The sequence below is a fragment of the Telmatherina bonti genome (genome assembly GCF_933228915.1).
Source record: "Telmatherina bonti genome assembly, chromosome: 22".
Lineage (NCBI taxonomy): Eukaryota > Metazoa > Chordata > Actinopteri > Atheriniformes > Telmatherinidae > Telmatherina > Telmatherina bonti.
Window position 1 is genome coordinate 1,223,459 of NC_136631.1, and position 126,884 is coordinate 1,350,342.

Below are 126,884 nucleotides of genomic sequence, written 5' to 3' on the forward strand. Positions count from 1 at the left end.
GGTTCCCAGTAAAGAACAACAGGTTCCCGCTTAAGAACAACAGGTTCCCGCTTAAGAACAACAGGTTCCCGCTTAAGAACAACAGGTTCCCACTTAAGAACAACAGGTTCCCACTTAAGAACAACAGGTTCCCGCTTAAGAACAGCCGGTTAACGCTAAAGAACTGCTGGTTCCCGCCGAAGAACAAACAGCTCCTGCTAAAGAACAGCCGGTTCCTGCTAAAGAACAGCTCCTGCTAAAGAAAAGCTGGTTCCTGCTTAAGAACAGCTCCTGCTAAAGAACAGCCGGTTCCCAGTAAAGAACAACAGGCTCCCGCTTAAGAACAGCCAGTTCCTGCTAAAAAAACAGCCGATTCCGGCTAAAGAACAGCGTGTTCCTGCAGAAGAACAGCTGGTCCTGCTGAAGAACAGCCTTTCCTGCTGAAGAACAGCCGGTTCCCGCTAAAGAACAGCCGGTTCCCACTAAATAAAAGTTCCAACAAAAGAACAGCTTGTTCCTGCTAAAGAACAGCTGGTTCCCGCTACAGAACAGCCAGTTCCCCCTGAAGAAAAGCTCCTGCTAAAGAACAGCCTGTTCTTGTTGAGGAACAGCCGGTTCTTGCTAAAGAAAAGTTGGGTTCCTGCTAAAGAACAGCCGGTTCCCGCAAAAGAACAGCTCCCGTTAAAGAACAGCCGGTTCCGCTAAAGAACAGCCGGTTCCTGCTAAAGAACAGCTGCTTCCTGCTAAAGAACAGCTGGTTGCCGCTAAAGAACAGCTCCTGCTAAAGAACAGCTGGTTCCTGCTAAAGAACAGCTGGTTCCTGCTTAAGAAAAGCTGGTTCCTGCTTAAGAACAGCTCCTGCTAAAGAACAGCCGGTTCCCAGTAAAGAACAACAGGCTCCCGCTTAAGAACAGCCAGTTCCTGCTAAAAAACAGCCGATTCCGGCTAAAGAACAGCGTGTTCCTGCAGAAGAACAGCTTGTCCTGCTGAAGAACAGCCTTTCCTGCTGAAGAACAGCCGGTTCCCGCTAAAGAACTGCCGGTTCCAGCTGAAGAAAAGCTCCTGCTAAAAAACAGCCAGTTCCCGCTGAAGAACAGCTCCTGCTAAAGAACAACTGGTTCCCGCTAAAGAACAGCTGGTTCCCACTAAATAAAAGTTCCAACAAAAGAACAGCTTGTTCCAGCTAAGGAACAGCTGGTTCCCGCTAAAGAACAGCTCCTGTTAAAGAACAGCTGGTTCCTCCTAAAGAACAGCTGGTTCCCGCGGAGGAACAACTGGTTCCCGCTGAAGAACAGCCGGTTCCTGCTAAAGAACAGCCGGTTCCCGCTAAAGAACAGCTCCTGTTAAAGGACAGCCGGTTCCCACTAAAGAAAAGCTGGTTTTCGCTGAAGAACACCCGGTTTCCGCTAAAGAACAGCCGGTTCCCGCTGAAGAACAGCTCCTGCTAAAGAACAGCTCCTACTAAAGAACAGCCTGTTCCTGCTAAAGAACAGCCAGTTCCTGCTGAAGAAAAGTCGGTTCCTGCTAAAGAACAGCCGGTTCCCGCTGAAGAACAGCTCCTGCTAAAGAACAGCTCCTGCTAAAGAACAGCCTGTTCCTGCTAAAGAACAGCCAGTTCCTGCTGAAGAAAAGTCGGTTCCTGCTAAAGAACAGCCAGTTCCTGCTAAAAAACAGCCGGTTCCTACTGAAGATCAGTTCCTGTTAAAAAACAGCCGGTTCCCGCTGAAGAAGAGCTCCTGCTAAAGAACAACTGGTTCCCGCCAAAGAACAGCTGGTTCCCACTAAAGAAAAGTTCCAACAAAAGAACAGCTTGTTCCTGCTAAAGAACAGCCGCATCCCGCTACAGAACACCAACTGTTAAAGAACAGCCGCTTCCCGCTAAAGAACATCCGGTTACCGCTTAAAAACACCCGGTTCCCGCTAAAGAACATCCGGTTACCGCTTAAAAACACCCGGTTCCCGCTAAAGAACATCCGGTTACCGCTTAAAAACACCCGGTTCCCGCTAAAGAACAGCCGGTTCCTGCAGAAAAGCAGCCGGTTCTTGCTAAAGAAAAGCCGGTTCCCGCTAAAGAAAAGCTCCTGCTAAAGAACAGCGGGTTCCGGCTGAAGAACAGCCGGTACTTGCGAAAGAACAGCTCCCGCTAAAGAACAGCCGGTTCTCGCTAAAGAACAGCTCCCGCTAAAGAACAGCCGGTTCCCGCGAAAGAATAGCTCCCGCTGAAGGTCAGCCGGTTCCCGCTAAAGAATAGCCGGTTAATGCTAAAGAAATGCCGGTTCCCGATAAAGAACAGCCAGATCCTGCTAAAGAACAGCTGGTTCCTGCTGAAGGTCAGCCGGTTCCTGCTAAAGAACAGCTGGTTCCTGCTAAAGAACAACCGGTTCCTGCTAAAGAACAGCCGGTTCCTGCTAAATAAAAGCCGGTTCCCGCTAAAGAACAGCTCCTGCTAACGAACAGCCAGTCCCCCTGAAGAACAGCTCCTGCTAAAGAACAGCTGGTTCCTGCTGAAGAACAGCCGGTTAATGCTAAAGAACAGCCGGTTCCCGCTAAAGAAATGCCGGTTCCCGCTAAAGAACAGCTCCTGTTAAAGAACAGCCGGTTCCCGCTAAAGAACAGCCGGTTCCTGCTAAAGAACAACTGATTCCTGCCAAAGAACAGCTGGTTCATGCTGAAGAACAGCTCCTGCTAAAGAACAGCCGGTTCCTGCTAAAGAACAGCCGGGTCCTGCTGAAGAACAGCCGGTTCCTGCAAAATAACAGCCGGTTCCCGCTAAAGAACAGCTGGTTCCCGCTGACGAACAGCCGTTTCCCGCTGATGAACAGCCGGTTCCCGTTAAAGAAAAGCCGTTTCCCGCTGAAGAACAGCTCCCGCTAAGGAACAGCCGGGTCCCGCTAAAGAACAGCCGGTTCCTGCTAAAGAACAGCTCCTGCTAAAGAACAGCCTGTTCCTGCTAAAGAACAGCCGGGTCCTGCTGAAGAACAGCCGGTTCCTGCAAAAGAACAGCCGGTTCCTGCAAAAGAACAGCCGGTTCCAGCTAAGGAACAGCTGGTTCCCGCTGAAGAAAAGCTCCTGCTAAAGAACAGCTGGTTCCCGCTGATGAACAGCCGTTTCCCGCTAAAGAACAGCCGGTTCCTGCTTAAGAAAAGCCGGTTCCCGCTGAAGAACAGCTCCTGCTAAAGAACAGCCGGTTCCTGCTGAAGAACAGCCCCTGCTAAAGAACAGCTGGTTCCCGCTGAAAAATTGCCGTTTCCCGCTAAAGAACAGCGGGTTCCCGCTAAAGAAAAGCCGGTTCCTGCTGAAGAACAGCCGGTTCCCGCTAAAGAACAGTCGTTTCCCGCTAAAGAACAGTCGTTTCCCGCTAAAGAACAGTCGTTTCCCGCTAAAGAACTGCTGGTTCCCGCTAAAGAACTGCCGGTTCCCGCTAAAGAACAGCCGGTTCCCGCTAAAGAATAGCCGGTTCCCGCTAAAGAATAGCCGGTTCCCGCTAAAGAATAGCCGGTTCCCGCTGAAGAACTGCCGGTTCCCGCTAAAGAATAGCCGGTTCCCGCTAAAGAACAGCCGCTTCCTGCTGAAGAACAGCCGGTTCCTGCTAAAGAAAAGCTCCTGCTAAAGAACAGCTGGTTCCCGCCAAAGAACAGCCGGTTCCCGCTGAAGAACAGCTCCTGCTAAAGAACAGCTGGTTCCCTCTAAAGAACAGCTCCTGTTAAAGAACAGGTGGTTCCCGCTGATGAACAGCAGTTTCCCGCTAAAGAACAGCCGGTTCCTGCTGAAGAACAGCTCCTGCTAAAGAACAACTGGTTCCCGCCAAAGAACAGCTGGTTCCCGCTAAAGAACAGCTCCTGCTAAAGAACAGCCTGTTCCTGCTAAAGAACAGCCGGGTCCTGCTGAAGAACAGACGGTTCCTGCTGAAGAACAGCCGGTTCCTGCAAAAGAACAGCCGGTTCCCGCTAAAGAACAGCTCCTGCTAAAGAACAGCCGGGTCCTGCTGAAGAACAGACGGTTCCTGCTGAAGAACAGCCGGTTCCTGCAAAAGAACAGCCTGTTCCTGCTAAAGAACAGCCGGGTCCTGCTGAAGAACAGACGGTTCCTGCTAAAGAACAGCCGGGTCCTGCTGAAGAACAGACGGTTCCTGCTAAAGAACAGCCGGTTCCTGCTAAAGAAAAGCTGGTTCCCGCAGAAGAACAGCTCCTGCTAAAGAACAGCCGGTTCCCGCTAAAGAACAGCTCCTGCTAAAGAACAGCTGGTTCCCGCTGATGAACAGCCGTTTCCCACTAAAGAACAGCCGGTTCCTGCTTAAGAAAAGCCGGTTCCCGCTGAAGAACAGCTCCTGCTAAAGAACAGCCGGTTCCTGCTGAAGAACAGCTCCTGCTAAAGAACAGCTGGTTCCCGCTGAAAAATTGCCGTTTCCCGCTAAAGAACAGCGGGTTCCCGCTAAAGAACAGCGGGTTCCCGCTAAAGAACAGCCGGTTCCTGCTAAAGAAAAGCCGGTTCCTGCTAAAGAACAGCCGGTTCCCGCTAAAGAACAGTCGTTTCCCGCTAAAGAACAGTCGTTTCCCGCTAAAGAACTGCTGGTTCCCGCTAAAGAATAGCCGGTTCCCGCTAAAGAACTGCCGGTTCCCGCTAAAGAATAGCCGGTTCCCGCTAAAGAATAGCCGGTTCCCGCTGAAGAACTGCCGGTTCCCGCTAAAGAATAGCCGGTTCCCGCTAAAGAACAGCCGCTTCCTGCTGAAGAACAGCCGGTTCCTGCTAAAGAAAAGCTCCTGCTAAACAGCTGGTTCCCGCCAAAGAACAGCCGGTTCCCGCTGAAGAACAGCTCCTGCTAAAGAACAGCTGGTTCCCTCTAAAGAACAGCTCCTGTTAAAGAACAGCTGGTTCCCGCTAAAGAACAGCCGGTTCCCGCAAAAGAAAAGCTCCTGTTAAAGAACAGCCGGTTCCCGCGGAAGAAGAGCCGGTTCCTGCTAAAGAACAGCCAGTTCCTGCTAAAGAACAGCCAGTTCCTGCTAAAGAACAGCCGGTTCCCGCTTAACAACAGCTCCTGCTAAAGAACAGCCAGTTCCCGCTAAAGAACAGCTGGTTCCCGCTAAAGAACAGCCGGTTCCCGCCAAAGAACAACTGGTTCCCGCCAAAGAACAGCCAGTTCCCGCTAAAGAACAGCCGGTTCCCGCTAAAGAACAGCCGGTTACCGTTGAAGAACAGCTCCTGCTACTTAACAGCCGGTTCCCGTTGAAGAACAGCTCCTGCTACTTAACAGCCGGTTCCCGCTAAAGAACAGCCGGTTCCCGCTCAAGAACAGCTCCTGCTAAAGAACAGCCGGTTCCTGCTAAAGAAAAGCTGGTTCCCGCTGAAAAAAATGCCGTTTCCCACTAAAGATCAGCCGGTTCCCGCTAAAGAACAGCCGGTTCCTGCTAAAGAACAGCCGGTTCCTGCAGAAAAGCAGCCGGTTCTTGCTAAAGAAAAGCCGGTTCCCGCTAAAGAAAAGCTCCTGCTAAAGAACAGCGGGTTCCGGCTGAAGAACAGCCGGTACTTGCGGAAGAACAGCTCCCGCTAAAGAACAGCCGGTTCCCACTAAAGAACAGCTGGTTCCCGCTAAAGAACAGCTCCCGCTAAAGAACAGCCGGTTCCCGCGAAAGAATAGCCAGTTCCCACTGAAGAACAGCCGGTTCCCGCTAAAGAACAGCTCCCGCTAAAGAACAGCTGGTTCCTCCTAAAGAACAGCTGGTTCCCGCGGAGGCACAACTGGTTCCCGCTGAAGAACAGCCGGTTCCAGCTAAGGAACAGCTGGTTCCCGCTAAAGAACAGCTCCTGTTAAAGAACAGCCGGTTAACGCTAAAGAACAGCTACCGCTAAAGAACAGCTGGTTCCTCCTAAAGAACAGCTGGTTCCCGCGGAGGAACAGCTGGTTCCCGCTGAAGAACAGCCGGTTCCTGCTAAAGAACAGCCGGTTCCTGCTAAAGAACAGCCTGTTCCTGCTAAAGAACAGCCGGGTCCTGCTGAAGAACAGACGGTTCCTGCTAAAGAACAGCCGGTTCCTGCTAAAGAAAAGCTGGTTCCCGCAGAAGAACAGCTCCTGCTAAAGAACAGCCGGTTCCCGCTAAAGAACAGCTCCTGCTAAAGAACAGCTGGTTCCCGCTGATGAACAGCCGTTTCCCGCTAAAGAACAGCCGGTTCCCGCTGAAGAACAGCCGGTTCCTGCTGAAGAACAGCTCCTGCTAAAGAACAACTGGTTCCCGCCAAAGAACAGCTGGTTCCCGCTAAAGAACAGCTCCTGCTAAAGAACAGCCTGTTCCTGCTAAAGAACAGCCAGGTCCTGCTGAAGAACAGACGGTTCCTGCTGAAGAACAGCCGGTTCCTGCAAAAGAACAGCCGGTTCCCGCTAAAGAACAGCTCCTGCTAAAGAAAAGCTGGTTCCCGCAGAAGAACAGCTCCTGCTAAAGAACAGCCGGTTCCCGCTAAAGAACAGCTCCTGCTAAAGAACAGCCGGGTCCTGCTGAAGAACAGACGGTTCCTGCTGAAGAACAGCCGGTTCCTGCAAAAGAACAGCCTGTTCCTGCTAAAGAACAGCCGGGTCCTGCTGAAGAACAGACGGTTCCTGCTAAAGAACAGCCGGGTCCTGCTGAAGAACAGCCGGTTCCTGCTGAAGAACAGCTCCTGCTAAAGAACAACTGGTTCCCGCCAAAGAACAGCTGGTTCCCGCTAAAGAACAGCTCCTGCTGAAGAACAGCCGGTTCCTGCAAAAGAACAGCCGGTTCCCGCTAAAGAACAGCTCCTGCTAAAGAACAGCCGGGTCCTGCTGAAGAACAGACGGTTCCTGCTGAAGAACAGCCGGTTCCTGCAAAAGAACAGCCTGTTCCTGCTAAAGAACAGCCGGGTCCTGCTGAAGAACAGACGGTTCCTGCTAAAGAACAGCCGGGTCCTGCTGAAGAACAGACGGTTCCTGCTAAAGAACAGCCGGTTCCTGCTAAAGAAAAGCTGGTTCCCGCAGAAGAACAGCTCCTGCTAAAGAACAGCCGGTTCCCGCTAAAGAACAGCTCCTGCTAAAGAACAGCTGGTTCCCGCTGATGAACAGCCGTTTCCCACTAAAGAACAGCCGGTTCCTGCTTAAGAAAAGCCGGTTCCCGCTGAAGAACAGCTCCTGCTAAAGAACAGCCGGTTCCTGCTGAAGAACAGCTCCTGCTAAAGAACAGCTGGTTCCCGCTGAAAAATTGCCGTTTCCCGCTAAAGAACAGCGGGTTCCCGCTAAAGAACAGCCGGTTCCCGCTAAAGAACAGCCGGTTCCTGCTAAAGAAAAGCCGGTTCCTGCTAAAGAACAGCCGGTTCCCGCTAAAGAACAGTCGTTTCCCGCTAAAGAACAGTCGTGTACCGCTAAAGAACTGCTGGTTCCCGCTAAAGAATAGCCGGTTCCCGCTAAAGAACTGCCGGTTCCCGCTAAAGAATAGCCGGTTCCCGCTAAAGAATAGCCGGTTCCCGCTGAAGAACTGCCGGTTCCCGCTAAAGAATAGCCGGTTCCCGCTAAAGAACAGCCGCTTCCTGCTGAAGAACAGCCGGTTCCTGCTAAAGAAAAGCTCCTGCTAAAGAACAGCTGGTTCCCGCCAAAGAACAGCCGGTTCCCGCTGAAGAACAGCTCCTGCTAAAGAACAGCTGGTTCCCTCTAAAGAACAGCTCCTGTTAAAGAACAGCTGGTTCCCGCTAAAGAACAGCCGGTTCCCGCAAAAGAAAAGCTCCTGTTAAAGAACAGCCGGTTCCCGCGGAAGAAGAGCCGGTTCCTGCTAAAGAACAGCCAGTTCCTGCTAAAGAACAGCCAGTTCCTGCTAAAGAACAGCCGGTTCCCGCTTAACAACAGCTCCTGCTGAAGAACAGCCGGTTCCTGCTAAAGAACAGCCGGTTCCCGCTTAACAACAGCTCCTGCTAAAGAACAGCCAGTTCCCGCTAAAGAACAGCTGGTTCCCGCTAAAGAACAGCCGGTTCCCGCCAAAGAACAACTGGTTCCCGCCAAAGAACAGCCAGTTCCCGCTAAAGAACAGCCGGTTCCCGCTAAAGAACAGCCGGTTACCGTTGAAGAACAGCTCCTGCTACTTAACAGCTGGTTCCCGCTGAAGAACAGCTCCTGCTAAAGAACAGCCGGTTCCCGCTGAAAAAAATGCCGTTTCCCAGTAAAGATCAGCCGGTTCCCGCTAAAGAACAGCCGGTTCCTGCTAAAGAACAGCTGGTTCGAGCTGAATAACAGCCGGTTCCTGCTAAAGAACAGCCGGTTCCTGCTAAAGAAAAGCCGGTTCCTGCTAAAGAAAAGCCGGTTCCCGCTGAAGAACAGCTCCTGCTAAAGAACAGCCAGTTCCCGCTGAAGAACACCTCCTGCTAAAGAACAGCCGGTTCCCGCTAAAGAACAGCTGGTTCCCGCTGAAGAACAGTCGGTTACCATTGAAGAACAGCTCCTGCTAATTAACAGCTGGTTCCCGCTGAAGAACAGCCGGTTCCCGCTGAAGAACAGCCGGTTTCAGCTGAAGAACAGCCGGTTCCCGCTAAAGAACAGCCGGTTCCCGCTCAAGAACAGCTCCTGCTAAAGAACAGCCGGTTCCTGCTAAAGAAAAGCTGGTTCCCGCTGAAAAAAATGCCGTTTCCCACTAAAGATCAGCCGGTTCCCGCTAAAGAACAGCCGGTTCCTGCTAAAGAACAGCCGGTTCCTGCAGAAAAGCAGCCGGTTCTTGCTAAAGAAAAGCCGGTTCCCGCTAAAGAAAAGCTCCTGCTAAAGAACAGCGGGTTCCGGCTGAAGAACAGCCGGTACTTGCGGAAGAACAGCTCCCGCTAAAGAACAGCCGGTTCCCACTAAAGAACAGCTGGTTCCCGCTAAAGAACAGCTCCCGCTAAAGAACAGCCGGTTCCCGCGAAAGAATAGCCAGTTCCCACTGAAGAACAGCCGGTTCCCGCTAAAGAACAGCTCCCGCTAAAGAACAGCTGGTTCCTCCTAAAGAACAGCTGGTTCCCGCGGAGGCACAACTGGTTCCCGCTGAAGAACAGCCGGTTCCAGCTAAGGAACAGCTGGTTCCCGCTAAAGAACAGCTCCTGTTAAAGAACAGCCGGTTAACGCTAAAGAACAGCTACCGCTAAAGAACAGCTGGTTCCTCCTAAAGAACAGCTGGTTCCCGCGGAGGAACAGCTGGTTCCCGCTGAAGAACAGCCGGTTCCTGCTAAAGAACAGCCGGTTCCTGCTAAAGAACAGCCTGTTCCTGCTAAAGAACAGCCGGGTCCTGCTGAAGAACAGACGGTTCCTGCTAAAGAACAGCCGGTTCCTGCTAAAGAAAAGCTGGTTCCCGCAGAAGAACAGCTCCTGCTAAAGAACAGCCGGTTCCCGCTAAAGAACAGCTCCTGCTAAAGAACAGCTGGTTCCCGCTGATGAACAGCCGTTTCCCGCTAAAGAACAGCCGGTTCCCGCTGAAGAACAGCCGGTTCCTGCTGAAGAACAGCTCCTGCTAAAGAACAACTGGTTCCCGCCAAAGAACAGCTGGTTCCCGCTAAAGAACAGCTCCTGCTAAAGAACAGCCTGTTCCTGCTAAAGAACAGCCAGGTCCTGCTGAAGAACAGCCGGTTCCTGCAAAAGAACAGCCGGTTCCTGCAAAAGAACAGCCGGTTCCAGCTAAGGAACAGCTGGTTCCCGCTGAAGAAAAGCTCCTGCTAAAGAACAGCTTGTCCTGCTGAAGAACAGCCTTTCCTGCTGAAGAACAGCCGGTTCCCGCTAAAGAACTGCCGGTTCCAGCTGAAGAAAAGCTCCTGCTAAAAAACAGCCAGTTCCCGCTGAAGAACAGCTCCTGCTAAAGAACAACTGGTTCCCGCTAAAGAACAGCTGGTTCCCACTAAATAAAAGTTCCAACAAAAGAACAGCTTGTTCCAGCTAAGGAACAGCTGGTTCCCGCTAAAGAACAGCTCCTGTTAAAGAACAGCTGGTTCCTCCTAAAGAACAGCTGGTTCCCGCGGAGGAACAACTGGTTCCCGCTGAAGAACAGCCGGTTCCTGCTAAAGAACAGCCGGTTCCCGCTAAAGAACAGCTCCTGTTAAAGGACAGCCGGTTCCCACTAAAGAAAAGCTGGTTTTCGCTGAAGAACACCCGGTTTCCGCTAAAGAACAGCCGGTTCCCGCTGAAGAACAGCTCCTGCTAAAGAACAGCTCCTACTAAAGAACAGCCTGTTCCTGCTAAAGAACAGCCAGTTCCTGCTGAAGAAAAGTCGGTTCCTGCTAAAGAACAGCCGGTTCCCGCTGAAGAACAGCTCCTGCTAAAGAACAGCTCCTGCTAAAGAACAGCCTGTTCCTGCTAAAGAACAGCCAGTTCCTGCTGAAGAAAAGTCGGTTCCTGCTAAAGAACAGCCAGTTCCTGCTAAAAAACAGCCGGTTCCTACTGAAGATCAGTTCCTGTTAAAAAACAGCCGGTTCCCGCTGAAGAAGAGCTCCTGCTAAAGAACAACTGGTTCCCGCCAAAGAACAGCTGGTTCCCACTAAAGAAAAGTTCCAACAAAAGAACAGCTTGTTCCTGCTAAAGAACAGCCGCATCCCGCTACAGAACACCAACTGTTAAAGAACAGCCGCTTCCCGCTAAAGAACATCCGGTTACCGCTTAAAAACACCCGGTTCCCGCTAAAGAACAGCCGGTTCCTGCAGAAAAGCAGCCGGTTCTTGCTAAAGAAAAGCCGGTTCCCGCTAAAGAAAAGCTCCTGCTAAAGAACAGCGGGTTCCGGCTGAAGAACAGCCGGTACTTGCGAAAGAACAGCTCCCGCTAAAGAACAGCCGGTTCTCGCTAAAGAACAGCTCCCGCTAAAGAACAGCCGGTTCCCGCGAAAGAATAGCTCCCGCTGAAGGTCAGCCGGTTCCCGCTAAAGAATAGCCGGTTAATGCTAAAGAAATGCCGGTTCCCGATAAAGAACAGCCAGATCCTGCTAAAGAACAGCTGGTTCCTGCTGAAGGTCAGCCGGTTCCTGCTAAAGAACAGCTGGTTCCTGCTAAAGAACAACCGGTTCCTGCTAAAGAACAGCCGGTTCCTGCTAAATAAAAGCCGGTTCCCGCTAAAGAACAGCTCCTGCTAACGAACAGCCAGTCCCCCTGAAGAACAGCTCCTGCTAAAGAACAGCTGGTTCCTGCTGAAGAACAGCCGGTTAATGCTAAAGAACAGCCGGTTCCCGCTAAAGAAATGCCGGTTCCCGCTAAAGAACAGCTCCTGTTAAAGAACAGCCGGTTCCCGCTAAAGAACAGCCGGTTCCTGCTAAAGAACAACTGATTCCTGCCAAAGAACAGCTGGTTCATGCTGAAGAACAGCTCCTGCTAAAGAACAGCCGGTTCCTGCTAAAGAACAGCCGGGTCCTGCTGAAGAACAGCCGGTTCCTGCAAAATAACAGCCGGTTCCCGCTAAAGAACAGCTGGTTCCCGCTGACGAACAGCCGTTTCCCGCTGATGAACAGCCGGTTCCCGTTAAAGAAAAGCCGTTTCCCGCTGAAGAACAGCTCCCGCTAAGGAACAGCCGGGTCCCGCTAAAGAACAGCCGGTTCCTGCTAAAGAACAGCTCCTGCTAAAGAACAGCCTGTTCCTGCTAAAGAACAGCCGGGTCCTGCTGAAGAACAGCCGGTTCCTGCAAAAGAACAGCCGGTTCCTGCAAAAGAACAGCCGGTTCCAGCTAAGGAACAGCTGGTTCCCGCTGAAGAAAAGCTCCTGCTAAAGAACAGCTGGTTCCCGCTGATGAACAGCCGTTTCCCGCTAAAGAACAGCCGGTTCCTGCTTAAGAAAAGCCGGTTCCCGCTGAAGAACAGCTCCTGCTAAAGAACAGCCGGTTCCTGCTGAAGAACAGCCCCTGCTAAAGAACAGCTGGTTCCCGCTGAAAAATTGCCGTTTCCCGCTAAAGAACAGCGGGTTCCCGCTAAAGAAAAGCCGGTTCCTGCTGAAGAACAGCCGGTTCCCGCTAAAGAACAGTCGTTTCCCGCTAAAGAACAGTCGTTTCCCGCTAAAGAACAGTCGTTTCCCGCTAAAGAACTGCTGGTTCCCGCTAAAGAACTGCCGGTTCCCGCTAAAGAACAGCCGGTTCCCGCTAAAGAATAGCCGGTTCCCGCTAAAGAATAGCCGGTTCCCGCTAAAGAATAGCCGGTTCCCGCTGAAGAACTGCCGGTTCCCGCTAAAGAATAGCCGGTTCCCGCTAAAGAACAGCCGCTTCCTGCTGAAGAACAGCCGGTTCCTGCTAAAGAAAAGCTCCTGCTAAAGAACAGCTGGTTCCCGCCAAAGAACAGCCGGTTCCCGCTGAAGAACAGCTCCTGCTAAAGAACAGCTGGTTCCCTCTAAAGAACAGCTCCTGTTAAAGAACAGGTGGTTCCCGCTGATGAACAGCAGTTTCCCGCTAAAGAACAGCCGGTTCCTGCTGAAGAACAGCTCCTGCTAAAGAACAACTGGTTCCCGCCAAAGAACAGCTGGTTCCCGCTAAAGAACAGCTCCTGCTAAAGAACAGCCTGTTCCTGCTAAAGAACAGCCGGGTCCTGCTGAAGAACAGACGGTTCCTGCTGAAGAACAGCCGGTTCCTGCAAAAGAACAGCCGGTTCCCGCTAAAGAACAGCTCCTGCTAAAGAACAGCCGGGTCCTGCTGAAGAACAGACGGTTCCTGCTGAAGAACAGCCGGTTCCTGCAAAAGAACAGCCTGTTCCTGCTAAAGAACAGCCGGGTCCTGCTGAAGAACAGACGGTTCCTGCTAAAGAACAGCCGGGTCCTGCTGAAGAACAGACGGTTCCTGCTAAAGAACAGCCGGTTCCTGCTAAAGAAAAGCTGGTTCCCGCAGAAGAACAGCTCCTGCTAAAGAACAGCCGGTTCCCGCTAAAGAACAGCTCCTGCTAAAGAACAGCTGGTTCCCGCTGATGAACAGCCGTTTCCCACTAAAGAACAGCCGGTTCCTGCTTAAGAAAAGCCGGTTCCCGCTGAAGAACAGCTCCTGCTAAAGAACAGCCGGTTCCTGCTGAAGAACAGCTCCTGCTAAAGAACAGCTGGTTCCCGCTGAAAAATTGCCGTTTCCCGCTAAAGAACAGCGGGTTCCCGCTAAAGAACAGCGGGTTCCCGCTAAAGAACAGCCGGTTCCTGCTAAAGAAAAGCCGGTTCCTGCTAAAGAACAGCCGGTTCCCGCTAAAGAACAGTCGTTTCCCGCTAAAGAACAGTCGTTTCCCGCTAAAGAACTGCTGGTTCCCGCTAAAGAATAGCCGGTTCCCGCTAAAGAACTGCCGGTTCCCGCTAAAGAATAGCCGGTTCCCGCTAAAGAATAGCCGGTTCCCGCTGAAGAACTGCCGGTTCCCGCTAAAGAATAGCCGGTTCCCGCTAAAGAACAGCCGCTTCCTGCTGAAGAACAGCCGGTTCCTGCTAAAGAAAAGCTCCTGCTAAACAGCTGGTTCCCGCCAAAGAACAGCCGGTTCCCGCTGAAGAACAGCTCCTGCTAAAGAACAGCTGGTTCCCTCTAAAGAACAGCTCCTGTTAAAGAACAGCTGGTTCCCGCTAAAGAACAGCCGGTTCCCGCAAAAGAAAAGCTCCTGTTAAAGAACAGCCGGTTCCCGCGGAAGAAGAGCCGGTTCCTGCTAAAGAACAGCCAGTTCCTGCTAAAGAACAGCCAGTTCCTGCTAAAGAACAGCCGGTTCCCGCTTAACAACAGCTCCTGCTAAAGAACAGCCAGTTCCCGCTAAAGAACAGCTGGTTCCCGCTAAAGAACAGCCGGTTCCCGCCAAAGAACAACTGGTTCCCGCCAAAGAACAGCCAGTTCCCGCTAAAGAACAGCCGGTTCCCGCTAAAGAACAGCCGGTTACCGTTGAAGAACAGCTCCTGCTACTTAACAGCCGGTTCCCGTTGAAGAACAGCTCCTGCTACTTAACAGCCGGTTCCCGCTAAAGAACAGCCGGTTCCCGCTCAAGAACAGCTCCTGCTAAAGAACAGCCGGTTCCTGCTAAAGAAAAGCTGGTTCCCGCTGAAAAAAATGCCGTTTCCCACTAAAGATCAGCCGGTTCCCGCTAAAGAACAGCCGGTTCCTGCTAAAGAACAGCCGGTTCCTGCAGAAAAGCAGCCGGTTCTTGCTAAAGAAAAGCCGGTTCCCGCTAAAGAAAAGCTCCTGCTAAAGAACAGCGGGTTCCGGCTGAAGAACAGCCGGTACTTGCGGAAGAACAGCTCCCGCTAAAGAACAGCCGGTTCCCACTAAAGAACAGCTGGTTCCCGCTAAAGAACAGCTCCCGCTAAAGAACAGCCGGTTCCCGCGAAAGAATAGCCAGTTCCCACTGAAGAACAGCCGGTTCCCGCTAAAGAACAGCTCCCGCTAAAGAACAGCTGGTTCCTCCTAAAGAACAGCTGGTTCCCGCGGAGGCACAACTGGTTCCCGCTGAAGAACAGCCGGTTCCAGCTAAGGAACAGCTGGTTCCCGCTAAAGAACAGCTCCTGTTAAAGAACAGCCGGTTAACGCTAAAGAACAGCTACCGCTAAAGAACAGCTGGTTCCTCCTAAAGAACAGCTGGTTCCCGCGGAGGAACAGCTGGTTCCCGCTGAAGAACAGCCGGTTCCTGCTAAAGAACAGCCGGTTCCTGCTAAAGAACAGCCTGTTCCTGCTAAAGAACAGCCGGGTCCTGCTGAAGAACAGACGGTTCCTGCTAAAGAACAGCCGGTTCCTGCTAAAGAAAAGCTGGTTCCCGCAGAAGAACAGCTCCTGCTAAAGAACAGCCGGTTCCCGCTAAAGAACAGCTCCTGCTAAAGAACAGCTGGTTCCCGCTGATGAACAGCCGTTTCCCGCTAAAGAACAGCCGGTTCCCGCTGAAGAACAGCCGGTTCCTGCTGAAGAACAGCTCCTGCTAAAGAACAACTGGTTCCCGCCAAAGAACAGCTGGTTCCCGCTAAAGAACAGCTCCTGCTAAAGAACAGCCTGTTCCTGCTAAAGAACAGCCAGGTCCTGCTGAAGAACAGACGGTTCCTGCTGAAGAACAGCCGGTTCCTGCAAAAGAACAGCCGGTTCCCGCTAAAGAACAGCTCCTGCTAAAGAAAAGCTGGTTCCCGCAGAAGAACAGCTCCTGCTAAAGAACAGCCGGTTCCCGCTAAAGAACAGCTCCTGCTAAAGAACAGCCGGGTCCTGCTGAAGAACAGACGGTTCCTGCTGAAGAACAGCCGGTTCCTGCAAAAGAACAGCCTGTTCCTGCTAAAGAACAGCCGGGTCCTGCTGAAGAACAGACGGTTCCTGCTAAAGAACAGCCGGGTCCTGCTGAAGAACAGCCGGTTCCTGCTGAAGAACAGCTCCTGCTAAAGAACAACTGGTTCCCGCCAAAGAACAGCTGGTTCCCGCTAAAGAACAGCTCCTGCTGAAGAACAGCCGGTTCCTGCAAAAGAACAGCCGGTTCCCGCTAAAGAACAGCTCCTGCTAAAGAACAGCCGGGTCCTGCTGAAGAACAGACGGTTCCTGCTGAAGAACAGCCGGTTCCTGCAAAAGAACAGCCTGTTCCTGCTAAAGAACAGCCGGGTCCTGCTGAAGAACAGACGGTTCCTGCTAAAGAACAGCCGGGTCCTGCTGAAGAACAGACGGTTCCTGCTAAAGAACAGCCGGTTCCTGCTAAAGAAAAGCTGGTTCCCGCAGAAGAACAGCTCCTGCTAAAGAACAGCCGGTTCCCGCTAAAGAACAGCTCCTGCTAAAGAACAGCTGGTTCCCGCTGATGAACAGCCGTTTCCCACTAAAGAACAGCCGGTTCCTGCTTAAGAAAAGCCGGTTCCCGCTGAAGAACAGCTCCTGCTAAAGAACAGCCGGTTCCTGCTGAAGAACAGCTCCTGCTAAAGAACAGCTGGTTCCCGCTGAAAAATTGCCGTTTCCCGCTAAAGAACAGCGGGTTCCCGCTAAAGAACAGCCGGTTCCCGCTAAAGAACAGCCGGTTCCTGCTAAAGAAAAGCCGGTTCCTGCTAAAGAACAGCCGGTTCCCGCTAAAGAACAGTCGTTTCCCGCTAAAGAACAGTCGTGTACCGCTAAAGAACTGCTGGTTCCCGCTAAAGAATAGCCGGTTCCCGCTAAAGAACTGCCGGTTCCCGCTAAAGAATAGCCGGTTCCCGCTAAAGAATAGCCGGTTCCCGCTGAAGAACTGCCGGTTCCCGCTAAAGAATAGCCGGTTCCCGCTAAAGAACAGCCGCTTCCTGCTGAAGAACAGCCGGTTCCTGCTAAAGAAAAGCTCCTGCTAAAGAACAGCTGGTTCCCGCCAAAGAACAGCCGGTTCCCGCTGAAGAACAGCTCCTGCTAAAGAACAGCTGGTTCCCTCTAAAGAACAGCTCCTGTTAAAGAACAGCTGGTTCCCGCTAAAGAACAGCCGGTTCCCGCAAAAGAAAAGCTCCTGTTAAAGAACAGCCGGTTCCCGCGGAAGAAGAGCCGGTTCCTGCTAAAGAACAGCCAGTTCCTGCTAAAGAACAGCCAGTTCCTGCTAAAGAACAGCCGGTTCCCGCTTAACAACAGCTCCTGCTGAAGAACAGCCGGTTCCTGCTAAAGAACAGCCGGTTCCCGCTTAACAACAGCTCCTGCTAAAGAACAGCCAGTTCCCGCTAAAGAACAGCTGGTTCCCGCTAAAGAACAGCCGGTTCCCGCCAAAGAACAACTGGTTCCCGCCAAAGAACAGCCAGTTCCCGCTAAAGAACAGCCGGTTCCCGCTAAAGAACAGCCGGTTACCGTTGAAGAACAGCTCCTGCTACTTAACAGCTGGTTCCCGCTGAAGAACAGCTCCTGCTAAAGAACAGCCGGTTCCCGCTGAAAAAAATGCCGTTTCCCAGTAAAGATCAGCCGGTTCCCGCTAAAGAACAGCCGGTTCCTGCTAAAGAACAGCTGGTTCGAGCTGAATAACAGCCGGTTCCTGCTAAAGAACAGCCGGTTCCTGCTAAAGAAAAGCCGGTTCCTGCTAAAGAAAAGCCGGTTCCCGCTGAAGAACAGCTCCTGCTAAAGAACAGCCAGTTCCCGCTGAAGAACACCTCCTGCTAAAGAACAGCCGGTTCCCGCTAAAGAACAGCTGGTTCCCGCTGAAGAACAGTCGGTTACCATTGAAGAACAGCTCCTGCTAATTAACAGCTGGTTCCCGCTGAAGAACAGCCGGTTCCCGCTGAAGAACAGCCGGTTTCAGCTGAAGAACAGCCGGTTCCCGCTAAAGAACAGCCGGTTCCCGCTCAAGAACAGCTCCTGCTAAAGAACAGCCGGTTCCTGCTAAAGAAAAGCTGGTTCCCGCTGAAAAAAATGCCGTTTCCCACTAAAGATCAGCCGGTTCCCGCTAAAGAACAGCCGGTTCCTGCTAAAGAACAGCCGGTTCCTGCAGAAAAGCAGCCGGTTCTTGCTAAAGAAAAGCCGGTTCCCGCTAAAGAAAAGCTCCTGCTAAAGAACAGCGGGTTCCGGCTGAAGAACAGCCGGTACTTGCGGAAGAACAGCTCCCGCTAAAGAACAGCCGGTTCCCACTAAAGAACAGCTGGTTCCCGCTAAAGAACAGCTCCCGCTAAAGAACAGCCGGTTCCCGCGAAAGAATAGCCAGTTCCCACTGAAGAACAGCCGGTTCCCGCTAAAGAACAGCTCCCGCTAAAGAACAGCTGGTTCCTCCTAAAGAACAGCTGGTTCCCGCGGAGGCACAACTGGTTCCCGCTGAAGAACAGCCGGTTCCAGCTAAGGAACAGCTGGTTCCCGCTAAAGAACAGCTCCTGTTAAAGAACAGCCGGTTAACGCTAAAGAACAGCTACCGCTAAAGAACAGCTGGTTCCTCCTAAAGAACAGCTGGTTCCCGCGGAGGAACAGCTGGTTCCCGCTGAAGAACAGCCGGTTCCTGCTAAAGAACAGCCGGTTCCTGCTAAAGAACAGCCTGTTCCTGCTAAAGAACAGCCGGGTCCTGCTGAAGAACAGACGGTTCCTGCTAAAGAACAGCCGGTTCCTGCTAAAGAAAAGCTGGTTCCCGCAGAAGAACAGCTCCTGCTAAAGAACAGCCGGTTCCCGCTAAAGAACAGCTCCTGCTAAAGAACAGCTGGTTCCCGCTGATGAACAGCCGTTTCCCGCTAAAGAACAGCCGGTTCCCGCTGAAGAACAGCCGGTTCCTGCTGAAGAACAGCTCCTGCTAAAGAACAACTGGTTCCCGCCAAAGAACAGCTGGTTCCCGCTAAAGAACAGCTCCTGCTAAAGAACAGCCTGTTCCTGCTAAAGAACAGCCAGGTCCTGCTGAAGAACAGACGGTTCCTGCTGAAGAACAGCCGGTTCCTGCAAAAGAACAGCCGGTTCCCGCTAAAGAACAGCTCCTGCTAAAGAAAAGCTGGTTCCCGCAGAAGAACAGCTCCTGCTAAAGAACAGCCGGTTCCCGCTAAAGAACAGCTCCTGCTAAAGAACAGCCGGGTCCTGCTGAAGAACAGACGGTTCCTGCTGAAGAACAGCCGGTTCCTGCAAAAGAACAGCCTGTTCCTGCTAAAGAACAGCCGGGTCCTGCTGAAGAACAGACGGTTCCTGCTAAAGAACAGCCGGGTCCTGCTGAAGAACAGCCGGTTCCTGCTGAAGAACAGCTCCTGCTAAAGAACAACTGGTTCCCGCCAAAGAACAGCTGGTTCCCGCTAAAGAACAGCTCCTGCTGAAGAACAGCCGGTTCCTGCAAAAGAACAGCCGGTTCCCGCTAAAGAACAGCTCCTGCTAAAGAACAGCCGGGTCCTGCTGAAGAACAGACGGTTCCTGCTGAAGAACAGCCGGTTCCTGCAAAAGAACAGCCTGTTCCTGCTAAAGAACAGCCGGGTCCTGCTGAAGAACAGACGGTTCCTGCTAAAGAACAGCCGGGTCCTGCTGAAGAACAGACGGTTCCTGCTAAAGAACAGCCGGTTCCTGCTAAAGAAAAGCTGGTTCCCGCAGAAGAACAGCTCCTGCTAAAGAACAGCCGGTTCCCGCTAAAGAACAGCTCCTGCTAAAGAACAGCTGGTTCCCGCTGATGAACAGCCGTTTCCCACTAAAGAACAGCCGGTTCCTGCTTAAGAAAAGCCGGTTCCCGCTGAAGAACAGCTCCTGCTAAAGAACAGCCGGTTCCTGCTGAAGAACAGCTCCTGCTAAAGAACAGCTGGTTCCCGCTGAAAAATTGCCGTTTCCCGCTAAAGAACAGCGGGTTCCCGCTAAAGAACAGCCGGTTCCCGCTAAAGAACAGCCGGTTCCTGCTAAAGAAAAGCCGGTTCCTGCTAAAGAACAGCCGGTTCCCGCTAAAGAACAGTCGTTTCCCGCTAAAGAACAGTCGTGTACCGCTAAAGAACTGCTGGTTCCCGCTAAAGAATAGCCGGTTCCCGCTAAAGAACTGCCGGTTCCCGCTAAAGAATAGCCGGTTCCCGCTAAAGAATAGCCGGTTCCCGCTGAAGAACTGCCGGTTCCCGCTAAAGAATAGCCGGTTCCCGCTAAAGAACAGCCGCTTCCTGCTGAAGAACAGCCGGTTCCTGCTAAAGAAAAGCTCCTGCTAAAGAACAGCTGGTTCCCGCCAAAGAACAGCCGGTTCCCGCTGAAGAACAGCTCCTGCTAAAGAACAGCTGGTTCCCTCTAAAGAACAGCTCCTGTTAAAGAACAGCTGGTTCCCGCTAAAGAACAGCCGGTTCCCGCAAAAGAAAAGCTCCTGTTAAAGAACAGCCGGTTCCCGCGGAAGAAGAGCCGGTTCCTGCTAAAGAACAGCCAGTTCCTGCTAAAGAACAGCCAGTTCCTGCTAAAGAACAGCCGGTTCCCGCTTAACAACAGCTCCTGCTGAAGAACAGCCGGTTCCTGCTAAAGAACAGCCGGTTCCCGCTTAACAACAGCTCCTGCTAAAGAACAGCCAGTTCCCGCTAAAGAACAGCTGGTTCCCGCTAAAGAACAGCCGGTTCCCGCCAAAGAACAACTGGTTCCCGCCAAAGAACAGCCAGTTCCCGCTAAAGAACAGCCGGTTCCCGCTAAAGAACAGCCGGTTACCGTTGAAGAACAGCTCCTGCTACTTAACAGCTGGTTCCCGCTGAAGAACAGCTCCTGCTAAAGAACAGCCGGTTCCCGCTGAAAAAAATGCCGTTTCCCAGTAAAGATCAGCCGGTTCCCGCTAAAGAACAGCCGGTTCCTGCTAAAGAACAGCTGGTTCGAGCTGAATAACAGCCGGTTCCTGCTAAAGAACAGCCGGTTCCTGCTAAAGAAAAGCCGGTTCCTGCTAAAGAAAAGCCGGTTCCCGCTGAAGAACAGCTCCTGCTAAAGAACAGCCAGTTCCCGCTGAAGAACACCTCCTGCTAAAGAACAGCCGGTTCCCGCTAAAGAACAGCTGGTTCCCGCTGAAGAACAGTCGGTTACCATTGAAGAACAGCTCCTGCTAATTAACAGCTGGTTCCCGCTAAAGAACAGCCGGTTCCCGCTGAAGAACAGCCGGTTTCAGCTGAAGAACAGCCGGTTTCAGCTGAAGAACAGCCGGTTTCAGCTGAAGAACAGCCGGTTTCAGCTGAAGAACAGCCGGTTCTTGTTACGATTTTCATACAGAGGAAACAAACAAACCTTCTGAATCTGTTTATTCTAACATGATTAAAAACAGTCGAGTCATTAAAACAAACATCGGCTGATCAGCGACATCAAAAGTCCAATTTTCACTTTTTCTACTTTAAAACAATAAAAAACTTCACAATGAAGAACCTCAGAACCGGTCTGAACAGGTTCCCGCCTGACAGTGTCACAGTTCTTGGGGTCCAGTCCACGGTTGTGGTTTTCAATTTTATCAGGATTCCAACACACTGGGTCGGTCTCTGGACTCAGTCTGGTTCTGACCCGAGTGTTTGTGGACATCAGGAGATCACGTGGTCCACGCTGGGATCAAGATCTGGGTTGTCCACACAGACCGGCAGCCTGTGGTTCTCGGAGTGTTTCTGGTTCCGGCGCTGCATCCAGCGGCGGTATTCCTGAGAGTCCGCCTCCTCTCCCCGAGGTGCTGATGGATGGAGGGAGTTCTGGAGCGTCCGGACCAGCAACCTGAACACACAAATCCCAATTACTGGATCGGGGTCAGACAGGGTTCTGACCAGAGACCATGTTGGGAATGGGTAGACGGATCTGCAGATGAATTTCCTCCAGAACAGAACCGGAACAGATCCGGAACCGAACCAGAACAGATCTGGAACAGAACTAGATAGAAACTCTGGTCCGATAAGAGAAGACCAATCAGAGACAGTCCACAAACGTCACACTGGACCATTACGTGCATCGCTCATCAGCTGTGTGTGTTACCGTGGTAACAGAGCAGTCGCTGTGGTGAGGACACATATGGCGTAGAATCGAGGATGGGACATCTGGAGCGTCTCCACCCCAAGCGGGTTGGTGGGGTGGCTGCAGACCGTACAGAACAGGCCAAAGACCAGCACAAAGCCGAAGTAGGACACGGCGCTGAGGACCAGCACCAGGACATGGATCCACGTCTGCAACACATAGGACACAGTTGGCGGACTGCCGGCGGACACAGTTGGCGCGGCGTGCAACTTCTCACCAGGGTGTTGCTCTCCATAACTTGTTGCAGCAGGATGATGAAGAGTGCGGAGGCGTTGACTGGAGAACCGAAGGACAGATCCCCAATGTCTGAACCCGCCAGAGCCTGAGACCAGAACCTCAACCTCAACACTAGGACACAAAAAGCTGCCCCAGTTTCACCCCAGATACTCACAAAGTACGGCACGAAGAAGCAGACCAGGCTCTGGTAGAACGAGTCCAGGATGGTGATCCAGAACATGGAGGGAGCATAAACCTGCAAGAAACCAGATCTGTGAAGTCCAGACCTCATCCTGACTGCAGGAACCAGACCGGCTGGAGGAGGACCAGGTCTCTGGTGGTCCAGAGTCCAGACCTCATCCTGACTGCAGGAACCAGACCGGCTGGAGGAGGACCAGGTCTCTGGTGGTCCAGAGTCCAGACCTCATCCTGACTGCAGGAACCAGACCGGCTGGAGGAGGACCAGGTCTCTGGTGGTCCAGAGTCCAGACCTCATCCTGACTGCAGGAACCAGACCGGCTGGAGGAGGACCAGGTCTCTGGTGGTCCAGAGTCCAGACCTCATCCTGACTGCAGGAACCAGACCGGCTGGAGGAGGACCAGGTCTCTGGTGGTCCAGAGTCCACATTAAATCATAAACTGGTTTAAACTGGAACGACTGGGAAAATTCAAAGCTTTGATCCAGCTGCTGGTTGGAAACATCTGGACATGTGTGGTGCGTTCAGGGTCACCTTGGAGGTTCGTTCAGCTCTGTACAGCTCAGGAAGCTCCATCAGAGTGTCGGCAGGCGTGTCCTGGTCCAGGACGCCGTAGACCAGAGGAGGGACGGAGGTGAAGACCAGATTGAAGAGGATCAGGACCCAGGAGTTGATCATGACGCTCCCAGAGAAGCCACAGAAGAACTGGTAGAAGAACAACAGGTTGACGTACATCTGCGGACAGAGGGACATGTGGGCATCAGCTGATCTGCACGAGGAAGACGAAGTAAACACGGTGATGAAGATGCTGAAAGAAATAAATCGACATGTTCATTTCTCTGATCTGTTGGTCTCCTTGGCAACCAGAAAAGCACTCGGAGACGCAAACTTCCGCCAAGCGCCACGGCTCTCCCCACAATGTCCCAACGGTGATCCGGATCACCACCAAAATGAAGCCAGTTCTTCCTTTTCACATTTCCAACAAGGCCTGAAAATCTCACGAAAATCTGTCCATAACTTCTCCTGGCTGTTCTGCTTGTTCTCCTGGCTGTTCTGCTTGTTCTCCTGGCTGTTCTGCTTGTTCTCCTGGCTGTTCTCCTGGCTGTTCTGCTTGTTCTCCTGGCTGTTCTGCTGGCTGTTCTGCTTGTTCTCCTGGCTGTTCTGCTGGCTGTTCTGCTTGTTCTCCTGGCTGTTCTGCTTGTTCTCCTGACTGTTCTGCTTGTTCTCCTGGCTGTTCTGCTTGTTCTCCTGGCTGTTCTGCTTGTTCTCCTGGCTGTTCTGCTGGCTGTTCTGCTTGTTCTCCTGGCTGTTCTGCTGGCTGTTCTGCTTGTTCTCCTGGCTGTTCTGCTTGTTCTCCTGACTGTTGTGCTTGTTCTCCTGGCTGTTCTGCTTGTTCTCCTGGCTGTTCTGCTTGTTCTCCTGACTGTTCTGCTGGCTGTTCTGCTTGTTCTCCTGGCTGTTCTGCTTGTTTTCCTGACTGTTCTGCTTGTTCTCCTGGCTGTTCTGCTTGTTCTCCTGGCTGTTCTGCTTGTTCTCCTGACTGTTCTGCTTGTTCTCCTGACTGTTCTGCTGGCTGTTCTGCTTGTTCTCCTGGCTGTTCTGCTTGTTCTCCCGACTGTTCTGCTTGTTCTCCCGGCTGTTCTGCTTGTTTTCCTGACTGTTCTGCCTGTTCTGACTGTTCTGCTTGTTCTCCTGCCTGTTCTGCTTGTTCTTCTGCTTGTTCTCCAGGTTTTTCTGCTTGTTCTCCTGACTGTTCTGCTAGTTCTTCTGCTTGTTCTCCTGGCTGTTCTGCTTGTTCTCCTGGCTGTTCTGCTTGTTCTCCTGGCTGTTCTGCTTGTTCCCCTGACTGTGCTGCTTGTTCTCCTGGCTGTTCTGCTTGTTCTCCTGGCTTTTCTGCTTGTTCTCCTGGCTGTTCTGCTTGTTCTCCTGACTGTTCTGCTTGTTCTCCTGACTGTTATGCTTGTTCTTCTGGTTGTTCTCCTGGCTGTTCTGCTTGTTCTTCTGCTTGTTCTCCTGACTGTTCTGCTTGTTCTCCTGGCTGTTCTGCTTGTTCTCCTGACTGTTCTGCTTGTTCTCCTGGCTGTTCTGCTTGTTCTCCTGACTGTTCTGCTAGTTCTTCTGCTTGTTCTCCTGGCTGTTCTTCTTGTTCTCCTGACTGTTCTGCTTGTACTCCTGACATTTCAGCTTGTTCTCCCGGCTGTTCTGCTTGTTCTCCTGACTGTTCTGCCTGTTCTGGCTGTTCTGCTTGTTCTTCTGCTTGTTCTCCTGGCTGTTCTGCTTGTTCTCCTGACTGTTCTGCTTGTACTCCTGACATTTCAGCTTGTTCTCCCGGCTGTTCTGCTTGTTCTCCTGACTGTTCTGCCTGTTCTGGCTGTTCTGCTTGTTCTTCTGCTTGTTCTCCTGGCTGTTCTGCTTGTTCTCCTGACTGTTCTGCTTGTACTCCTGACATTTCAGCTTGTTCTCCCGGCTGTTCTGCTTGTTCTCCTGACTGTTCTGTCTGTTCTGGCTGTTCTGCTTGTTCTTCTGCTTGTTCTCCTGGCTGTTCTGCTTGTTCTCCTGACTGTTGTGCTTGTTCTCCTGGCTGTTCTTCTTGTTCTCCTGACTGTTCTGCTTGTACTCCTGACATTTCAGCTTGTTCTCCCGGCTGTTCTGCTTGTTCTCCTGACAGTTAAGCTTGTTCTCCTAGCTGTTCTGCTTGTTCTCCTGACTGTTCTGCTTGTTCCCCTGGCTGTTCTGCTTGTTCCCCTGGCTGTTCTGCTTGTTCTCCTGGCTGTTCTGCTTGTTCTCCTGGCTGTTCTGCTTGTTCCCCTGGCTGTTCTGCTTGTTCCCCTGGCTGTTCTGCTTGTTCTCCTGGCTGTTCTGCTTGTTCTCCTGACTGTTCTGCTGGCTGTTCTGCTTGTTCTCCTGGCTGTTCTGCTTGTTCCCCTGGCTGTTCTGCTTGTTCCCCTGGCTGTTCTGCTTGTTCTCCCGGCTGTTCTGCTTGTTTTCCTGACTGTTCTGCCTGTTCTGGCTGTTCTGCTTGTTCTCCTGGCTGTTCTGCTTGTTCTCCTGGCTGTTCTGCTTGTTCTCCTGGCTGTTCTGCTTGTTCTCCTGACTGTTCTGCTTGTTCTCCTGGCTGTTCTGCTTGTTCTCCTGGCTGTTCTGCTTGTTGCCCTGGCTGTTCTGCTTGTTCTCCTGACTGTTCTGCTTGTTCTCCTGACTGTTCTGCTTGTTCTCCTGGCTGTTCTGCTTGTTTTCCTGACTGTTCTGCTTGTTCTCCTGGCTGTTCTGCTTGTTCTCCTGGCTGTTCTGCTTGTTCTCCCGACTGTTCTGCTTGTTCTTCTGCTTGTTCTCCTGACTGTTCTGCTTGTTCTCCTGACTGTTCTGCTTGTTCTCCTGACTGTTCTGCTTGTTCTTCTGCTTGTTCTCCTGCCTGTTCTGCTTGTTCTTCTGCTTGTTCTCCAGGTTTTTCTGCTTGTTCTCCTGACTGTTCTGCTAGTTCTTCTGCTTGTTCTCCTGGCTGTTCTGCTTGTTCTCCTGGCTGTTCTGCTTGTTCTCCTGGCTGTTCTGCTTGTTCCCCTGACTGTGCTGCTTGTTCTCCTGGCTGTTCTGCTTGTTCTCCTGGCTTTTCTGCTTGTTCTCCTGGCTGTTCTGCTTGTTCTCCTGACTGTTCTGCTTGTTCTCCTGACTGTTCTGCTTGTTCTTCTGCTTGTTCTCCTGGCTGTTCTGCTTGTTCTCCTGACTGTTCTGCTTGTTCTCCTGGCTGTTCTGCTTGGTCTCCTGCCTGTTCTGCTTGTTCTTCTGCTTGTTCTCCTGGTTGTTCTGCTTGTTCTCCTGACATTTCAGCTTGTTCTCCCGGCTGTTCTGCTTGCTCTCCTGACTGTTCTGCCTGTTCTGGCTGTTCTTCTGCTTGTTCTCCTGGTTGTTCTGCTTATTCTCCTGACTGTTCTGCTTGTTCTCCTGGCTGTTCTGCTTGTTCTCCTGACTGTTTTGGTAGTTCTCCTGGCTGTTCTGCTTGTTCTTCTGCTTGTTCTCCTGACTGTTCTGCTAGTTCTTCTGCTTGTTGTCCTGGCTGTTCTTCTTGTTCTCCTGACTGTTCTGCTTGTTCTCCTGACTGTTCTGCCTGTTCTGGCTGTTCTGCTTGTTCTTCTGCTTGTTATCCTGGCTGTTCTGCTTGTTCTCCTGACTGTTGTGCTTGTTCTCCTGGCTGTTCTGCTTGTTCTCCTGGCTGTTCTGCTTGTTCTTCAGCTTGTTGTCCTAACTGTTCTGCTTGTTCTCCTGACTGTTCTGCTTGTTCTCCTGGCTGTTCTGCTTGTTTTCCTGACTGTTCTGCTTGTTCTCCTGGCTGTTCTGCTTGTTCTCCTGGCTTTTCTGCTTGTTCTCCTGGCTGTTCTGCTTGTTCTCCTGGCTGTTCTGCTTGTTCTCCTGACTGTTCTGCTTGTTCTCCTGGCTGTTCTGCTTGTTCTCCTGGCTGTTCTGCTTGTTCCCCTGACTGTGCTGCTTGTTCTCCTGGCTGTTCTGCTTGTTCTCCTGGCTTTTCTGCTTGTTCTCCTGGCTGTTCTGCTTGTTCTCCTGACTGTTCTGCTTGTTCTCCTGACTGTTCTGCTTGTACTCCTGACATTTCAGCTTGTTCTCCCGGCTTTTCTGCTTGTTCTCCTGACTGTTCTGCCTGTTCTGGCTGTTCTGCTTGTTCTCCTGGCTGTTCTGCTTGTTCTCCTGACTGTTGTGCTTGTTCTCCTGGCTGTTCTGCTTGTTCTCCTGACTGTTCTGCTTGTTCTCCTGACTGTTATGCTTGTTCTTCTGGTTGTTCTCCTGGCTGTTCTGCTTGTTCGCCTGGCTGTTCTGCTTGTCCTCCTGGTTGTTCTGCTTGTTCTCCTGACATTTCAGCTTGTTCTCCCGGCTGTTCTGCTTGTTCTTCTGCTTGTTCTCCTGACATTTCAGCTTGTTCTCCCGGCTGTTCTGCTTGTTCTCCTGACTGTTCTGCTTGTTCTTCTGCTTGTTCTCCTGACTGTTCTGCTTGTTCTCCTGGCTGTTCTGCTTGTTCTCCTGGCTGTTCTGCTTGTTCTCCCGACTGTTCTGCTTGTTCTCCCGGCTGTTCTGCTTGTTTTCCTGACTGTTCTGCCTGTTCTGGCTGTTCTGCTCGTTCTTCTGCTTGTTCTCCTGACTGTTCTGCTTGTTCTCCTGCCTGTTCTGCTTGTTCTTCTGCTTGTTCTCCTGGCTGTTCTGCTTGTTCTCCTGACTGTTCTGCTTGTTCTCCTGACTGTTCTGCTTGTTCTTCTGCTTGTTCTCCTGACTGTTCTGCTTGTTCTCCTGACTGTTCTGCTTGTTCTTCTGCTTGTTCTCCAGGTTTTTCTGCTTGTTCTCCTGACTGTTCTGCTAGTTCTTCTGCTTGTTCTCCTGGCTGTTCTGCTTGTTCTCCTGGCTGTTCTGCTTGTTCCCCTGACTGTGCTGCTTGTTCTCCTGGCTGTTCTGCTTGTTCTCCTGGCTTTTCTGCTTGTTCTCCTGGCTGTTCTGCTTGTTCTACTGACTGTTCTGCTTGTTCTCCTGACTGTTATGCTTGTTCTTCTGGTTGTTCTCCTGGCTGTTCTGCTTGTTCTTCTGCTTGTTCTCCTGCCTGTTCTGCTTGTTCTTCTGCTTGTTCTCCTGGTTGTTCTGCTTGTTCTCCTGACATTTCAGCTTGTTCTCCCGGCTGTTCTGCTTGTTCTCCTGACTGTTCTGCCTGTTCTGGCTGTTCTGCCTGTTCTTCTGCTTGTTCTCCTGGTTGTTCTGCTTATTCTCCTGACTGTTCTGCTTGTTCTCCTGGCTGTTCTGCTTGTTCTCCTGACTGTTTTGGTAGTTCTCCTGGCTGTTCTGCTTGTTCTTCTGCTTGTTCTCCTGACTGTTCTGCTTGTTCTCCTGACTGTTCTGCTTGTTCTCCTGACTGTTATGCTTGTTCTTCTGGTTGTTCTCCTGGCTGTTCTGCTTGTTCGCCTGGCTGTTCTGCTTGTCCTCCTGGTTGTTCTGCTTGTTCTCCTGACATTTCAGCTTGTTCTCCCGGCTGTTCTGCTTGTTCTTCTGCCTGTTCTCCTGACATTTCAGCTTGTTCTCCTGGCTGTTCTGCTTGTTCTCCTGACTGTTCTGCTTGTTCTTCTGCTTGTTCTCCTGACTGTTCTGCTTGTTCTCCTGGCTGTTCTGCTTGTTCTCCTGGCTGTTCTGCTTGTTCCCCTGACTGTTCTGCTTGTTCTCCTGGCTGTTCTGCTTGTTCTCCTGGCTTTTCTGCTTGTTCTCCTGGCTGTTCTGCTTGTTCTTCTGGCTGTTCTGCTTGTTCTCCCGACCTTTTCTGCTTGTTCTCCTGACTGTTCTGCTTGTTCTCCTGACTGTTCTGCTTGTTCTCCTGACTGTTCTGCTTGTTCTCCTGGCTGTTCTGCTTGTTCTCCTGACTGTTCTGCTTGTTCTCCTGACTGTTTTGGTAGTTCTCCTGACTGTTCTGCTTGTTCTCCTGACTGTTCTGCTTGTTCTCCTGGCTGTTCTGCTTGTTCTCCTGGCTGTTCTGCTTGTTCTCCTGACTGTTTTGGTAGTTCTCCTGGCTGTTCTTCTTGTTCTCCTGACTGTTCTGCTAGTTCTTCTGCTTGTTCTCCTGGCTGTTCTTCTTGTTCTCCTGACTGTTCTGCTTGTACTCCTGACATTTCAGCTTGTTCTCCCGGCTGTTCTGCTTGTTCTCCTGACTGTTCTGCCTGTTCTGCTTGTTCTCCTGGCTGTTCTGCTTGTTCTCCTGACTGTTGTGCTTGTTCTCCTGGCTGTTCTGCTTGTTCTCCTGACTGTTCTGCTTGTTCTCCTGACTGTTCTGCTTGTTCTTCTGCTTGTTCTCCTGGCTGTTCTGCTTGTTCTCCTGACTGTTTTGGTAGTTCTCCTGGCTGTTCTGCTTGTTCTTCTGCTTGTTCTCCTGACTGTTCTGCTAGTTCTTCTGCTTGTTCTCCTGGCTGTTCTGCTTGTTCTCCTGACTGTTTTGGTAGTTCTCCTGGCTGTTCTGCTTGTTCTTCTGCTTGTTCTCCTGACTGTTCTGCTAGTTCTTCTGCTTGTTCTCCTGGCTGTTCTTCTTGTTCTCCTGACTGTTCTGCTTGTACTCCTGACATTTCAGCTTGTTCTCCCGGCTGTTCTGCTTGTTCTCCTGACTGTTCTGCCTGTTCTGGCTGTTCTGCTTGTTCTCCTGGCTGTTCTGCTTGTTCTCCTGACTGTTGTGCTTGTTCTCCTGGCTGTTCTGCTTGTTCTCCTGACTGTTCTGCTTGTTCTCCTGACTGTTATGCTTGTTCTTCTGGTTGTTCTCCTGGCTGTTCTGCTTGTTCGCCTGGCTGTTCTGCTTGTCCTCCTGGTTGTTCTGCTTGTTCTCCTGACATTTCAGCTTGTTCCCCCGGCTGTTCTGCTTGTTCTTCTGCTTGTTCTCCTGACATTTCAGCTTGTTCTCCCGGCTGTTCTGCTTGTTCTCCTGACTGTTCTGCTTGTTCTTCTGCTTGTTCTCCTGACTGTTCTGCTTGTTCTCCTGGCTGTTCTGCTTGTTCTCCTGGCTGTTCTGCTTGTTCCCCTGGCTGTTCTGCTTGTTCTCCTGGCTGTTCTGCTTGTTCTCCTGGCTTTTCTGCTTGTTCTCCTGGCTGTTCTGCTTGTTCTCCTGACGGTTCTGCTTGTTCTCCTGACGGTTCTGCTTGTTCTCCCGACCTTTTCTGCTTGTTCTCCTGACTGTTCTGCTTGTTCTCCTGACATTTCAGCTTGTTCTCCCGGCTGTTCTGCTTGTTCTCCTGACTGTTCTGCCTGTTCTGGCTGTTCTGCTTGTTCTCCTGGCTGTTCTGCTTGTTCTCCTGACTGTTGTGCTTGTTCTCCTGGCTGTTCTGCTTGTTCTCCTGACTGTTCTGCTTGTTCTCCTGACTGTTATGCTTGTTCTTCTGGTTGTTCTCCTGGCTGTTCTGCTTGTTCGCCTGGCTGTTCTGCTTGTCCTCCTGGTTGTTCTGCTTGTTCTCCTGACATTTCAGCTTGTTCCCCCGGCTGTTCTGCTTGTTCTTCTGCTTGTTCTCCTGACATTTCAGCTTGTTCTCCCGGCTGTTCTGCTTGTTCTCCTGACTGTTCTGCTTGTTCTTCTGCTTGTTCTCCTGACTGTTCTGCTTGTTCTCCTGGCTGTTCTGCTTGTTCTCCTGGCTGTTCTGCTTGTTCCCCTGGCTGTTCTGCTTGTTCTCCTGGCTGTTCTGCTTGTTCTCCTGGCTTTTCTGCTTGTTCTCCTGGCTGTTCTGCTTGTTCTCCTGACGGTTCTGCTTGTTCTCCTGACGGTTCTGCTTGTTCTCCCGACCTTTTCTGCTTGTTCTCCTGACTGTTCTGCTTGTTCTCCTGACTGTTCTGCTTGTTCTCCTGGCTGTTCTGCTTGTTCTCCTGACTGTTCTGCTTGTTCTTCTGCTTGTTCTCCTGGCTGTTCTGCTTGTTCTCCTGACTGTTTTGGTAGTTCTCCTGGCTGTTCTGCTTGTTCTTCTGCTTGTTCTCCTGACTGTTCTGCTAGTTCTTCTGCTTGTTCTCCTGGCTGTTCTTCTTGTTCTCCTGACTGTTCTGCTTGTACTCCTGACATTTCAGCTTGTTCTCCCGGCTGTTCTGCTTGTTCTCCTGACTGTTCTGCCTGTTCTGGCTGTTCTGCTTGTTCTCCTGGCTGTTCTGCTTGTTCTCCTGACTGTTGTGCTTGTTCTCCTGGCTGTTCTGCTTGTTCTCCTGACTGTTCTGCTTGTTCTCCTGACTGTTATGCTTGTTCTTCTGGTTGTTCTCCTGGCTGTTCTGCTTGGTCGCCTGGCTGTTCTGCTTATCCTCCTGGTTGTTCTGCTTGTTCTCCTGACATTTCAGCTTGTTCTCCCGGCTGTTCTGCTTGTTCTTCTGCTTGTTCTCCTGACATTTCAGCTTGTTCTCCCGGCTGTTCTGCTTGTTCTCCTGACTGTTCTGCTTGTTCTTCTGCTTGTTCTCCTGACTGTTCTGCTTGTTCTCCTGGCTGTTCTGCTTGTTCTCCTGGCTGTTCTGCTTGTTCCCCTGGCTGTTCTGCTTGTTCTCCTGGCTGTTCTGCTTGTTCTCCTGGCTTTTCTGCTTGTTCTCCTGGCTGTTCTGCTTATTCTCCTGACTGTTCTGCTTGTTCTCCTGGCTGTTCTGCTTGTTCTCCTGACTGTTTTGGTAGTTCTCCTGGCTGTTCTGCTTGTTCTTCTGCTTGTTCTCCTGACTGTTCTGCTAGTTCTTCTGCTTGTTCTCCTGGCTGTTCTTCTTGTTCTCCTGACTGTTCTGCTTGTACTCCTGACATTTCAGCTTGTTCTCCCGGCTGTTCTGCTTGTTCTCCTGACTGTTCTGCCTGTTCTGGCTGTTCTGCTTGTTCTCCTGGCTGTTCTGCTTGTTCTCCTGACTGTTGTGCTTGTTCTCCTGACTGTTATGCTTGTTCTTCTGGTTGTTCTCCTGGCTGTTCTGCTTGTTCGCCTGGCTGTTCTGCTTGTCCTCCTGGTTGTTCTGCTTGTTCTCCTGACATTTCAGCTTGTTCTCCCGGCTGTTCTGCTTGTTCTTCTGCTTGTTCTCCTGACATTTCAGCTTGTTCTCCCGGCTGTTCTGCTTGTTCTCCTGACTGTTCTGCTTGTTCTCCTGGCTGTTCTGCTTGTTCTCCTGGCTGTTCTGCTTGTTCCCCTGACTTCTGCTTGTTCTCCTGGCTGTTCTGCTTGTTCTCCTGGCTTTTCTGCTTGTTCTTCTGCTTGTTCTCCTGACTGTTGTGCTTGTTCTCCTGGCTGTTCTGCTTGTTCTCCTGACTGTTCTGCTTGTTCTCCTGACTGTTATGCTTGTTCTTCTGGTTGTTCTCCTGGCTGTTCTGCTTGTTCGCCTGGCTGTTCTGCTTGTCCTCCTGGTTGTTCTGCTTGTTCTCCTGACATTTCAGCTTGTTCCCCCGGCTGTTCTGCTTGTTCTTCTGCTTGTTCTCCTGACATTTCAGCTTGTTCTCCCGGCTGTTCTGCTTGTTCTCCTGACTGTTCTGCTTGTTCTTCTGCTTGTTCTCCTGGCTGTTCTGCTTGTTCTCCTGGCTGTTCTGCTTGTTCCCCTGGCTGTTCTGCTTGTTCTCCTGGCTGTTCTGCTTGTTCTCCTGGCTTTTCTGCTTGTTCTCCTGGCTGTTCTGCTTGTTCTCCTGACGGTTCTGCTTGTTCTCCTGACGGTTCTGCTTGTTCTCCCGACCTTTTCTGCTTGTTCTCCTGACTGTTCTGCTTGTTCTCCTGACTGTTCTGCTTGTTCTCCTGGCTGTTCTGCTTGTTCTCCTGACTGTTCTGCTTGTTCTTCTGCTTGTTCTCCTGGCTGTTCTGCTTGTTCTCCTGACTGTTTTGGTAGTTCTCCTGGCTGTTCTGCTTGTTCTTCTGCTTGTTCTCCTGACTGTTCTGCTAGTTCTTCTGCTTGTTCTCCTGGCTGTTCTTCTTGTTCTCCTGACTGTTCTGCTTGTACTCCTGACATTTCAGCTTGTTCTCCCGGCTGTTCTGCTTGTTCTCCTGACTGTTCTGCTTGTTCTCCTGACTGTTGTGCTTGTTCTCCTGGCTGTTCTGCTTGTTCTCCTGACTGTTCTGCTTGTTCTCCTGACTGTTATGCTTGTTCTTCTGGTTGTTCTCCTGGCTGTTCTGCTTGGTCGCCTGGCTGTTCTGCTTATCCTCCTGGTTGTTCTGCTTGTTCTCCTGACATTTCAGCTTGTTCTCCCGGCTGTTCTGCTTGTTCTTCTGCTTGTTCTCCTGACATTTCAGCTTGTTCTCCCGGCTGTTCTGCTTGTTCTCCTGACTGTTCTGCTTGTTCTTCTGCTTGTTCTCCTGACTGTTCTGCTTGTTCTCCTGGCTGTTCTGCTTGTTCTCCTGGCTGTTCTGCTTGTTCCCCTGGCTGTTCTGCTTGTTCTCCTGGCTGTTCTGCTTGTTCTCCTGGCTTTTCTGCTTGTTCTCCTGGCTGTTCTGCTTATTCTCCTGACTGTTCTGCTTGTTCTCCTGGCTGTTCTGCTTGTTCTCCTGACTGTTTTGGTAGTTCTCCTGGCTGTTCTGCTTGTTCTTCTGCTTGTTCTCCTGACTGTTCTACTAGTTCTTCTGCTTGTTCTCCTGGCTGTTCTTCTTGTTCTCCTGACTGTTCTGCTTGTACTCCTGACATTTCAGCTTGTTCTCCCGGCTGTTCTGCTTGTTCTCCTGACTGTTCTGCCTGTTCTGGCTGTTCTGCTTGTTCTCCTGGCTGTTCTGCTTGTTCTCCTGACTGTTGTGCTTGTTCTCCTGACTGTTCTGCTTGTTCTCCTGACTGTTATGCTTGTTCTTCTGGTTGTTCTCCTGGCTGTTCTGCTTGTTCGCCTGGCTGTTCTGCTTGTCCTCCTGGTTGTTCTGCTTGTTCTCCTGACATTTCAGCTTGTTCTCCCGGCTGTTCTGCTTGTTCTTCTGCTTGTTCTCCTGACATTTCAGCTTGTTCTCCCGGCTGTTCTGCTTGTTCTCCTGACTGTTCTGCTTGTTCTCCTGACTGTTCTGCTTGTTCTCCTGGCTGTTCTGCTTGTTCTCCTGGCTGTTCTGCTTGTTCCCCTGACTTCTGCTTGTTCTCCTGGCTGTTCTGCTTGTTCTCCTGGCTTTTCTGCTTGTTCTCCTGGCTGTTCTGCTTGTTCTCCTGACTGTTCTGCTTGTTCTTCTGGCTGTTCTGCTTGTTCTCCCGACCTTTTCTGCTTGTTCTCCTGGCTGTTCTGCTTGTTCTCCTGACTGTTCTGCTTGTTCTTCTGGCTGTTCTGCTTGTTCTCCCGACCTTTTCTGCTTGTTCTCCTGACTGTTCTGCTTGTTCTCCTGACTGTTCTGCTTGTTCTCCTGACTGTTCTGCTTGTTCTCCTGGCTGTTCTGCTTGTTCTCCTGACTGTTCTGCTTGTTCTTCTGCTTGTTCTCCTGGCTGTTCTGCTTGTTCTCCTGACTGTTTTGGTAGTTCTCCTGGCTGTTCTGCTTGTTCTCCTGGCTGTTCTGCTTGTTCTTCTGCTTGTTCTCCTGACTGTTCTGCTAGTTCTTCTGCTTGTTCTCCTGACTGTTCTGCTTGTACTTCTGCTTGTTCTCCTGACTGTTCTGCTAGTTCTTCTGCTTGTTCTCCTGGCTGTTCTGCTTGTTCTCCTGACTGTTCTGCCTGTTCTGGCTGTTCTGCTTGTTCTCCTGGCTGTTCTGCTTGTTCTCCTGACTGTTGTGCTTGTTCTCCTGGCTGTTGTGCTTGTTCTCCTGACTGTTCTGCTTCTTCTCCTGACTGTTATGCTTGTTCTTCTGGTTGTTCTCCTGGCTGTTCTGCTTGGTCGCCTGGCTGTTCTGCTTGTCCTCCTGGTTGTTCTGCTTGTTCTCCTGACATTTCAGCTTGTTTTCCCGGCTGTTCTGCTTGTTCTTCTGCTTGTTCTCCTGACATTTCAGCTTGTTCTCCCGGCTGTTCTGCTTGTTCTCCTGACTGTTCTGCTTGTTCTTCTGCTTGTTCTCCTGACTGTTCTGCTTGTTCTCCTGGCTGTTCTGCTTGTTCTCCTGGCTGTTCTGCTTGTTCCCCTGACTGTTCTGCTTGTTCTCCTGGCTGTTCTGCTTGTTCTCCTGGCTTTTCTGCTTGTTCTCCTGGCTGTTCTGCTTGTTCTCCTGACTGTTCTGCTTGTTCCCCTGACTGTTCTGCTTGTTCTCCCGGCTGTTCTGCTTGTTTTCCTGACTGTTCTGCCTGTTCTGGCTGTTCTACTTGTTCTTCTGCTTGTTCTCCTGACTGTTCTGCTTGTTCTCCTGACTGTTCTGCTTGTTCTTCTGCTTGTTCTCCTGACTGTTCTGCTTGTTCTCCTGCCTGTTCTGCTTGTTCTTCTGCTTGTTCTCCAGGTTTTTCTGCTTGTTCTCCTGACTGTTCTGCTAGTTCTTCTGCTTGTTCTCCTGGCTGTTCTGCTTGTTCTCCTGACTGTTCTGCTTGTTCTCCTGACTGTTATGCTTGTTCTTCTGGTTGTTCTCCTGGCTGTTCTGCTTGTTCTTCTGCTTGTTCTCCTGACTGTTCTGCTTGTTCTTCTGCTTGTTCTCCTGGCTGTTCTGCTTGTTCTCCTGACTGTTCTGCTTGTTCTCCTGGCTGTTCTGCTTGTTCTCCTGCCTGTTCTGCTTGTTCTTCTGCTTGTTCTCCTGGTTGTTCTGCTTGTTCTCCTGACATTTCAGCTTGTTCTCCCGGCTGTTCTGCTTGTTCTCCTGACTGTTCTGCCTGTTCTTCTGCTTGTTCTCCTGGTTGTTCTGCTTATTCTCCTGACTGTTCTGCTTGTTCTCCTGGCTGTTCTGCTTGTTTTCCTGACTGTTCTGCTTGTTCTCCTGGCTGTTCTGCTTGTTCTCCTGGCTGTTCTGCTTGTTCTCCCGACTGTTCTGCTTGTTCTCCCGGCTGTTCTGCTTGTTTTCCTGACTGTTCTGCCTGTTCTGGCTGTTCTGCTTGTTCTTCTGCTTGTTCTCCTGACTGTTCTGCTTGTTCTCCTGCCTGTTCTGCTTGTTCTCCTGGCTGTTCTGCTTGTTCTCCTGACTGTTCTGCTTGTTCTCCTGACTGTTCTGCTTGTTCTTCTGCTTGTTCTCCTGACTGTTCTGCTTGTTCTCCTGCCTGTTCTGCTTGTTCTTCTGCTTGTTCTGCTTGTTCCCCTGACTGTGCTGCTTGTTCTCCTGGCTGTTCTGCTTGTTCTCCTGGCTTTTCTGCTTGTTCTCCTGGCTGTTCTGCTTGTTCTCCTGACTGTTCTGCTTGTTCTCCTGACTGTTATGCTTGTTCTTCTGGTTGTTCTCCTGGCTGTTCTGCTTGTTCTCCTGACTGTTCTGCCTGTTCTGGCTGTTCTGCCTGTTCTTCTGCTTGTTCTCCTGGTTGTTCTGCTTATTCTCCTGACTGTTCTGCTTGTTCTTCTGCTTGTTCTCCTGGCTGTTCTGCTTGTTCTCCTGACTGTTTTGGTAGTTCTCCTGGCTGTTCTGCTTGTTCTTCTGCTTGTTCTCCTGACTGTTCTGCTAGTTCTTCTGCTTGTTCTCCTGGCTGTTCTTCTTGTTCTCCTGACTGTTCTGCTTGTACTCCTGACATTTCAGCTTGTTCTCCCGGCTTTTCTGCTTGTTCTCCTGACTGTTCTGCCTGTTCTGGCTGTTCTGCTTGTTCTCCTGGCTGTTCTGCTTGTTCTCCTGACTGTTGTGCTTGTTCTCCTGGCTGTTCTGCTTGTTCTCCTGACTGTTCTGCTTGTTCTCCTGACTGTTATGCTTGTTCTTCTGGTTGTTCTCCTGGCTGTTCTGCTTGTTCGCCTGGCTGTTCTGCTTGTCCTCCTGGTTGTTCTGCTTGTTCTCCTGACATTTCAGCTTGTTCTCCCGGCTGTTCTGCTTGTTCTTCTGCTTGTTCTCCTGACATTTCAGCTTGTTCTCCCGGCTGTTCTGCTTGTTCTCCTGACTGTTCTGCTTGTTCTTCTGCTTGTTCTCCTGACTGTTCTGCTTGTTCTCCTGGCTGTTCTGCTTGTTCTCCTGGCTGTTCTGCTTGTTCTCCCGACTGTTCTGCTTGTTCTCCCGGCTGTTCTGCTTATTCTCCTGACTGTTCTGCTTGTTCTCCTGGCTGTTCTGCTTGTTCTCCTGACTGTTTTGGTAGTTCTCCTGGCTGTTCTGCTTGTTCTTCTGCTTGTTCTCCTGACTGTTCTGCTAGTTCTTCTGCTTGTTCTCCTGGCTGTTCTTCTTGTTCTCCTGACTGTTCTGCTTGTACTCCTGACATTTCAGCTTGTTCTCCCGGCTGTTCTGCTTGTTCTCCTGACTGTTCTGCCTGTTCTGGCTGTTCTGCTTGTTCTCCTGGCTGTTCTGCTTGTTCTCCTGACTGTTGTGCTTGTTCTCCTGACTGTTCTGCTTGTTCTCCTGACTGTTATGCTTGTTCTTCTGGTTGTTCTCCTGGCTGTTCTGCTTGTTCGCCTGGCTGTTCTGCTTGTCCTCCTGGTTGTTCTGCTTGTTCTCCTGACATTTCAGCTTGTTCTCCCGGCTGTTCTGCTTGTTCTTCTGCTTGTTCTCCTGACATTTCAGCTTGTTCTCCCGGCTGTTCTGCTTGTTCTCCTGACTGTTCTGCTTGTTCTCCTGACTGTTCTGCTTGTTCTCCTGGCTGTTCTGCTTGTTCTCCTGGCTGTTCTGCTTGTTCCCCTGACTTCTGCTTGTTTTCCTGGCTGTTCTGCTTGTTCTCCTGGCTTTTCTGCTTGTTCTCCTGGCTGTTCTGCTTGTTCTCCTGACTGTTCTGCTTGTTCTTCTGGCTGTTCTGCTTGTTCTCCCGACCTTTTCTGCTTGTTCTCCTGACTGTTCTGCTTGTTCTCCTGACTGTTCTGCTTGTTCTCCTGACTGTTCTGCTTGTTCTCCTGACTGTTCTGCTTGTTCTCCTGGCTGTTCTGCTTGTTCTCCTGGCTGTTCTGCTTGTTCTTCTGCTTGTTCTCCTGACTGTTCTGCTAGTTCTTCTGCTTGTTCTCCTGGCTGTTCTTCTTGTTCTCCTGACTGTTCTGCTTGTACTCCTGACATTTCAGCTTGTTCTCCCGGCTGTTCTGCTTGTTCTCCTGACTGTTCTGCCTGTTCTGGCTGTTCTGCTTGTTCTCCCGACCTTTTCTGCTTGTTCTCCTGACTGTTCTGCTTGTTCTCCTGACTGTTCTGCTTGTTCTCCTGACTGTTCTGCTTGTTCTCCTGACTGTTCTGCTTGTTCTCCTGGCTGTTCTGCTTGTTCTCCTGACTGTTCTGCTTGTTCTTCTGCTTGTTCTCCTGGCTGTTCTGCTTGTTCTCCTGACTGTTTTGGTAGTTCTCCTGGCTGTTCTGCTTGTTCTTCTGCTTGTTCTCCTGACTGTTCTGCTAGTTCTTCTGCTTGTTCTCCTGGCTGTTCTTCTTGTTCTCCTGACTGTTCTGCTTGTACTTCTGCTTGTTCTCCTGACTGTTCTGCTAGTTCTTCTGCTTGTTCTCCTGGCTGTTCTGCTTGTTCTCCTGACTGTTCTGCCTGTTCTGGCTGTTCTGCTTGTTCTCCTGGCTGTTCTGCTTGTTCTCCTGACTGTTGTGCTTGTTCTCCTGGCTGTTGTGCTTGTTCTCCTGACTGTTCTGCTTGTTCTCCTGACTGTTATGCTTGTTCTTCTGGTTGTTCTCCTGGCTGTTCTGCTTGGTCGCCTGGCTGTTCTGCTTGTCCTCCTGGTTGTTCTGCTTGTTCTCCTGACATTTCAGCTTGTTCTCCCGGCTGTTCTGCTTGTTCTTCTGCTTGTTCTCCTGACATTTCAGCTTGTTCTCCCGGCTGTTCTGCTTGTTCTCCTGACTGTTCTGCTTGTTCTCCTGACTGTTCTGCTTGTTCTCCTGGCTGTTCTGCTTGTTCTCCTGGCTGTTCTGCTTGTTCCCCTGACTTCTGCTTGTTTTCCTGGCTGTTCTGCTTGTTCTCCTGGCTTTTCTGCTTGTTCTCCTGGCTGTTCTGCTTGTTCTCCTGACTGTTCTGCTTGTTCTTCTGGCTGTTCTGCTTGTTCTCCCGACCTTTTCTGCTTGTTCTCCTGACTGTTCTGCTTGTTCTCCTGACTGTTCTGCTTGTTCTCCTGACTGTTCTGCTTGTTCTCCTGACTGTTCTGCTTGTTCTCCTGGCTGTTCTGCTTGTTCTCCTGACTGTTCTGCTTGTTCTTCTGCTTGTTCTCCTGGCTGTTCTGCTTGTTCTCCTGACTGTTTTGGTAGTTCTCCTGGCTGTTCTGCTTGTTCTTCTGCTTGTTCTCCTGACTGTTCTGCTAGTTCTTCTGCTTGTTCTCCTGGCTGTTCTTCTTGTTCTCCTGACTGTTCTGCTTGTACTTCTGCTTGTTCTCCTGACTGTTCTGCTAGTTCTTCTGCTTGTTCTCCTGGCTGTTCTGCTTGTTCTCCTGGCTGTTCTGCTTGTTCTCCTGACTGTTGTGCTTGTTCTCCTGGCTGTTGTGCTTGTTCTCCTGACTGTTCTGCTTGTTCTCCTGACTGTTATGCTTGTTCTTCTGGTTGTTCTCCTGGCTGTTCTGCTTGGTCGCCTGGCTGTTCTGCTTGTCCTCCTGGTTGTTCTGCTTGTTCTCCTGACATTTCAGCTTGTTTTCCCGGCTGTTCTGCTTGTTCTTCTGCTTGTTCTCCTGACATTTCAGCTTGTTCTCCCGGCTGTTCTGCTTGTTCTCCTGACTGTTCTGCTTGTTCTTCTGCTTGTTCTCCTGACTGTTCTGCTTGTTCTCCTGGCTGTTCTGCTTGTTCTCCTGGCTGTTCTGCTTGTTCCCCTGACTGTTCTGCTTGTTCTCCTGGCTGTTCTGCTTGTTCTCCTGGCTTTTCTGCTTGTTCTCCTGGCTGTTCTGCTTGTTCTCCTGACTGTTCTGCTTGTTCCCCTGACTGTTCTGCTTGTTCTCCCGGCTGTTCTGCTTGTTTTCCTGACTGTTCTGCTTGTTCTCCTGCCTGTTCTGCTTGTTCTTCTGCTTGTTCTCCTGACTGTTCTGCTTGTTCTCCTGCCTGTTCTGCTTGTTCTTCTGCTTGTTCTCCTGGCTGTTCTGCTTGTTCTCCTGCCTGTTCTGCTTGTTCTCCTGGCTGTTCTGCTTGTTCTCCTGACTGTTCTGCTTGTTCTCCTGACTGTTCTGCTTGTTCTTCTGCTTGTTCTCCTGACTGTTCTGCTTGTTCTCCTGCCTGTTCTGCTTGTTCTTCTGCTTGTTCTGCTTGTTCCCCTGACTGTGCTGCTTGTTCTCCTGGCTGTTCTGCTTGTTCTCCTGGCTTTTCTGCTTGTTCTCCTGGCTGTTCTGCTTGTTCTCCTGACTGTTCTGCTTGTTCTCCTGACTGTTATGCTTGTTCTTCTGGTTGTTCTCCTGGCTGTTCTGCTTGTTCTTCTGCTTGTTCTCCTGACTGTTCTGCTTGTTCTTCTGCTTGTTCTCCTGGCTGTTCTGCTTGTTCTCCTGACTGTTCTGCTTGTTCTCCTGGCTGTTCTGCTTGTTCTCCTGCCTGTTCTGCTTGTTCTTCTGCTTGTTCTCCTGGTTGTTCTGCTTGTTCTCCTGACATTTCAGCTTGTTCTCCCGGCTGTTCTGCTTGTTCTCCTGACTGTTCTGCCTGTTCTTCTGCTTGTTCTCCTGGTTGTTCTGCTTATTCTCCTGACTGTTCTGCTTGTTCTCCTGGCTGTTCTGCTTGTTTTCCTGACTGTTCTGCTTGTTCTCCTGGCTGTTCTGCTTGTTCTCCTGGCTGTTCTGCTTGTTCTCCCGACTGTTCTGCTTGTTCTCCCGGCTGTTCTGCTTGTTTTCCTGACTGTTCTGCCTGTTCTGGCTGTTCTGCTTGTTCTTCTGCTTGTTCTCCTGACTGTTCTGCTTGTTCTCCTGCCTGTTCTGCTTGTTCTCCTGCCTGTTCTGCTTGTTCTCCTGACTGTTCTGCTTGTTCTCCTGACTGTTCTGCTTGTTCTTCTGCTTGTTCTCCTGACTGTTCTGCTTGTTCTCCTGCCTGTTCTGCTTGTTCTTCTGCTTGTTCTGCTTGTTCCCCTGACTGTGCTGCTTGTTCTCCTGGCTGTTCTGCTTGTTCTCCTGGCTTTTCTGCTTGTTCTCCTGGCTGTTCTGCTTGTTCTCCTGACTGTTCTGCTTGTTCTCCTGACTGTTATGCTTGTTCTTCTGGTTGTTCTCCTGGCTGTTCTGCTTGTTCTTCTGCTTGTTCTCCTGACTGTTCTGCCTGTTCTGGCTGTTCTGCCTGTTCTTCTGCTTGTTCTCCTGGTTGTTCTGCTTGTTCTTCTGCTTGTTCTCCTGGTTGTTCTGCTTGTTCTCCTGACATTTCAGCTTGTTCTCCCGGCTGTTCTGCTTGTTCTCCTGACTGTTCTGCCTGTTCTTCTGCTTGTTCTCCTGGTTGTTCTGCTTATTCTCCTGACTGTTCTGCTTGTTCTCCTGGCTGTTCTGCTTGTTTTCCTGACTGTTCTGCTTGTTCTCCTGGCTGTTCTGCTTGTTCTCCTGGCTGTTCTGCTTGTTCTCCCGACTGTTCTGCTTGTTCTCCCGGCTGTTCTGCTTGTTTTCCTGACTGTTCTGCCTGTTCTGGCTGTTCTGCTTGTTCTTCTGCTTGTTCTCCTGACTGTTCTGCTTGTTCTCCTGCCTGTTCTGCTTGTTCTCCTGGCTGTTCTGCTTGTTCTCCTGACTGTTCTGCTTGTTCTCCTGACTGTTCTGCTTGTTCTTCTGCTTGTTCTCCTGACTGTTCTGCTTGTTCTCCTGCCTGTTCTGCTTGTTCTTCTGCTTGTTCTGCTTGTTCCCCTGACTGTGCTGCTTGTTCTCCTGGCTGTTCTGCTTGTTCTCCTGGCTTTTCTGCTTGTTCTCCTGGCTGTTCTGCTTGTTCTCCTGACTGTTCTGCTTGTTCTCCTGACTGTTATGCTTGTTCTTCTGGTTGTTCTCCTGGCTGTTCTGCTTGTTCTTCTGCTTGTTCTCCTGACTGTTCTGCCTGTTCTGGCTGTTCTGCCTGTTCTTCTGCTTGTTCTCCTGGTTGTTCTGCTTATTCTCCTGACTGTTCTGCTTGTTCTTCTGCTTGTTCTCCTGGCTGTTCTGCTTGTTCTCCTGACTGTTTTGGTAGTTCTCCTGGCTGTTCTGCTTGTTCTTCTGCTTGTTCTCCTGACTGTTCTGCTAGTTCTTCTGCTTGTTCTCCTGGCTGTTCTTCTTGTTCTCCTGACTGTTCTGCTTGTACTCCTGACATTTCAGCTTGTTCTCCCGGCTTTTCTGCTTGTTCTCCTGACTGTTCTGCCTGTTCTGGCTGTTCTGCTTGTTCTCCTGGCTGTTCTGCTTGTTCTCCTGACTGTTGTGCTTGTTCTCCTGGCTGTTCTGCTTGTTCTCCTGACTGTTCTGCTTGTTCTCCTGACTGTTATGCTTGTTCTTCTGGTTGTTCTCCTGGCTGTTCTGCTTGTTCGCCTGGCTGTTCTGCTTGTCCTCCTGGTTTTTCTGCTTGTTCTCCTGACATTTCAGCTTGTTCTCCCGGCTGTTCTGCTTGTTCTTCTGCTTGTTCTCCTGACATTTCAGCTTGTTCTCCCGGCTGTTCTGCTTGTTCTCCTGACTGTTCTGCTTGTTCTTCTGCTTGTTCTCCTGACTGTTCTGCTTGTTCTCCTGGCTGTTCTGCTTGTTCTCCTGGCTGTTCTGCTTGTTCTCCCGACTGTTCTGCTTGTTCTCCCGGCTGTTCTGCTTGTTTTCCTGACTGTTCTGCCTGTTCTGGCTGTTCTGCTCGTTCTTCTGCTTGTTCTCCTGACTGTTCTGCTTGTTCTCCTGCCTGTTCTGCTTGTTCTTCTGCTTGTTCTCCTGGCTGTTCTGCTTGTTCTCCTGACTGTTCTGCTTGTTCTCCTGACTGTTCTGCTTGTTCTTCTGCTTGTTCTCCTGACTGTTCTGCTTGTTCTCCTGACTGTTCTGCTTGTTCTTCTGCTTGTTCTCCAGGTTTTTCTGCTTGTTCTCCTGACTGTTCTGCTAGTTCTTCTGCTTGTTCTCCTGGCTGTTCTGCTTGTTCTCCTGGCTGTTCTGCTTGTTCCCCTGACTGTGCTGCTTGTTCTCCTGGCTGTTCTGCTTGTTCTCCTGGCTTTTCTGCTTGTTCTCCTGGCTGTTCTGCTTGTTCTCCTGACTGTTCTGCTTGTTCTCCTGACTGTTATGCTTGTTCTTCTGGTTGTTCTCCTGGCTGTTCTGCTTGTTCTTCTGCTTGTTCTCCTGACTGTTCTGCTTGTTCTTCTGCTTGTTCTCCTGGCTGTTCTGCTTGTTCTCCTGACTGTTCTGCTTGTTCTCCTGGCTGTTCTGCTTGTTCTCCTGCCTGTTCTGCTTGTTCTTCTGCTTGTTCTCCTGGTTGTTCTGCTTGTTCTCCTGACATTTCAGCTTGTTCTCCCGGCTGTTCTGCTTGTTCTCCTGACTGTTCTGCCTGTTCTGGCTGTTCTTCTGCTTGTTCTCCTGGTTGTTCTGCTTATTCTCCTGACTGTTCTGCTTGTTCTCCTGGCTGTTCTGCTTGTTCTCCTGACTGTTTTGGTAGTTCTCCTGGCTGTTCTGCTTGTTCTTCTGCTTGTTCTCCTGACTGTTCTGCTTGTTCTCCTGACTGTTATGCTTGTTCTTCTGGTTGTTCTCCTGGCTGTTCTGCTTGTTCCCCTGGCTGTTCTGCTTGTTCTCCTGGCTGTTCTGCTTGTTCTCCTGGCTTTTCTGCTTGTTCTCCTGGCTGTTCTGCTTGTTCTCCTGACGGTTCTGCTTGTTCTCCTGACGGTTCTGCTTGTTCTCCTGACGGTTCTGCTTGTTCTCCCGACCTTTTCTGCTTGTTCTCCTGACTGTTCTGCTTGTTCTCCTGGCTGTTCTGCTTGTTCTCCTGGCTGTTCTGCTTGTTCTCCTGACTGTTGTGCTTGTTCTCCTGGCTGTTCTGCTTGTTCTCCTGACTGTTCTGCTTGTTCTCCTGGCTGTTCTGCTTGTTCTCCTGACTGTTCTGCTTGTTCTTCTGCTTGTTCTCCTGGCTGTTCTGCTTGTTCTCCTGACTGTTTTGGTAGTTCTCCTGGCTGTTCTGCTTGTTCTTCTGCTTGTTCTCCTGACTGTTCTGCTAGTTCTTCTGCTTGTTCTCCTGGCTGTTCTGCTTGTTCTCCTGACTGTTTTGGTAGTTCTCCTGGCTGTTCTGCTTGTTCTTCTGCTTGTTCTCCTGACTGTTCTGCTAGTTCTTCTGCTTGTTCTCCTGGCTGTTCTTCTTGTTCTCCTGACTGTTCTGCTTGTACTCCTGACATTTCAGCTTGTTCTCCCGGCTGTTCTGCTTGTTCTCCTGACTGTTCTGCCTGTTCTGGCTGTTCTGCTTGTTCTCCTGGCTGTTCTGCTTGTTCTCCTGACTGTTGTGCTTGTTCTCCTGGCTGTTCTGCTTGTTCTCCTGACTGTTCTGCTTGTTCTCCTGACTGTTATGCTTGTTCTTCTGGTTGTTCTCCTGGCTGTTCTGCTTGTTCGCCTGGCTGTTCTGCTTGTCCTCCTGGTTGTTCTGCTTGTTCTCCTGACATTTCAGCTTGTTCCCCCGGCTGTTCTGCTTGTTCTTCTGCTTGTTCTCCTGACATTTCAGCTTGTTCTCCCGGCTGTTCTGCTTGTTCTCCTGACTGTTCTGCTTGTTCTTCTGCTTGTTCTCCTGACTGTTCTGCTTGTTCTCCTGGCTGTTCTGCTTGTTCTCCTGGCTGTTCTGCTTGTTCCCCTGGCTGTTCTGCTTGTTCTCCTGGCTGTTCTGCTTGTTCTCCTGGCTTTTCTGCTTGTTCTCCTGGCTGTTCTGCTTGTTCTCCTGACGGTTCTGCTTGTTCTCCTGACGGTTCTGCTTGTTCTCCCGACCTTTTCTGCTTGTTCTCCTGACTGTTCTGCTTGTTCTCCTGACTGTTCTGCTTGTTCTCCTGGCTGTTCTGCTTGTTCTCCTGACTGTTCTGCTTGTTCTTCTGCTTGTTCTCCTGGCTGTTCTGCTTGTTCTCCTGACTGTTTTGGTAGTTCTCCTGGCTGTTCTGCTTGTTCTCCTGACTGTTCTGCTAGTTCTTCTGCTTGTTCTCCTGGCTGTTCTTCTTGTTCTCCTGACTGTTCTGCTTGTACTCCTGACATTTCAGCTTGTTCTCCCGGCTGTTCTGCTTGTTCTCCTGACTGTTCTGCCTGTTCTGGCTGTTCTGCTTGTTCTCCTGGCTGTTCTGCTTGTTCTCCTGACTGTTGTGCTTGTTCTCCTGGCTGTTCTGCTTGTTCTCCTGACTGTTCTGCTTGTTCTCCTGACTGTTATGCTTGTTCTTCTGGTTGTTCTCCTGGCTGTTCTGCTTGGTCGCCTGGCTGTTCTGCTTATCCTCCTGGTTGTTCTGCTTGTTCTCCTGACATTTCAGATTGTTCTCCCGGCTGTTCTGCTTGTTCTTCTGCTTGTTCTCCTGACATTTCAGCTTGTTCTCCCGGCTGTTCTGCTTGTTCTCCTGACTGTTCTGCTTGTTCTTCTGCTTGTTCTCCTGACTGTTCTGCTTGTTCTCCTGGCTGTTCTGCTTGTTCTCCTGGCTGTTCTGCTTGTTCCCCTGGCTGTTCTGCTTGTTCTCCTGGCTGTTCTGCTTGTTCTCCTGGCTTTTCTGCTTGTTCTCCTGGCTGTTCTGCTTATTCTCCTGACTGTTCTGCTTGTTCTCCTGGCTGTTCTGCTTGTTCTCCTGACTGTTTTGGTAGTTCTCCTGGCTGTTCTGCTTGTTCTTCTGCTTGTTCTCCTGACTGTTCTGCTAGTTCTTCTGCTTGTTCTCCTGGCTGTTCTTCTTGTTCTCCTGACTGTTCTGCTTGTACTCCTGACATTTCAGCTTGTTCTCCCGGCTGTTCTGCTTGTTCTCCTGACTGTTCTGCCTGTTCTGGCTGTTCTGCTTGTTCTCCTGGCTGTTCTGCTTGTTCTCCTGACTGTTGTGCTTGTTCTCCTGACTGTTATGCTTGTTCTTCTGGTTGTTCTCCTGGCTGTTCTGCTTGTTCGCCTGGCTGTTCTGCTTGTCCTCCTGGTTGTTCTGCTTGTTCTCCTGACATTTCAGCTTGTTCTCCCGGCTGTTCTGCTTGTTCTTCTGCTTGTTCTCCTGACATTTCAGCTTGTTCTCCCGGCTGTTCTGCTTGTTCTCCTGACTGTTCTGCTTGTTCTCCTGACTGTTCTGCTTGTTCTCCTGGCTTTTCTGCTTGTTCTTCTGCTTGTTCTCCTGACTGTTGTGCTTGTTCTCCTGGCTGTTCTGCTTGTTCTCCTGACTGTTCTGCTTGTTCTCCTGACTGTTATGCTTGTTCTTCTGGTTGTTCTCCTGGCTGTTCTGCTTGTTCGCCTGGCTGTTCTGCTTGTCCTCCTGGTTGTTCTGCTTGTTCTCCTGACATTTCAGCTTGTTCCCCCGGCTGTTCTGCTTGTTCTTCTGCTTGTTCTCCTGACATTTCAGCTTGTTCTCCCGGCTGTTCTGCTTGTTCTCCTGACTGTTCTGCTTGTTCTTCTGCTTGTTCTCCTGACTGTTCTGCTTGTTCTCCTGGCTGTTCTGCTTGTTCTCCTGGCTGTTCTGCTTGTTCCCCTGGCTGTTCTGCTTGTTCTCCTGGCTGTTCTGCTTGTTCTCCTGGCTTTTCTGCTTGTTCTCCTGGCTGTTCTGCTTGTTCTCCTGACGGTTCTGCTTGTTCTCCTGACGGTTCTGCTTGTTCTCCCGACCTTTTCTGCTTGTTCTCCTGACTGTTCTGCTTGTTCTCCTGACTGTTCTGCTTGTTCTCCTGGCTGTTCTGCTTGTTCTCCTGACTGTTCTGCTTGTTCTTCTGCTTGTTCTCCTGGCTGTTCTGCTTGTTCTCCTGACTGTTTTGGTAGTTCTCCTGGCTGTTCTGCTTGTTCTTCTGCTTGTTCTCCTGACTGTTCTGCTAGTTCTTCTGCTTGTTCTCCTGGCTGTTCTTCTTGTTCTCCTGACTGTTCTGCTTGTACTCCTGACATTTCAGCTTGTTCTCCCGGCTGTTCTGCTTGTTCTCCTGACTGTTCTGCCTGTTCTGGCTGTTCTGCTTGTTCTCCTGGCTGTTCTGCTTGTTCTCCTGACTGTTGTGCTTGTTCTCCTGGCTGTTCTGCTTGTTCTCCTGACTGTTCTGCTTGTTCTCCTGACTGTTATGCTTGTTCTTCTGGTTGTTCTCCTGGCTGTTCTGCTTGGTCGCCTGGCTGTTCTGCTTATCCTCCTGGTTGTTCTGCTTGTTCTCCTGACATTTCAGCTTGTTCTCCCGGCTGTTCTGCTTGTTCTTCTGCTTGTTCTCCTGACATTTCAGCTTGTTCTCCCGGCTGTTCTGCTTGTTCTCCTGACTGTTCTGCTTGTTCTTCTGCTTGTTCTCCTGACTGTTCTGCTTGTTCTCCTGGCTGTTCTGCTTGTTCTCCTGGCTGTTCTGCTTGTTCCCCTGGCTGTTCTGCTTGTTCTCCTGGCTGTTCTGCTTGTTCTCCTGGCTTTTCTGCTTGTTCTCCTGGCTGTTCTGCTTATTCTCCTGACTGTTCTGCTTGTTCTCCTGGCTGTTCTGCTTGTTCTCCTGACTGTTTTGGTAGTTCTCCTGGCTGTTCTGCTTGTTCTTCTGCTTGTTCTCCTGACTGTTCTGCTAGTTCTTCTGCTTGTTCTCCTGGCTGTTCTTCTTGTTCTCCTGACTGTTCTGCTTGTACTCCTGACATTTCAGCTTGTTCTCCCGGCTGTTCTGCTTGTTCTCCTGACTGTTCTGCCTGTTCTGGCTGTTCTGCTTGTTCTCCTGGCTGTTCTGCTTGTTCTCCTGACTGTTGTGCTTGTTCTCCTGACTGTTCTGCTTGTTCTCCTGACTGTTATGCTTGTTCTTCTGGTTGTTCTCCTGGCTGTTCTGCTTGTTCGCCTGGCTGTTCTGCTTGTCCTCCTGGTTGTTCTGCTTGTTCTCCTGACATTTCAGCTTGTTCTCCCGGCTGTTCTGCTTGTTCTTCTGCTTGTTCTCCTGACATTTCAGCTTGTTCTCCCGGCTGTTCTGCTTGTTCTCCTGACTGTTCTGCTTGTTCTCCTGACTGTTCTGCTTGTTCTCCTGGCTGTTCTGCTTGTTCTCCTGGCTGTTCTGCTTGTTCCCCTGACTTCTGCTTGTTTTCCTGGCTGTTCTGCTTGTTCTCCTGGCTTTTCTGCTTGTTCTCCTGGCTGTTCTGCTTGTTCTCCTGACTGTTCTGCTTGTTCTTCTGGCTGTTCTGCTTGTTCTCCTGACCTTTTCTGCTTGTTCTCCTGACTGTTCTGCTTGTTCTCCTGACTGTTCTGCTTGTTCTCCTGACTGTTCTGCTTGTTCTCCTGACTGTTCTGCTTGTTCTCCTGGCTGTTCTGCTTGTTCTCCTGACTGTTCTGCTTGTTCTTCTGCTTGTTCTCCTGGCTGTTCTGCTTGTTCTCCTGACTGTTTTGGTAGTTCTCCTGGCTGTTCTGCTTGTTCTTCTGCTTGTTCTCCTGACTGTTCTGCTAGTTCTTCTGCTTGTTCTCCTGGCTGTTCTTCTTGTTCTCCTGACTGTTCTGCTTGTACTTCTGCTTGTTCTCCTGACTGTTCTGCTAGTTCTTCTGCTTGTTCTCCTGGCTGTTCTGCTTGTTCTCCTGACTGTTCTGCCTGTTCTGGCTGTTCTGCTTGTTCTCCTGGCTGTTCTGCTTGTTCTCCTGACTGTTGTGCTTGTTCTCCTGGCTGTTGTGCTTGTTCTCCTGACTGTTCTGCTTGTTCTCCTGACTGTTATGCTTGTTCTTCTGGTTGTTCTCCTGGCTGTTCTGCTTGGTCGCCTGGCTGTTCTGCTTGTCCTCCTGGTTGTTCTGCTTGTTCTCCTGACATTTCAGCTTGTTCTCCCGGCTGTTCTGCTTGTTCTTCTGCTTGTTCTCCTGACATTTCAGCTTGTTCTCCCGGCTGTTCTGCTTGTTCTCCTGACTGTTCTGCTTGTTCTCCTGGCTGTTCTGCTTGTTCTCCTGGCTGTTCTGCTTGTTCCCCTGACTTCTGCTTGTTTTCCTGGCTGTTCTGCTTGTTCTCCTGGCTTTTCTGCTTGTTCTCCTGGCTGTTCTGCTTGTTCTCCTGACTGTTCTGCTTGTTCTTCTGGCTGTTCTGCTTGTTCTCCCGACCTTTTCTGCTTGTTCTCCTGACTGTTCTGCTTGTTCTCCTGACTGTTCTGCTTGTTCTCCTGACTGTTCTGCTTGTTCTCCTGACTGTTCTGCTTGTTCTCCTGGCTGTTCTGCTTGTTCTCCTGACTGTTCTGCTTGTTCTTCTGCTTGTTCTCCTGGCTGTTCTGCTTGTTCTCCTGACTGTTTTGGTAGTTCTCCTGGCTGTTCTGCTTGTTCTTCTGCTTGTTCTCCTGACTGTTCTGCTAGTTCTTCTGCTTGTTCTCCTGGCTGTTCTTCTTGTTCTCCTGACTGTTCTGCTTGTACTTCTGCTTGTTCTCCTGACTGTTCTGCTAGTTCTTCTGCTTGTTCTCCTGGCTGTTCTGCTTGTTCTCCTGCCTGTTCTGCTTGTTCTTCTGCTTGTTCTGCTTGTTCCCCTGACTGTGCTGCTTGTTCTCCTGGCTGTTCTGCTTGTTCTCCTGGCTTTTCTGCTTGTTCTCCTGGCTGTTCTGCTTGTTCTCCTGACTGTTCTGCCTGTTCTGGCTGTTCTGCTTGTTCTCCTGGCTGTTCTGCTTGTTCTCCTGACTGTTGTGCTTGTTCTCCTGGCTGTTCTGCTTGTTCTCCTGACTGTTCTGCTTGTTCTCCTGACTGTTCTGCTTGTTCTTCTGCTTGTTCTCCTGACTGTTCTGCTTGTTCTCCTGCCTGTTCTGCTTGTTCTTCTGCTTGTTCTGCTTGTTCCCCTGACTGTGCTGCTTGTTCTCCTGGCTGTGCTGCTTGTTCTCCTGGCTTTTCTGCTTGTTCTCCTGGCTGTTCTGCTTGTTCTCCTGACTGTTCTGCTTGTTCTCCTGACTGTTATGCTTGTTCTTCTGGTTGTTCTCCTGGCTGTTCTGCTTGTTCTCCTGACTGTTCTGCTTGTTCTCCTGACTGTTATGCTTGTTCTTCTGGTTGTTCTCCTGGCTGTTCTGCTTGTTCTTCTGCTTGTTCTCCTGACTGTTCTGCTTGTTCTTCTGCTTGTTCTCCTGGCTGTTCTGCTTGTTCTCCTGACTGTTCTGCTTGTTCTCCTGGCTGTTCTGCTTGTTCTCCTGCCTGTTCTGCTTGTTCTTCTGCTTGTTCTCCTGGTTGTTCTGCTTGTTCTCCTGACATTTCAGCTTGTTCTCCCGGCTGTTCTGCTTGTTCTCCTGACTGTTCTGCCTGTTCTGGCTGTTCTGCCTGTTCTTCTGCTTGTTCTCCTGGTTGTTCTGCTGATTCTCCTGACTGTTCTGCTTGTTCTCCTGGCTGTTCTGCTTGTTCTCCTGACTGTTTTGGTAGTTCTCCTGGCTGTTCTGCTTGTTCTTCTGCTTGTTCTCCTGACTGTTCTGCTAGTTCTTCTGCTTGTTCTCCTGGCTGTTCTTCTTGTTCTCCTGACTGTTCTGCTTGTACTCCTGACATTTCAGCTTGTTCTCCCGGCTGTTCTGCTTGTTCTCCTGACTGTTATGCTTGTTCTTCTGGTTGTTCTCCTGGCTGTTCTGCTTGTTCGCCTGGCTGTTCTGCTTGTCCTCCTGGTTGTTCTGCTTGTTCTCCTGACATTTCAGCTTGTTCTCCCGGCTGTTCTGCTTGTTCTCCTGACATTTCAGCTTGTTCTCCCGGCTGTTCTGCTTGTTCTCCTGACTGTTCTGCTTGTTCTTCTGCTTGTTTTCCTGACTGTTCTGCTTGTTCTCCTGGCTGTTCTGCTTGTTCTCCTGGCTGTTCTGCTTGTTCCCCTGACTGTTCTGCTTGTTCTCCTGGCTGTTCTGCTTGTTCTCCTGGCTTTTCTGCTTGTTCTCCTGGCTGTTCTGCTTGTTCTCCTGACTGTTCTGCTTGTTCTTCTGGCTGTTCTGCTTGTTCTCCCGACCTTTTCTGCTTGTTCTCCTGACTGTTCTGCTTGTTCTCCTGACTGTTCTGCTTGTTCTCCTGACTGTTCTGCTTGTTCTCCTGACTGTTCTGCTTGTTCTCCTGGCTGTTCTGCTTGTTTTCCTGACTGTTCTGCTTGTTCTCCTGGCTGTTCTGCTTGTTCTCCTGGCTGTTCTGCTTGTTCTCCCGACTGTTCTGCTTGTTCTCCCGGCTGTTCTGCTTGTTTTCCTGACTGTTCTGCCTGTTCTGGCTGTTCTGCTTGTTCTTCTGCTTGTTCTCCTGACTGTTCTGATTGTTCTCCTGCCTGTTCTGCTTGTTCTCCTGGCTGTTCTGCTTGTTCTCCTGACTGTTCTGCTTGTTCTCCTGACTGTTCTGCTTGTTCTTCTGCTTGTTCTCCTGACTGTTCTGCTTGTTCTCCTGCCTGTTCTGCTTGTTCTTCTGCTTGTTCTCCTGGCTGTTCTGCTTGTTCTCCTGACTGTTCTGCTTGTTCTCCTGACTGTTATGCTTGTTCTTCTGGTTGTTCTCCTGGCTGTTCTGCTTGTTCTTCTGCTTGTTCTCCTGACTGTTCTGCTTGTTCTTCTGCTTGTTCTCCTGGCTGTTCTGCTTGTTCTCCTGACTGTTCTGCTTGTTCTCCTGGCTGTTCTGCTTGTTCTCCTGCCTGTTCTGCTTGTTCTTCTGCTTGTTCTCCTGGTTGTTCTGCTTGTTCTCCTGACATTTCAGCTTGTTCTCCCGGCTGTTCTGCTTGTTCTCCTGACTGTTCTGCCTGTTCTGGCTGTTCTGCCTGTTCTTCTGCTTGTTCTCCTGGTTGTTCTGCTTATTCTCCTGACTGTTCTGCTTGTTCTCCTGGCTGTTCTGCTTGTTCTCCTGACTGTTTTGGTAGTTCTCCTGGCTGTTCTGCTTGTTCTTCTGCTTGTTCTCCTGACTGTTCTGCTAGTTCTTCTGCTTGTTCTCCTGGCTGTTCTTCTTGTTCTCCTGACTGTTCTGCTTGTACTCCTGACATTTCAGCTTGTTCTCCCGGCTGTTCTGCTTGTTCTCCTGACTGTTATGCTTGTTCTTCTGGTTGTTCTCCTGGCTGTTCTGCTTGTTCGCCTGGCTGTTCTGCTTGTCCTCCTGGTTGTTCTGCTTGTTCTCCTGACATTTCAGCTTGTTCTCCCGGCTGTTCTGCTTGTTCTCCTGACATTTCAGCTTGTTCTCCCGGCTGTTCTGCTTGTTCTCCTGACTGTTCTGCTTGTTCTTCTGCTTGTTCTCCTGACTGTTCTGCTTGTTCTCCTGGCTGTTCTGCTTGTTCTCCTGGCTGTTCTGCTTGTTCCCCTGACTGTTCTGCTTGTTCTCCTGGCTGTTCTGCTTGTTCTCCTGGCTTTTCTGCTTGTTCTCCTGGCTGTTCTGCTTGTTCTCCTGACTGTTCTGCTTGTTCTTCTGGCTGTTCTGCTTGTTCTCCCGACCTTTTCTGCTTGTTCTCCTGACTGTTCTGCTTGTTCTCCTGACTGTTCTGCTTGTTCTCCTGACTGTTCTGCTTGTTCTCCTGGCTGTTCTGCTTGTTTTCCTGACTGTTCTGCTTGTTCTCCTGGCTGTTCTGCTTGTTCTCCTGGCTGTTCTGCTTGTTCTCCCGACTGTTCTGCTTGTTCTCCCGGCTGTTCTGCTTGTTTTCCTGACTGTTCTGCCTGTTCTGGCTGTTCTGCTTGTTCTTCTGCTTGTTCTCCTGACTGTTCTGATTGTTCTCCTGCCTGTTCTGCTTGTTCTTCTGCTTGTTCTCCTGGCTGTTCTGCTTGTTCTCCTGACTGTTCTGCTTGTTCTCCTGACTGTTCTGCTTGTTCTTCTGCTTGTTCTCCTGACTGTTCTGCTTGTTCTCCTGCCTGTTCTGCTTGTTCTTCTGCTTGTTCTCCAGGTTTTTCTGCTTGTTCTCCTGACTGTTCTGCTAGTTCTTCTGCTTGTTCTCCTGGCTGTTCTGCTTGTTCTCCTGGCTGTGCTGCTTGTTCCCCTGGCTGTGCTGCTTGTTCTCCTGGCTGTTCTGCTTGTTCTCCTGGCTTTTCTGCTTGTTCTCCTGGCTGTTCTGCTTGTTCTCCTGACTGTTCTGCTTGTTCTCCTGACTGTTATGCTTGTTCTTCTGGTTGTTCTCCTGGCTGTTCTGCTTGTTCTTCTGCTTGTTCTCCTGACTGTTCTGCTTGTTCTTCTGCTTGTTCTCCTGGCTGTTCTGCTTGTTCTCCTGACTGTTCTGCTTGTTCTCCTGGCTGTTCTGCTTGTTCTCCTGCCTGTTCTGCTTGTTCTTCTGCTTGTTCTCCTGGTTGTTCTGCTTGTTCTCCTGACATTTCAGCTTGTTCTCCCGGCTGTTCTGCTTGTTCTCCTGACTGTTCTGCCTGTTCCGGCTGTTCTGCTTGTTCTTCTGCTTGTTCTCCTGGTTGTTCTGCTTATTCTCCTGACTGTTCTGCTTGTTCTCCTGGCTGTTCTGCTTGTTTTCCTGACTGTTCTGCTTGTTCTCCTGGCTGTTCTGCTTGTTCTCCTGGCTGTTCTGCTTGTTCTCCCGACTGTTCTGCTTGTTCTCCCGGCTGTTCTGCTTGTTTTCCTGACTGTTCTGCCTGTTCTGGCTGTTCTGCTTGTTCTTCTGCTTGTTCTCCTGACTGTTCTGCTTGTTCTCCTGCCTGTTCTGCTTGTTCTCCTGGCTGTTCTGCTTGTTCTCCTGACTGTTCTGCTTGTTCTCCTGACTGTTCTGCTTGTTCTTCTGCTTGTTCTCCTGACTGTTCTGCTTGTTCTCCTGACTGTTCTGCTTGTTCTCCAGGCTGTTCTGCTTGTTCTCCAGGCTGTTCTGCTTGTTCTCCTGACTGTTCTGCTTGTTCTCCTGACTGTTCTGCTTGTTCTTCTGCTTGTTCTCCTGGCTGTTCTGCTTGTTCTCCTGGCTGTTCTGCTTGTTTTCCTGACTGTTCTGCTTGTTCTCCTGGCTGTTCTGCTTGTTCTCCTGGCTGTTCTGCTTGTTCTCCCGACTGTTCTGCTTGTTCTCCCGGCTGTTCTGCTTGTTTTCCTGACTGTTCTGCCTGTTCTGGCTGTTCTGCTTGTTCTTCTGCTTGTTCTCCTGACTGTTCTGCTTGTTCTCCTGCCTGTTCTGCTTGTTCTCCTGGCTGTTCTGCTTGTTCTCCTGACTGTTCTGCTTGTTCTCCTGACTGTTCTGCTTGTTCTTCTGCTTGTTCTCCTGACTGTTCTGCTTGTTCTCCTGACTGTTCTGCTTGTTCTCCAGGCTGTTCTGCTTGTTCTCCTGACTGTTCTGCTTGTTCTCCTGACTGTTCTGCTTGTTCTCCTGGCTGTTCTGCTTGTTCTCCTGGCTGTTCTGCTTGTTCTCCTGGCTGTTCTGCTTGTTCTCCTGGCCGTTCTTCTGCTTGCTCTCCTGGCTGTTCTTGTTCTGATTGTCCTCCTGGATGAAGAACCAGCAGGACTCACCACGTTCTTGTAGATGAAGTAGAGGACCATGTTGGTGAGTCGGCTGCAGCACCAGTGTCCATGGACAAGCAGCAGCTTCCTGAGATGCTGGAACCTGGAAATGGCGAAGTCGCTGGACATGACGGCCTGTGGACGGACAGAGACGTTACTATGGGGACTCGGTGGTCCTCATGGTTGTCGGGTCTAAGTGAAGGACCTCGAGGAAACAAACTAGTTTCAACACCTTTACCTGCATTCCCTCCTGACCGGATATTCCGATGCCCACATCGGCCACCTGGATCATGCTCACATCATTGGCTCCATCACCTGCAGAGACACACATCTGTTTGTCAGAAGGACGGCGTTGTCAGAGACGATGTCCTTTAGGAGCGTCCACCTCACCCACAGCCAGCGTCATGACACCCAGCTGGTCCCGAATCAGGCGAACCACCTGGCTCTTCTGCAGTGGCGTGGCGCGGCAGCAGATCACCGCTCTGCACCGGCAGCTCACATACAGGAAAGCGCTCTTCAGGTCTTCCTGCAGAGCCAAGTCCAGCGTCCGGCCGTTGATGACCAGGATGAAGCCGCCTCCCGGAGACGAGTCTGCACCTGAAGTTTCCCCAACATGCTGAACCTCATCCATCAGTTCCTCCAGGAGAGCCGCACACGCCTCCTGGAGGGGAAACCATCACGTTATGTGACCTAATTCCTCCTCAAGGCTGGAGACTTGAACTGGTTAAATGTGGGTTCTGATGAATTTTAACCTTTCTGTGATCAATCTCAGTCAGTTGGTAAATCTACCTACAAGGCCTCATCTCAAAAAGTCAAATAAATCTACGCTGATTGATTTAACCCTGACAAATGGCCTCATAAGTTCTCATCTGTGGGAGTTTCCTGTCATGACCGAGGGATCGTTCTGTTATTGCTACTTCCAGAGGTGGTAAAATACCCAAATGTAAACCACAAATTGTTAGAAAGAGAAATTTGAAAAATGTTAATGAGCAAGCCCATCATCATGACCTATTACTGATAAACTGGTTGGTCCTCCAGGTTCCCGATGTTCAGTTTGCTTGGTCATTTTTAAGGAAAATGTTGAGAGAATTGAAAACAAACATACAAACATGCTCCCTTTGGGAAACTCGGAGTGAAAGGACGGGAAAACCCTGGTTTTCTCCTGAGTTGTCAGACATTATACGTGAAATGGTGAGTCAACCAAGGACTGGGCCGTTTTTAGACAGATAAGAAATAAATGTACTTCACTCTTAAAAAAGGCCAAATCCGAATTTCTCAGTCGTAAGTGGAAAGTCACTAAATCTCTCTGTGAATAAAAGGGACGAAATGCTGTCTGAGACAGAGCCGGTAAACTGTTTTAATGAGCATTTTGTCTCAGCTGGTTCTCTGTTGGAGTCTACAGGAGTAGCTGCTATGACTCCATGCACCAACTCTCCAGTGTTTAATGTGTCGCAGGTGCGTGAAGCCCTGAAAGAGTTAGATCCTAGAAAACCACCTGGGCCAGATTTAATTGAGCCTTATTTTGTGAAAAAGGCGGCTGATTTTATTGCAGAGCCCCTTACAATTCTGTTTAACCTGTCAGTTCAAAACAAAGAAGTTCCATCAGTTTGGAAGTCTGCTTTCGTCGCCCCTTTGTTTAAAGGAGGTGATCCAGCAGTTTTGACCAACTACCAGCTTTTATCAAATTTGTGTGTTTTGGTAAAAATCCTTGAATCCCTTGTTTCTGACCAAGTAAAAGAGTTTTTATATTCTAATGAACTCCTTTCTAAACTGCAATCAGGCTTCAGAAAAAAGCACAGTACCACTACTGCTGCTGCAAAAGTAATTAATGATATACTTTGTATATGGTGCTGTTCGGGGGGCCTGGGTGGTGCTGGATCGGCTGCATGTGTGGAGTGGTGGGGGGGCGTTGACAGGGGTGGGGGGTAGTTGTGGGGCCCTGATCAGGGCCCTCCTATCCCCTGCTCCCCCGGGGGTATCTCACAGGGGACATGTTGGGAAAGAAAGGTGAGGGCGTGCATGAGCCAATGGATGGTGAATGAATGTTAGAGCAGGGGGGGGGATCAGGGTGAAAGAATTTAGGAAAGTGGATGGCCGCTGGGATAGGAGGAAGGGGGGGTGTATGCAGATGGGTGGGGGTGTGTATGTGGGGTTATGTTGGTGGTACAGGGAAGTGATGGGGTGGGTGTACAATGAGGAGTGTGAATGTGGATAGAGGGGTGTAGGGAGGTGTGTGTGTGTGTGTAGAGTGGGGTGTGTGTATAAAGAACGGGGGTAGGAGAGTGTGAGTTTGAGCGTGTGTCAGAGAATGGGTGGATAGGGTGTGTGTGCATGTGTGTGTGCATGTGTGTGCATGTGTGTGTGTGCATGTGCGTGCGTGTGTGTGCATGTGTGCGTGTGTGCGTGCATGTGCGTGTGTGTGTGCATGTGTGCGCGTGTGTGTGCGTGTGTGTGCATGTGTGTGTGCGTGTGCATGTGCGTGCGTGTGTGTGTGTGCATGTGTGTGTGCATGTGCGTGTGCGTGCGCATGTGTGTGTGCATGTGTGTGTGCATGTGTGTGTGCATGTGCATGTGTGCGTGTGCATGTGTGCGAGTGCGTGTGTGTGTGCGTGTGTGTGTGCATGTGTGTGCGCATGTGTGTGTGTGCATGCGTGTGTGCGTGTGCGCGTGTGCATGTGTGCGAGTGCGTGTGCATGTGTGCGAGTGCGTGTGCATGTGTGCGAGTGCGTGTGTGCGTGTGTGTGTGTGCGTGTGTGCATGTGTGTGTGCGTGTGCGTGTGTGCGAGTGCGTGTGTGTGTGTGTGCGAGTGCGTGTGTGTGTGTGTGTGTGTGTGTGTGTGTGTGTGTGTGCGTGCATGGGGGAGGGTCTTGGTGCTTGGGGAGCGCTGCTGGTCCACTGGGGTGCGGCCTGGCTGCCGCTCGGTGGCGGTCTGGGGATCCCGGCCCTCCGTCGGTGTGGCCCTGGTCTCGGGGGTCCTTCTGGCGTGCCTCTTGCCTTTGTGTGGGAGGGGTCACACTGGCATGATCTTCTCTGAACACGTTCCACTCTGCATGTTCTGCATGTGACACAGTCACCGAGTCGTCTGCAGGTTTATTCACTAACAGCAGCTGGTTTTCTCATTTCTGTTTGTTTCTCATTTATATTTAACTTTTTACATTCATAGTTTAGTTACTATGATCTAAAGTTGGCTTGTATGTGTATGTATATGTGTTAATACTGGCAAGTGCGTATATGTTTGTACGTACGTATGTGTGTGTGTATGTGTGCATAGAGGTGTGTGTGTATATGTATGTATGTGTATATGTATAAGTGTACATACACTACTCACAAAAAGTTAGGGATATTCAGCTTTTGGGTGAAATTTCCCAACAAGCCTAAAATGCATTCAAACCTGTACAGGTGAACTTAATGTGATCTTCTCTAAGCTTTTAAATGCACATGTCCAACTGTTAAATGTTTCAATAAATTTTGCACAAGTTGCTGTTCTCTAACAAGGAGCTTAACGGCAAAAATCACGGCAGGTGTGTGATCCTTGAATTGACCAATAAATGTCCTGGTTCAATTAGAGCTGGTGTTTAAACAGTTGTCCTCATCATGCTGTTCACATTTTGACATCATGAGACCAAGACGACACCTAACAATGGAACAACAGTCCCTTGCCATTGCGATGCTTCAAACAGGACGTTCTCAGACAGAAGTGGCCACTGAGCTTGGAGTGTCACAGAGTGTCATCAGCAGGTTGCAACAGAGATATGGAGAGACTGGAAGAGTCACAGAAAGGCCTAGAAGTGGACGTCCTTTGGCCACATCCCGTGCTGATGACCGCTACATTGTGAACACTGCCCTGAGAAACCGGATGATGAATGCCACTCAACTCCAGGCACGTTTAAGAGAGGTGAGAGGCACCCAAGTGTCACGTCAGACCATTCCAAACCGTTTCCATCAGCGTGGTCTGCGTGCTAGACGACCTGCACGGGTACCTGACCACACCACCAGGCACAGGCATCATCGTCTCGCATGGGCCAGGGAGCATTTACGCTGGACGAGGAACCAGTGGGCCTCAGTGCTGTTCTCTGATGAAAGTCGATTCACACTGAGCAGAAATGATGGCCGGCAACGATGTTGGAGACGTCAGGGAGAGCGCTATGCATCAGCCACTGTTGTCACCAGGCCAGCTTTTGGTGGTGGCGGTGTTACAGTGTGGGCAGGGGTGTCCACTTGGTACAGAACTGCCCTACACTTTGTGAATGGTACAGTGACAAGCCCATACTACCTGAATAACATCATTAATCCAGTGATTGTGCCCCTACATGAACAGCACAGGCCTAATTTCATCTTCATGGACGACAATGCTCCTGCTCATCGAGGCCGCATCATCAGGGAACGGCTGTTGGAGACTGGTGTACCTCAAATGGAACGGCCTGCACTCTCTCCAGACCTGAATCCCATTGAAAACCTGTGGGATCAGCTGAGCCGTCGTGTAGAGGCTCGAAACCCTGCACCCCAGAACCTCAATGACCTGAGGGCTGCCCTTCAAGAAGAGTGGGATGCCATGCCTCAGCAGGCAATAAGTTGCCTTGTGAACAGCATGAGACGTCGTTGTCAAGCTGTAATTGATGCTCTAACACTAACTTTTTGTGAGTAGTGTATATACATATATATATATATATATATATATATATATATATATATATACAAATATATATATACATATATATATACATATATATATACAAATATATATATACATACATATATATATATACATATATATATATATATATATATATATATACATATATATATGTGTGTGTATATGTGTGTATATGTATACATCTGTAGGTTGTTTTTTCTTTTTGTTTTTGAGTTATTTTTTAGTTTTTTTTTCTCTCCCTTTATCTCTTTCACTTTTCTTATGAGGTGTTTTTTTCTCCTTTCTCTTTCTGTCTTTCATCTGTCCTCTCTGGTCCAGCAGTACAAACTCTACAATTCAAACAACAATACAAAATAAATATAGAAATAAAATAAAAATTCAGAAAGTCGAGGGGATCATTATATCTATAAAGCTTCCCTTGGCAGAGAACCCAGCATCCAGACCATCATTCTGCTGCCTAAATGCTGGACAAAAAAAAAAAAAAACCAACAAAAAAAAAACAATATACTTGTTGCTCTCGACAGTAAGCAATGCTGTGCTTCACTTTTTCTTGATTTGTTAAAAGCTTTAGCCGCTGTGGACCATGTTGTTCTAAAGCATCGGCTTCTTTGGGAATGTCTGACTGCGACGTTTCTTGGGTCATGAATTATCTGAACAACAGGACATGGACTATGTTCTGCTTTTGTAAAGGTCCACAAGGGGGTCCCACAGGGCTCTATATTAGGTCCGCTCTTGTTTATTATGTAAATAAACAAAGTGGGAAAGAAGGTGTCCGATGCTAACATGCATTTTTATGCTGATGACACAATCGTTTATTGTTTTGGATCATCTCCAGCTGAAGCCGTGGAGTCTTTGCAGAGAGCTTTTGATGTTGTTCAACTCTTCTGCAGCTTAAACTGGTTCTAAATGCTGATAAGACCAAACTGATGTTAACTAGTTCCAAGAAGGTCTCAAGTTCCTCCTGTGCTCACTCTCATAGGAAGTTTCATAGAGGTGGTTCATACGTACAAATACCTCATTATCTGGCTTGATGATGCTTTTACTTTTAAGCCCCACATAGAAAATCTTGTGAAGAAACTAAAACTCAGATTGTCTTTTTTCTTTCAAAACAAATATTGTTTTTCTTTTAAAGCTAAAACACAGCTAGTTGCTGCTACATTTTTATCTGTTTTAGATTATGGTGATGTGGTGTATAGGACCATGTATCTCTGAGGTTTATTACAAGATGTAAAAGCATGACCCATCATTGTATTCTAGAGTAGGATGGCCTTTGTTTTCCATCAGGAGAACGGGGCATTGGTATATTTTTTATTTATAAGGCCTCGCTTGGGCTGCTGCCATCCTATATCTGTGATTTAATCACACACAGATGTGTTGATTCTGATTTTTTGCGATCGAACGATCATTTGATGCTTTTTGTTCCATTTTCTCGCACAGAGCTGGGAAAAAGGGCCTTGGTCTACTCCGCTGCGTCTACGTGGAACTCTTTGCAGAGAGACTGGAAATTGTCCCAACCTATTTTTTTTGAACGGTTTTAAGTCCAGAGTGAGAGATTTTGAGATGTTCTGTTTTAGTTGTAACATGTAGATCGCCTGTAACTCCTGGCCAGGACTCCCTGGAGAAAGAGGTTCTTACCCTCAGTGGGACTTTCCTGGTGAAGTAAAGGTTAAATAAAAAATAAAAATTCTGCAGCATGTTTCAGCTCATGGCCCCGCCCCCTGGCTCTGCTCCAGCACCCACATGGCCCCGCCCCCACACCTGTCTGTCTCCCCGCCCCTTCACCTTGCTCCCACAGTTGGCAGTCAGCAGAGTGTCGGACGGACGCAGCAGTTTGCAGGCGTTGGCGATGTTGACGGCCGTCTCCTGCTTGTCTCCGGTGAGGACCCAGACTTTGATGCCGGCCCTCTGGAGGGCGTGGATGGTCTCTGGGACCTCCTCCTGGAGTCGGTCCAGGATGCCGGTGCTTCCTGGACAGAGACGGCGGACTGAGCGGCGCTCATGATGCATCGTCAGACCGATGGGTTTGACCTACCTAACAGAGTCAGGTCCGTCTCCAGCTTCTGGGCCGACTCCAGCAGAAGCTCCTCCCGGTTCTCGATGCTGCTCTCCGCGACCAGCTGCCTCTTCATCCACGCCTCATACTCCTCCTCCTCCAGGACCTGATCCGCACAGGAAGCAGCCGACAATCGTCAGAACACGTCACCAGACAGCTGGATCACATCTGGTGGAAGTTGCCGGAGAGCCTGGAGGCGGAGCCTCGCCTGGAGGCGGAGCCTCGCCTGGAGGCGGAGCGCCACCTGGAGGCGGAGCCTCGCCTGGAGGCGGAGCCTCGCCTGGAGGCGGAGCGCCACCTGGAGGCGGAGCCTCGCCTGGAGGCGGAGCGCCACCTGGAGGCGGAGCGCCACCTGGAGGCGGTGCTCCACCTGGAGGCGGAGCGCCACCTGGAGGCGGAGCGCCACCTGGAGGCGGAGCGCCACCTGGAGGCGGAGCGCCACCTGGAGGCGGAGCGCCATCTGGAGGCGGTGCTCCACCTGGAGGCGGAGCGCCACCTGGAGGCGGAGCGCCATCTGGAGGCGGAGCGCCACCTGGAGGCGGTGCTCCACCTGGAGGCGGAGCCTCACCCGGAGGCGGAGCCTCACCCGGAGGCGGAGCTCCACGCATCCTCTTCCACCTGGAGGCGGAGCCTAACAATCCTTTTGTTGTTTTTTCGCTGAAAAGCTCCACCACGTCTGGTCCTGACATCACTTCCTGTCTCTGTCCTCACCTTTCTGGCAATGCACAGTGTCCTAAGTCCGTCCCTGGCATAGCTGTCCAGGTGTCTCTGGGTTTGCTGTCTGATGTGGTTGTACATGTCCTCCACCTGTCCTCCACCTGTACAGAGACATCAGATAAGTCCTGTCTCCATCCTCTCCTGTGTCTCTGCGGACGGGATGTTTTACCTGCGGGGGTCTCCAGCAGGTCCATGATGACGGAGTCAGCTCCCTTGACATAGACCACCACCTGTCCTGTGAGGGGGTGTCGGATCACAACAGACATCCTTTTCCTGTTGGAGTCGAAGGGGAAGACGTGGAGCAGCTGGACCACCAGAGACCCGATCCCCGGGAGGTCAACCAGGAGGCTCTGGGCCGAGCGGCCTCTCAGGGTGCAGCGGTACGCTCGGGCCGCGTGGACCAGGGCCGCCTCATCCGGACTCTCTGCCTCATACAGGAGCAGCTCGTCAGACTCCGCCTCTTGCTCCGCTTCCTGTCCTGGCTCCTCCCCCCGAGCTGCCTTCTCTTCCTCCAGTTTGCTGGTTTCCTGGTTGTTGTCCGGTTCTGATTCTGGTCCATCGCCAGCGTCATTGTGGGTCGGGAACGTGAAGGAGGCGGTCTTCCCTCGGCCGAAGAGCCTGCCAGCGAAGCTGCGGGGGCTGCCTCGGGTTTGGGAGGGGGGCATTGTTGAGAACGGCGAGAAGTTGAGGCGCTGGAACATCAGTTTGATCTCCTCCAGTGACCGGAGAGGGGTCCGAGTTTCAGGGACCTGGGGGGGGGGGGGCAACAGAGCAACAGTTGCCCCAACGGTTAGCTGGACTGTATCTGGGATGAAACCCAGAAAGACAAATAAAGTCCCGGACCAGAACCCCCCGCTGGGACAGTAGAGCCCCGCGTCATCGGGCTCGGTTACAGCCTCACCATGTGACGCGGCTGGCCGGGCGACGACACCACCACGCTGTTGCAGATGGCCAGAGCCAGGAAGAAGTCAGCGATGTAGGACAGCTCCAGGCTGGAGGGCGAGTCCTCCATCGCTGAGGAGGAGAGACAGTCCAGCTTTCGGACCAGCTCGGGGTCCGGCACCACGTCCTTCGCCTGGACAGAAGCACGCAGAGGAATTCATGCTTTGTTTAGTTCAAGTCAGGAAGTTAAAGCCGGAGGATCATGAAACATTTGAGGCAAACAATCAAACAAGATGTTTCCAGAAAAGAAAAAGCCGCACGAGAACCGCAGTGGTGGTTTCGGCCTCCCCTTCAGGTCTGCACCAGTGTCGGGGAGCAGGACTTGAACCGCTCACCTTCAGATTACAAGACAAGCCGCTCTACCACCTGAGCCGCCGTCTGCGTAACCATAGTAACGGGTTTATTTCCAGCTTGGGACCGGAGACCAGGATGAACCTGAGAGGGACTGGTTCAGCCAGGAACCATGATGATTCTCACCATGCGACTGCAGAAGGCGCCGGTCTTCGCCTGGACATGACTGGACAGTCCGTCCCCGTCCTCCAGCGACTCCGCAGTGAGCGTGTGCAGAGAGACGGCGCTCCGGTTGCAGCTCAGCGAGCGGCAGCTCAGAGACTTCCTGCTGCAGCTCGACTTCAGGGAGACAGAACGGCCGGACGCCTCCGTCCTCTCTGCCCCCTCCGCCTCGTACACCTCCAGCCTGCGAGCTGGCACACACACACACACACACACACACACACACACACACAGGTCAGAGTCATGTGACCACCTGATCATTCATACCAATGTGATCTCAGGTAAAACTGCTTTTCAGTGTCTGGATATGAAAACATCGTGAACCTGTCGTCTCCTCAGGAGAACCGTCCTGAAATCTGACCTGATTGGTCAGAAAGGGCCGCGCACGTTAAACCAGCCAACAGAGAGGCGCTCTGATGTCAGCAGGATGTAAGATCCTGGATCAGCTCCTCTGGGAGTCACAGAGAAACCAGTTCTGTTGTACCAACTGGTCCCGGTCCGGCTTCTTACCGTTTTCTACATGAGGATATTCCACGCCGTAAATACTGCAGCGGCAGAACACCATCTTGTTCTCCGTCAGTGTTCCCGTCTTATCGGAGAACAGGTACTGAATCTGACCCAGATCCTCAGTGATATTCAGGGCCCGGCACTGGATCCTGGAGTCCTGCTCCTGGTTGTACAGGTCTAAGTCGTTGTTGATGAAGTATACCTGGCCCAGTTTCACAATCTCAATGGACACGTAGAGGGAGATGGGAATCAGGACCTGTTGGACAGAAACCCGTCACGTTACGGAAGAAAGATGAAGACCTGACTCACGTGATGCTCCTGGGGACGTCTCTGGCAGCCCGAGTTCAATTTCTGAATCTGTAGCAGTTGTTTAACTCTTAATCCTCCATCAGATCTACCGAAGCCGGTCCCTGTTGCTCTTTATGCTGCTATATCTATTCATACATTCATTTTACTTTTGTTTTATCAATATGTTTAGCATTTTACAACTTGAACACACACATACACGATGGTAGTTTCAATATTGCTAGACGTGCTGACGTTGCGGTAACGTATTGTGTCATTTCCTGTTTTCCTAGCGTGTGTCACTGCGGATTACTACGAGCCGTTAGCTCCTTTAACTTCTTTCTAACTTCTATCTATTGTTAACCAACCACTTACTTTAGCGCACAATATCTTCCCAAACCACTGTTCTATATATTGCATTTATTTTTGGGATCTTTGGCTTTCTGTTTACTGACTTAAACAGCTCAAGCACTCGGTTTTAGCATGGCTGCTAGCTCTCTTCCCACACCCCGGTCCCCTGCCTTTTCTTGCTCGGTGTGTCTGATGTTTAGCTACTCCTCCGCCTCCTTTAGTGATAACGGTAGGTGTATTAAGTGTAGCAGCTTGGCAGCTTTGGAGGCGAGGCTCTGTGAGTTAGAAGCCCAGCTCCGCACTCAGTTAGGGAAGCAGTTAGTTAGCAAGCCCCCATTAGCCAGTGCGGAGCTACCAGCCAGGGCAGCTAGCCCACCTAGCCGTCCCTCAGCAGTTCCCGCGCAGCCGGGAGCCGAGGCGGGCTGGACGACGGTCAGGCGGAAGCGTAGCCCCAAACCAAAACCCACTGGCCACCACCGACCTGTTCACGTTTCTAACAGATTTTCCCCGCTCGGCGACACACCCGCTGAGGCAGAAACCCTGATTATAGGTAGTTCCATAGTCAGAAACGTGGCTCTAGAGACACCGGGGACCATAGTCAGATGCATTCCTGGGGCCAGAGCGGGCCACGTCGAATCGTATTTGAAACTGCTGACTAAGGCTAAACGTAAATACCGTAAGATTGTAATTCACGTCGGCGGTAACGACACCCGATTACGCCAATCGGAGGTCACTAAAATGAATGTTGCTTCGGTGTGTAACTTTGCCAAGAGCATGTCAGACTCCGTAGTTTTCTCTGGTCCCTTGCCAAATTTAATCAGCGATGACATGTTTAGCCGCATGTCATCCTTCAACCGCTGGTTGTCTAGGTGGTGTTCCGATAACAACGTGGGTTTTATAGATAACTGGAGCGCTTTTTGGGGAAAGCCTGGTCTTATTAGGAGAGATGGCATCCATCCCACGTTGGATGGAGCCGCTCTCTTATCCAGCAATATGGACTCTTTTATTAGTCAGCTAAATTGACAACTCAGGGTTGGGACCAGGAGGCAGAATTGTAGTCCTACACACTTTTCTGCAGCTTCCCACCTGCCGCCGCCCACCCAAAACCCCATTCCGACCTTATACAACTTCCCAGCAGTAAGAATTAAACAACACAAAAACACTTCTGGGGTTAATCGTGAAAACCTCATAAAAATAAAAACAATGGATCTAATAAAATCTGAAAATAAGACAATAAAGTGTGGCCTACTGAATATCAGATCCCTCCCAAATAAGTCTTTATTAGTCAATGACTTGATAGGTGATCACCACATTGATTTATTCTGTCTTACGGAAACCTGGTTACAGCAAGAGGATTATGTTAGCTGGCGTAGCTCCATTAATACTAACTATTTAAACTTTCACATTCCTAGAACTACAGGCAGAGGAGGAGGTGTTGCAGCTATTTTTCAGTCAGAATTTTTAATTAATCCTAAGCACAAAACTAACTATAAATCCTTTGAATTCCTGACATTAAATTTATCTCATCCAAAATGGAATCCAGAGAAACCACTCCTTTTAGCATTAGTGTATCGCCCACCTGGACCTTACTCCGAGTTTCTGACCCAATTCTCTGATCTCTTGTCTGAGTTAGTGCTGACTACTGATAAGGTCATTGTACTAGGTGATTTTAATATTCATGTTGACCATGAAAATGATAGTTTAAACATTTCCTTTAGCTCTATTCTAAACTCAATTGGGTTTTCACAAAATGTCCATGGAGCCACTCACTCTCATGGCCATACTCTTGATCTGGTTCTAACATCTGGTATTGAGACTGATAAGCTCAAAGTATTTTCTCAAAACCCTGTCTTGTCCGATCACTTCTTATTAACCTTTGAATTCACTTTATTTGATTACTCACTGACCAAAAATAAATTCTACTATAGTAGATGTTTATCAGACAATAATATTACAAAATTTAAACAATCAATTGAATAAATTTTTTCCCCTCTACCATGTGTTAGCATGACTGAGAGTCCCCCTTTAAGCCTTACTCCTGCTCAGATTGATCAGCATGCTGATACTATAACAGCTTCAATGCGTACAACCTTGGATAATGTTGCTCCCCTAAAGAAGAAGAAATTAGGTAAGATTATGAAGGCTCCCTGGTTTAATTCCCAGCTTCGAGCTCTAAAACAGGCGTCAAGGCGTTTGGAAAACAGATGGCGTTCATCAGGACTAGAGGAGTCTCACTTAACCTGGAAAGAAAGTTTAATCGTATACAAAAAAGCCTTACGTACGGCAAGAACAGCTTATTATTCATCATTGATAGAGGAAAACAAAAACAACCCTCGGTTACTTTTCAGCACTGTAGCTAGGCTTACTAGGAGCCGGAGCACTGTGGAGCCATGTATTCCTTTCTCACTTAGCTGTGATGATTTCATGTATTTTTTCAGGAATAAAATTGATACTATTAGAGATCAAATCCACAATATTCTTCCTTCTACCTATAATGTTGAGCCTGTTGTGGTCTCCGAAGCATCCTTAGAACCAGGATCTGACTTGTGTCTAAATAGTTTCTGTCCGGTCCAACCCTCTGAATTAACTAAAATAATAGCTTCATCTAAACCATCCACCTGTATCTTAGACCCTCTCCCAACGAGCCTCTTTAAGGACATTTTCCCTTTAATTAATACATCACTACTAAGTCTTATCAATATGTCTTTAGTGACAGGATATGTACCACAATCATTTAAAACTGCTGTAATCAAGCCTTTACTTAAAAAGCAAGCTCTGGATCCAGAGGTGATAGCAAATTATAGACCTATATCTAACCTCCCGTTTATGTCCAAAATTCTGGAGAAAATAGTTTCAGCTCAGCTACATGCCCACCTGAGCAGAAATAATTTATGCGAGGAGTTTCAGTCAGGATTTAGAGCTCATCATAGCACTGAGACGGCATTGGTGAAAGTTACTAATGACCTTCTTATGGCCTCAGACAAAGGACTTGTGTCCGTACTTATCTTGCTTGATCTTAGTGCTGCATTTGATACAGTCGATCATAACATTCTGTTACACAGACTAGAACAGGTGATTGGAATTACAGGTACAGCGTTAAGCTGGTTTAAATCATATTTATCTGATAGACTTCAGTTTGTTCATGTAAATGACAAGTCCTCCTCACAAACTACAGTAAGTCATGGAGTTCCTCAAGGTTCTGTACTTGGACCAATATTCTTCACGCTATATATGCTCCCTTTAGGCAAAATTATTAGACAGCATGGAATAAACTTTCATTGTTATGCAGATGATACTCAGATATACTTATCCTTTAAACCAGATGAAACAAATCAGCCCAATAGGCTACAAAATTGTCTCATAGACATAAAGACTTGGATGTCTAGAAATTTTCTCCTCTTAAACTCAGATAAGACTGAAGTAATTCTCGTTGGATCTGAAAAACTCAGAGCTAAATTTTCCAGTTTTGTAATGAACCTGGATGGCATTACTTTAGCTTCCAGTGCTACAGTGAGAAACCTTGGAGTAATATTTGACCCTGACCTGTCCTTTGGCCCACATATTAAGCAGGTTACTAAAACAGCCTTCTTTCTTTTACGTAATATAGCCAAAATTAGGGACATTCTGTCTCAGAGTGATGCAGAAAAACTGGTTCACGCTTTTGTTACTTCGAGACTAGATTACTGTAACTCTCTATTACTGGGCTGTCCTAAATATGCCCTGAAAAGCCTTCAGCTGATCCAGAATTCTGCAGCCAGAGTCCTGACCAGAACCAGCAGGAGAGATCATATTTCTCCAGTTTTAGCCTCTCTTCATTGGCTGCCTGTTGAATCTAGAATAGAATTTAAAATCCTTCTCCTTACATATAAAGCCCTCCATAACCAGGCACCATTATATATCAAAGACCTCATAGTTCCTTATATACCAAGCAGAGTACTTCGTTCGCAGACTGCAGGCTTACTTGTGGTTCCTAGAGTCTCAAAGAGCCGAGCAGGAGGCAGAGCCTTTGGTTATCAGGCCCCTCTCTTATGGAATAAGCTCCCAGTTAGTGTTAGGGAAGCAGACACCCTCCCCACCTTTAAGACTAGGCTGAAGACTTATCTTTTTGATAAGTCCTATAGCTAGGGATGGTTAGCATCCCTTAGTTATGCTGCTGTAGGTTTAGACTGCTGAGGGACATTTCCTGATACACTGAGCTTCTTTCTCTTTATCTCTCTCTTTTATCATTAACATGTATGTCTCCTGCCTCAGCAGGTCTCCCTGGCCGGGAGTAGCAGTTCCTGTTGTCTGTTGTCTTTCTGTCCTCTTACCCCCACACAGCAGAGGCAGATGGCTGCCTGTCCTGAGCCGGGTTCTGCCGGAGGTTTCCTTCCTGTTAAAAGGGAGTTTTTTCCTTCCCACTGTCGCCAGTGTGCTTGCTCAGGATGGGAGACTGAGTTGGACTCAACTCAATCTGTTGGTTTCCTTATATAGGCTGTTATGAATTGGCCTTCATTATGTTTTCCCCTCTGTCTGTAAAGCGTCTTGAGATGGCATTGCCGTGATTTGACGGTATATAAATAAAGTTGAATTGAACTGAAGTTGAATACACACGTTCCCTAGCCATCGTATTACCACCCACCCCTTACACATACCCTAATATAATAAACAACAAAAAGAAGGGTTTTATTTATTCCTTCATTCATTTTCTAAAACCGCGTAGTCCGATGAAGGGTCGCGGGGAAGCTGGAGCCTATCCCAGCAGTCGTTGGGCGAAAGACGGGGTACATTCTGGACAGGTCGCCAGTCCATCGCAGGGCAAGAAGGGGTTTAATACAAGAGAATTCTGCACAAGTGTCTGGCTAACTAAAAGCAACACAAAACAAACACAGTCTGGGATAGTAGAATATATAATCCTCCTTCATGTATGTACATATCCTACACAAGTTTACACATTGCTATATTAATTTCACTCTATGGCGTGTTCATGCCGAAGCTATCAGAGAGGACTCAAGCTTTTAACATCATCAGTAAAATGAGACCAGATCACCCAAAGACAATTTTCCCTGCTGTATCTCAGTTTCTCCAGCTGCAGCGTGGAAAGAATGTCCTCAATCCAGCTGTTGGAACCATGGAGGTTTGTCAGGTTTCCAAAGAAGAAGAATGGCCCTGCGCGCTATTTGGGACATAAAGGCAATTGCTTTCGCCTGTAGTTCAGAGACAACAAAGGAACCCAAAGACAGAGGTGAGCGGAGAAGGTGGGACTTGTTTCCTACAGATGAGAGAGATGACCTCAAAAATGCCTGTCCAGAAACTTTCCAGTGATTTACACGTCCAGAACATGTGTCCCAGCGTAAAAAGGGTGGAGCAGTGGCATCTCAAACATGCACTGCTGACGTTGGAATATATCTAAACAAGTTTATCATTTGAGTAATGTAGACAGTGAAAAACTTTAAACTCAATTAGATTATGCCTACCTATAGATAGAGGTGGTATGAATCCGCTCTCAGCAAAGTAGCCAAGACCTGTCAGGGAGGTCAATACCCAAATCTTCTGCCCATGACAGTTTAAGTTTGACCCATGATGGTGGATTTACATCGTGAAGCTTATTATAGATTTTGGAAATGTTGCCTCTCATGTATGGGTCTTGGGTAAGTATGTCATCCATTATGGTATCATAATCTCAGATTTGAAATGCTTGCAAATGAATCTTCTGATTTGGAGAAATAAAAAAAAAATTGGGATTTAGAGATATTATATTTTCTTTGCAGTGATTCAAAGGACTTTAAAATGCTTTCAGATAAGAGGTCCTTAAAGAAGACCAGGCCACATCTGTGCCAAATTTGGTATGCCGAATCAGTTTGGGACGGAGGTGGTTATTTAGCAAAGGAGAGAATAAGGAATGATGGGTAATATGAAAATCTTTTCTAAACTAAAACCAGAAGGAGCTGAGCCAGAAGGCGAAGCTCTCGATTTACCAGTCGATCTACGTTCCTACCCTCACCTATGGTCATGAGCTGTGGGTCGTGACCGAAAGGAGGAGATCTCGTATACAGGCGGCTGAAATGGGTTTCCTCCGCAGGGTGGCCGGGCTCTCCCTTAGAGATAGGGTGAGGAGCTCGGTCATCCGGGAGGAGATCAGAGTAGAGCCGCTGCTCCTCCGCATCGAGAGGAACCAGTTGAGGTGGCTCGGGCATCTGGTCAGGATGCCTCCTGGACCTCCCTGGTGAGGTGTTCCAGGCACGTCCCTCTGGGAGGAGACCCCGGGGAAGACCCAGGACACGCTGGAGGGATTATATCTCTCGGCTGGCCTGGGAACGCCTTGGGATCCCCCCCGCAGAGTTGGCAAATGTGGCTGGGGAGAGGGAAGTCTGGGCTTCCCTGCTTAGGCTGCTGCCCCCGCGACCCGACCACGGATAAGCGGCAGAAGATGAGACAAGACGAGAAACCAGATTTTTCTGGAGTGTTTTAGGACTGGGTTGGTGAATTGAGCCTGTGAAGATGCATGGATTAAGGAGCTCATAAACAAAATAAGGTATAATAAATTATGTTACTATGTTACCTGCAGGTTGGGTCGGGCTGGGTCTAGAAATGTTCCCTCATTAAATGTGCCGGTGCAGTGCATGTAAACCTATGATCACCTCATGATTTTTTGTTGCCATATTCAGGGGCGCCGCCAGGACTTTTGGGCCCTATGAGAGACCCCACTACTTGTTTGCAAGTTTTAGATTTTTGTTTTGCTTCAACTGCTTCAAGCTGATCAAATAAATAGCATTTCATGGGAATAATTAAGATCTGTGGCTGCATTTAAATCACAATGTACTATGATATTTTAATATTGAAAGCACCTTAATACAGACACATATCAGCATATATCAGGCCAACTAAAATCTGCCTTTATGTGCATTTTAACGTGTGCAGCGACGGTTTGGACAGGAAAGATGATTTTAGAAATGCGGGACAGAAACATTGGTTGATCCGTGCGTCGCACAAGGTGTTTCTAAAACAGAAAATAAGCATTGTAATTTATTAATTTATTTAAAATAACAAAACCTTGAGTCTCCAGTTTCTGTAATAAGTTCATCAAGTGTCTGGACCTAATTTATTGGCCGAGTCAGAAAGTTTACAGGTCTGGGAATTCACAAAAATTCAGAGACAACCAGACAAAGAAAGATGGAAACGTCACAGACCTCACAGAGCTAAGTCCCCTCCTTGTCCCAGTGTCCTACCTGGTCCTAGTCCCCTCCCTGTCCCAGTGTCCTACCTGGTCCTAGTCCCCTCCCTGTCCCAGTGTCCTACCTGGTCCTAGTCCCCTCCCTGTCCCAGTGTCCTAACTGGTTCCAGTCCCCTCCTTGTACCCGTCCCTTCCCTGTCCCAGTGTCCTACCTGGTTCCAGTCCCCTCCCTGTCCCAGTGTCCTACCTGGTCCTAGTCCCCTCCCTGTCCCAGTGTCCTACCTGGTTCCAGTCCCCTCCCTGTCCCAGTGTCCTACCTGGTCCTAGTCCCCTCCTTGTCCCAGTGTCCTACCTGGTCCTAGTCCCCTCCCTGTCCCAGTGTCCTACCTGGTCCTAGTCCCCTCCCTGTCCCAGTGTCCTACCTGGTCCTAGTCCCCTCCCTGTCCCAGTGTCCTAACTGGTTCCAGTCCCCTCCTTGTACCCGTCCCCTCCCTGTCCCAGTGTCCTACCTGGTTCCAGTCCCCTCCTTGTACCTGTCCCCTCCCTGTCCCAGTGTCCTACCTGGTTCCAGTCCCCTCCTTGTACCTGTCCCCTCCCTGTCCCAGTGTCCTACCTGGTTCCAGTCCCCTCCTTGTACCCGTCCCCTCCCTGTCCCAGTGTCCTAACTGGTTCCAGTCCCCTCCTTGTACCCGTCCCCTCCCTGTCCCCGTGTCCTACCTGGTTCCAGTCCCCTTCCTGTACCCGTCCCGTCCCTGTCCCAGTGTCCTACCTGGTTCCAGTCCCCTTCCTGTACCCGTCCCGTCCCTGTCCCAGTGTCCTACCTGGTTCCAGTCCCCTCCTTGTACCCGTCCCCTCCCTGTCCCAGTGTCCTACCTGGTTCCAGTCCCCTCCTTGTACCCGTCCCCTCCCTGTCCCAGTGTCCTAACTGGTTCCAGTCCCCTCCTTGTACCCGTCCCCTCCCTGTCCCAGTGTCCTACCTGGTTCCAGTCCCCTTCCTGTACCCGTCCCGTCCCTGTCCCAGTGTCCTACCTGGTTCCAGTCCCCTCCTTGTACCCGTCCCCTCCCTGTCCCAGTGTCCTACCTGGTTCCAGTCCCCTCCTTGTACCCGTCCCCTCCCTGTCCCAGTGTCCTAACTGGTTCCAGTCCCCTCCTTGTACCCGTCCCCTCCCTGTCCCAGTGTCCTACCTGGTTCCAGTCCCCTTCCTGTACCCGTCCCGTCCCTGTCCCAGTGTCCTACCTGGTTCCAGTCCCCTCCTTGTACCCGTCCCCTCCCTGTCCCAGTGTCCTACCTGGTTCCAGTCCCCTTCCTGTACCCGTCCCGTCCCTGTCCCAGTGTCCTACCTGGTTCCAGTCCCCTCCTTGTACCTGTCCCCTCCCTGTCCCAGTGTCCTACCTGGTTCCAGTCCCCTCCTTGTACCTGTCCCCTCCCTGTCCCAGTGTCCTAACTGGTTCCAGTCCCCTCCTTGTACCTGTCCCCTCCCTGTCCCAGTGTCCTACCTGGTTCCAGTCCCCTCCTTGTACCCGTCCCCTCCCTGTCCCAGTGTCCTACCTGGTTCCAGTCCCCTTCCTGTACCCGTCCCCTCCCTGTCCCAGTGTCCTACCTGGTTCCAGTCCCCTCCTTGTACCCATCCCCTCCCTGTCCCAGTGTCCTACCTGGTTCCAGTCCCCTCCTTGTACCTGTCCCCTCCCTGTCCCAGTGTCCTAACTGGTTCCAGTCCCCTCCTTGTACCTGTCCCCTCCCTGTCCCAGTGTCCTACCTGGTTCCAGTCCCCTCCTTGTACCCGTCCCCTCCCTGTCCCAGTGTCCTACCTGGTTCCAGTCCCCTTCCTGTACCCGTCCCCTCCCTGTCCCAGTGTCCTACCTGGTTCCAGTCCCCTCCTTGTACCCATCCCCTCCCTGTCCCAGTGTCCTACCTGGTTCCAGTCCCCTCCTTGTACCTGTCCCCTCCCTGGTTCCAGTCCCCTCCTTGTACCTGTCCCCTCCCTGTCCCAGTGTCCTACCTGGTTCCAGTCCCCTTCCTGTACCCGTCCCGTCCCTGTCCCAGTGTCCTACCTGGTTCCAGTCCCCTCCTTGTACCTGTCCCCTCCCTGTCCCAGTGTCCTACCTGGTTCCAGTCCCCTCCTTGTACCTGTCCCCTCCCTGTCCCAGTGTCCTAACTGGTTCCAGTCCCCTCCTTGTACCCGTCCCCTCCCTGTCCCAGTGTCCTACCTGGTTCCAGTCCCCTCCTTGTACCCGTCCCCTCCCTGTCCCAGTGTCCTACCTGGTTCCAGTCCCCTTCCTGTACCCGTCCCGTCCCTGTCCCAGTGTCCTACCTGGTTCCAGTCCCCTCCTTGTACCTGTCCCCTCCCTGGTTCCAGTCCCCTTCCTGTACCTGTCCCCTCCCTGTCCCAGTGTCCTACCTGGTTCCAGTCCCCTTCCTGTACCCGTCCCGTCCCTGTCCCAGTGTCCTGCCTGGTTCCAGTCCCCTCCTTGTACCTGTCCCCTCCCTGTCCCAGTGTCCTACCTGGTTCCAGTCCCCTCCTTGTACCTGTCCCCTCCCTGTCCCAGTGTCCTACCTGGTTCCAGTCCCCTCCTTGTACCTGTCCCCTCCCTGTCCCAGTGTCCTACCTGGTTCCAGTCCCCTTCCTGTACCCGTCCCGTCCCTGTCCCAGTGTCCTACCTGGTTCCAGTCCCCTCCTTGTACCTGTCCCCTCCCTGTCCCAGTGTCCTACCTGGTTCCAGTCCCCTCCTTGTACCTGTCCCCTCCCTGGTTCCAGTCCCCTTCCTGTACCCGTCCCGTCCCTGTCCCAGTGTCCTACCTGGTTCCAGTCCCCTCCTTGTACCTGTCCCCTCCCTGTCCCAGTGTCCTAACTGGTTCCAGTCCCCTCCTTGTACCTGTCCCCTCCCTGTCCCAGTGTCCTACCTGGTTCCAGTCCCCTCCTTGTACCCGTCCCGTCCCTGTCCCAGTGTCCTACCTGGTTCCAGTTCCCTCCTTGTACCCGTCCCCTCCCTGTCCCAGTGTCCTACCTGGTTCCAGTACCCTCCTTGTACCCGTCCCCTCCCTGTCCCAGTCCCCTCCTTGTACCCGTCCCCTCCCTGTCCCAGTGTCCTACCTGGTTCCAGTCCCCTCCTTGTACCCGTCCCCTCCCTGTCCCAGTGTCCTACCTGGTTCCAGTCCCCTCCTTGTACCTGTCCCCTCCCTGTCCCAGCCCCTCCATATCCCAGTGTCCCTCCCTGCTTGAAGAAAAAAAAAAATCTAAAATTTGCAATAAAGTGGTGGGATCTATGTCATTGTCTTTCATAGGGCCCAAAATTCCTGGCGGTGCCCCTGGGTCTGATCATATATAAGACTCCATAAACAAAAAAAACAGAATTTGCAGATTTCGATAGCGTGGTTAGGGATTTAGGATTTTATTTGTCCAAAGTTGGCACTAGAACTAGATTAAAATCACCACCCAAAATCAATTGGCTGGTAGTTGTAACAGAGAGATTTGCAAAAAAAAAAAAAGAAACATTTGTGGGTCATCCCAGTTTGGGGCATAGACATTGGCTAAAATCACCTCCGTACCAAATAACTTCCCCACACCTATAACATATCTGCCCTTAGTATCGGATATTGTTTTTGTTGGTACCAATGGGACGCCTTTTCTAATAAGTATGGCTGCGTCTCTACATCCATCTCCATAGTTGGAATGGTAAACTTGTCCTATCCAGCCTCGCTTTAATTTTGACTGTTCACTGGAACGGAAATGAGTCTCGCAAAAACTTTATTTCAGGCCTCAAATGATTCAAGTGTGTAAAAACTCTACGTAGTTTAATAAGATGATGTATTCCTTTCACATCGCAGCTAATAAAATAAGTTGTGTCTACAACTTGAGTCTCTAAATAAGGAGTGATCGGAAAGGGAGGAAAAAAAAAACACAAGACAAACAATGACTAATTTCCCAAACGTGCTGATCTCCCAAAAACCAAAGGGGATCGCACCCACACTCCTAGCACAGGCAGAATCGGCACTAAAGTGCACAGGGTGAACTAATAAATACTTGCCAAGAGCAGCAGAACAGATTAATGTAAAGAGAAAGGCACAGGTGGAGTAAGATTTGCCAGCCATGGGCATTACCGAGTTTCCTCTGTGCAGAATTAACCCTATCAAGTACTGAAATGTGAAAATTAAAGTTGAAACATAAAATAGACAGAGCATCAGGCCTAATTTTCACCAGGGTTAAACAAACTTAGAGTAGTTTACAGCTACAAAGCCTCAGTGTCTCATTTCAAATGATAATTTTCATTGTAATGATTCAGTTACTGATCACCTGGTCTGGGTCTCAAAAGGCTCTGGGTGATGTACTTCTGGGCTTCCTCTGGAGTGGAGAAAGAGCGGTGTACTTCTTTCTGCAGCTGTAAAGTGTCGTCCGTGCATGTAGAAAGACTCTCTTCCATACCTTTTACTTTTACAGTCAGTGAGGAGAGCTAGATGTAATGGACCTGGCAGCTGTAATATCACCCCTGATGATTGCCATCTGGTTTTCTAAACACTCAGGACCTTTGTTTTTAGAGTGTCTAAGAAGTCTTTTCACAAGGAAGACAGGAGCTCTAGTTTAATCACCTCGATGTCAATCACAGTGGAAATCACGGCCAGATTTGTCTCACCTGAAGCGTCTTTGTTAATAGAGGCCACAGGCTGAGCCGAGGTAGTGGGCCTTGTGTGTAAAAGAGTTTGCTTTCCTATGGATGGTTTTCCAGCCATTTTGGTTCGTCTGTTCAGTCCACAACTTCAGATTAGGTCCCAGACGGGATTTTGGTCAGGCTGTGCCAAATAATGTACTTTTTAAACAGGCTGCTCTGCTTTGCCCGGCAAAGTGTGGCTTCCACCGTCACTTGGACAACTGCAACAAATCTACATTCATTTTACATCATTTTAGCCTTGTGATCTGACAGCTGTGGCTAGAAACACCACGTCTCCGTGGAAACGTCACGTCTGCTCTGTGAAAACATCACATCTCCGTGGAAACGTCACGTCTCTGTGGAAACGGCACGTCTGCGTGGAAACATCACGTCTCCATGGAAACATCATGTCTCCATGGAAACACATTGAACTTGAGAGACCTGGTTGAACTTGTTTTTTTTCCACCAGGTTTAATGTTTCCATTAAGCCCTCACAAATACTGGTCTTTGAGAACCAACAGGACCCACCTGTAGGACAATAATCATGGTCCAGAAGACGTAGAACCCGGCTAAAGTGGGAGAAGTCTCCCCATCCACCTGGAAGACTGGATCTCCGAGGTCTTTCAGCCACAGTCCGTGACCTGAAACAGACCCAGAAAATCAGAGATAGATGAGTTCTGGAGAGATAACGGTCCTTTGTCCTGGTTCTGTTACCATAGAAACAGAAACAATTCTACATTTCAGACATCTAAATCTTTCAGTTTATTAAAATAAAAAAAAATAAAAAAAAGATAGAGGACAAAAGAATACTTTCTTCATCCCCCGAAGGGAAATTCAAGGTCCAAATACAACCCGTCCAAGATTTTACAGACAAACGTAGAACCGTCACACAGAACACAGGTCCGGGCAGTCAGGCGCTGCCTTTAACAGAGTAGAAAGAAACAACATGAGGTAAACATGGGTTGGAGAAGAAAAAAAAGGAAGTTTCTCTGTACCGCCCTTACAGGGCAGTCTAGAGATTCAACAAAAAAACCCTCAAAACAGAAAGAGCACATATTCAGACAATCACAACATGAGGAAAACAATATGGGAGGGCGTGGTCGGGGTGGGATCTCTCAGCACAGCCAGTCACTTCGCAGCCGAAAGGGCGCATCCATCCAACTCGCTGTCCGTGAGTGGAGGGAGGGACAAGGACCGGAGAAGACGGTGAAAAATAGGAGTGTGTGTCTGTAACAGTGAGTGTGAGTGTGTGTGTGTTCAGTGAGGTAGTCTGTGAACTTTCCCCAGTTCATCTGTTCCACCTGATGTTGACGTGGCCTCGAGAACTGAGTTCAGTTTGAGTTCCACAGGCCTGAGAAGAGAGTGGGGTGGATACAGACTGAGCGTCAGACATTACAGTCCAGAAGACATGATAACCAGCCTGCAAGGCCAGTGCAGGGAGCCAGGTTCAGATAACAGCTTTGTTTTGGGTCAGGCTGAGCGTCGTTTGGCTCTTCCTTAAGTCCTCAGTGGTCTCAGTCGGACTCCGAAACAGCCGAATTGGGTCAGGTTCCATAAAACCGAGCAGCAGCTTCTTCATGATGTTTCCCACCCACCAATGAGCTCCAGATTACAACCAGCCTGCCAGTTCGGGCCAGACTGGCATCCAGTTCACGGTTCAGCTCTATCACCGCATGAGTTTGAGTGCTGCTAGTTCCTCGGCATCGTCCATCACAGATCTTCCAGACTCAGTGACATACCAGAAAACTGCACACACCAACCAGCAGTTATCATAAATCCAGTTGTGTAGAAATCCTCCACAGAAAGAAGCGACAGACACATGACCTTCATCACGTCTCCAGCAGCAGGACTCTGTCAGGACATGCGGCTACACTTCGCTTGTTCTTTGGGAAAAAAAGATTTGATCAATTGAATTGAGAGACCAGCTGATCAGATCCATGATTTAAATTTAGAAGGAAATCCAGATCAGACTGGTGATCAGACTGATAGATCTGGTCTCTCCTTAAGCAAATCTCCTGATGACTGAGCCGCTTGGTAGGCTGGAAGAACTTCTAATACTGTTCCTTGTCTTGGGTTCCTCACCAGTTTTTGGATACTGGTTCTTGGGTGTTGGGTCCTGGTTCCTGGATATGAACATGAACCTGGAAAATGAACCTGGAACTGGATCTAACTGGGTCCAGGTCCTGCCCTACTAGTCTAAAACTTTTAAACAGTTCGTACAGAGACTGCCTCACATTCCAAATCCTGGTTTTTGGACATTTTAAAATCAATTCTTGTTGGAGAGTTGTTAGTGAGATGGTTTGAACTAGTTCCAGGTGTGAAAACTGAGATCATGTGACTTGTTAACATCCTCTCATGATGCCATCAAAATATTTTAGATGTCTGAAAAAACTTTATGAGCAAAATCAACATTTCTGCTCCAGAAAGTAGGACCTGATTGGCTGATGAAGGGTACATACCTACAGCAGCAGTGAGACACATGACGATGAGGAGGACGACGCACCACAGGACGTCCGTGTTGAGGCGTCTCTCCAGACGGCTGCGCTTGTACCTGGGACCGCTGTTGTTCATCATAGCCTTCGTCTCATGACCTGAGCAGAGACACAGACGCTGTTCACTGGAAGACGTTGGGACGATGTCAGGAGGAACATCCTGCTCTGGACGTGGATGCAGACCCACGTCCTCACAGAGACGGACGTCTTGTGTCCAGTAGGTTTAGTCCTGTAAAACAGTAAGGCCAGCTGAAGGGTTTGGGCTCACCAGCATAGACCACGATGCCGACCACAGTCTCTGTGTTCCTGATGGTGCAGCTTCTCAGCAGCAGGTTCCTGCTGTGGACACCCACTCGGACCCCACCGGAGTGTTCTCTGTGGAACCACAAACACGGTCAAGAGGTTTTCAGCTGAGAGATGTTCGGCTACTGTAAGATGAAAGGAAACTCACATGTAACCTCTGAACCTGCTTAGGTCATTGTTGGGGTTCTCACACTCGATACGGCTGTGGAAGCTCTCAGGGGTGAAGTCCTCTCCCTGGAAAACACCAAAACCAGGACTGATCAGAGTCCTGATGTGGAAAACTTAAAATCTTCTGTTTCCAGACACCTCTCCGTGGAACCAGTTTCTATCTGTGGAACCAGCTCTCCCTCCATGGAACCAGTTTCTATCTGTGGAACCAGCTCTCCCTCCGTGGAACCAGTTTCTATCTGTGGAACCAGCTCTCCCTCCATGGAACCAGTTTCTATCTGTGGAACCAGCTCTCCCTCCGTGGAACCAGTTTCTATCTGTGGAACTAGCTCCCCTCGGTGGAACCGGCTCGTCTCAGTGGAATCGGCTCCTCTTGGTGGAACCGGCTCCTCTCGGTGGAACCTTCTTCTCGGTGGAACCGGCTCCTCTCGGTGGAACCTTCTCCTCTGTGGAACCGGCTCCTTTCAGTGGAACCTTCTTCTCTGTGGAACCGGCTCCTCTCGGTGGAACCTTCTTCTCTGTGGAACCGGCTGCTCTCAGTGGAACCGGCTGCTCTCAGTGGAACCTTCTTCTTGGTGGAACCGGCTCCTCTCGGTAAAAACGGCCCTGATGACAGGGCTGGAACCTCCAACCGGAGAACGTCTGTGATGAAGAAGGAAATCTTTCCTGATAATGTCCGACTGGGACCAGCAGGATGGTCTTCCTTCTGAACTTGGGTCCAGCCAGCTTATCGATCCAGAACTACATCCTGAAGTCCAGTCAGGCAGGAAGGGCGATTCATGACTTTCATATAAGCGGGTTTCAGATAAACATACGTGTTTGACCCAGTTTTTCGGTTAAGGACCAGGTCTGTCAGGAGACCAGGAGAAGACAGGTGTCCACGTACCTGCTGAGGGAGGTCTGAAACCACCTGTCTCTGCTTCAGGTTGGTCTCTCCATCCAGGTTGGCGGTCTCGATGTAGCAGACCCCGCGAGGGTCTGACGAGTACAGCAACAGCAGATCAGCCGGGATTATTTCATTACAGGACAGACGGACAAAGTCCCCGACCTGGACATCTTTCCAGCACCGGTCCAGGTAGGACTTCTGAGTCCTGCAGCAAACCATGAAGACAGACAGGGACCAATGTCAGAAAGATAGACAGGCAAGACTTCTGAGAGAAAGGACACGACGAGATCCACCATCAGGACACATCCTGGTCCCCGTAGGACACATCCTGGTCCAAGTAGGACACATCCTGGTCCCGGTAGGACACATCCTGGTCCCGGTAGGACACAACCTGGTCCCAGTAGGACACAACCTGGTCCCAGTACGACACAACCTGGTCCCCGTAGGACACATCCTGGTCCCGGTAGGACACATTCTGGTCCCAGTAGGACACAACCTGGTCCCAGTAGGACACAACCTGGTCCCCGTAGGACACATCCTGGTCCCAGTAAGACACAACCTGGTCCCAGTAGGACACATCCTGGTCCCCGTAGGACATATCCTGGTCCCAGTAGGACACATCCTGGTCCCCGTAGGACACAACCTGGTCCCAGTAGGACACAACCTGGTCCCCGTAGGACACATCCTGGTCCCCGTAGGAAACATCCTGGACCCCGTAGGACACATCCTGGTCCCCGTAGGACACAACCTGGTCCCCGTAGGACACATCCTGGTCCCAGTAGGACACATCCTGGTCCCAGTAGGACACATCCTGGTCCCCGTAGGACACAACCTGGTCCCAGTAGGACACATCCTGGTCCCAGTAGGACACAACCTGGTCCCAGTAGGACACATCCTGGTCCCAGTAGGACACAACCTGGTCCCAGTAGGACACAACCTGGTCCCATGAGGACACATCAGTCCCAGTAGGACACATCCTGGTCCCAGTAGGACACATCCTGGTCCCCGTAGGACACAACCTGGTCCCAGTAGGACACATCCTGGTCCCAGTAGGACACAACCTGGTCCCAGGAGGACACATCAGTCCCAGTGGGACACAACCTGGTCCCAGTAGGACACATCAGTCCCAGTAGGACACATCCTGGTCCAAATAGGACACAACCTGGTCCAAGTAGGACACAACCTGGTCCCAGTAGGACACAACCTGGTCCCAGTGGGACACAACCTGGTCCCAGTAGGACACATCAGTCCCAGTAGAACACATCAGTCCCAGTAGGACACAACCTGGTCCAAGTAGGACACAACCTGGTCCCAGTAGGACACAACCTGGTCCCAGTGGGACACAACCTGGTCCCAGTAGGACACATCAGTCCCAGTAGAACACATCAGTCCCAGTAGGACACAACCTGGTCCCAGTAGGACACATCAGTCCCAGTAGGACACAACCTGGTCCCAGTAGGACATCACAGTCCCAGTAGGACACAACCTGGTCCCAGTAGGACACATCCTGGTCCAAGTAGGACACATCAGTCCCAGTAGGACACATCAGTCCCAGTAGGACACATCAGTCCCAGTAGGACGCAACCTGGTCCCAGTAGGACACATCAGTCCCAGTAGGACACAACCTGGTCCCAGTAGGACACAACCTGGTCCCAGTAGGACACATCCTGGTCCCAGTAGGACACAACCTGGTCCAAGTAGGACACAACCTGGTCCCAGTAGGACACATCAGTCCCAGTAGGACACAACCTGGTCCCAGTAGGACACATCAGTCCCAGTAGGACACAACCTGGTCCCAGTAGGACACATCAGTCCCAGTAGGAAACAACCTGGTCCTAGTAGGACACATCCTGGTCCCAGTAGGACACATCCTGGTCCCAGTAGGACACATCCTGGTCCCAGTAGGACACAACCTGGTCCCAGTAGGACACATCCTGGTCCCAGTAGGACACATCCTGGTCCCAGTAGGACACAACCTGTTCCCAGTAGGACACAACCTGGTCCCAGTAGGACACAACCTGGTCCCAGTAGGACACATCCTGGTCCCAGTAGGACACATCCTGGTCCCAGTAGGACACAACCTGGTCCCAGTAGGACACATTCTGGTCCCAGTAGGACACAACCTGGTCCCAGTAGGACACATCAGTTGACGTAGGACACAACCTGGTCCCAGTAGGACACATCAGTCCCAGTAGGACACAACCTGGTCCCAGTAGGACACATCCTGGTCCCAGTAGGACACAACCTGGTCCCAGTAGGACACAACCTGGTCCCAGTAGGACACATCCTGTTCCCAGTGGGACACATCCTGTTCCCAGTAGGACACAACCTGGTCCCAGTAGGACACAACCTGGTCCCAGTAGGACACATCCTGGTCCCAGTAGGACACAACCTGGTCCCAGTAGGACACAACCTGGTCCTAGTAGGACACATCCTGGTCCCAGAAGGACACAACCTGGTCCCAGTAGGACACAACCTGGTCCTAGTAGGACACATCCTGGTCCCAGTAGGACACAACTTGGTCCTAGTAGGACACATCCTGGTCCCAGTAGGACACAACCTGGTCCAAGTAGGACACAACCTGGTCCCAGTAGGACACGTCCTGGTCCCAGTAGGACACAACCTGGTCCCAGTGGGACACAACCTGGTCCCAGTAGGACACATCCTGGTCCCAGTAGGACACAACCTGTTCCCAGTAGGACACAACCTGGTCCCAGTAGGACACATCCTGGTCCCAGTAGGACACAACCTGGTCCCAGTAGGACACATCCTGGTCCCAGTAGGACACATCCTGGTCCCAGTGGGACACAACCTGGTCCCAGTAGGACACATCAGTCCCAGTAGGACACATCAGTCCCAGTAGGACACAACCTGGTCACAGTAGGACACATCAGTCCCAGTAGGACACATCAGTCCCAGTAGGACACAACCTGGTCCCAGTAGGACACATCCTGGTCCCAGTAGGACTCAACCTGGTCCCAGTAGGACACATCCTGGTCACAGTAGGACACATCCTGGTCCAAGTAGGACACAACCTGGTCCCAGAAGGGACACAACCTGGTCCCAGTAGGACACATCAGTCCCAGTAGGACACAACCTGGTCCCAGTAGGACACATCAGTCCCAGTAGGACACAACCTGGTCCCAATAGGACACATCAGTCCCAGTAGCACACAACCTGGTCCCAGTAGGACACATCCTGGTCCCAGTAGGACACAACCTGGTCCCAGTAGGACACACCCTGGTCCCAGTAGGACACAACCTGGTCCCAGTAGGACACAACCTGGTCCCAGTAGGACACAACCTGGTCCCAGTAGGACACAACCTGGTCCCAGTAGGACACATCCTGTTACCAGTAGGAAACAACCTGTTCCCAGTAGGAAACAACCTGGTCCCAGTAGGACACATCCTGGTCCCAGTAGGACACAACCTGGTCCCAGTAGGACACAACCTGGTCCCAGTAGGACACATCCTGGTCCCAGTAGGACACAACCTGGTCCCAGTGGGACACAACCTGGTCCCAGTAGGACACATCAGTCCCAGTAGGACACATCAGTCCCAGTAGGACACAACCTGGTCCCAGTAGGACACATCAGTCGACGTAGGACACAACCTGGTCCCAGTAGGACACATCAGTCTCAGTAGAACACAACCTGGTCCCAGTAGGACACATCAGTCCAAGTAGGACACAACCTGGTCCCAGTAGGACACATCCTGGTCCCAGTAGGACACATCAGTCCCAGTAGGACACAACCTGGTCCCAGTAGGAAACAACCTGGTCCCAGTAGGACACATCAGTCCCAGTAGGACACATCAGTCCCAGTAGGACACAACCTGGTCCCAGTAGGACACATCCTGGTCCCAGTAAGACACAACCTGGTCCCAGTAGGACACATCCTGATCCCAGTAGGACACATCCTGTTCCCAGTAGGACACATCCTGTTCCCAGTAGGACACATCCTGTTCCCAGTAGGACAGATCCTGGTCCCAGTAGGACACAACCTGGTCCCAGAAGGACACAACGCGGTCCTAGTAGGACACATCCTGGTCCCAGTAGGACACAACCTGGTCCCAGTAGGACACATCCTGATCCCAGTAGGACACATCCTGTTCCCAGTAGGACACATCCTGTTCCCAGTAGGACACAACCTGGTCCCAGTAGGACACAACCTGGTCCCAGTAGGACACATCAGTCCCAGTAGGACACAACCTGGTCCCAGTAGGACACATCCTGGTCCCAGTAGGACACAACCTGGTCCCAGTAGGACACAACCTGGTCCCAGTAGGACACATCCTGTTCCCAGTAGGACACAACCTGGTCCCAGTAGGACACAACCTGGTCCCAGTAGGACACATCCTGGTCCCAGTAGGACACAACCTGGTCCCAGTAGGACACAACCTGGTCCTAGTAGGACACATCCTGGTCCCAGTAGGACACAACCTGGTCCCAGTAGGACACAACCTGGTCCTAGTAGGACACATCCTGGTCCCAGTAGGACACAACTTGGTCCTAGTAGGACACACCCTGGTCCCAGTAGGACACAACCTGGTCCCAGTAGGACACAACCTGGTCCCAGTAGGACACATCCTGTTCCCAGTAGGACACATCCTGTTCCCAGTAGGAAACAACCTGTTCCCAGTAGGAAACAACCTGGTCCCAGTAGGACACATCCTGGTCCCAGTAGGACACAACCTGGTCCCAGTAGGACACAACCTGGTCCCAGTAGGACACATCCTGGTCCCAGTAGGACACAACCTGGTCCCAGTGGGACACAACCTGGTCCCAGTAGGACACATCAGTCCCAGTAGGACACATCAGTCCCAGTAGGACACAACCTGGTCCCAGTAGGACACATCAGTCGACGTAGGACACAACCTGGTCCCAGTAGGACACATCAGTCTCAGTAGAACACAACCTGGTCCCAGTAGGACACATCAGTCCAAGTAGGACACAACCTGGTCCCAGTAGGACACATCCTGGTCCCAGTAGGACACATCAGTCCCAGTAGGACACAACCTGGTCCCAGTAGGAAACAACCTGGTCCCAGTAGGACACATCAGTCCCAGTAGGACACATCAGTCCCAGTAGGACACAACCTGGTCCCAGTAGGACACATCCTGGTCCCAGTAAGAAACAACCTGGTCCCAGTAGGACACATCCTGATCCCAGTAGGACACATCCTGTTCCCAGTAGGACACATCCTGTTCCCAGTAGGACACATCCTGTTCCCAGTAGGACAGATCCTGGTCCCAGTAGGACACAACCTGGTCCCAGAAGGACACAACGTGGTCCTAGTAGGACACATCCTGGTCCCAGTAGGACACAACCTGGTCCCAGTAGGACACATCCTGATCCCAGTAGGACACATCCTGTTCCCAGTAGGACACATCCTGTTCCCAGTAGGACACATCCTGTTCCCAGTAGGACACAACCTGGTCCCAGTAGGACACAACCTGGTCCCAGTAGGACACATCAGTCCCAGTAGGACACAACCTGGTCCCAGTAGGACACATCCTGGTCCCAGTAGGACACAACCTGGTCCCAGTAGGACACAACCTGGTCCCAGTAGGACACATCCTGTTCCCAGTAGGACACAACCTGGTCCCAGTAGGACACAACCTGGTCCCAGTAGGACACATCCTGGTCCCAGTAGGACACAACCTGGTCCCAGTAGGACACAACCTGGTCCTAGTAGGACACATCCTGGTCCCAGTAGGACACAACCTGGTCCCAGTAGGACACAACCTGGTCCTAGTAGGACACATCCTGGTCCCAGTAGGACACAACTTGGTCCTAGTAGGACACATCCTGGTCCCAGTAGGACACAACCTGGTCCCAGTAGGACACAACCTGGTCCCAGTAGGACACAACCTGGTCCCAGTAGGACACGTCCTGGTCCCAGTAGGACACAACCTGGTCCCAGTGGGACACAACCTGGTCCCAGTAGGACACAACCTGGTCCCAGTAGGACACAACCTGGTCCCAGTAGGACACATCCTGGTCCCAGTAGGACACATCCTGGTCCCAGTGGGACACAACCTGGTCCCAGTAGGACACATCAGTCCCAGTAGGACACATCAGTCCCAGTAGGACACAACCTGGTCACAGTAGGACACATCAGTCCCAGTAGGACACATCAGTCCCAGTAGGACACAACCTGGTCCCAGTAGGACACATCCTGGTCCCAGTAGGACTCAACCTGGTCCCAGTAGGACACATCCTGGTCACAGTAGGACACATCCTGGTCCAAGTAGGACACAACCTGGTCCCAGAAAGGACACAACCTGGTCCCAGTAGGACACATCAGTCCCAGTAGGACACAACCTGGTCCCAGTAGGACACATCAGTCCCAGTAGGACACAACCTGGTCCCAATAGGACACATCAGTCCCAGTAGCACACAACCTGGTCCTAGTAGGACACATCCTGGTCCCAGTAGGACACAACCTGGTCCCAGTAGGACACACCCTGGTCCCAGTAGGACACAACCTGGTCCCAGTAGGACACAACCTGGTCCCAGTAGGACACATCCTGTTCCCAGTAGGACACATCCTGTTCCCAGTAGGAAACAACCTGTTCGCAGTAGGAAACAACCTGGTCCCAGTAGGACACATCCTGGTCCCAGTAGGACACAACCTGGTCCCAGTAGGACACAACCTGGTCCCAGTAGGACACATCCTGGTCCCAGTAGGACACAACCTGGTCCCAGTGGGACACAACCTGGTCCCAGTAGGACACATCAGTCCCAGTAGGACACATCAGTCCCAGTAGGACACAACCTGGTCCCAGTAGGACACATCCTGGTCCCAGTAGGACACATCAGTCGACGTAGGACACAACCTGGTCCCAGTAGGACACATCAGTCTCAGTAGAACACAACCTGGTCCCAGTAGGACACATCAGTCCAAGTAGGACACAACCTGGTCCCAGTAGGACACATCCTGGTCCCAGTAGGACACATCAGTCCCAGTAGGACATTACCTGGTCCCAGTAGGAAACAACCTGGTCCCAGTAGGACACATCAGTCCCAGTAGGACACATCAGTCCCAGTAGGACACAACCTGGTCCCAGTAGGACACATCCTGGTCCCAGTAAGACACAACCTGGTCCCAGTAGGACACATCCTGATCCCAGTAGGACACATCCTGTTCCCAGTAGGACACATCCTGTTCCCAGTAGGACACATCCTGTTCCCAGTGGGACACATCCTGTTCCCAGTAGGACAGATCCTGGTCCCAGTAGGACACAACCTGGTCCCAGAAGGACACAACGTGGTCCTAGTAGGACACATCCTGGTCCCAGTAGGAAACAACCTGGTCCCAGTAGGACACATCCTGATCCCAGTAGGACACATCCTGTTCCCAGTAGGACACATCCTGTTCCCAGTAGGACACATCCTGTTCCCAGTGGGACACAACCTGGTCCCAGTGGGACACAACTTGGTCCCAGTAGGACACATCCTGGTCCCAGTAGGACACATCAGTCCCAGTAGGACACAACCTGGTCCCAGTAGGACACATCCTGGTCCCAGTAGGACACATCAGTCCCAGTAGGACACAACCTGGTCCCAGTAGGACACATCAGTCCCAGTAGGACACAACCTGGTCCCAGTAGGACACATCCTGGTCCCAGTAGGACACAACCTAGTCCCAGTAGGACACATCGTGGTCACAGTAAGACACAACCTGGTCCCAGTAGGACAGATCCTGGTCCCAGTAGGACACAACCTGGTCCCAGTAGGACACATCAGTCCCAGTAGGACACAACCTGGTCCCAGTAGGACACAACAGTCCCAGTAGGACACCACCTGGTCCCAGTAGGACACACCCTGGTCCCAGTAGGACACATCAGTCCCAGTAGGACACAACCTGGTCCCAGTAGGACACATCAGTCCCAGTAGGACACAACCTGGTCCCAGTAGGACACAACAGTCCCAGTAGGACACCACCTGGTCCCAGTAGGACACACCCTGGTCCCAGTAGGACACATCAGTCCCAGTAGGACACATCAGTCCCAGTAGGACGCAACCTGGTCCCAGTAGGACACATCAGTCCAAGTAGGACACAACCTGGTCCCAGTAGGACACATCCTGGTCCCAGTAGGACACATCAGTCCCAGTAGGACACAACCTGGTCCCAGTAGGACACATCAGTCCCAGTAGGACACATCCTGGTCCCAGTAGGACACAACCTGTTCCCAGTAGGACACAACCTGGTCCCAGTAGGACACAACCTGGTCCACATAGGACACAACCTGGTCCACGTAGGACACAACCTGGTCCCCGTAGGACACAACTTGGTCCCCGTAGGACACATCCTGGTCCCAGTAGGACACAACCTGGTCCCAGTAGGACACATCCTGGTCCCAGTAGGACACAACCTGGTCCCCGTAGGACACATCCTGGACCCAGTAGGACACATCCTGGTCCCCGTAGGACACATCCTGGTCCCCGTAGGACACAACCTGGTCCAAGTAGGACACATCAGTCCCAGTAGGACACATCAGTCCCAGTAGGACACATCCTGGTCCCAGTAGAACACATCCCGGTCCCAGTAGGACACATCAGTCCCAGTAGGACACAACCTGGTCCCAGTAGGACACATCCTTGTCCCAGTAGGACACATCAGTCCCAGTAGGACACATCAGTCCCAGTAGGACACAACCTGGTCCCAGTAGGACACATCAGTCCCAGTAAGACACAACCTGGTCCCAGTAGGACACAACCTTGTCCCAGTAGGACACAACCTGGTCCCAGAAAGACACATCCTGGTCCCAGTAGGACACAACCTGGTCCCCGTAGGACACATCCTGGTCCCAGTAGGACACAACCTGGTCCCAGTAGGACACATCAGTCCCAGTAGGACACATCAGTCCCAGTAGGACACAACCTGGTCCCAGTGGGACACAACCTGGTCCCAGTAGGACACATCCTGGTCCCAGTAGGACACATCCTGGTCCCAGAAGGACACAACCTGGTCCCAGTAGGACACAACCTGGTCCCAGTAAGACACATCCTGGTCCCAGTAGGACACAACCTGGTCCCAGTAGGACACATCCTGGTCCCAGTAGGACACATCAGTCCCAGTAGGACACAACCTGGTCCCAGTAGAATACATCAGTCCCAGTAGGACACAACCTGGTCCCAGTAGGACACATCCTGGTCCCAGTAGGACACAACCTGGTCCCAGTAGGACACAACCTGGTCCCAGTAGGACACATCAGTCCCAGTAGGACACAACCTGGTCCCAGTAAGACACATCAGTCCCAGTAGGACACAACCTGGTCCCAGTAGGACACATCCTGGTCCCAGTAGGACACATCAGTCCCAGTAGGACACATCAGTCCCAGTAGGACACAACCTGGTCCCAGTAGGACACATCAGTCCCAGTAGGACACAACCTGGTCCCAGTAGGACACATCCTGGTCCCAGTAGGACACATCAGTCCCAGTAGGACACATCAGTCCCAGTAGGACACATCAGTCCCAAGTAGGACACAACCTGGTCCCAGTAGGACACATCAGTCCCAGTAGGACACATCCTGGTCCCGGTAGGACACATCCTGGTCCCAGTAGGAGACATCCTGGTCACAGTAGGACACAACCTGGTCACAGTAGGACACAACCTGGACCCAGTAGGACACAACCTGGTCCCAGTAGGACACAACCTGGTCCCAGTAGGACACATCCTGGTCCCAGTAGGACACATCAGTCCCAGTAGGACACATCAGTCCCAGTAGGACACAACCTGGTCCCAGTAGGACACATCAGTCCCAGTAGGACACAACCTGGTCCCAGTAGGACACATCAGTCCCAGTAGGACACAACCTGGTCCCAGTAGGACACATCCCGGTCCCAGTAGGACACAACCTGGTCCCAGTAGGACACATCCTTGTCCCAGTAGGACACATCCTTGTCCCAGTAGGACACATCAGTCCCAGTAGGACACAACCTGGTCCCAGTAGGACACATCAGTCCCAGTAAGACACAACCTGGTCCCAGTAGGACACAACCTGGTCCCAGTAGGACACAACCTGGTCCCAGTAGGACACAACCTGGTCCCAGAAAGACACATCCTGGTCCCAGTAGGACACAACCTGGTCCCCGTAGGACACATCCTGGTCCCAGTAGGACACATCAGTCCCAGTAGGACACATCCTGGTCCCAGTAGGACACAACCTGGTCCCAGTAGGACACAACCTGGTCCCAGTAGGACACATCCTGGTCCCAGTAGGACACATCCTGGTCCCAGTAGGACACAACCTGGTCCCAGTAGGACACAACCTGGTCCCCGTAGGACACATCCTGGTCCCAGTAGGACACAACCTGGTCCCAGTAGGACACAACCTGGTCCCAGTAGGACACAACAGACCCAGTAGGACACAACCTGGTCCCAGTAGGACACATCCTGGTCCCAGTAGGACACAACCTGGTCCCAGTAGGACACAACCTGGTCCCAGTAGGACACAACCTGGTCCCAGTAGGACACATCCTGGTCCCAGTAGGACACATCCTGGTCCCAGTAGGACACAACCTGTTCCCAGTAGGAAACAACCTGGTCCCAGTAGGACACATCCTGGTCTCAGTAGGACACAACCTGGTCCCAGTAGGACACAACCTGGTCCCCGTAGGACACATCCTGGTCCCAGTAGGACACAACCTGGTCCCAGTAGGACACAACCTGGTCCCAGTAGGACACAACCTGGTCCCCGTAGGACACATCCTGGTCCCAGTAGGACACAACCTGGTCCCAGTAGGACACAACCTGGTCCCAGTAGGACACAACAGACCCAGTAGGACACAACCTGGTCCCAGTAGGACACATCCTGGTCCCAGTAGGACACAACCTGGTCCCAGTAGGACACAACCTGGTCCCAGTAGGACACATCCTGGTCCAAGTAGGACACATCCTGGTCCCAGTAGGACACAACCTGTTCCCAGTAGGAAACAACCTGGTCCCAGTAGGACACATCCTGGTCTCAGTAGGACACAACCTGGTCCCAGTAGGACACAACGTGGTCCTAGTAGGACACATCCTGGTCCCAGTAGGACACATCAGTCCCAGTAGGACACAACCTGGTCCCAGTAGGACACATCAGTCCCAGTAAGACACAACCTGGTCCCAGTAGGACACAACCTGGTCCCAGTAGGACACAACCTGGTCCCAGAAAGACACATCCTGGTCCCAGTAGGACACAACCTGGTCCCCGTAGGACACATCCTGGTCCCAGTAGGACACAACCTGGTCCCAGTAGGACACATCAGTCCCAGTAGGACACAACCTGGTCCCAGTAGGACACATCAGTCCCAGTAGGACACAACCTGGTCCCAGTGGGACACAACCTGGTCCCAGTAGGACACATCCTGGTCCCAGTAGGACACATCCTGGTCCAAGTAGGACACATCCTGGTCCCAGTAGGACACATCAGTCCCAGTAGGACACAACCTGGTCCCAGTAGGATACATCAGTCCCAGTAGGACACAACCTGGTCCCAGTAGGACACATCCTGGTCCCAGTAGGACACATCCTGGTCCCAGTAGGACACAACCTGGTCCCAGTAGGACACAACCTGGTCCCAGTAGGACACATCAGTCCCAGTAGGACACAACCTGGTCCCAGTAAGACACATCAGTCCCAGTAGGACACAACCTGGTCCCAGTAGGACACATCCTGGTCCCAGTAGGACACAACCTGGTCCCAGTAGGACACATCAGTCCCAGTAGGACACAACCTGGTCCCAGTAGGACACATCCCGGTCCCAGTAGGACACATCCCGGTCCCAGTAGGACACAACCTGGTCCCAGTAGGACACATCCTTGTCCCAGTAGGACACATCAGTCCCAGTAGGACACAACCTGGTCCCAGTAGGACACAACCTGGTCCCAGTAGGACACATCCTGGTCCCAGTAGGACACAACCTGGTCCCCGTAGGACACATCCTGGTCCCAGTAGGACACATCAGTCCCAGTAGGACACATCCTGGTCCCAGTAGGACACAACCTGGTCCCAGTAGGACACAACCTGGTCCCAGTAGGACACATCCTGGTCCCAGTAGGACACAACCTGGTCCCAGTAGGACACAACCTGGTCCCCGTAGGACACAACCTGGTCCCAGTAGGACACATCAGTCCCAGTAGGACACATCCTGGTCCCAGTAGGATACAACCTGGTCCAAGTAGGACAAAACCTGGTCCTGGTAGGACAAAACCTGGTCCCGGTAGGACACATCCTGGTCCCAGTAGGAGACATCCTGGTCACAGTAGGACACAACCTGGACCCAGTATGACACAACCTGGTCCCAGTAGGACACATCCTGGTCCCAGTAGGACACATCAGTCCCAGTAGGACACATCAGTCCCAGTAGGACACAACCTGGTCCCAGTAGGACACATCAGTCCCAGTAGGACACAACCTGGTCCCAGTAGGACACATCCCGGTCCCAGTAGGACACATCCCGGTCCCAGTAGGACACATCAGTCCCAGTAGGACACAACCTGGTCCCAGTAGGACACATCAGTCCCAGTAGGACACAACCTGGTCCCAGTAGGACACAACCTGGTCCCAGTAGGACACATCAGTCCCAGTAAGACAGAACCTGGTCCCAGTAGGACACAACCTGGTCCCAGTAGGACACATCCTGGTCCCAGTAGGACACAACCTGGTCCCCGTAGGACACATCCTGGTCCCAGTAGGACACATCAGTCCCAGTAGGACACATCCTGGTCCCAGTAGGACACAACCTGGTCCCAGTAGGACACAACCTGGTCCCCGTAGGACACAACCTGGTCCCCGTAGGACACATCCTGGTCCCAGTAGGACACAACCTGGTCCCAGTAGGACACAACAGTCCCAGTAGGACACAACCTGGTCCCAGTAGGACACATCCTGGTCCCAGTAGGACACATCAGTCCCAGTAGGACACAACCTGGTCCCAGTAGGACACATCCTGGTCCCAGTAGGACACATCCTGGTCCCAGTAGGACACAACCTGTTCCCAGTAGGAAACAACCTGGTCCCAGTAGGACACATCCTGGTCCCAGTAGGACACAACCTGGTCCCAGTAGGACACAACCTGGTCCCAGTAGGACACATCCTGGTCCCAGTAGGACACATCCTGGTCCCAGTAGGACACAACCTGGTCCCAGTAGGACACAACCTGGTCCCCGTAGGACACAACCTGGTCCCCGTAGGACACATCCTGGTCCCAGTAGGACACAACCTGGTCCCAGTAGGACACAACCTGGTCCCAGTAGGACACATCCTGGTCCCAGTAGGACACATCAGTCCCAGTAGGACACATCAGTCCCAGTAGGACACAACCTGGTCCCAGTAGGACACATCCTGGTCCCAGTAGGACACATCCTGGTCCCAGTAGGACACAACCTGTTCCCAGTAGGAAACAACCTGGTCCCAGTAGGACACATCCTGGTCTCAGTAGGACACAACCTGGTCCCAGTAGGACACAACGTGGTCCTAGTAGGACACATCCTGGTCCCAGTAGGACACATCAGTCCCAGTAGGACACAACGTGGTCCCAGTAGGACACATCCTGTTCCCAGTAGGACACAACCTGGTCCCAGTAGGACACAACCTGGTCCCAGTAGGACACATCAGTCCCAGTAGGACACAACCTGGTCCCAGTAGGACACATCAGTCCCAGTAGGACACAACCTGGTCCCAGTAGGACACAACAGTCCCAGTAGGACACATCAGTCCCAGTAGGACACAACCTGGTCCCAGTAGGACACATCCTGGTCCCAGTAGGACACAACCTGGTCCCAGTAGGACACAACCTGGTCCCAGTGGGACACAACCTGGTCCCAGTAGGACACATCAGTCCCAGTAGGACACATCAGTCCCAGTAGGACACAACCTGGTCCCAGTAGGACACAACCTGGTCCCAGTAGGACACATCAGTCCCAGTAGGACACAACCTGGTCCCAGTAGGACACAACCTGGTCCCAGTAGGACACAACCTGGTCCCAGTAGGACACATCAGTCCCAGTAGGACACATCAGTCCCAGTAGGACACAACCTGGTCCCAGTAGGACACATCCTGGTCCCAGTAGGACACATCCCGGTCCCAGTAGGACACATCCCGGTCCCAGTAGGACACAACCTGGTCCCAGTGGGACACAACCTGGTCCCAGTAGGACACATCAGTCCCAGTAGGACACATCCTGGTCCCAGTAGGACACATCAGTCCCAGTAAGACACAACCTGGTCCCAGTAGGACACAACCTGGTCCCAGTAGGACACAACCTGGTCCCAGAAAGACACATCCTGGTCCCAGTAGGACACAACCTGGTCCCAGTAGGACACATCCTGGTCCCAGTAGGACACATCCTGGTCCCAGTAGGACACAACCTGGTCGCAGTAGGACACAACCTGGTCCCAGTAGGACACATCCTGGTCCCAGTAGGACACATCCTGGTCCCAGTAGGACACAACCTGGTCCCAGTAGGACACAACCTGGTCCCCGTAGGACACATCCTGGTCCCAGTAGGACACAACCTGGTCCCAGTAGGACACAACCTGGTCCCAGTAGGACACAACCTGGTCCCAGTAGGACACATCCTGGTCCCAGTAGGACACATCAGTCCCAGTACGACACATCAGTCCCAGTAGGACACAACCTGGTCCCAGTAGGACACATCCTGGTCCCAGTAGGACACAACCTGGTCCCAGTAGGACACAACAGTCCCAGTAGGACACAACCTGGTCCCAGTAGGACACATCCTGGTCCCAGTAGGACACATCAGTCCCAGTACGACACATCAGTCCCAGTAGGACACAACCTGGTCCCAGTAGGACACATCCTGGTCCCAGTAGGACACAACCTGGTCCCAGTAGGACACATCCTGGTCCCAGTAGGACACATCCTGGTCCCAGTAGGACACAACCTGTTCCCAGTAGGAAACAACCTGGTCCCAGTAGGACACATCCTGGTCTCAGTAGGACACAACCTGGTCCCAGTAGGACACAACGTGGTCCTAGTAGGACACATCCTGGTCCCAGTAGGACACATCAGTCCCAGTAGAACACAACGTGGTCCCAGTAGGACACATCCTGTTCCCAGTAGGACACAACCTGTTCCCAGTAGGAAACAACCTGGTCCCAGTAGGAAACATCAGTCCCAGTAGGACACAACCTGGTCCCAGTAGGACACATCAGTCCCAGTAGGACACAACCTGGTCCCAGTAGGACACATCAGTCCCAGTAGGACACAACCTGGTCCCAGTAGGACACAACAGTCCCAGTAGGACACATCAGTCCCAGTAGGACACTACCTGGTCCCAGTAGGACACATCCTGGTCCCAGTAGGACACAACCTGGTCCCAGTGGGACACAACCTGGTCCCAGTAGGACACATCAGTCCCAGTAGGACACATCAGTCCCAGTAGGACACAACCTGGTCCCAGTAGGACACAACCTGGTCCCAGTAGGACACATCAGTCCCAGTAGGACACAACCTGGTCCCAGTAGGACACAACCTGGTCCCAGTAGGACACATCCTGGTCCCAGTAGGACACATCAGTCCCAGTAAGACACAACCTGGTCCCAGTAGGACACAACCTGGTCCCAGTAGGACACAACCTGGTCCCAGAAAGACACATCCTGGTCCCAGTAGGACACAACCTGGTCCCAGTAGGACACAACCTGGTCCCAGTAGGACACAACCTGGTCGCAGTAGGACACAACCTGGTCCCAGTAGGACACATCCTGGTCCCAGTAGGACACATCCTGGTCCCAGTAGGACACCACCTGATCCCAGTAGGACACAACCTGGTCCCCGTAGGACACAACCTGGTCCCAGTAGGACACAACCTGGTCCCAGTAGGACACAACAGTCCCAGTAGGACACAACCTGGTCCCAGTAGGACACATCCTGGTCCCAGTAGGACACATCAGTCCCAGTACGACACATCAGTCCCAGTAGGACACAACCTGGTCCCAGTAGGACACATCCTGGTCCCAGTAGGACACAACCTGGTCCCAGTTGGACACATCCTGGTCCCAGTAGGACACAACCTGTTCCCAGTAGGAAACAACCTGGTCCCAGTAGGACACATCCTGGTCTCAGTAGGACACAACCTGGTCCCAGTAGGACACAACGTGGTCCTAGTAGGACACATCCTGGTCCCAGTAGGACACATCAGTCCCAGTAGGACACAACCTGGTCCCAGTAGGACACATCCTGTTCCCAGTAGGACACAACCTGTTCCCAGTAGGAAACAACCTGGTCCCAGTAGGACAAATCAGTCCCAGTAGGACACAACCTGGTCCCAGTAGGAAACATCAGTCCCAGTAGGACACAACCTGGTCCCAGTAGGACACATCAGTCCCAGTAGGACACAACCTGGTCCCAGTAGGACACAACAGTCCCAGTAGGACACATCAGTCCCAGTAGGACACAACCTGGTCCCAGTAGGACACAACCTGGTCCCAGTGGGACACAACCTGGTCCCAGTAGGACACATCAGTCCCAGTAGGACACATCAGTCCCAGTAGGACACAACCTGGTCCCAGTAGGACACAACCTGGTCCCAGTAGGACACATCAGTCCCAGTAGGACACAACCTGGTCCCAGTAGGACACAACCTGGTCCCAGTAGGACACATCCTGGTCCCAGTAGGACACATCAGTCCCAGTAGGACACAACCTGGTCCCAGTAGGACACAACCTGGTCCCAGTAGGACACATCAGTCCCAGTAGGACACAACCTGGTCCCAGTAGGACACAACCTGGTCCCAGTAGGACACATCCTGGTCCCAGTAGGACACATCAGTCCCAGTAAGACACAACCTGGTCCCAGTAGGACACAACCTGGTCCCAGTAGGACACAACCTGGTCCCAGAAAGACACATCCTGGTCCCAGTAGGACACAACCTGGTCCCAGTAGGACACATCCTGGTCCCAGTAGGACACAACCTGGTCGCAGTAGGACACAACCTGGTCCCAGTAGGACACATCCTGGTCCCAGTAGGACACATCCTGGTCCCAGTAGGACACCACCTGATCCCAGTAGGACACCACCTGGTCCCAGTAGGACACAACCTGGTCCCCGTAGGACACATCCTGGTCCCAGTAGGACACAACCTGGTCCCAGTAGGACACAACCTGGTCCCAGTAGGACACAACTTGGTCCCAGTAGGACACAACAGTCCCAGTAGGACACAACCTGGTCCCAGTAGGACACATCCTGGTCCCAGTAGGACACATCAGTCCCAGTACGACACATCAGTCCCAGTAGGACACAACCTGGTCCCAGTAGGACACATCCTGGTCCCAGTAGGACACAACCTGGTCCCAGTAGGACACATCCTGGTCCCAGTAGGAAACAACCTGGTCCCAGTAGTACACATCCTGGTCTCAGTAGGACACAACCTGGTCCCAGTAGGACACAACGTGGTCCTAGTAGGACACATCCTGGTCCCAGTAGGACACATCAGTCCCAGTAGGACACAACCTGGTCCCAGTAGGACACATCCTGTTCCCAGTAGGACACAACCTGTTCCCAGTAGGAAACAACCTGGTCCCAGTAGGACAAATCAGTCCCAGTAGGACACAACCTGGTCCCAGTAGGACACATCAGTCCCAGTAGGACACAACCTGGTCCCAGTAGGACACATCAGTCCCAGTAGGACACAACCTGGTCCCAGTAGGACACAACAGTCCCAGTAGGACACAACCTGGTCCCAGTAGGACACAACCTGGTCCCAGTGGGACACAACCTGGTCCCAGTAGGACACAACCTGGTCCCAGTAGGACACATCAGTCCCAGTAGGACACAACCTGGTCCCAGTAGGACACATCAGTCCCAGTAGGACACAACCTGGTCCCAGTAGGACACAACCTGGTCCCAGTAGGACACATCAGTCCCAGTACGACACATCAGTCCCAGTAGGACACAACCTGGTCCCAGTAGGACACATCCTGGTCCCAGTAGGACACAACCTGGTCCCAGTAGGACACATCCTGGTCCCAGTAGGACACAACCTGTTCCCAGTAGGAAACAACCTGGTCCCAGTAGGACACATCCTGGTCTCAGTAGGACACAACCTGGTCCCAGTAGGACACAACGTGGTCCTAGTAGGACACATCCTGGTCCCAGTAGGACACATCAGTCCCAGTAGGACACAACCTGGTCCCAGTAGGACACATCCTGTTCCCAGTAGGACACAACCTGTTCCCAGTAGGAAACAACCTGGTCCCAGTAGGACAAATCAGTCCCAGTAGGACACAACCTGGTCCCAGTAGGACACAACCTGGTCCCAGTAAGACACAACCTGGTCCCAGTAGGACACATCAGTCCCAGTAGGACACAACCTGGTCCCAGTAGGACACATCAGTCCCAGTAGGACACAACCTGGTCCCAGTAGGACACAACAGTCCCAGTAGGACACATCAGTCCCAGTAGGACACAACCTGGTCCCAGTAGGACACAACCTGGTCCCAGTGGGACACAACCTGGTCCCAGTAGGACACATCAGTCCCAGTAGGACACATCAGTCCCAGTAGGAAACAACCTGGTCCCAGTAGGACACAACCTGGTCCCAGTAGGACACATCAGTCCCAGTAGGACACAACCTGGTCCCAGTAGGACACAACCTGGTCCCAGTAGGACACATCCTGGTCCCAGTAGGACACATCAGTCCCAGTAGGACACAACCTGGTCCCAGTAGGACACATGCTGGTCCCAGTAGGACACATCATGGTCCCAGTAGGACACATCCTGGTCCCAGTAGGACACATCCCGGTCCCAGTAGGACACATCAGTCCAAGTAGGACACATCCTGGTCCCAGTAAGACACAACCTGGTCCCATTAGGACACATCCTGTTCCCAGTAGGACACATCCTGTTCCCAGTAGGACACAACCTGGTCCCAGTAGGACACATCCTGGTCCCAGTAGGACACAACCTGTTCCCAGTAGGAAACAACCTGGTCCCAGTAGGACACATCCTGGTCTCAGTAGGACACAACCTGGTCCCAGTAGGACACAACGTGGTCCTAGTAGGACACATCCTGGTCCCAGTAGGACACATCAGTCCCAGTAGGACACAACCTGGTCCCAGTAGGACACATCCTGTTCCCAGTAGGACACAACCTGTTCCCAGTAGGAAACAACCTGGTCCCAGTAGGACAAATCAGTCCCAGTAGGACACAACCTGGTCCCAGTAGGACACAACCTGGTCCCAGTAAGACACAACCTGGTCCCAGTAGGACACATCAGTCCCAGTAGGACACAACCTGGTCCCAGTAGGACACATCAGTCCCAGTAGGACACAACCTGGTCCCAGTAGGACACAACAGTCCCAGTAGGACACATCAGTCCCAGTAGGACACAACCTGGTCCCAGTAGGACACAACCTGGTCCCAGTGGGACACAACCTGGTCCCAGTAGGACACATCAGTCCCAGTAGGACACATCAGTCCCAGTAGGACACAACCTGGTCCCAGTAGGACACAACCTGGTCCCAGTAGGACACATCAGTCCCAGTAGGACACAACCTGGTCCCAGTAGGACACCACCTGATCCCAGTAGGACACAACCTGGTCCCCGTAGGACACATCCTGGTCCCAGTAGGACACAACCTGGTCCCAGTAGGACACAACCTGGTCCCAGTAGGACACAACAGTCCCAGTAGGACACAACCTGGTCCCAGTAGGACACATCCTGGTCCCAGTAGGACACATCAGTCCCAGTACGACACATCAGTCCCAGTAGGACACAACCTGGTCCCAGTAGGACACAACCTGGTCCCAGTAGGACACAACCTGGTCCCAGTAAGACACAACCTGGTCCCAGTAGGACACATCAGTCCCAGTAGGACACAACCTGGTCCCAGTAGGACACATCAGTCCCAGTAGGACACAACCTGGTCCCAGTAGGACACAACAGTCCCAGTAGGACACATCAGTCCCAGTAGGACACAACCTGGTCCCAGTAGGACACAACCTGGTCCCAGTGGGACACAACCTGGTCCCAGTAGGACACATCAGTCCCAGTAGGACACATCAGTCCCAGTAGGACACAACCTGGTCCCAGTAGGACACAACCTGGTCCCAGTAGGACACATCAGTCCCAGTAGGACACAACCTGGTCCCAGTAGGACACCACCTGATCCCAGTAGGACACAACCTGGTCCCCGTAGGACACATCCTGGTCCCAGTAGGACACAACCTGGTCCCAGTAGGACACAACCTGGTCCCAGTAGGACACAACAGTCCCAGTAGGACACAACCTGGTCCCAGTAGGACACATCCTGGTCCCAGTAGGACACATCAGTCCCAGTACGACACATCAGTCCCAGTAGGACACAACCTGGTCCCAGTAGGACACATCCTGGTCCCAGTAGGACACAACCTGGTCCCAGTAGGACACATCCTGGTCCCAGTAGGACACAACCTGTTCCCAGTAGGAAACAACCTGGTCCCAGTAGGACACATCCTGGTCTCAGTAGGACACAACCTGGTCCCAGTAGGACACAACGTGGTCCTAGTAGGACACATCCTGGTCCCAGTAGGACACATCAGTCCCAGTAGGACACAACCTGGTCCCAGTAGGACACATCCTGTTCCCAGTAGGACACAACCTGTTCCCAGTAGGAAACAACCTGGTCCCAGTAGGACAAATCAGTCCCAGTAGGACACAACCTGGTCCCAGTAGGACACAACCTGGTCCCAGTAAGACACAACCTGGTCCCAGTAGGACACATCAGTCCCAGTAGGACACAACCTGGTCCCAGTAGGACACATCAGTCCCAGTAGGACACAACCTGGTCCCAGTAGGACACAACAGTCCCAGTAGGACACATCAGTCCCAGTAGGACACAACCTGGTCCCAGTAGGACACAACCTGGTCCCAGTGGGACACAACCTGGTCCCAGTAGGACACATCAGTCCCAGTAGGACACATCAGTCCCAGTAGGACACAACCTGGTCCCAGTAGGACACAACCTGGTCCCAGTAGGACACATCAGTCCCAGTAGGACACAACCTGGTCCCAGTAGGACACAACCTGGTCCCAGTAGGACACATCCTGGTCCCAGTAGGACACATCAGTCCCAGTAGGACACAACCTGGTCCCAGTAGGACACATGCTGGTCCCAGTAGGACACATCATGGTCCCAGTAGGACACATCCTGGTCCCAGTAGGACACATCCCGGTCCCAGTAGGACACATCAGTCCAAGTAGGACACATCCTGGTCCCAGTAAGACACAACCTGGTCCCATTAGGACACATCCTGTTCCCAGTAGGACACATCCTGTTCCCAGTAGGACACATCCTGGTCCCAGTAGGACACAACCTGTTCCCAGTAGGACACATCCTGGTCCCAGTAGGACACAACCTGTTCCCAGTAGGACACATCCTGGTCCCAGTAGGACACATCCTGTTCCCAGTAGGAAACAACCTGGTCCCAGTAGGACACATCCTGGTCCCAGTAGGACACAACCTGGTCCCAGTAGGACACAACCTGGTCCCAGTAGGAAACAACCTGGTCCCAGTAGGACACAACCTGGTCCCAGTAGGACACAACCTGGTCCCAGTAGGAAACAACCTGGTCCCAGTAGGACACAACCTGGTCCCAGTAGGACACAACCTGGTCCTAGTAGGACACAACCTGGTCCTAGTAGGACACAACCTGGTCCCAGTAGGACACATCCTGGTCCCAGTAGGACACAACCTGGTCCTAGTAGGACACAACCTGGTCCGAGTAGGACACAACCTGGTCCCAGTAGGACATAAACAAAATGTCAGGAAAAAATGAACCAATAGAATCTCTGTGCTCTGAACCACCTGCAACGTCTCAGTAATAAAAGTGGTGCTGGGAAATTCCCAGTGTTCCCAGTAGGACAGAATCTGTCCTCTGTGTTTTCCTGTCCAAGTTCAGTTTGACATCAGGTCCTCTTCCTCCTCTTCCTCCTCCTCTTCTTCCTACTCCTCATCTTCTTCCTCCTCCTCCTCCTCCTCCTCTTCCTCCTCCTCCTCTTCTTCTTCCTCCTCCTCCTCCTCTTCTTCTTCCTCTTCTTCCTCCTCTTCTTCCTCCTCCTCCTCCTCTTCTTCCTCCTCCTCCTCCTCCTCCTCCTCCTCTTCTTCCTCCTCCTCCTCCTCCTCCTCCTCCTCTTCCTCTTCTTCCTCCTCCTCCTCCTCCTCTTCTTCCTACTCCTCCTCTTCTTCCTCCTCCTCCTCCTCCACTTCCTCCTCCTCCTCCTCCTCCTCCTCCTCCTCTTCTTCTTCCTCCTCCTCCTCCTCCTCCTCTTCCTCCACCCCACGCCGCCCCACGCCGCCCCATCCCCACGCCGCCCCGTCTCCACGCCGCCCCGTCCCCACGCCGCCCCGTACACACGCCGCCCCACGCCACCCCATCCCCACGCCGCCCCGTACACACGCCGCCCCACGCCACCCCATCCCCACGCCGCCCCGTCCCCACGCCGCCCCGTCCCCACCCCATCCCCACGCCGCCCCGTCCCCACCCCATCCCCACGCCGCCCCGTCCCCACGCCACCCCGTCCCCACGCCGCCCCGTCCCCACGCCACCCCGTCCCCACGCCACCCCATCCCCACGCCGCCCCGTCCCCACGCCGCCCCGTCCCCACGCCACCCCATCCCCACGCCGCCCCGTCCCCACGCCGCCCCGTCCCCACGCCACCCCGTCCCCGCGCCGCGGCGTCCTCCCTTACATCTGAGCACGGCTGTAAACCAGTCCCAACCGGTTGTCTCTGACTGGTTAGGGACCTTTATGTCCACGTGGACATGGAAAGGTGACGATAAGGACGTGTGAATGTCCTCCCTACCTGCTGTAAACATGACAGGACAACCTGTTGATGACACGGTCAGACCTGAACCTGCAGTAGTCTTCACAGATGTCCTTGATGGCGGTAACGGACATCACCATGGCAATGGGGACGATGGATATCTCCGGCTGGAAGGCCTCCACCACGGGGACGAAGTTCAAAGCAGCAAGGAAGATGAAGTAGACGTTGGCGAAGCGATGCAGCTGTTCAAACACATTTCTGGGCAGGAAGGACAGAAGCGAGTACTTGCTGGTCCGGATGTGATTGGTTTTATAGTCCTTCAGAAGACATTTCAGCTCCTCGTCCTCGCTGAAGGACGGTCCAACTGTCCTCTGCAGGCACGCCTTGGTAGACCGCTGTTGGGACGCTCGCTCCAAATACATGAGTCCAGACCTGCAGGCTCCACAGATGGGGCTTCAGTCGTCTCTCTCTGATCTGGAGTCTGCTAGAGTCCAGATCCCTGGGACATGGACCCAGTCCCTAATCCGGATCGAGTCAATCCAGATCCAGCAGGAAAGACCGGAGTGTTACCAGCCAGAAGACGGATTCACAGCCGCTCCCCTTCTGACCAAAGTCCATCTTTACAGCCGCTGCAGGGAGCGTCCCAGAGGACGGAGACATAATACAGCCAGAGGACGGAGACATAATACAGCAGGAGGACGGAGACATAATACAGCAGGAGGACGGAGACATAATAATACAGCCAGAGGACAGAGACATAATACAGCCAGAGGACGGAGACATAATACAGCAGGAGGACGGAGACATAATAATACAGCCAGAGGACAGAGACATAATACAGCCAGAGGACAGAGACATAATACAGCCAGAGGACGGAGACATAATACAGCAGGAGGACGGAGACATAATACAGCAGGAGGACGGAGACATAATAATACAGCCAGAGGACAGAGACATAATACAGCCAGAGGACGGAGACATAATACAGCCAGAGGACGGAGACATAATACAGCCAGAGGACGGAGACATAATACAGCCAGAGGACGGAGACATAATACAGCCAGAGGACAGAGACATAATACAGCCAGAGGACAGAGACATAATACAGCCAGAGGACGGAGACATAATACAGCCAGAGGACGGAGACATAATACAGCAGGAGGACGGAGACATAATACAGCAGGAGGACGGAGACATAATAATACAGCCAGAGGACAGAGACATAATACAGCCAGAGGACGGAGACATAATACAGCCAGAGGACGGAGACATAATACAGCCAGAGGACGGAGACATAATACAGCAGGAGGACGGAGACATAATAATACAGCCAGAGGACAGAGACATAATACAGCCAGAGGACGGAGACATAATACAGCCAGAGGACGGAGACATAATACAGACAGAGGACGGAGACATAATACAGCCAGAGGACGGAGACATAATAATACAGCCAGAGGACGGAGACATAATAATACAGCCAGAGGACGGAGACATAATACAGCAGGAGGACGGAGACATAATAATACAGCCAGAGGACAGAGACATAATACAGCCAGAGGACGGAGACATAATAATACAGCCAGAGGACAGAGACATAATACAGCCAGAGGACGGAGACATAATACAGCCAGAGGACGGAGACATAATACAGCCAGAGGACGGAGACATAATACAGCAGGAGGACGGAGACATAATAATATAGCCAGAGGACAGAGACATAATACAGCCAGAGGACGGAGACATAATAATACAGCCAGAGGACAGAGACATAATACAGCCAGAGGACGGAGACATAATACAGCCAGAGGACGGAGACATAATACAGCCAGAGGACGGAGACATAATACAAACAGAGGACGGAGACATAATACAGACAGAGGACGGAGACATAATACAAACAGAGGACAGAGACATAATACAGCCAGAGGACGGAGACATAATACAGCCAGAGGACGGAGACATAATAATACAGCCAGAGGACAGAGACATAATACAGCCAGAGGACGGAGACATAATACAGCCAGAGGACGGAGACATAATACAGCCAGAGGACAGAGACATAATACAGCCAGAGGACGGAGACATAATACAGACAGAGGACGGAGACATAATACAAACAGAGGACAGAGACATAATACAGCCAGAGGACGGAGACATAATACAGCCAGAGGACGGAGACATAATACAGCCAGAGGACGGAGACATAATACAGACAGAGGACGGAGACATAATACAGACAGAGGACGGAGACATAATACAGCCAGAGGACGGAGACATAATACAGACAGAGGACGGAGACATAATACAGACAGAGGACGGAGACATAATAATACAGCCAGAGGACAGAGACATAATACAGCCAGAGGACAGAGACATAATACAGCCAGAGGACGGAGACATAATACAGACAGAGGACGGAGACATAATAATACAGCAAGAGGACGGAGACATAATAATACAGCCAGAGGACGGAGACATAATACAGCCAGAGGACGGAGACATAATACAGACAGAGGACAGAGACATAATACAGACAGAGGACAGAGACATAATACAGACAGAGGACGGAGACATAATACAGCCAGAGGACGGAGACATAATACAGACAGAGGACGGAGACATAATACAGACAGAGGACGGAGACATAATAATACAGCCAGAGGACAGAGACATAATACAGACAGAGGACGGAGACATAATACAGACAGAGGACAGAGACATAATACAGACAGAGGACGGAGACATAATACAGCCAGAGGACGGAGACATAAAACAGACAGAGGACGGAGACATAATACAGCCAGAGGACGGAGACATAATACAGCCAGAGGACGGAGACATAATACAGACAGAGGACGGAGACATAATACAGCCAGAGGACGGAGACATAATACAGACAGAGGACAGAGACATAATACAGCCAGAGGACGGAGACATAATACAGACAGAGGACGGAGACATAATAATACAGCCAGAAGACGGAGACATACTACAGACAGAGGACGGAGACATAATACAAACAGAGGACAGAGACATAATACAGCCAGAGGACGGAGACATAATAATACAGCCAGAGGACGGAGACATACTACAGACAGAGGACGGAGACATAATACAAACAGAGGACAGAGACATAATACAGCCAGAGGACGGAGACATAATACAGACAGAGGACGGAGACATAATAATACAGCCAGAGGACGGAGACATACTACAGACAGAGGACGGAGACATAATACAAACAGAGGACAGAGACATAATACAGCCAGAGGACAGAGACATAATACAGCCAGAGGACGGAGACATACTACAGACAGAGGACGGAGACATAATACAGACAGAGGACGGAGACATAATACAGACAGAGGACGGAGACATAATACAGCCAGAGGACGGAGACATAATACAGACAGAGGACGGAGACATAATAATACAGCCAGAAGACGGAGACATACTACAGACAGAGGACGGAGACATAATACAAACAGAGGACAGAGACATAATACAGCCAGAGGACGGAGACATAATACAGCCAGAGGACGGAGACATAATACAGACAGAGGACGGAGACATAATAATATAGCCAGAGGACGGAGACATAATACAGCCAGAGGACGGAGACATAATACAGCCAGAGGACGGAGACATAATACAGCCAGAGGACGGAGACATAATACAGACAGAGGACGGAGACATAATAATACAGACAGAGGACGGAGACATAATAATACAGCCAGAGGACGGAGACATAATACAGCCAGAGGACAGAGACATAATACAGCCAGTATATGTATTATGATTCCTGCCATTGGGGTTCCATTGCAGGAATCCAGAAATATTGCCACATACCATATGCAGGAAGTTGGGAAGAGGGTTTTGACCACAGACTGTATATAAAGAGATGGGCGGAGCCCCCATGACGTGGAGCTGAGAGGGGGGCTGTGAGCGTCATTGTGGATGATTGACATCGAGCGAACTCCAAGCTTTCTGTAGCTAAGAGCTAACCGAGCTAACCTGGAGATAATAGGAGCTAATCAGCTAACGGAGGTAAGTGGGCTAAAGCTAAGTCATGTTGTTAACCGGCTAAAAACCGCGGTTGTTCTACGTTCTTCTGACTTGAAGCCGGAGATCGGTACCTGTCAATCAAAAGGACACGCCCCTAAATATGCCGAACTTCGAGATTAAATTACTTTTAAACGGGCGAGTTAGAAAAAAATTCACTCCCCCCACAGTTGTTATGAAGGTAAACCTGACCTATTAAACCTAAAATGGATTTTTGTTCCAGGCTGTAAACATGTTTATTCCTGCTGTAAGCATGTTTATTTCTGCTGTAAACGTTCCCTTTCAGTTGATCCACTCGGTACAACACATATAGTATGGGATATCACACCCTCGCGTGTCCTAGCTGAAGACACCTCTAATCACGCCTTAAGGCAAATGACGTGTGATGATGTGGGTGGGGTCTCGTCCACACTTTTATACCACAGTCATTACCGTCATTCCTCAGTTCTTACGCTCTTCACCTCGCTAGGAACACCTCTGGCTAACTAGCTACCGCTAGTTAGCTTTGCTTCCAGAAGACTACAGCCAACCTGAAACTAGCTAAACTGCTCTTGTTGGTATTAGTCACTGCTGCCTGCTGGTTAGCGTGATTGTCCACAGAGCGCTGTTTCGGGTTCATTCTGGTAACAAGCTCGGTTTCTCATGATGAGTACCAAGCCAAAGCAAGCGAAGCGAAAGTCTTCTGTTCGCCCCTGTCCTCAGGGGTGCGGCTTTTCGCTTCACGAAAAAGACCAGCATGAAGCGTGCCCCGTCTGTCTCAGGATCGTCCACGCCAGGAGAGCGTTGATGGACCCTGAAGCCTGCGAGTTCTGTCGCCAGCTTCAGCACTCAACCCTGGAAAGATGGGTCAAGTTTCTAGAACGAGTGCTGGGAAAGACCGCTGCCGCAGCCGCTGACCCCCTGGCTCTCCAAGTCCATGGACCCGGCCTCGTCCTGTTCCGAGGAGGACGGGCTGTTGGTCGATGTCCCTGTATCTAACTGGGCAGACCACATGGAGTCTGTTACAGGGCTGGCTGAAACCGAACAGGCACACCTGGAGGGCGCCATGGATACTCAGTACCAGATGGATGCTCAGGAGGTGGACGAGGACTTCCTGGACATTGGTCTGGAGGTTCATGGCCTGACGGACGACGACCATGATGAGTTTGCATCAGACCAGTTTGCTGCTGGCGCAGTCCTAGGATTTATCTTTCCTCTCTCTGTGCCGTCGGGCGGCGGGGAAACGTGAGGTAGACTGGCCCTCCCCTCCTCCGGCACAGAAGACCTCTCGCTTTGCCGGATTTTATCTCCCACCTGAACCGACTACGGTGAAAAACCGTTTGCCGATGTACCCGGACTTTGTTTCCGAGCTAACATCGTCATGGAGTAAGCCTCTGTCTAACCGCGTCACAGTACCCGGGTATGGACAGTTTTCGGATTTGGAGGGTGCCGAGAATGAGGGGCTGGTTAACCCACCGCCCATGGAGCCCTCTTTAGCGGCTTATTTGGCCCCATCCCACAATCATGGTGTGAATGGCCCGACTACTCTCCCATCCAAGCACTGTAGATTTTCCGCTTCACAGCTGGATAAAGTCTACCAGTCGCAGGCGGCTACAGCGCATGCACTTAGCACCGTAACAATGCTCCAGACCTATCAGGCCATATGTCTGGCGGAGCTTGGTGCAAATGTCCCTCCGGAAAATCCACTGACATCTACTCTGAATGAGGTCAGGATCGCCACGGATTACATCCTCCGTGTTTCCCGCGGCGCGGCTCTTTCCCTAGGTAGGGGAATGGCTTCCACCGTGGTGGCACACAGACATCTGTGGTTGACACTCTCTGACGTTCTGGAAAGAGACAGGGTTGCTTATTTGGATGAGCCGGTGTCTGCAGGGGGTTTGTTTGGGCAATTCCTTGATGCTATACAGGCTAAGTCTGAACTAAGGAAAAAGCAAACTGAAGCACTGAGAAACGTCATCCCCAGACGTGACGCGAGACCCAAACTCCATACGAGTACTTGCAAACCTACAGCACCACCTCCTCCTCCTCCAAAGAGGACAGCGTTCACTGCTAACTCAGGTCCACACGCAGCGAAACTGCAGGACCAAGTACCTCGCCAGTCAGCCTGGAGCAAGGGTCCCCCACAAAACTTCAGAAGAGACACTACGCCTCAAAGGAAGAAGCGAAGAAGTAGGGGATGGATGCCCTAGCCCAGGGGTCACCAACTCCAGTCCTCAAGGGCTACCATCCTGCAGGTTTTAGTGTTTCCCTTGTACAACACATTTGATTCAAGTGAAAAGGTTCTCCAAGAACTTGTCATCTTCTGCACCTGCCTGTTAATGAGCCATCGGTTTGGGTCAGGTGTGTTGTACCTGGAAAACACTAAAACAGGATGGTAGCCCTTCAGGACCGGAGTTGGTGACCCCTGCCCTAGCCCATCCATGGCCCAGAGTGCTGCTGTATGCATTTCCACCCGTGGAAATGATACTTCCAGTTCTAGAGAGGATCCGCAGTCAAGGCCTGTCCCTGATTCTGGTAGCCTCAAGATGGCCAGCAAAGGCGTGGTATGCAGAAATAGTCAGTCTGCTGGCGGCCAGACCGTGGCGGCTCCCAGTCTGCCGAGATCTCCTGTCTCAGGCACAGGGCGAGATACTCCACCCTCGTCCAGAACTGTGGCAACTGTATGCCTACCTGTTGAGAGGCCTAACTTGATTGCTGAGTGTCTGCCCCCTGCGGTGGTGGCGACCATTCAAAGTGCTAGAGCATCTTCCACCATGGGCTTGTATGCTTATAAATGGCACGCTTTTGAGCGGTGGTGTCAGGACAGGGACATAGTGCCTTTTCAGTATTCCATTGTGGATGTCTTGACGTTCCTTCAAGAACTACTGGATAAGGGTCTCTCTTTCTCCACAATAAATTTCTATTTAGCCGCTATTTCTGCCTGCCACGTTACTTTTGATGGGACAACACCTGGTGCTCATCCTTTGACCATTGGGTTTCTGAAAGGGGTCTGCAGACTGAGACCTGTGATTAGATCAAGCATCCCTGCATGGGATTTGACTTTGGTACTTGAGGCCCTTTGTGGTCCTCCTATTGAGCCTGTTGAGTCTATTGACATGGAGTTTTTGTCATACAAGACTGCTATGCTTCTTGCCCTGACATCTGCGAAACGAGTTGGGGATCTCCATGCACTCTCAGTGCATTCCTCATGCACTTAGTTTGCAGCAGATGGTTCGAGGGTAACATTGCGCCCAAATACCGCATACTTACCAAAGATTATTCCATCTGACTACAGTTCCATGGTAATTGAACTGTTGAGCTTTTTCCCCCCTCCTTTTGAGTCGGAGCGGAGGAGATTACACTGCTTGTGTCCAGTACGGTCATTGCGTGTTTACACGACCCACACTCAGAGTGTACGATTGTGCGACCAGCTGTTAGTTTGCTTTGCTGGTTCAGAGCTCTGTCTAGGCAGAGGCTGTCACACTGGATTGTTGAGGCCATTTCCATAGTTTACAGTAGCAGGGGTCTTTCCCCACCTCGTGGTGTCAGAGCTCACTCAACTAGAGGCATGGCCGCATCATGGGCCCTTTTTGAGGGAGTCCCTGTACGTGACATATGTGCTGCAGCCAGTTGGGCATCACCACACACGTTTGCACAGTTTTACAGCTTGGACGTTACGGCCCTTTCAGTGGCCAACTCTGTTCTCTCTGCTGGATCGGCGCCACATTAGGCTGCTGCTTTGGCCCAGGTTCGGTAGCTGCTCGGCGGGGCGTGTATATATATATATATCCCATACTATATGTGTTGTACCGAGTGGATCGACTGAAAGGGAATGTAATGTTATGCATATAACTGCTGTTCCCTGAAGAAGAGGAACGAGGTACAACACAGGTTGCCCCCTCGCAGCTGTGCTCGGTGAAGAGTGGCTATCGAACTGAGGAATGACGGTAATGACTGTGGACGAGGCCCCACCCACATCATCACACATCATTTGCCTAAAGGCGTGATTAGAGGTGTCTTCAGCTAGGACACGCGAGGGCGTGATATCCCAGACTATATGTGTTGTACCTCGTTCCTCTCCTTCAGGGAACAGTAGTTATATGCATAACATTACGTTGCATAACAGGTCACATTGGCCTGGCGCCTGAGAGAGAGGCAGCAGGTCACAGTAGCTCCTGGGTTTCACACCTTTTCACACCTTCTAGAGTTGACTTTTTGTCTTTTTTTTCTCTCTTTTTTCCTCACTTTACCTGCCTTATGAAACATGAAACATGTTTTTCGGGCGTTTTTGTTTGTTTAAACTGCTTTTTTGGTTTTTCTCTGGACTTTTTGTGTTTGGCTGTCTGGCCCAGCAGCACTGCCGGCCCTTTGTGTATTCCAGAGAACAGCTTCTTTCTCTGGCCAGGGTCCCATTCCTGAGTGGAGCTAAGCCAGTCATCCCCAAGCAACTGCAGAGGAAGAAGCGCCGAGGAGTCCGTGCTGGAGCGAAAGTGAAGGAGCGGAGGAGGAAGTTCAAGCCTGCAGTTCCAGCTGTGCTTATGGGGAACGTGAGGTCTTTGGGGAATAAGATGGACGAACTTCATGCGCTTGTCCGGACTCAGAAGGAGTATGCTGTGAGTAGTATCATGTGCTTCACGGAGACATGGCTCCATGCGGACTTCCCTGATCACAGCGCGTCTGTACCCGGCTTCAAAACTCTACGTGCGGACAGAGACAAGCACCTGAGCGGTAAGAAGAAAGGCGGTGGAATTGCTATTCTTGTGAACGAGCGGTGGTGCAATCCTAGACATATTACTGTGAAGGAGCGTGTCTGCTCACCGGACATTGAGCTGTTGGCTGTGGGATTACGTCCTTATTATTTACCAAGGGAATTCACGTCTGTGCAGTTCATTGGAGTCTACATTCCGCCCTCAGCGGACGAGGCTGCTGCGTGTGACACTTTACACTCCACTGTAGCAGGACTACAGGCTAAACATCCGGAGGCCCTCGTCCTTATTTCTGGGGATTTTAATCATGTTTCTCTTGACTCTGTCCTGCCCACCTTTAATCAGTTTGTGAACTGTGCCACACGGGACAATAAAACTTTGGACCTGCTGTATGCTAATTCCAAGGATGCATACAGCTCCACTGCCCTGCCCCCCCTCGGCCGATCGGATCATAACCTTATCTGGATGTCACCGGAGTATGTCCCTGTTGTGAAGAGGCTTCCTGTTTCCACTAGAACTGTGAGGAAGTGGAGCCAGGGGGCCACTGAGGCGCTGCAGGACTGCTTTGGCACTACAGACTGGGATGTGCTCTGTCAGGACCATGGGGAGGACATCAACAGTTTAACGGACTGCATCACGGACTACATCAACTTCTGTGAGGATGTAGCTGTGCCCACTCAGACTGTCAGCTGTTATCCGAACAACAAGCCCTGGATCACCAGTCAGCTGAAGGGTCTTCTTAATCAGAAGAAGAGGGCTTTTGCGTCTGGTGATAGGGACAAGTTGAAAGAGATACAGGGACAGATCAAGGTCAGACTAAGGGAGTGTAGGAGCGCTTATGGGAGGAAGCTGGAGGCCAAGCTCCAGCAGAACAACACCAGAGAGGTTTGGAGGGGTGTAAAGTCCATCACTGGCTTCAACACCAAAGCCAAACAACAGGATGGTGGAGAGGACATGGCTGAACGACTCAATCTGCATTTCAACAGATTTAGCCTCTCACCTCCTGTTGCCCCCTCCTCCTCCCCTCCTGTACTCACACTTCCTGGACCGTCTACACACACCTCCCCACAGAGCACTCAGACGGACAATCAACAACCCTCACCTTCAGCCCCCTTGTCCCAGCTCAACACCCCTGCCCCCCTACCTGCCCCCCTGTCGCAGCTCAACACCTCTACCCCCCTACCTGCCCCCACCCCCACAGAGGAAACGTCCCCTCTGACATTGACAGCCGGCCAGGTGAGGAAGCAGCTGGAAAAGGTTCGTCAGAACAAGTCTCCTGGACCGGACAAAGTCAACCCATGGGTCCTGAAGACTTGTGCTGCTCAGCTGACTGGAGTCCTGCACCTCATCTTCAACCTGAGTCTGAAGCTGGAGAAGATACCGGTGCTATGGAAGACCTCCTGTATAGTACCGGTACCAAAGAGGCCCGTCCCATCTGGCCTCAATGACTTCAGACCGGTTGCACTGACATCTCACGTGATGAAGGTGTTTGAGAGACTCGTCCTGGCCCAGCTGAGACCCCTCGTGTCATCTGCCCTGGACCCTTTACAGTTTGCATATCAGGCTCAACTTAGTGTGGATGATGCTGTCATCTATCTTCTGTAGCGTGCTCACTCACACCTGGATAGTGTTAAAGGCTCGGTGAGAATCATGTTTTTTGATTTCTCGAGTGCCTTTAACACTATTCAGCCTGTTTTGATGAGTGACAAGCTGCTCGGGATGGGTGTCAGCTCCTCCACTGTCTCCTGGATTGCTGACTACCTGTCTGGCAGGCCTCAGTATGTGCGGCTGGGGAACACCCTGTCTGATACTGTGGTCAGTAATGTAGGAGCTCCGCAGGGCACTGTCCTGTCTCCTTTCCTGTTCACTCTGTACACCTCTGATTTCCAGTACAGCTCCGGGTCCTGCCACCTGCAGAAGTTCTCTGATGACTCTGCGGTGGTGGGGTGTATCGGGGATGGACAGGAGATGGAGTACAGGACACTGATTGCAGACTTTGTGAAGTGGTCCCAGGCTAACCATCTGCTCCTGAATGTGGACAAGACAAAGGAGCTGGTCATCGACTTCAGGAGAAAGAGGACACCAGTGGAGCCCATCACCATCCAGGGCTCAGAGGTGGAGATAGTGGACTGCTACAAATATCTCGGAGTCCATGTGAACAGCAGACTAGACTGGAGGGACAACTGTAATGCTGTTTACAAGAAGGGCATGAGCAGACTGTACTTCCTGAGGAAGCTCAGGTCTTTCAATGTGTGCAGTAAACTGCTGGAGATCTTTTACCAGTCTGTGGTCTCCAGTGCCCTGTACTTCGCTGTGGCTTGCTGGGGCAGCAGTACATCCAAAAGGGACATCTCTCGGATTGACAAACTGATCCGCAAAGCTGGACAGGTGGTTGGCTGTCAACTGGAGACATTTGTGACAGTGAGGGACAGGGGGACTCTGGACAAACTGCTCTCTATTATGGACAATCCTGCTCATCCACTCCACCGGACTGTAGAGGGGCAAAGGAGCTCCTTCTCCAATAGACTTTTACAGCTGCGCTGTCACAGTGAGCGCTACAAGAACACATTCTTACCATTCTCTATACAGATGTACAATAACTCCCCACTTTGTGACAGATAACTAACATTCATTTCAAAGCCTCTGTGTAAACTGGCACTGCATTTAGTCACATGTTGTATATATTGTAAATTTCTAAATTTCCATATTCTATATTGCCAATTTTACTTGATAGTTTTATTTATCTTTGTAAAAGTGTACATATTCCAGATTGCTTTATGGATAGTACCTATTCTATTTTATTATTATTATTTACTTTTTTTTCTCTTACCTACTATTGCTGTTTCTATTTCTTCCTCTATTGCTGTTCTGAGCTACTGTGACAACAGAATTTCCCTTGTGGATGAATAAAGTCTGTCTAAGTCTAAGTCTAAGTCTATTTCTGCTGTGAAGTTGTTCTTTTTAACATGGGAGTCTATGGGAATTTGCTTTGTGTTGGAGCCCCTAGTGGATGAAGGGAAAAATTTTGACACTTCCGCATCAGCTTCACTTTTAACCACCGGCAGTTGCCGCTTGCTTCTGACTCACCCGCAGAAGACTCGGACCAGGTTGTTGTTGACCTTCTTGTCCAACAGGTAGCGTCTGTAGTCCTCCAGACCATCTTTGATACCGATAACCGTGAGGACCAGAAGCAGAGGGATCATGGTGATTTCCTTTTCAAAGGCTTCAACAACTGGAACCCAGTTCAGCAGCACCAGGAACAGGAAGTACAAGTTGGCAGCTCTGCAGGAACCAAAAACAAAACATGATTTATTTGCTGGTCTAAGATCTGGAGTAAGACTAGAATCCATCACTGATGTGGACCCTTATGCAGATTACACGCAGACCCTGGTCTGGACCTGTGTGGGTGTTAAAAACAGACCTGTGAAATTGCTGGAACAGGTTCTTTGGGATGAAGGTCAGGCAGGTGTACTTGGTGGTACGAATAGCGTTTCTCAGGTACTTCTTGGACAAAGCCTCATGTTGCTTTTGGTGGGGGCCATGACGGGCGAGCACCGTTCTCCTCTTCCGCTGGCTCTATGCAGGGAGCCGTGGGCATCCAGACGGTTTTGATTGGGCAGGCCGTTAGCGGTGGAGTACCAGCCTCGGCCCCGAATCTGCTGCCAGCAGCTGTTGACAGCGATGGCGGACCCAGTGGAAACTCTCCATCTACGTGGCAGGAAGTCTGGGAAGAGGCGCCGTTTCTCACTTCTCCAGTCTGGATCCAGACCAACTTCCTGGAAGGAAAACAAGAACGTTGCATCTTACAGAGAGAACAGGAACGTCCTCGTTCCCCTACATGTTACCTGTACCAATACATGTAACCTGTACTCGTACACGTTACAGGTTCCCTTACATGTAACCTGTACCCGTACACATTACAGGTTCCATTACATGTAACCTGGCCACATTGGGTCTGATCAGGTCACATCAGGCCACATCAAGTCCTATCGGGCCACATCAAGTCACATCAGGTCACATCAGGTGACATAAGGTCATATCAGGTCACATCAGGTCATATTGGGCCACATCGGGCCACATCAGGTCAAGTCAGGTCACATCAGGTCATATCGGGCCACATAAGGTCATATCAGGTCACATCAGGTCATATTGGGCCACATCGGGCCACATCAGGTCAAGTCAGGTCACATCAGGTCACGTCAGGTCATATCTGGTCACATCAGGTCACGTCAGGTCATATGGGGTCACATCAGGTCATATCGGGCCACATCAGTTCATATCGGGTCACATCAGGTCATATCGGGCCACATCAGGTCAAGTCATGTCACATCGGGTCATATCGGGTCACATCAGGTCCTATCGGGGCACATCAGGTCTTATCTGGTCACATCAGGTCATATCAGGTCAAGTCAGGTCACATCGGGTCACGTCAGGTCATATCGGGTCTCGTCAGGTCAAAATGGGTCACATCGGGCCACATCAGGTCACGTCAGGTCACATCATGTCACATCGGGTCACATCGGGCCACATCAGGTAAAAATGGGGTCACATCGGGCCACATCAGGTCACGTCAGGTCACATCATGTCACATCGGGTCACATCGGGCCACATCAGGTAAAATCGGGCCACATCAGGTCACATTGGGCACATCGGGTCACGTCAGGTCACATCATGTCACATCGGGCCACATCGGGCCACATCAGGTCACATCGGGCCACATCGGGTCACGTCACATAGTATCGGGTCACGTCAGGTCATATCAGGTCACATCTAGCCACATCGGGTCACGTCAGGTCACATCGGGTCACGTAGGGTCATATCGGGTCACGTCAGGTCATATCGGGCCACATTAGGTCACGTCAGGTCATATCGGGCCACATCAGGTCACATCATGTCACATCAGGTCACGTCGGGTCACATCGGGTCACATCAAATCATATCGGGCCACATCAGGTCACATCGGGTCACATCGGGTCACATCGGGCCACATCAGGTCACATCGGGTCACATCAGGTCACATCAGGTCACATCGGGTCACATCGGGCCACGTCGGGCCACGTCGGGTCACATCGGGTCACATCGGGTCACATCAGGTCACATCAGGTCACATCAGGTCACATCGGGTCACATCGGGTCACATCAGGTCACATCGGTCCACATCGGGCCACATCGGGCCACGTCGGGTCACATCGGGTCACATCGGGCCACATCATGTCACATCAGGTCACATCAGGCCACATCGGGTCACATCAGGTCACATCGGGTCACGTCAGGTCATATCGGGCCACATTAGGTCATTTCAGGTCATATCGGGCCACATTAGGTCATATCAGGTCACATCGGGTCACGTCAGGTAGTATCGGGTCATGTCAGGTCATATCAGGTCACATCTGGCCACATCAGGTCACATCATGTCACATCAGGTCACGTCGGGTCACATCGGGTCACATCAAATCATATCGGGTCACATCAGGTCACATCAGGTCACATCAGATCACATCGGGTCACATCAGGCCACATCGGGCCACGTCAGGTCACATCGGGTCACATCAGGTCACATCGGGTCACATCAGGTCACATCGGGCCACGTCAGGTCACATCGGGTCACGTCAGGTCATATCGGGCCACATTAGGTCATTTCAGGTCATATCGGGCCACATTAGGTCATATCAGGTCACATTGGGTCACGTCAGGTAGTATCGGGTCATGTCAGGTCATATCAGGTGACATCTGGCCACATCAGGTCACATCAGGTCACGTCGGGTCACATCGGGTCACATCAAATCATATCGGGCCACATCAGGTCACATCGGGCCACATCAGGTCACATCGGGCCACATCAGGTCACATCAGGTCACATCGGGCCACATCAGGTCACATCAGGTCACATCGGGCCACATCAGGTCACATCAGGTCACATCGGGTCACATCGGGTCACATCAGGTCACATCGGGCCACATCAGGTCACATCGGGTCCTATCAGGCCACATCGGGCCACGTCAGGTCACATCGGGTCACGTCAGGTCATATCGGGCCACATCAGATCACATCGGGTCACGTCAAGTCACATCGGGTCACGTCAGGTCATATCGGGCCACATCGGGTCACATCAGGTCACATCGGGTCACATCAGGTCACATCGGGTCACGTCAGGTCATATCGGGCCACATCAGGCCACATCGGGCCACGTCAAGTCACATCGGGCCACATTAGGTCATATCGGGCCACATTAGGTCATATCAGGTCACATCGGGTCACGTCAGGTAGTATCGGGTCATGTCAGGTCATATCAGGTCACATCTGGCCACATCGGGCCACATCAGGTCACATCGGGCCACATCGGGTCACATCAGGTCACATCGGGTCACATCAGGTCACATCTGGCCACATTGGGTCACATCAGGACACATCGGGCCACATCGGGTCACATCAGGCCACATCGGGCCACATCAGGTCACATCGGGCCACATCGGGTCACATCAGGTCACATCGGGTCACATCAGGTCACATCTGGCCACATTGGGTCACATCAGGTCACATCGGGTCACATCGGGTCACATCAGGTCACATCAGGTCACATCAGATCACATCGGGTCACATCAGGCCACATCGGGCCACGTCAGGTCACATCGGGTCACGTCAGGTCATATCGGGCCACATTAGGTCATATCAGGTCACATCGGGTCACGTCAGGTAGTATCGGGTCATGTCAGGTCATATCAGGTCACATCTGGCCACATCGGGCCACATCAGGTCACATCGGGCCACATCGGGTCACATCAGGTCACATCAGGTCACATCTGGCCACATTGGGTCACATCAGGACACATCGGGCCACATCGGGTCACATCAGGCCACATCGGGCCACATCAGGTCACATCGGGCCACATCGGGTCACATCAGGTCACATCGGGTCACATCAGGTCACATCTGGCCACATTGGGTCACATCAGGTCACATCGGGTCACATCGGGTCACATCAGGTCACATCAGGTCACATCAGATCACATCGGGTCACATCAGGCCACATCGGGCCACGTCAGGTCACATCGGGTCACGTCAGGTCATATCGGGCCACATTAGGTCATATCAGGTCACATCGGGTCACGTCAGGTAGTATCGGGTCATGTCAGGTCATATCAGGTCACATCTGGCCACATCGGGCCACATCAGGTCACATCGGGCCACATCGGGTCACATCAGGTCACATCAGGTCACATCAGGTCACATCTGGCCACATTGGGTCACATCAGGACACATCGGGCCACATCGGGTCACATCAGGCCACATCGGGCCACATCGGGCCACATCGGGCCACATCGGGCCACATCGGGTCACATCAGGTCACATCGGGTCACATCAGGTCATATCAGGTCATATCGGGCCACATCAGGTCACATCAGGTCACATCAGATCACATCGGGTGACATCAGGCCACATCGGGTCACGTCAGGTCATATCGGGCCACATTAGGTCATTTCAGGTCATATCGGGCCACATTAGGTCATATCAGGTCACATCGGGTCACGTCAGGTAGTATCGGGTCATGTCAGGTCATATCAGGTCACATCTGGCCACATCAGGTCACATCATGTCACATCATGTCACATCAGGTCACGTTGGGTCACATCGGGCCACATCAGGTCACATCGGGTCACATCGGGTCACATCAGGTCACATCAGGCCACATCGGGCCACGTCAGGTCACATCGGGTCACATCGGGTCACATCGGGCCACATCAGATCACATCGGGTCACATCAGGCCACATCGGGCCACGTCAGGTCACATCGGGTCACGTCAGGTCATATCGGGCCACATTAGGTCATTTCAGGTCATATCGGGCCACATGAGGTCACATCTGGCCACATCATGTCACATCATGTCACATCATGTCACATCATGTCACATCAAGGTCACGTCGGGTCACATCGGGTCACATCAAATCATATCGGGCCACATCAGGTCACATCAGGTCACATCGGGCCACATCAGGTCACATCAGGTCACTTCGGGCCACATCAGGTCACATCAGGTCACATCGGGTCACATCGGGTCACATCAGGTCACATCAGGTCACATCGGGTCACATCAGGTCACATCGGGTCACATCAGGTCACATCAGATCACATCAGGCCACATCGGGCCATGTCAGGTCACATCGGGTCACGTCAGGTCATATCGGGCCACATTAGGTCATTTCAGGTCATATCGGGCCACATTAGGTCATATCAGGTCACATCGGGTCACGTCAGGTAGTATCGGGTCACGTCAGGTAGTATCGGGTCATGTCAGGTCATATCAGGTCACATCTGGCCACATCAGGTCACATCATGTCACATCAGGTCACGTCGGGTCACATCAGGTCACATCAAATCATATCGGGCCACATCAGGTCACATCAGGTCACATCGGGCCACATCAGGTCACATCAGGTCACATCGGGCCACGTCAGGTCACATCGGGCAACATCGGGTCACATCAGGTCACATCGGGCCACATCAGGTCACATCAGATCACATCGGGTCACATCAGGCCACATCGGGTCACGTCAGGTCACATCGGGTCACGTCAGGTCATATCGGGCCACATTAGGTCATTTCAGGTCATATCAGGTCACATTAGGTCATATCAGGTCACATCGGGTCACGTCAGGTAGTATCGGGTCATGTCAGGTCATATCAGGTCACATCTGGCCACATCAGGTCACATCATGTCACATCAGGTCACGTCGGGTCACATCGGGTCACATCAAATCATATCGGGCCACATCGGGCCACATCAGGTCACATCAGGTCACATCGGGTCACATCGGGCCACATCAGGTCACATCAGATCACATCGGGTCACATCAGGCCACATCGGGCCACGTCAGGTCACATCGGGTCACGTCAGGTCATATCGGGCCACATTATGTCATTTCAGGTCATATCGGGCCACATTAGGTCATATCAGGTCACATCGGGTCACGTCAGGTAGTATCGGGTCATGTCAGGTCATATCAGGTCACATCTGGCCACATCAGGTCACATCATGTCACATCAGGTCACATCGGGTCACATCGGGTCACATCAAATCATATCGGGCCACATCAGGTCACATCAGGTCACATCGGGCCACATCAGGTCACATCGGGCCACATCAGGTCACATCGGGCCACATCAGGTCACATCAGGTCACATCGGGCCACATCAGGTCACATCGGGTCACATCGGGTCACATCGGGTCACATCAGGTCACATCGGGTCACATCGGGTCACATCAGGTCACATCAGGTCACATCAGGTCACATCAGGTCACATCAGGCCACATCGGGTCACGTCAGTCATATCGGGCCACATTAGGTCATTTCAGGTCATATCGGGCCACATTAGGTCATATCAGGTCACATCAGGTCACATCAGATCACATCGGGTCACATCAGGTCACATCGGGTCACGTCAGTCATATCGGGCCACATTAGGTCATTTCAGGTCATATCGGGCCACATTAGGTCATATCAGGTCACATCGGGTCACGTCAGGTAGTATCGGGTCACGTCAGGTCATATCAGGTCACATCTGGCTACATCGGGTCACATCAAATCATATCGGGCCACATCAGGTCACATCAGGTCACATCGGGCAACACCAGGTCACATCAGGTCACATCGGGCCACATCAGGTCACATCAGATCACATCGGGTCACATCAGGTCACATCGGGCCACATCAGGTCACATCGGGTCACGTCGGGTCACATCGGGTCACATCAAATCATATCGGGCCACATCAGGTCACATCGGGCCACATCAGGTCACGTCAGGCCATATCGGGCCACATCAGGTCACATCATGTCACGTCAGGTCACATCGGGTCACATCAGGCCACATCGGGCCACGTCAAGTCACATCGGGTCACGTCAGGTCATATCGGGCCACATTAGGTCATTTCAGGTCATATCGGGCCACATTAGGTCATTTCAGGTCATATCGGGCCACATGAGGTCACATCTGGCCACATCAGGTCACATCATGTCACATCATGTCACATCATGTCACATCATGTCACATCAGGTCACGTCGGGTCACATCGGGTCACATCAAATCATATCGGGCCACATCAGGTCACATCAGGTCACATCGGGCCACATCAGGTCACATCAGGTCACTTCGGGCCACATCAGGTCACATCAGGTCACATCGGGTCACATCGGGTCACATCAGGTCACATCAGGTCACATCGGGTCACATCAGGTCACATCGGGTCACATCAGGTCACATCAGATCACATCAGGCCACATCGGGCCATGTCAGGTCACATCGGGTCACGTCAGGTCATATCGGGCCACATTAGGTCATTTCAGGTCATATCGGGCCACATTAGGTCATATCAGGTCACATCGGGTCACGTCAGGTAGTATCGGGTCACGTCAGGTAGTATCGGGTCATGTCAGGTCATATCAGGTCACATCTGGCCACATCAGGTCACATCATGTCACATCAGGTCACGTCGGGTCACATCAGGTCACATCAAATCATATCGGGCCACATCAGGTCACATCAGGTCACATCGGGCCACATCAGGTCACATCAGGTCACATCGGGCCACGTCAGGTCACATCGGGCAACATCGGGTCACATCAGGTCACATCGGGTCACATCAGGTCATATCGGGCCACATCAGGTCACATCAGGTCACATCAGATCACATCGGGTCACATCAGGCCACATCGGGTCACGTCAGGTCACATCGGGTCACGTCAGGTCATATCGGGCCACATTAGGTCATTTCAGGTCATATCAGGTCACATTAGGTCATATCAGGTCACATCGGGTCACGTCAGGTAGTATCGGGTCATGTCAGGTCATATCAGGTCACATCTGGCCACATCAGGTCACATCATGTCACATCAGGTCACGTCGGGTCACATCGGGTCACATCAAATCATATCGGGCCACATCGGGCCACATCAGGTCACATCAGGTCACATCGGGCCACATCAGGTCACATCAGATCACATCAGGCCACATCGGGCCACATCGGGCCACGTCAGGTCACATCGGGTCACGTCAGGTCATATCGGGCCACATTATGTCATTTCAGGTCATATCGGGCCACATTATGTCATTTCAGGTCATATCGGGCCACATTAGGTCATATCAGGTCACATCGGGTCACGTCAGGTAGTATCGGGTCATGTCAGGTCATATCAGGTCACATCTGGCCACATCAGGTCACATCATGTCACATCAGGTCACATCGGGTCACATCGGGTCACATCAAATCATATCGGGCCACATCAGGTCACATCAGGTCACATCGGGCCACATCAGGTCACATCGGGCCACATCAGCTCACATCGGGCCACATCAGGTCACATCAGGTCACATCGGGCCACATCAGGTCACATCGGGTCACATCGGGTCACATCGGGTCACATCAGGTCACATCGGGTCACATCGGGTCACATCAGGTCACATCAGGTCACATCAGGTCACATCAGATCACATCGGGTCACATCAGGCCACATCGGGTCACGTCAGTCATATCGGGCCACATTAGGTCATTTCAGGTCATATCGGGCCACATTAGGTCATATCAGGTCACATCAGGTCACATCAGATCACATCGGGTCACATCAGGTCACATCGGGTCACGTCAGTCATATCGGGCCACATTAGGTCATTTCAGGTCATATCGGGCCACATTAGGTCATATCAGGTCACATCGGGTCACGTCAGGTAGTATCGGGTCACGTCAGGTCATATCAGGTCACATCTGGCCACATCGGGTCACATCAAATCATATCGGGCCACATCAGGTCACATCAGGTCACATCGGGCAACACCAGGTCACATCAGGTCACATCGGGCCACATCAGGTCACATCAGATCACATCGGGTCACATCAGGTCACATCGGGCCACATCAGGTCACATCGGGTCACGTCGGGTCACATCGGGTCACATCAAATCATATCGGGCCACATCAGGTCACATCGGGCCACATCAGGTCACGTCAGGCCATATCGGGCCACATCAGGTCACATCATGTCACGTCAGGTCACATCGGGTCACATCAGGCCACATCGGGCCACGTCAAGTCACATCGGGTCACGTCAGGTCATATCGGGCCACATTAGGTCATTTCAGGTCATATCGGGCCACATTAGGTCATATCAGGTCACATCGGGTCACGTCAGGTTACATCGGGTCACGTCAGGTCACATCGGGTCACATCAGGTCACGTCAGGTCATATCGGGCCACATCAGGTCACATCATGTCACATCAGGTCACGTCGGGTCACATCGGGTCACATCAAATCATATCGGGCCACATCAGGTCACATCAGGTCACATCGGGCCACATCAGGTCACATCGGGTCACATCAGGTCACATCAGGTCACATCGGGTCACATCAGGTCACATCAAATCATATCGGGCCACATCAGGTCACATCAGGTCACATCGGGCCACATCAGGTCACATCGGGCCACATCAGGTCACATCGGGCCACATCAGGTCACATCAGGTCACATCGGGCCACATCAGGTCACATCGGGTCACATCGGGTCACATCGGGTCACATCAGGTCACATCGGGTCACATCGGGTCACATCAGGTCACATCAGGTCACATCAGGTCACATCAGGTCACATCGGGTCACATCAGGCCACATCGGGTCACGTCAGTCATATCGGGCCACATTAGGTCATTTCAGGTCATATCGGGCCACATTAGGTCATATCAGGTCACATCAGGTCACATCAGATCACATCGGGTCACATCAGGTCACATCGGGTCACGTCAGTCATATCGGGCCACATTAGGTCATTTCAGGTCATATCGGGCCACATTAGGTCATATCAGGTCACATCGGGTCACGTCAGGTAGTATCGGGTCACGTCAGGTCATATCAGGTCACATCTGGCTACATCGGGTCACATCAAATCATATCGGGCCACATCAGGTCACATCAGGTCACATCGGGCAACACCAGGTCACATCAGGTCACATCGGGCCACATCAGGTCACATCAGATCACATCGGGTCACATCAGGTCACATCGGGCCACATCAGGTCACATCGGGTCACGTCGGGTCACATCGGGTCACATCAAATCATATCGGGCCACATCAGGTCACATCGGGCCACATCAGGTCACGTCAGGCCATATCGGGCCACATCAGGTCACATCATGTCACGTCAGGTCACATCGGGTCACATCAGGCCACATCGGGCCACGTCAAGTCACATCGGGTCACGTCAGGTCATATCGGGCCACATTAGGTCATTTCAGGTCATATCGGGCCACATTAGGTCATTTCAGGTCATATCGGGCCACATGAGGTCACATCTGGCCACATCAGGTCACATCATGTCACATCATGTCACATCATGTCACATCATGTCACATCAGGTCACGTCGGGTCACATCGGGTCACATCAAATCATATCGGGCCACATCAGGTCACATCAGGTCACATCGGGCCACATCAGGTCACATCAGGTCACTTCGGGCCACATCAGGTCACATCAGGTCACATCGGGTCACATCGGGTCACATCAGGTCACATCAGGTCACATCGGGTCACATCAGGTCACATCGGGTCACATCAGGTCACATCAGATCACATCAGGCCACATCGGGCCATGTCAGGTCACATCGGGTCACGTCAGGTCATATCGGGCCACATTAGGTCATTTCAGGTCATATCGGGCCACATTAGGTCATATCAGGTCACATCGGGTCACGTCAGGTAGTATCGGGTCACGTCAGGTAGTATCGGGTCATGTCAGGTCATATCAGGTCACATCTGGCCACATCAGGTCACATCATGTCACATCAGGTCACGTCGGGTCACATCAGGTCACATCAAATCATATCGGGCCACATCAGGTCACATCAGGTCACATCGGGCCACATCAGGTCACATCAGGTCACTTCGGGCCACATCAGGTCACATCAGGTCACATCGGGTCACATCGGGTCACATCAGGTCACATCAGGTCACATCAGGTCACATCGGGTCACATCAGGTCACATCAGATCACATCAGGCCACATCGGGCCATGTCAGGTCACATCGGGTCACGTCAGGTCATATCGGGCCACATTAGGTCATTTCAGGTCATATCGGGCCACATTAGGTCATATCAGGTCACATCGGGTCACGTCAGGTAGTATCGGGTCACGTCAGGTAGTATCGGGTCATGTCAGGTCATATCAGGTCACATCTGGCCACATCAGGTCACATCATGTCACATCAGGTCACGTCGGGTCACATCAGGTCACATCAAATCATATCGGGCCACATCAGGTCACATCAGGTCACATCGGGCCACATCAGGTCACATCAGGTCACATCGGGCCACGTCAGGTCACATCGGGCAACATCGGGTCACATCAGGTCACATCGGGTCACATCAGGTCATATCGGGCCACATCAGGTCACATCAGGTCACATCAGATCACATCGGGTCACATCAGGCCACATCGGGTCACGTCAGGTCACATCGGGTCACGTCAGGTCATATCGGGCCACATTAGGTCATTTCAGGTCATATCAGGTCACATTAGGTCATATCAGGTCACATCGGGTCACGTCAGGTAGTATCGGGTCATGTCAGGTCATATCAGGTCACATCTGGCCACATCAGGTCACATCATGTCACATCAGGTCACGTCGGGTCACATCGGGTCACATCAAATCATATCGGGCCACATCGGGCCACATCAGGTCACATCAGGTCACATCGGGCCACATCAGGTCACATCAGATCACATCAGGCCACATCGGGCCACATCGGGCCACGTCAGGTCACATCGGGTCACGTCAGGTCATATCGGGCCACATTATGTCATTTCAGGTCATATCGGGCCACATTATGTCATTTCAGGTCATATCGGGCCACATTAGGTCATATCAGGTCACATCGGGTCACGTCAGGTAGTATCGGGTCATGTCAGGTCATATCAGGTCACATCTGGCCACATCAGGTCACATCATGTCACATCAGGTCACATCGGGTCACATCGGGTCACATCAAATCATATCGGGCCACATCAGGTCACATCAGGTCACATCGGGCCACATCAGGTCACATCGGGCCACATCAGCTCACATCGGGCCACATCAGGTCACATCAGGTCACATCGGGCCACATCAGGTCACATCGGGTCACATCGGGTCACATCGGGTCACATCAGGTCACATCGGGTCACATCAGGTCACATCAGGTCACATCAGGTCACATCAGATCACATCGGGTCACATCAGGCCACATCGGGTCACGTCAGTCATATCGGGCCACATTAGGTCATTTCAGGTCATATCGGGCCACATTAGGTCATATCAGGTCACATCAGGTCACATCAGATCACATCGGGTCACATCAGGTCACATCGGGTCACGTCAGTCATATCGGGCCACATTAGGTCATTTCAGGTCATATCGGGCCACATTAGGTCATATCAGGTCACATCGGGTCACGTCAGGTAGTATCGGGTCACGTCAGGTCATATCAGGTCACATCTGGCCACATCGGGTCACATCAAATCATATCGGGCCACATCAGGTCACATCAGGTCACATCGGGCAACACCAGGTCACATCAGGTCACATCGGGCCACATCAGGTCACATCAGATCACATCGGGTCACATCAGGTCACATCGGGCCACATCAGGTCACATCGGGTCACGTCGGGTCACATCGGGTCACATCAAATCATATCGGGCCACATCAGGTCACATCGGGCCACATCAGGTCACGTCAGGCCATATCGGGCCACATCAGGTCACATCATGTCACGTCAGGTCACATCGGGTCACATCAGGCCACATCGGGCCACGTCAAGTCACATCGGGTCACGTCAGGTCATATCGGGCCACATTAGGTCATTTCAGGTCATATCGGGCCACATTAGGTCATATCAGGTCACATCGGGTCACGTCAGGTTACATCGGGTCACGTCAGGTCACATCGGGTCACATCAGGTCACGTCAGGTCATATCGGGCCACATCAGGTCACATCATGTCACATCAGGTCACGTCGGGTCACATCGGGTCACATCAAATCATATCGGGCCACATCAGGTCACATCAGGTCACATCGGGCCACATCAGGTCACATCGGGTCACATCAGGTCACATCAGGTCACATCGGGTCACATCAGGTCACATCAAATCATATCGGGCCACATCAGGTCACATCAGGTCACATCGGGCCACATCAGGTCACATCGGGCCACATCAGGTCACATCGGGCCACATCAGGTCACATCAGGTCACATCGGGCCACATCAGGTCACATCGGGTCACATCGGGTCACATCGGGTCACATCAGGTCACATCGGGTCACATCGGGTCACATCAGGTCACATCAGGTCACATCAGGTCA

The 126,884-nt window shown here is 51.4% G+C and overlaps 1 protein-coding gene across 1 annotated transcript; it reads right to left on the reverse strand.

Annotated features, from left to right (window-relative positions):
- Positions 1-20,806: 20,806 nt before the first annotated feature.
- On the reverse strand, positions 20,807-114,212 carry atp10d (ATPase phospholipid transporting 10D; the record flags this gene model as incomplete). Its single annotated transcript, XM_079262006.1, is given in 23 exon segments — positions 20,807-21,372; positions 21,441-21,545; positions 21,615-21,695; positions 22,170-22,370; positions 53,334-53,459; positions 53,563-53,639; positions 53,715-53,985; positions 59,762-59,946; positions 60,012-60,138; positions 60,744-60,850; positions 60,919-61,498; positions 61,651-61,824; positions 62,169-62,395; positions 62,715-62,967; positions 75,673-75,785; positions 77,604-77,735; positions 77,905-78,011; positions 78,088-78,173; positions 78,994-79,198; positions 113,592-113,786; positions 113,926-114,071; positions 114,074-114,157; positions 114,159-114,212. Coding segments are annotated over 23 exon segments (3,828 nt in total). The 3' UTR covers positions 20,807-21,180.
- Between the last annotated feature and the right edge of the window lie 12,672 nt (positions 114,213-126,884).